Source organism: Pagrus pagrus (genome assembly GCF_965226575.1).
Source record: "Pagrus pagrus genome assembly, chromosome: 9".
Taxonomy (NCBI): Eukaryota; Metazoa; Chordata; class Actinopteri; order Spariformes; family Sparidae; genus Pagrus; species Pagrus pagrus.
The window spans coordinates 5,932,941-6,077,119 of NC_140193.1; the positions used below are offsets into that span (position 1 = coordinate 5,932,941).

At 41.6% G+C, this 144,179-nt stretch overlaps 4 protein-coding genes and 1 long non-coding RNA gene across 6 annotated transcripts; 2 read left to right on the plus strand and 3 right to left on the minus strand.

Annotated features, from left to right (window-relative positions):
• Window positions 1-538: 538 nt before the first annotated feature.
• tfpia (tissue factor pathway inhibitor a) lies at window positions 539-45,670 on the plus strand. Its single transcript, XM_084361837.1, has 7 exons — window positions 539-851; window positions 25,586-25,786; window positions 37,540-37,716; window positions 38,588-38,665; window positions 39,795-39,857; window positions 43,568-43,756; window positions 44,831-45,670. Exons 1-7 carry the CDS (start codon window positions 707-709, stop codon window positions 44,908-44,910), a joined length of 933 nt encoding a protein of 310 aa, XP_084217963.1. The 5' UTR covers window positions 539-706; the 3' UTR covers window positions 44,911-45,670.
• Window positions 45,671-47,810: 2,140 nt separating this feature from the next.
• Window positions 47,811-78,992, plus strand: calcrla (calcitonin receptor-like a). Of its 2 annotated transcripts, none has more exons than XM_084362996.1 (13): window positions 47,811-48,016; window positions 66,942-67,050; window positions 68,269-68,422; window positions 68,561-68,671; window positions 69,342-69,454; window positions 69,889-69,980; window positions 70,086-70,212; window positions 70,477-70,630; window positions 71,322-71,382; window positions 71,550-71,616; window positions 72,661-72,879; window positions 73,522-73,563; window positions 74,874-78,992. In XM_084362996.1, exons 2-13 carry the CDS (start codon window positions 66,976-66,978, stop codon window positions 75,090-75,092), a joined length of 1,434 nt encoding a protein of 477 aa, XP_084219122.1. In that variant the 5' UTR covers window positions 47,811-48,016; window positions 66,942-66,975; the 3' UTR covers window positions 75,093-78,992. The 2 variants fall into 2 exon arrangements, with proteins under 2 accessions (XP_084219122.1, XP_084219121.1); XM_084362995.1 differs by having other exon boundaries at window positions 47,812-47,995.
• Window positions 78,993-96,348: 17,356 nt separating this feature from the next.
• On the minus strand, window positions 96,349-97,769 carry LOC311263077. Its single transcript, XR_014623318.1, has 4 exons — window positions 97,609-97,769; window positions 97,464-97,530; window positions 97,251-97,387; window positions 96,349-96,585 (listed from the first exon to the last, which is right to left on the minus strand). It is a non-coding gene; the product is annotated as an uncharacterized lncRNA (long non-coding RNA).
• Window positions 97,770-118,355: 20,586 nt separating this feature from the next.
• LOC311262460 (uncharacterized protein) lies at window positions 118,356-121,993 on the minus strand. Its single transcript, XM_084361844.1, has 6 exons — window positions 121,855-121,993; window positions 121,528-121,561; window positions 120,749-120,874; window positions 120,026-120,193; window positions 119,878-119,909; window positions 118,356-118,785 (listed from the first exon to the last, which is right to left on the minus strand). Exons 2-6 carry the CDS (start codon window positions 121,547-121,549, stop codon window positions 118,498-118,500), a joined length of 636 nt encoding a protein of 211 aa, XP_084217970.1. The 5' UTR covers window positions 121,550-121,561; window positions 121,855-121,993; the 3' UTR covers window positions 118,356-118,497.
• A 1,120-nt stretch (window positions 121,994-123,113) lies between these two features.
• Window positions 123,114-135,621, minus strand: LOC311262992 (protein FAM171B-like). The gene is made up of 8 exons (XM_084362777.1): window positions 135,291-135,621; window positions 128,361-128,594; window positions 127,403-127,495; window positions 127,150-127,308; window positions 125,795-125,965; window positions 125,518-125,634; window positions 125,235-125,358; window positions 123,114-124,322 (listed from the first exon to the last, which is right to left on the minus strand). Exons 1-8 carry the CDS (start codon window positions 135,475-135,477, stop codon window positions 123,482-123,484), a joined length of 1,926 nt encoding a protein of 641 aa, XP_084218903.1. The 5' UTR covers window positions 135,478-135,621; the 3' UTR covers window positions 123,114-123,481.
• Between the last annotated feature and the right edge of the window lie 8,558 nt (window positions 135,622-144,179).

A 144,179-nucleotide genomic window follows, 5' to 3' on the forward strand; every position in this document is an offset into this window, starting at 1 on the left:
GGTATTTAACACGGCGTAATGGAATCAGTCAAGTTGGGAGAATATGGGGTGTACAAAGTGGCTTGCAGACTATAATTTAAGCATATATATGTGCCAGACTGAAGCTCAATTACAGTATGTGTCACCAGCGGAGGCCTGGAGGAGCTGAGAGGTGTTTCAGGACCTCTCCAAAGGCCACGGCTCAGGTGCAAATGTCTTGAATGAAGCAGACAGCTGAGGCCGGGTAATAGGTTTCCGATGAAAATTTCTCATCACTCTGAGTTGAACTGCTGTGGATTAAAGTGTTGTTGAGGGGTTGAAGAGATGCAACTTGGGGCTCCTCTTCCAGCAGTTCATCAGCTCCCAACAGACACACAGAGAAAGAGAGAGAGAGAGAGAGAGAGAGAGAGAGAGTATCAGGTTTTCTGCTGAGAAGCCAAGTTGATGATGCCTCACTCCTTATATGGCAAAACTGATACGAAATGAAGACGGGTAGTATGATAAGAGGAAATATTTTGAAAGAAATCCCCGCTGAATTTTTTTGTAATTCCCCAGAAAACGTTCCCAGTTAAAAGGGAAGGTTTTATTTTTGGTGAATTGACGCGTCCCTCCAGGAAATTACTGAGAAATTCAATTTCACAGAGCCTACAGGCTGGTACAGTGTTATCAGACGGAAGTACGCACCCACACGCACACTCACTTCACTTCACTTCAGCCCTACAAGTTGATGAAGTTTTCCTCCAAACTTTACATTCAGCGCGGATCAGCCTCCCTGGTCAGCAGCATGGCTTTATCCAACAAGTGGTGGGTTTTGTGCGCCGTCTCGCTCTGCTTGGTCGCCCGCTTCGGGTCCTGTAGAAGACACAGAGAAGGTAAGACGATTGAAAACAACAACAACAACACATGTTTGTATGTGGAGTTTATTATTTTTTAGCTGTTTTCAACGTGTTCACAGCTGGTGAGCTGATGTGCGGGCGGGCGCAAGGGAAAGTTTTTGTCCAGAAACTCGTGCGTAAATTTGGAAGTTTTGTCCGAAGTTTGTACATATTCACACTCTTGGTTTCAGTTTATTTATCTTGTTTAAACTTTGCATGTGATGTGTAACATTTTACTACGTGCTGTTATTATTGTCACACTGCTATAATATTCATATGTGATATTTGTTTTTCAAATTAAAAGCATAAAGTCACGTTCAAACGGAATATTAGCGCCTCAAAGTGGCTCCATAAACTGGCTTACTTTAACAAAATTACACATTATGTCACTGTATCTTGTAGTTTTGCTCATGGAGAAGTGTATGATAAAACTCCATACACTTATACTGTAATACACGATCCATGTCGTAACCAGCGCTTTCCACATTTGACGCACTACTGGGTTTGTTTTGTTGTGTTGGAGTCCATTCTTAAGCTCGTATTAGTCAGGGGAGAGATCAGGTAGGACCAAAGTCCAACCCCGACAGCAGCTCTCACACGACCCACACCTGAACCACCTGGCACCTCCTCCTGCCCCGTCATGTCGCAACAACAGCCTGGCAGGCGCTAATGAGGCTGTAGGGATTGGATGTCAGATAGTCAACAAGCTGAGAAAGGATCTGTGATAGTCCTCTTCTTACTCCTCCTGCCCCGAGAGGGAAAAAACGCTGAACTGGGCAAGACAGAGAGGTCATCAACAGCGGTAGGTTAGTTATTGGCTGAAGGCGGTTGGGGAGTTTGGTGATTCACTGTAAGCTTTTAATGTCAGCTTCTCTTATCTTTCAGTGACATACAGACGGGTTTATGCATCATTTCCCTGTTTGGATGGAACATTAACAGTCTATAAGCAGGGGATGTAAAACAGCCTGAAAGCTGGGGACTTTTTTATGGAGAGAAAATGTGACATTTTGTCATCTTAAGAAAAAATGTACAAGATCAAAGCCTGTTCTTATATTTATGTAAAGCCAACCTACTTCTTGTAAATCAGCACAGATGTGTAGTTTGCCATTAACATTCAGTTTTTTAAATGAATGTTAAGAATTAACTAAGTTCTGATCGCACATCATGCTCTGTTACATTTTGATCACCTTGGTCAGGGCCAGATTAACCTCCTCGTTAGCCTAGGGGCAAAATTGAGCTCCGGGCCCCTTTGACACCCTTTGTTCTTCCCTCCCTGCCTGCATGGTGTATGTAACCTGTTGTTTTTAAGTAGCCATTTGGTACAGTGCAGATATAACATGGCAGCGTTTATTTGGTAACATTAGTTACTAGTTAATGTGCAGATTACTTGCTGTATTAGAGGCAAAGTAGCACATTTTTAAGTTAATTTATTTATAATAGTAACAATAATCAGAAAAATGCTGAATATTGGTTCGGGCTGACCCATAGTATACAGTGTATACAAATAAATATATATGTAAGTAAATGTATCAGTTACTTTCATGTACTTCCTGATACTTAAGTACGTTTATGCCAGAAAATTACTTTCGCTACTTAAGTACATTGAAGTATCATTTGTTTGAGGACTGTTACTCACTTCTCTATTTGTTTGGGTGACTTTCATGTTTACCAAAGTCATATTTTAACACAAAACCTTTACTTTTACTGAAGTATGACAACACTGCACGGCACCTTTTGTAATATTTTGTCAATAGGCTCAGAAACCACCTTGACTACTGAATTTACTATATTAATCATAACACCACAAAGTAATAGCCGAGCAGTGAAGCTGGTACACTGCAAGGTTAAAGATATAAAAATGATCATAGTGGTTTATTTATAGAGGACTTTTCAAGCAAGAAGCACAAAGTTAGGAAAATACATGGGGTTAAAAGTTCAACACTGCCATACAAAGCCTCATGTGTGATTAATAATACTTTAAAATAACATCTACAAGAGTTTGGAGGCCAGCGCAGTGAAAACAGAATAAGTGTGTTTGTTCTGGTGAGTAGCTTGGCTGCTATTTTGTTGAACAATGTGGAGTGGAGTCACAGCTTCAGGCAAGCAAAACATTTAAATAATCAAGGTGAAAGGACAAAACATCACGCATACTTTTCTTCAAAGTAAAAGATTTGATCTAACTTTGAAGATACTCCTCAGCTGATAACACCACGACTGGACTCATTTCTTTATATTTTGCTTCAGGCTCAAGCCAGAGTCAAAAATAACACAAACATTTTTGGGTGGCTGACTTCATGCAAAGGAGCGGCTGTATTTAGGTGGAAATGGACCTCTGCTTTTTTTACAATTTGAAAAGTTCGTCATCATAAAGACTCACAAAGACAGTGACCTGACTCAGTGATGTCATCAATATCTGTCTGAAATTTGCTAACATTAGCTTCTTAGACTTCAGTCATACCAGACCGAGTAAGGTTGTAGCAGCGGAGCCTTAGAGTGCACTGAACTGGCCAAGAACGCATTTTATTGCGTAGAAATGAAATACGGTCAGACAACAATTTGGACAGGATCCCGAGAGCCCCCAGAATCAGGTCAGATTTGAGTGGTTTTGCAGATAGACATTATTTTACTGCACCTTGAAATAATGGTAAAGCTTAGCCTAATTGGTGCAACAGTGTAATGTTATTGTGTTGTTAGAGCAAACATCACGTTTGGCATATTATACTTTGTGTTATCTGAAAATATTTTAATCTAAATGTATCTGAGCTTTATTTATGACAACGTTTAATGTTCTTGTATCCTTTTCTTTAGCGAGCACTTAATATATTTTTCATTTAAGGGCTTTCAGTGGTGTCACTCAATGGCTAAGTTGCATTGTGGGTAATGCAGGTGCCAGCTTTGAAATAACACTGTTGGACTCATTACAGACAGTTTACAAAGAAACGATCACAATCGACACAGCAGAACCAGAAATATCACCGTCTTTGATACCGCACATTCTTCTTCCTTTTCAAAATCTGGCACCTACATTACCCAAAATGCAATTTAGCAACTGAGTGACATCACTTGAGGCAGTTTTCTCAGCTCCTCTGGAGCCACGAAAGGATTTATACTGTTTTTTTCACATATGCGGTAGCACTAGACCTATTAACACACTTTAATGTGTAAAAATTGTTGGAGTAACCCTTTAAGAGGCTCCAGTTTCCCACAAGCCATCAGCTGACATTTATTAATGCCTACCATTTGCAAGCACCACACGTTTAGCATTTTAACCTTAAAGCATAAGGACAAATATGCTGAGTGTAAAAATATTCCAAAACCAAAATCGAGCCTCGGGGCAGTATTACAGAAACACATTACCATTTGGCAATTATACTTTGCATCCATCGCAGATATGAGAATACGACTCATGATGAGGTACATGCAGAGAGGCCATTTGGGCTACTGACATTACAGTGGGCTTCAACAAGGTTTTGTCCATAGAGGAGCATTAATTTTGACTATTTGCATGTCATTTAGGTGCTCCCGAGAGGGGAAACAATGAGGGACTCGGTAAGCCCCTTTGAAATTAAACATCAGTATCACTGGCACACGGTCTTGGTAGCTTCACTAATCGTCTCACAGAGGCGTAAACATTGTGTCTCATTAATTTGTGGAGAAATTTAATTAGATGCTCACTTGCTGTTTGAAGTGGTCCTTTTATTAGGGAGCCCCGGGCCATAGACAGAGAGGAAACTGTGGAGCATGTGCCATCTTAATTAGCGCATGCAATAAGGAGTAGACTTCAGAAAAGTACTCGCCTAAACTGTCACTAAAAATCGTTTGAGTCCATTACATGAGTACACCTATAACTGGAAAGCGTAGACACTTCACTGACTTGCCAATTAGGTGTTGTCTAATGTCTTCTGCACTTACCAGGATGCAGGCCTTTAGTATTTTTAATGAGAAAACCTCTGTTGTGTCTCAACATGAATCTCACCTTGAAGCAGTTTCACTGCAGCAGAAGCAGCAGCTGTTTCTGAGGCCAACACCAGAATTAGAATACAGATTATTAATAAATCAAACGGGTATTTTCTCTGAATGATGCAACTCACTACTCTCTTCCTGTTCTCTGTTTGCACACGCATGCCCACGTTCACTTTCTATTTAAATCCAGTCTTTTTCCAGTTCTAATTTATAGGTTTGGAAATCATTAGTTTTGTTTGTCATGCCAACTCATTTGACTTTTCTTTGTTTGGTTTTTAATGACCGACTTCAACAGTCTGTGTTGTCCCCAAGTACTCCATCCTAGTGTTTACCTTTAATTAGAGCTGTAGAAATGAGAACTTGCTCACCTTAAGACGAGTCTGCTGTGAGGCTGGACTTGCTTGAGACTTGATTGGCTGAGGGCTCAACTTGATTTGAGACTTTAAGGCAAAATGCTGACGAGACTGGACTTGGCGACCCATAAATATTGAGTAATGCTCAACTGGTTTGAGTTTCGTCCTTTGGAAATCTAACTGCCGTTCATAATTAATGGCATAATGAGTATGCACACAACAGCTTTGTGACCCAGTACAAACTCAGTTTTTGAAGGTTGCACAAAATTAAAACTCTAAATCGAGCTTCGCTCTCTAAAGACTTGAGACTTGACTTGGACTTGCTCTTTAAAGTCTTGAGTTTTGACTTGAACTTGTTCTCTGAAGTCTTGAGACTTGACTTGAACTTGCTCTTTAAAGTCTTGAGTTTTGACTTGAACTTGCTCTCTGAAGTCTTGAGACTTGACTTGGACTTGCCGTCTAAAGATCTGAGATTTGACTTGGACCTATCCTTCAAAGACTTGGACATTTGACATCTACCTGGCCTCTTAATAAGACATGAGATATGAATAGGACTTCACTTTCTTCAAAAAGACTGCTCTCTAAATACACTTTAGACTCGACTTGGACCCTCCATAGACCTATGAAATGAATAATAGAAAGTAAATCCTTAAAAACACCTCTGCATGTTATCTCTTGAAAGATGGGGTGGAGCGTGTAGACTTTCCCTCATTATCCCAGCATGTCTGTTGCTGTCAGAAGATTTCTAAAGAAGCCTGCTTTCTGTGTTGCCACTGCATGAAAAGAACTAATAACGGTCAGGGGTGGAAATCAATTATATCATAGTAACAGCAAGAAATAAGTGATCTTTGCTGTAACTAAGCAATTTTCATGGCCATTATTAACATTCCTGATCACTTCTGCTTCGCATGTTACCAAGAATCTCAATGTGTGAGGTTGTTTTTAAAATAGAAAAACAGACTTGATTGAATCCTACTTGTGCATGTGGCCTAGTATTGACATTCCCAGCCTGTTCCCGGCAGCATCACTGTAGATTACTGTACTTATCAGAGGCAGAGGGCTCAGTTCTGCTCCAAGTGACGCCTCCAGCTAGTACCCTGGTTGACTACTGTAGTTATCATCTGTTTTTCTGTCTTTTCCTTTTCTCCCAATAAAATAACAGTGAGCATATTCCAATGTGGTTGATATATAATTTGTATTCTGTCTTTGAACACACAACTAAATAAGGATCCCCCCTAGCTGAGTGGGAGTCGTGAACTCATGATGACACTTATATAATTGACTTGGAATAACTTGCAATTTTGTTTGACTTACACAACCATAAAGTGCAACCTAAGTTCAAATGCCCTTTCTGATTCATCAGCTGCAGAATATAAAATAAAGGACACCTTTTCTGTCCAACTCGAGCCCCGGTTGACTGTGCATGAGTGGACACAATGAAACAAATACAAGAAAACAAAGGAGACGCTACAGTATGTCCCCTGAGTTAGTCAGTGAACTCCAGGCAATTTTCTGAACAATGCACAGTTAACAATAGAGTGTTTCACATGCGATTTGTCATATGTGGAACACAGATGCTCAACCAAAAGACTTTGCCCCAGGGAAATTGGTCCTGAGCGCCAAACCTTTGAGTCACCGTTAACCTACTTCCACATAAAAGGGCTGACTACATTGCAATAAGGTGGAGATGTCTCCTGTATGAGAAAATGCCTGTCAACTCGAGGTTGACACCGCAGTGGAGAAGACAAATGTACTCCGTGGAGCATGAGCCACAGGTTAATCTGAGTGTCCCGTGCACTGTCGCCTGCAAAAATTGGCAAAGGATACTTGCTCGACTCTATATTTAGATGGAATATGCTATCTCCTCGGTCGTTTCTCCACTAACTTGAGAAGATGGTTACAGCGGGGTAGCCTCACACCCGATGACAGATCTAGAGAAGCATCTTTACCAGACCCGACAACCGAGAAATCTTTCTGCCATCTTGTTTGCACACCAGCAGGATAAGAAAGCACAGCTCACGGGCAATCAGCTGGTACTGATGCACCGGACCAAATGGATAAAAATGAGTTTTATGATGTAATGTTGCTGTTGGAAATATATGTGGCTGACTGAAACATTCAGCTTCTCCACAACTAGCTCCCATAAGTTGTACATTTTATAGGTAGCTATCACTGAACATGTCATGTACTCTGTATGGGTGTTTTGTGCCTCGAGGTGCGACTTAGAGTTTAAAATGGAAAGTTATACATGGCCGGTTTTAGGAAGAGGCTGACTCATGCAGATTCTGGGAAGCTGACACCACAATGCAGTGAATAAATACATAATTCCTGCAATTAACCTTTTTAGGGGTATTTTGTATTCTTCTGTTGGACAGATATTGGCCCAGTCCCATTTCAAAGTCTGAACCCTACCTCTTGTTTTTGAGTGAACAGAGTAGAGTTACAAGGGGTAGTAGTTGAAATCTCCCCCTATGAAGTGGGACAACCACTCAAGACACTTCGATGTGGTGTTTTCTCTTGTGTTACTGTGGCAACCCTCAGTTTTAAGTGTTCCTCCCTATCCCAACATCAATCCGGACACCCTACCCCTAGACGTGACGGCACAAAATGGAGGGGTAGTGGCGAGGGGTGTATTGGGATTTGGTGAATTGTATTGTTTCTTGAGTTACTCTGTCATTCCCACCCCTAACACTCACTAGTAGTCACTTTCTAGGATTTTACTTTCAACTCTGACTCATTTTGGTTTCTGTATGATAGGGTTAAATTGTTTGAACTCTCAGTCTCAGGATACAGTTTGAGAAATGTAATGTTTTAAACTCTTTAATTGAAAAACAGATATCTGCAGCGATGACCCGCTGCTCTTCTTCCACCGATCATATTTTAATAAACCTGAACCACTGTTGTTCTGGCCGTTGGTTAAGAATTGGCTCGTGTGGTGCCTGCATAATTTGTACACTTTCTGTTGTTGATTTGACTTAATTACTCCAGGAGCAAAAGACAGACAGAAGTAAGCCTCTTGTTCTTAATGTCCTTTCAGCTGTCTGCATGCACAGTGTGTTGTATCTCTAAGAGCAGTGTGTGAACAACAGTGTCTGCAGCTGGGGATACATTATTAGTGTCTCTCTCTGGCTCACAGGAAGCTTTAATCTCTTGAATGTTGACACATTATTGGATAAATATTTTCCATTTTGCACAGAGGGGTGAATGACACCCGCAAGGATACTAATTAGGGACGTTGTCCTGCTCTTCTCATGCCTTCATGACTCATTTTGTTCCAAAAGATAGTGCTATCTTTTCCGAGACTGGAAAGTTTCAACTGGCAGACGGATAAGGCTATACTGGAGTTTCCTGCATGAGTCGTATGACAATAATTGTAAGCTTTATTTAAGGGACAGAGTTTCAGGAAATGATGTGTCTTAGAGGATACTGAACTTGAGGGAGATAACAGTTGTTGTTTGTCCCTTGGAAAGAGCAATGTACATGCCAGAAATGTAAATATGGTGTTCAATTGCTTGTGTTATTGGAATATTTTGCAGTCATGTTGAAACAGAAATCATCATGTGATTGTGTGCAGAGCAATGGTGAGCTTTGGACTCAACGGTAGCAACTATAATGTCAGTTAAAACGGACAAAAGATAAAAGAAAGAGTTGAACTCGGTCTGAACTTGTTGAAGTAGCACTCAAAGTAAATACCCGATGAAAGAGTGATCGCTTCGTCTTCACTCTGTGCCAGTTCAGACAAGATGGGAGCGGTCGATGGGCTTCTTCTTTTTGACTTCTTAATGCTGATTGTCATTGAAAGTGAGATTTCTCAACTTTTTACACTCCGGAGCTGCTCAGAGTCAGTGTATCAGATAAATGTGAGTAAATGAAGGGCTGAAATGAAGCGTGGAAAACGGTTGAGGCTGAATTACAGGCTGTGTGGAGGCGGAGGATGTGTTTGGATCTGCCTTTGTTTAGTTCAGCCCTGCCGATTATCAAGTTTAAAAGGCAAACAGGGCACATCTGTGTCTGGTTCAATGCGGGTCCATCATAATCAGAAGGCTTTGCTCAACTCCTCTCCAGCACACTGAGGTTTATTTCATTTTCATCTATGATCCCTTCATCCGGGTGATCCTATCAGTCATACGAGACCTTTAAACGGATCAACGTGACCGAGATCCGACCAGCAAAAGATAACAAGAGAATGCAAACCATGTAAACAAGTTTAACTTTTGGGTAAGCCAATCAGAGGCAGAGCTGGGCAGGTCATCCCTTTTCCATCCTCGGCAAAGAAATGCCTGCTGTACAGACGTAAGCCATAAGCTAGCAATTAGTATGAGTAGTTTCCAGTTCATGTAGAGAGTGTTAGCTCAAGCTCAGCTTAAATAAAGAGATGATCAGGTGTACCTTTCCAGGTTTAAAAGAAGTGTTTGCACGTTTTTTTTGTTTGTTTTTTTGTTAAATGGCTGACTTTTGAGAGTAAATTGTGCCAGTCTTTTCTGTTGAGATGTCGGCAATAATGACCAGGACACAGTGACAGTGTCAAAGAGGACTGACAATTTGGACAAAATTGAGATAAAAACACAAGCAGTGTGGGATCTCAGCTGGATTTGCTGAAGTGTATTTTTATGTGTGATAATTCGTAGCTTAGTTGTCCTCCCAGCAGCAGCAGCAGCAGCAGCAGTCGATCCCTCTCAGGAAACCGTGCTTTCAGACTAAACTCTCACTAAAAGCTCACCGATTGCCGATAGAAGAAACATTCCCTTTTTCTCATTTGTATTGTTTGAATGATAACCTGCATTGCAGAAAAGGACCGCTGCATCGATCCGCTCCTCTAATCAAGAGTGCATCTACAGTACAATCAGTCGAGGATGACATTTGCACAGACGGGGGAATGAGCCACTTGCTCTCGCTCTCTGTCCGTCTCATTGATTCAGCTGTGCCATCACATCCACATCAGAGGTGAGGAGGCTCAGGCACAAACATTCATGGCGGGCAGCCTGTGGAGTCCTTGAGGGTCCATTTAGTGTCTGACAAATGATGGCTTCATTGTATGGGGCACATTGAAGATGCATTTAGAAAAACAGACTGCTTTAACCGTCATTATTTTCATGTGGTAGAAGCCGTCAGCGGTAAGTCAATAACCTGCTGCGTGGCCCCATCCTGTGGGAGTTATTGACCCGCTAAAGTGTTGTCTTTTTCTGATTTCTGTCAGCAAATAATGTTGCCCGGCGGCAAACAAGGCACTCTCAAAGCGCTGCTCGCACACATCACAATACTGTGAAGGTGTTGATAGTGGATGGGCTTATATTTAATTCATATATAATTCATGACCTAGCAGTGAGATAACACAATATCTCACTATTGCAGACTGCAATATGAACAGTTTAAAATTCATGTTTTAAATGACTGCTGATGCCTCACTCACAGGTCAGTAACACTTCACGTCACATCTTCCTGCAAGACTACGTTCTGTCTGTTGTGGAGTTTACTGCAGCTTTCATCGGTGGCAGAAGGTCGACTGCGTTCGAGTGTGAGGAGATGAGATTTTTATCTTTGCATAAGCTTTAGTTTTTGATGTTTGGCAGTATTGAATCACAGCTGTTGAATGGAGCCAATACTAAGACGATGCATGATATTGTCAGTTTAATTTGTCTGTACAGCTCAAATCCCTAATTGTTAATTATAGTGGTCATGGATTATCCATCTCTGTAGGCACTCCACTGTATGAGCAGTCTACACTTAGCTTACATTAAGCGTCCTATAGTTTAAACTAAACTGCTTAGAAACATTCATCTTCCCTCACGCAACAAGCATTTAAATACATATAATATTAATAAAATATAATCTAACAAATTAAAATATATGAAGAAGTCCACATGTATTTGACTCTACATTCCAATACGTTGCAATCCATCCATATATGACTAAATAATATATTTTTGGAAAACAAATGGCAATAATTGGTATATTTGCCGACATATAGAAAATATATAATATATTTTCATGTATTTACATATTAATTTATTTGTTTATTTGAGAGGGACAGTGCACGGCCTCTTAGCTGCACCGGAGTTAGCTTTGAGCTAATTTACACCTGTAGTCCCTGGGCAGGAGACACACTGTTATGAAAAGAAAACATAACCGCATAAAAAAAGACAGACAATACATGATCACTTCAACATCAGCAACATCAACGATAAGATTTCAAAACATTATGACACCACAACAGTAACAGCCAGAGTTTACACCAGTGGTTACGTGACGGGAACATGATTGCGCTGATTTTAGTCACGACTTCTTCGAGTTAAGATCATTGAAGCTGCAGCTCTCTTGTGTTACAAAAAAAATGGGTCACTCCAACAGAGAGGGAATATTTCAATACATCAGACGACAATGATTTCAAACACTTCATTTCAATATAATTTGTAATTATAGGGTGAAAATAACGACACGAATAACGAAAAAAAAGTTGAATGTTATTCATGTTTATGTATGGAAAGTATATTTCTGCTGCACTTTTCAAGCTACATTAGAAGATAATGTGCTTGTGTTTGGGATCAGTGGATCTTGTGTGTGTGTGTGTGTCTTTATGGGCTCATATACTTATTTATTGTGTGTGTGATTTGTTAATGTTGTATATTAACTTACATGGCTTATTAGAATTAGAGCTCATCTACAGTTACACGAGGCCCCATAGAAGCTCTTCCCCCGGGGGAGCGATGAATAATGTTGCAATCTAAATGATAAAGCGTAATTTCACTTTGTGTGCACTGAGGTAACAACGCTGCCTTTAAAGTCGGTCCTTTTCATGCAGGCTTCCCTGTCTAACACGCTCTTATACTGTCGCAGCTGAAATAAAACAAAAAAATAAATAAATAAATACACGGGAGATGTGGCTGTAGCTGCCACACAGCAAAGTACTGTGTTTTAACTGTGCTCTGTGCTGCCTGGTTCGTCTTGGATAAGAAACCCACCTCTGCATCTGATCCCTGATGTGTGGGAGGGAACAAGTGGGCATGACCCTCCCGGTGGCTCCTGGTGGAGCGACGGCACCAGGTTGCGTGGAGGTGAGCCACCTGCCATGCCTTACGCTCAGCTGGACCCCCATTATGCAGACAAATGGTACGACAGGCCCGTTCATGTTTTCCTCCACGTTGCGCCGTAACTACATGTGATCGAGCTTTTCTTTGCATCTCTGGTTGAGATTATCTAAAATTGTTTATTCAAATTTACAAGCAGCTTAGTGTGAATTATGCCTTACATGTTTAAAGATCTGAGACAAGCGAATCGTTCGGTACGTGAGCAGCGAGAAGAAAAACCCGAGCAGCACCCGGGATACAATTAAAGCGGATATCACTGGGAAGCCTCATAAACCTCGTGAGAAAACGCAAGTAAAACATTTCAGAAACTGTCAAAGATTTTCACTGCCTGTGTGTTTAAAGTAGTTGTTAAAGATTCTTCTGTGTCTCTGGCTGGCCCGGTACTGAATCCCACTGTGGCTTTCTCTCTCCACTGTTTTTTCTCTCTGCCTCGCAGCTCTCTTTTGTGTCATTTAAAATAATTCTGGCTTTTGTGGGAGCAGCATTATGTTAATACATTTCCCCCCGACCTATACTGGCTCACGAACAGGCAGCCGCGCAACAAATTGTTACTTCCCCCTTTGTGTGAGAATGAAATTATGTAGTTAAGAGTTTATATAATGTAGATTTCTTAATTAAAGTCAAAGTTGTTTCCGAGTCCGTGTTTCACTTCAGGCAGCAGCAGCGACTTTAATCTAATCAAATTGTAAAATGCTGTTGCTCTTTGTATTGAAAGCCTTTGATTTTTTTCCATCTTTGAACATTTTCTATTACTGCCTCTTGTTTTCATTTGGTTGTTACTGCGAGTGATGTGCTGAATAATTCACGTGTAAGTGTTTTGTAAGTGGGACCCTCCCAATTTGGCAGATGGCGCCGTGGTACTTTCTCGCCTACAGGCTTGTGCGACTTATGGCAAACTTATGCCTGCATCATTGTTCGCCATATGCTCCTTCTGGACGGAGAAGTCGTCCATCAGGCCCCGGACACCATTTTGCTCCCACAGATGCATGCTTGATTTCTCGCAAAAGGCATGAGCGCTATGAGGATTTGTGTCACCGAGCTGCAGCTCAGCTAATCATACACACCACTGTTAGAGTACATCCCAGGAAATGCACTTTGTCCAATTGATTGGCTGAGAAGCGACCGAGACAAACTTTAATTGGCATTGAGTGGGACTGTTCGGTTCGGCGGCGCTCAGACTTTGCAAATGTCAGCGCGCGGATTTGGCAGAATCGCTGAAGCGAGAGGGATTTCGAGTTCTCACTATTGTTTTGTTATCCGGTACATGTGGGAAACAGGTAGGGGGCTCAACTTAGATATTGCAAGGAATAGATAATGCCGTCGAAGAGGGGGGAGCGTGGAGATTTACGCCACTGAGCTGACATCGGAGAAAAGTCAGTTGATAAAAACAGCTATTCAACTTTGCAGCTGTTGAGATATCGGGAAGGGAGTCAGAGCCGTGAAAAGGAAGACAGGAAGTTTGATTTTTTTTGTTTGTTTATCTGTCCAGTCTTCTGTTTGAAAGAGCAAGAAAGAAAGAAAAAACTTTAGAAGCTGCTGTTGGAAACTGAGATGAATGTTAAAGCTGTCTTGGCACGGACAAATAGGTCTACAAACACTATCGAGTTGCGCAGCGACAATTAACTCGCTCATTGCATCCCTCCTCCTCCCTCGCCACCTGCCATACCAACATGCAGGCGCTGATTAAAAATGCATGCGTCTCACAAGCCTTTGGATAATTAAGGAGGTTTCCCTGCAGTGCTTCTTGTTAGAGCAAAGGAGAAAAACAGACACAACACATACAGTAATGGCTCTGCTGAAAGGTATTATGTGATCTTTTCTTTTGGACTGAGTCATGAGGGCAAAGTTTTTCCACTTCTCCGGCAACAATCAACCCACCAATCTTGCCAGCGTTTGTCACGCTCCGTGCACCGAGCTGTGCAGGACCGGGCCTGTCGCTGCCCAAGTAGGTTCACCACTCAGTCAGTCTTCAGGGAAGCCCCCGATCTGTTCCCCCGACCACACAATGTGAGCTCTCAAAGCTTTAATTGTACTCAGAAACGGCAACAGATCTCTCCTGGAGGCACGAAACGTGTCCGTGTTACCCGGGGATTCCTTTGATCCGCTGGAGATGGTGCTTTAGAAGGTGCTCGAGGCCCACTTTGATCTCCCAACACGCAGCGCCACAGGAAGTGTTCTGCCTGTTTGCAAAGATCGCTGCAGGAATGAGGTCATCTCTCTGTTGCAGCTTAAAGGCCGAGGTCTATTACCTTAATGAGCTGAATTTGAAATGATCTGCAGGTTCATTGTCTCTCTAGTTTTCAGGTTCACTATTATCGAGCTGAGCCAACCCTTATTTTGCTGCTAGTAGCCTGGGAGTCATGCACATTAAGTAGCAATCTTCACACTTGATTTAAGTGTTGTGAAAGGAGCTCTGCTCTACTCGAATTCCATCCGGCCTGACCGAGACTCTTATCATGAAATCTAAAGTGAAACCAAAGTGCTGCACGATAAAAAAAACTCTCGCCAGTTTGATTGCACTCAACGTTTTGTGGTGTCATAGACATGGTCATTGTTAATGAAGCTGTTTCTATAAAGACTCAGGAATTCTGTATTAAAATGTCCAAAAACTCTGATTTGTGTACTGATTTGAACAACTGATTTGTGTACTCGTGCACGACAAACCGAGGGAAATCCCGAAATTCACTCAAGCTACTTCAGTGATAGGGAAGTTGGCAAATGAGACAAATTTTAGGTCAACGCTTTAAAACGTTTGCTCATGTGTGAACATTTGTGCCCGAGTCACATCAGATAGATTTACTGTACATCAGCGGCGGTGGTTGTTTAATGGTGTAATAACCACCAGCAAAGTGAGTCTGACCTCAGCATCGTTTGTGTTACTTCGCCTTACTCATGCAGTGTTTGTCCCCCACAAACAGCCAGATTACTGTACTGCATTAGCGATGAGCTAACGTTAGTCAGCAGTGGCATAAGTCAAATCTCACTATTCAGCACTTGACAGAGACTCTGGTTCTGTCTCTGTCTCTGTCTTCTTTTCCCCTCTCCTCTCTTTATGTAGTAGTATATTTATATACTATTTATATACTATTTAGTAGTATATTTTTCCCATTCAAGACAAAAATGATGTCTGAGCTCTCCTCCCGTCAGTAAACGGCTCCGGATCAGAGCAGATTCATGTGACTGTTTATTTCTCAGGTCTGTTATAGCCTGTCATGGAAAACTTTAGTGCAGTTTGACACCCTGAACTTTGCGTAACCTTTGTATTGCCTGTATGAGTTCAAGCTGACCCTTGTGTAATCTTCTGTACTGCCTGAATGAGTTCAAGCGCAGTGCGTTGTCTATGTCTGAACACAGAGCTGGTTTCCAAGTCGTTCTGCTTCGCCTTCTTCCGAAAGAAGAAGTGTCAGCCATAGGCCCGAGCCTCCCGCCTGTAAAGGAAGCTCTGCCGTGTCTCATCGTTGCCACACTCTGCAGACTGATTGCACTCTGTATGATTGTCTGACCTCTGAGCAGCGGCTCCTCCCCACAAAACACTCTGCAAACATCTTTTTGTTGTGTTTTGAAAGAGAGCCCCTTGTGTGTAAGAGTAACAGTGAACAGTTTATTAGCATGGCATCATTTATGTTTTTGCATGTGCATCTGATGTCCAGGTGGTATTTTGTATGAGGAGACCATAACACTAGTAATAGTTTCTTAACTGTGTGGTCAAGACATGACAAGCCGAAGGAGTTTGGGCAAAAAACACGGTCCAAGAAATGACGTGAATGCAGATGCAAGGCAGACGCTTACAGCGACACAAGATCAACTTTGCGCATTGCTGTGTTCTGGAGAGCGTCACCTGATATCTCGTAATCCGAGCGTTTAGCTGCAGTCTGAGCATGCACACCACTGCATGAAACAACAAGAGAAGGCTGAGCCCTTCTTTTGGATTCACTTCCACTCAAAACAGTTTGAAACAGTTCTGGCAGGGACATGTCCATATTTATGATCCTTCATCACCTCTTCTCCTCTCGGGAGCAGGAAGTTGTCAGGATTTGTCGTTTGCACTCGCATACTTGTGTGGGCCGTGTTTCTGACCCTGATGTGACTTTCAAGACGGATATATTTATATACAGGAACAGAAAAGATAAAAGAGAAAGAGGGGGGAAAAAAAGGAGGAGCAGAATTAAGAATAAAAACAGACCAAATAGTCAAGGACCAAAAGATTTAATATCTTCTAGATGTCGGAGGAAATAAAAACAAGCAAAAAAAAAATGTTAATACAGTGTTTAATTACTTCAACTATGAAAAACAAAACATTATAAGGGCTTAAATCAAAATTCAAGAGCCACAGTTATAAATAATTAGAACCTTTAAACATAATTAACTGTTTTAAAAAGCTGCAAATGAAAGTTTAAGTAAGCAACTGTTGTTTTCGGGAGCTTTAATGATAACTGTCGCCAGCAAATTTCCCCAGCAGTAGCTAATTCATTCTGTGAGTTGCATAAACAACAAAAAAAAGGGAAGATTGGCTCTCGCCTAGACGATATGCTCTCTGCATGCCAGTGTCTGTATTTTTTACGCTTGGCCGGAGATGGTTTGGTTGAGACATGTATCATTGGAGCAGTGGGCTGTGTCTCATATCCAGAAAAGACAGAGTGGGTGTTTATCTTTTAAAATACACAACAGTCAAATGATCTCACGTCACTTTGAGACGGAGCGCGAGCAGGTAGCACAGAGAACAGCAGGTGGATTTGTGGCTTCAACTTTTTTCCAGGGCTCCGGAAATAGGCCCGAGCAAACAGCTGCATCTGCTCCATCACATACGCAACACAATCTCCTGTCACACTCTTGGAAATAGTCTTTCTGGGAGCGAGGAAATATTTTCTCTGACAGTTAACATGTCTCAGACTTCCTTTGTGGGCTCGCCATCTTCTAACACGACATACAGGGACACCACATAACTTGGACATTTGACATGTGACTGTATCCAGCACATATCTGCAGTAAATAGCCTCAGTTGGGAGATGCTTGTTAGTAGGTCGCATACTTTTTGCACTATTTTGATAACTTATTAATCGTTTTGAAATTTTTTTTGAGAAAAAAGGTTGAAAATGATGTGATTCCAGCTCCTTAAATGTGGATATTTTCTGGTTTCTACTCCTCTGTGACAGTAAACTTAATATCTTGGGGTTGTGGACAAAAAAAAGACATTTAAGGACGTCATTTTGAGCATTTTCGGACATTGTATGGACATAAAAAACTATTATAATCCATAATGCATCACTCTTTAAGTAAAAGGTTCACTCAAAAGCACTCAGTACTTTCTCCATTAAGAGAGAAATAACTACTGCCTTGAACACATACATTTCCAGTCCATGAATTTAATTCTTTCCATGAAACAACAAAACAAAAAAAAGCAGTTGTATTTCTTAAAAGGTAGAGCAGCAGTCCATTCAGAGCTTCAAAACAGGAAGACGCCCTTGAGACAAATAAAACACACTGGAGCACACAAATACATATAATGAAGGCAGCCTTTTTTTGTTTTTGAGTCCAGCTGTAAAAAACCTTGGGACAGGCCGTGACTCACCCTCAGCCCTTTGTCCACTCGCCTCAGGGCACGGCTCTGATAAACACTGACAGCGTTTCTTATACTGCGGGCCTATCAACTCTGATACCACACGATGCACCCTTTAGGTTCCTTCACTAAGGCGTACTCCTCTGACCAAGTGTTGCAATGCAGTGCACCGTGTGTACAGTGTAACGAAGTTTGTACTCCCTAACCATTTAACGAAGTGAGTCACTGAAGAGATGATTGTTCCAACAGTGCTGACTAACTTGACTATTTATACATATTCAGTGCACACAGGAGAGTTCAGCTCAGAGTCAGTTTGAGGTGATGTTCCCCTCAGTTGTTTTACTCTTTCAGTGACGTCGACAAATGCGTCAACAAATGCCAGTTTCTAGTTTCTATTATTTAATCTTTCAAAAATAACTGTGATGATGTCATTGATGGTAGGTTTGCCCTCAGATGCTTTACTGATGAATGAAGCAAATTTCATGTCATGAATTGTCTTGCGCCAATTCATCAAAAGTTAATCCAGTTAATAAAACAAAAATGTATTTTTGTTTTGCATATTTTCTCATAACTTGTCGCACAATCAACACCTCCTCATATCTAAACGACTAACGGGGTAAATTGCCAGTGACTCCCATAATGACATGACTGTTCCAGCAAACCAGCGACAGTTTGGTACTTTAGAAAAACATAATGATTTGGGTTAAAATAACTACTTTACTTATGCAACTCTGGTTGCAAACATACCTACGTTATGCACATAACCTCAGTTCTGTTATTATTTGACGTCACTTTACTTTGTTAGTAAGGTATAATAACTCGCAGTTGGCCGTCTTTTAGGTGAAAGTCCATCCCCGAACTCCACCCTACATGCACTTTTTGCTCTTTATGCTACTTTTCCTGACTTCCTCCTTTGCTGCCGTAATAATAGCTACGGCCACAAGAGGTCACCGCCTCACAAGAAACGTAAATATGGTCATAATCAGCTGCTTCACGGTTGACCTGCATGGTCGTTTTTCTGATGAGGACGAGCTAAATACTTGTTGTCAATCAAAATTAAAAAAATGCTTTAGAGGGCTAAACAATCTGTTTACAATCCCTCTGTGCTTAGACGTTAATAGTACAGCCTCTCCTGCTGTGGTACATGCTCTCTCATGCTCAAGGCCTTTTTGCCTTTCCTCTGTGTTCTGTCCTGTGTTTTGCCTTTTTTGTTTTAGCACTGGCACTTTTTCAACTTACAGAGAAACACCAGGATTTCTGCTCCACCGTTTCTGTAATTACTTATTAACGTTGTATAGATTATTACCCAATCAGACACAGTAAACACCTCAGTGCTGTCGGGGAGCAACCGTGAATGACTGAATTGTATCTGTATTGGTATTCTTGTTTTCTTCTCGCTCCATTCCTGTTGACTTTGTTTTCTTTGCATCGGTACAAAGGTCTCTGAACTTGGTTACCTTTTTTTATCCTTATGCAGCAAATGTTTTTATGCATACGCTTTCCTTTTTCCACTTTTCTCTCTAAGTTTCCTTCTCGAATTACACAGCATGAGGAGGAAGACACCCTTAAGAAACTATTTCCTCTCATGCAGTGTGAAGTCGTATAGTTAGTGCTGCAGTTGAGGAAAAAACCACTGGGAGCTGTCAGAACTTTGGCATCGCTCTGCTCTTTTCCTCTGTTGCTGTCGACGTCTGTCTCACTTTCTCAGGGTGTTTTATTAGTTGATCATATTTTACTGTCATCCTAATAACGGTCTGTGCTCTTTGGTGTTGTCGCTGAGTCATCAATAATAGACAGTTTTTATGTTTTGTGCTCCATGGCTGCTGTACAGTTGGAGCTTAAATCTCCTTTGCAAAAAAAAAGACCCAGAAATGGAGGAACGGGATAATCTTCTGGTATACTAAACAAGCTGAGACTGGGCCTCAAACCGACTCAACCTGCCCATATCAGGAATTACAGAGGTGCTTGGCACCGTGCACATGTTGAGCAACTCAGATCTTTATCCAAATGTGTGAGTGTGTGTGCAGATCTTGGCCGAGCTGAGCCTGTCAGCAGTACTCAGGAGACCGGCTGCCAATGGAAATTTGACGCATCTAAAATCTGTTTCCCTATTCAGCACGGCCCATATTTCAAGGAGCTGGCTGATTTGTTGGTTGGCTTCCAAGGGTTTTGCTGATGCATTGTGTGAGTTGGACTATATTTATTTACTTTCTGTTCAACAATATGGAGGATTGCTGATAACAGATCTGGAGCTTTGGGAGGATTGCACAGAGAGATTCATTCAGAGCCAGTGCAAGTGGTGTGCAAAACCCAAGTTTACCTGAAACATTCATTTCTTCCTGAAGTCATCATTGAACAAATACTGCAATCTTTCTGGCTGCGACTAGTTCGGCATTCAGGAGTTGGGGACCAACGAAAAGGAGGAAATAATAAATAATGCTTTTCACTTCCTATGTTTTAATTTCTAAACACTATGTAGCCTTTAGTCAACTGTCTGTGTATGAAGCTGCATCAGACAACTGGAACTGGAAGAAGAGTAGCTATGTGCATTATTCAGCCGACAATATACTAGGGATGGGTATAGACTGCTGCAGGGATGAGTCTTAAATTTAGCACAAAACAAGAGTTTATTGCTCCTCGGATCCCTCGTCTCAAAGTCAGTTATGGGTTTTCGGTTGATGTCTGAAATATGATCTGTAGTTAACACAATCTTTAGAGATTTTCACGCTTTGTTCTGCAACATAAAATATGTCACACATAAATTATAGTGTTAGAAAGGCAATTATCAAGACTAACAGGTGGCTCTACATGGAGGCTCATCTACCCACACACTCTAGTTGCAAACTATTCCAACTCAAACTTTCTGACTAACAGATTGACCAAATTATAGCAACATATGCCCAGTATAGTGTCAAAAGAAGCTCAGTGTTGGTGATGCTGAAGCCTGAACGTTAGCTTTTTACGTCTGCAAATTTCAGTTATGCCTAAAAAATTTCAAGTGGTATTCATCTGTGAAGATTATCTTACATGAAAAACAGGTGTTTATGTTGTTGCAATCATCCAATGTCCCATTTGCTTTTTGTGAGGGAACCAGGGCGATGCTAACTTCTGGGTTAGCCCACCAAAATATGTCATCCCTGCTGCACTATATTGTCAGGATTTTAATGACTTGGTTGTCAGTAAGAGTGGAGTTGACACTCAGCTTTGACATCGTGTCTTTTCCTGCATTCATCTTCACTGGATATTACTATTCAGAGTAGGGGTGCACAATTAATTGCAAAATAATCCAAATCGCAATAAGACTAAATGCAATATCCAAACCACAAAAACTTGCAATTATTTTACAGCAGGTAAGGTGTTTTAACTACATTTTGTAGCTGCAGAGAGGCTCTGGTCTACAAAGCTTGTTCTCCGGATGTAATAAAACATGTTTGTTTAACAGAGGCCCAGTGAAACGCCACATCATCATGATTTTACTAGTTTTTCAATGACAATGAAAACTGTGATGTAAAATTTAATAATCTATAATAATCATGAATTATATCACAATTGCAATATCTGTCAAAATAATTGCAATATCGCTTTTTGACCATATGGCACAGCCCTAATTGACGTATGATTACCATGGTCGCTTGCTCCCAGAATCTGTAACTTCATGCTGTACTGTGGTTTGTGCAATGGCTCCATTTGACTGTGAACTTCACTGGGAATAAACGTCTCCCCTAAGTGCAGTCTGCACTCATTTTTAAAATTTTACTTTTAAGATTTACTATGCACGCATGTGTCTGTGTTCTTCGAGGACAACTTCTGTTTTACTATTAAGGAATTTGGTTGTTTTTCTGTTGGACTGCCTCATAATATCTCTGTCTAGACGCTGGACGCGAGTGATTGAAGAACACGCTGCTTATTGTACTTTGGGTCTGTCTCAGACAAGACAGAAATCAATAGGAAGGATGTTTTCTTCCCTCTTTTTGGACGGCCAAAGTCTGGCTTATTGAACACAGTCTCATTTTTAAAAAAAACGTACAAAAAAACACCAGTCTGCACCACTTTGTGTTGTGTTTTCTCCAAAATAGGAATTCTTCTGTTGTAGCCATGGTAGCGTGAGGCATCCGCTGAGGGCAAACAATCTCGACTTGTCATTACATCTGTGTAAAGTTTGTTCAGTGAGGTTCAGCAGTGGCGTGTTTGCATAGTCAAAATGGGGTTGGATGGACAGATTCCGTGTTGCTGTGTAATTTCTTCCCTTGCTCTAGACGACCCAATCTTGTGCTGCTTATCAGACATGACAAGAAGAACGTAAATAAAAAATACCACAAGCCTCTGCAGGGAAGCCTCGCTGCCCTCACCCCACCTCCCACGTGTTATAGCTGTACCACAGGTCGGGTTGGGAAGGTAGGAGATTTGGAGTGTTTGATTGGTTTCCCCAATCCCCGGTAATAAGTCAGAATTGGACGTGTGAAGACGGGAGGCAGGCTGCTGTAGTGGTGGAGCTGTTGCCCTCATTACCTCGCCTGGCACGGGGACTGTTTGTTGACTGCTGTGCTGATAGGACAGGGCAGGGTGGATCCCATCAGAGGATGTGCTGTGATAGAACTTTGTACCTTACAGGAAAGAGAATTTAATGTTTGTTTTGCAGGCTTTCCAGTCCAACCAGAAAGAAAAATTGAATTGGATGATAAAACCACATGTGAGGTAAATGATTAAATAGGATCAACAACGTATTTTAGCGCTTAGACAAAAGCTCAATCCAAAAAAATAGACTTTAAAGCGATGCCAGCAGCTCTGTGAAGCTGTACTAATAACTAATAAATGCCAATAAATGTTGGCAGTGTGCATGTTTGCAAACTTCTGCTATGTTGTTGTAACTTTATGTCTCTTTTGGTTCAAATTGCAATGTTGTGTTTTGACAGCTCAATGCTTATGGAAATGTTAGGTTTAGCCACAAAAACATTGCACTTGGTCAGGGTTGGGAAAAGATCCGGTTTTGGATTGTATCGCCACAGACATGGCTAGAAATTGTCAAGATATCTCCGCAAAAATATTTCGTTCTGTTGCCACAAGCATGTCAGGAAAGTGTTTTTACATCTCCTTAACACTCTTACAAATGTTGAAACACCGCCTCGAACAGCTGTAACATCCTCTCTACACTAATGTCTGGTCAAATGTAATGTAAACGCGATATGACAGGTTTTAAAGAAAAGTTGATATGTATGAAAGATACACATCCAAATTTAAAACACATTTTATTCTGGCTACTGGACTCACTTCGACACAGGCGCTTTGAACTAACGGCTAAAGGCTCTCTAGCTAACACTCTAACAAAGTCAATGTTTTCACCATCTTTGTTTAGCATGTTAGCATGCCAACATGTGCTAACTGGGGCAAGTGTCTTATGTTTCTTTAGGTTCAATTTTGAATTTAATATTGTGACATCATTGTGTTTGTTTTCTGGTTAATTTTGGCACAAAAACCATTTGGCTAGGGTTAGGAAAAGATTGTGATTTGTCGAAAAATGTCCCGATGTCTCGTTAAAAGTGTCCTGTGTTTTCATGCTGACAAATTTTGAAACGCCATCTTGAACAGTGGTTTCTGGCTTGACAGCAGTCAGCAATCGTGCCATCACTATCCTCTGCACCTCCCCCCATGAAAGCCACAGCCAACATGTGATCTGAAGCATGCACAGTGTAGAAATATCAATACGATATGTATGACAGGATGAAATCGGAATGTATTCGTGGTTTGGAGAACCAGCTTGTTTCCACAGTTGCTTTTCAGCCCTTCCCTTTCCCCCCTTTTACGTCTCTCTCCATATTGTGCTAATATGATGAAAAATGCATTCGAAGAAGATCTTTTAAAAATTCAGTGAGTGTTCACATAACACAGAGGTTATTGAAAATTAACATGTGCATCTGACATTTTAAAACGCCGTCACTCGAGCCTCGGCGTCTGCGAATCCCTTTGGACGGAGATCCCTCTCTTCTCAGCGTGTTTTGAAGTAACTGCACAGCTACAGGCGGGCATAACAGAGACCTGACCTAAAAACAGCAGGGATGAGGGCAGAGGAAACCATTTTCCCAGCAGCACACCAAGATAGTAATTTAACATTTGCAACAGTGGAAGAGCTCAAAGGGTTTTATGTCACCTATTTCCTGGATCTGACAAAGCCAGCTTTTATGCATGACAGTGAAGTGTGTCTATGCAGAGCTAATTCATTGTCCACAACTGTATCCGATCGTGACAGTTATGAATAATGGGAGCTCGGTCTTTGTCCAGCAGAATAGTCACCCTACATACATCGATCAAACACGCGCTCCACAGCAGGGCAGGTCAACGTAAAGACACTCCAATCATCCTGTCTCTAGCTGCTCAGTGAACTGCTCGATCTGCTGCAGTGCATCCGATCGCTGTGTGCTGCTGCCTTCCCTCAAACCCTCTCCTGCCAGCCGCCACCTGTGTCGGCCTGCTTTTGTTTACTGGGGAGATTCAGGTGCTCCCTGATGGTTCCTAATTCTCACTGCAAGTTAAATAAACGAAAGAACATCTGCAGGCTTGAACCTAAAACAGATGTGTCTTAAATTATTGCTTCCAGGGCTCAGACGTTTTTAAAATTTTCAGTGAAAAATGTAAAATAATCTTCATTTTACTTTTGGTGGGGTCCACACCAAACACACTGTTTGCTTACATCTCGAGTAGAGCCCGACCGATGCTGGATTTTCATGTTTTCTCTATTAATTAGAATGACCACAATAACCTATATTTAATAGTTTTTATTTTATAGTTTTTATAGTTTTTATTGATTGTTTTCTTTAAGCCTAAACAAACTAAATAAACTCTCTTTGTTTTCATGACTGAGTAAACAACCTGACCTTAAAGGATGACACAATTTCATACTGTTTTACTCTGTTTACATGTGGCGGACCCTGCCACCTTCCTAGCCTCAAACAGTGTTCTGGGGACCTTATATTCCTCTGAGAACAGTGTGTTTATTCACTTATGGAAAAAATAAATATATATTTAAGTTTCATCACCTCCTCAATATTGTAAATAGTAAAATTCTGAGTTTGACTTTCTTCTCCAAAACTACATAGTGCTCCTTTAACAACAATTTCCAACACTTTTGAGAACATCTTACACCGCAGCAGATGGCAAACTTGAACACCAGCTTACTACAGCAAGGAGATAAAGAGGGAGAGAAGTAGATGGAGGGGAAGAGGAAATTCTCCAGGCTCCACTATAGAATCACTCAATTTTGTGAGTTGAGTCGCAAGAAACTTTATAAACTTTGTGAAACGTCTGTTTATCCAGTGTCCATCTTTATTCATATAGAGCCAGGGAAGTGAGATCCGATCACAAGCGGTCACTCGATACGTATGTCGAGTCGCCTAATGCGAGCTGTGAACTGAAAACAACTGCACATTGCACTTGGCCATAATGTGATTTTGATAATATTTAGATGGATTGTGTAGCCTTTATTCTGTCTAAATGTCGTGTCAGGTCACACAGCGGGCCATGTTTTGCCTTAAGCAAATCTTTCACACAGTCTCCCTCTGCAGCAGAGGATCTAAAAAACAGTTGGCTGTCAAACCGTGAACTCAAGTCTTTTAGAAATTACAGTGGCATGCAACTTTACCTTATCTCAAAGCCCGGGGTTAGAGTTTGATGCTGTGACCTAATTTCCTCCCCATCCACACACACATAACAAAAACCCTTTTCACGCAGTGCCACAAGAAGCGGAGCGCTAAAAGTTGTCTTTTCTACCCACCCCTTTAGATGAAGCACTGCCCGAGCTCTTCATCTTCAACGAGCTGTGCGCCCTGAGGGACGAGCCGGGGCCCTGCAAGGCCAGCAAGGACCGATTCTTCTTCAATGTGGACACGGGACGCTGCGAGCTGTTCGAGTACGGAGGCTGTGGTGGAAACGCCAATAATTTTCAGACCTTGGAAGATTGTGAGGAAACGTGTGTCGTCTCAGGTGGGTCTGCCCTGAAGAGTACATTAAAAAACTGTTTACGAAACAGCCTCCAAAAGATTCACCTTGAACAAATCTAACTAACTCCACTTTGGAAGTCAACAGTAACACAGACCCCATCGTCTTTTATACAACTGGATCATTTTTCATAATAGTGCACAGGACAGGGGTGTATTATAGTTTTGCATTGTTTTGTTGTTGGTAGCAAATGATCAGTTTTGTCGTCAAGGACTTGTGTTTCTCATTAGACTTTATTGGCACCTTGGGCATAAAATCTTATTACAAAGTCATTTTGTTGGTATGCGGCTCAAATGGAACGATGCCAGCACATTAATTCTGAACAGTTTTCCTGGAGGCGTCTGTTTAATGAAAAATATGGGCACTTTTAGGAGAGAGACGGCCAGTGTTGTATTATTCATACGTTACACATACTAAATTGATGACAAATTAAAGTAGAATTAAGTGTTGAAAACTAATAATGAAAACAAAAACTATTGGACTTCCCCACTGATGTCTCTGTAAATGAATTTTTAGCATTTCCCACCACGATTACGTATCATGTAAAATTACTAACCCTTAACGCCTCGTAACAGTTGCTTCTTGTGGAAACTGTTCTGATAATCATCAACGGTGTAAATGAAAAAAAAAAAAAAAGGGGGGCCAGCTGGTTGGCCTGATGAAGAGGCTGAGCTCATGGAGGCCAACCGCTGCTACCATGCATCAAATGCTGATTATACCCTCACTTCAAGCTGCTCAGCCCTTCCCTCTCTTAGTTGCTGTTGCTATGCAATGTCAAGTTTTGAAGTCTAGTGTCACATGTTGCGGATAACAATGACATTGTTGATTTGAAGGTTGAAATTTGTGGAATTGTAAGAATGAGTCCTTGACTTCAGGGAGAAGAAGACAAAAGCATCTTTGTCATTTTTTTTATCTCGCAACTGTTGATTTTAGGAGCTGAGGCAACACCTTCTGCAGGAAGGTTTAATCATCTTCGGCTACTTAATGCTTAATTAATGCTGATTCCAAGAGTTGGATGGAGTTTTTAAAATCACATTTTCAGAGGATTTTTTTTCCTGGTTCTTCAGGTCCCAGACACAGACAACACACAGGAAGCAGGAAATGGGGGAACCAAAAGCGAGCTTTAATTACCAAAGCAGAAAATACAAAACGAACCAAGAAATCCAGAATAAGCCAAGAATGAGTCACAAGGACCAAAAAACAAAAGTAGCAACTAAAACTTAAACAAAGTTCAACCAAAAAGCAAAGTTCAAATCAAACGAGAAACAAGAAACCGAAATCAGAAACAAACCAAACAGGAGACATGAGGAAACCACTGGGGAAGACAGACCAAGCCAGCGAAACGTCTAACCACACGGACCTCATGGAGCAAACTGACAAAGACATGAGGCAGAACAAAGACTGTATACACAGACACACTAACGAGGGGATCAGGAACAGGTGGAGTGAGAAGGGAAGAGGACAGGTGAGGGAACGAGCGGAAAAACACTGGGAGGGAAAAACACACAGGAGGAACTGAAAAGCAAGAAGAGACATGAGGGTAAAATTTCAAAATAAAACAGAAAACACAAGAACAAGACAGTTTTTAGAAGTAAGGTTCTTTACTGTGTACTTGATGGCGACACACATGGTAACATGATAAATACAGTTTACAGGTCGCAGGTTTAAAGTCAGCATTCCCAATGGAAATAACTGGGCAGCATTGTTCTTGTTGGTGGCTAGTAGACAGCAAAAACACACATGGACGAGCCACATGTGTGTTAGATTTATGCTTTTTTATTAAGGCAACATTTATAAATATTTTACCTTTAAAAGCTTTAAAAATCATTCATGGTGCAGTGAGTCTCTGTCAGTCCCACTCTGTGCCTCCATCACTTGTGTTTGCGCTCTGTAACGTGGGCGGTTGGATCTCCAGGAAAAAGTGGCGAGTGTTTTATGGCACCGTGTCACACAGAATCAACCGTGTCAGTGAAAGTGAATCAAATTTATGGAAAGTGTTTCCTGGTTTTCCCCTCTGGTTTTCCCCGGGCTGCTCTGCCTCAAGGTTTTTCCTGAGAGATAGATGGCTTTACCCCGTTGCTATAGTAACCACTAACTGCTGCTAACTGTAACTGCCCTTAGCTAGTTAGCTCATCTGATATTAGCCATTGATATTATTGTTACAGAAAACCTGGGATTTGTATTTACAACAGTGTTGTTGCACTGGAGCCAAATCACATAAAATACATTTCAAAGTACAAAAATTCCTACATAATGTTGCTTTAATATTGAAAATAATAAAAAAAAAACATGTCATATTTCATTTTTACGATCAATATGTTTTGTTATGTTATATGAGAATAAGTTTCAATTCTTTTAAACAATCAACAACTTAAGTTTGTCCACATAGCATTTATTTCTGAGCGGCAGCGTCTTTTTTCAATCGTTCCCAATGAGGAGTGAGCGTCTGCAGCAGCAGGTGGCAGTCCAGAGAAACAGCGCATCGCCCTGCGTTTTTTTCCGAAGCACTCCACCTATCTTGTGCGGCCACTCTGAGTGCTTTGAGTTGAAAATCTATCAACTAACAGAGAGACGCTGGTATTTTTGCCTCCTGTGGATCACGTCCTGTGCCCACATCTGTCTTTCTCTAATGTCCTGATGTCAAATAATAAAAAAACGCCTTTTCTGCCCTGAAAAAATGCTATGTGGACAGGGGCCCTAATTGTAATGTGAAAGCAGTGTAGGCGGTGACTGCCCCCATGTCAACATGCGCACACCCTACACAAGAGAGGCAATATAATATTTTATCATGCAATAAAATAAGATAAAACTTATCAGTGTAAATAATTACACCAATCAAGTACATAAGGAAAGCAATAAATCTGAGGACACATAACGAGCATAATAAACAGATAGTTGCAAATGTTTCTACTGTAGTGAGAACATCTACCTTGTGTGTTTCTCTTTATTTATCTGTGCCTGTATAGGAAATGGTGTTTATTCAACTACAACTGTGTGTGGTTTTCTTTTATAGTCCAATGGGAGTGTAATGTGAAATGTAGCTAAAAATACTTTTCCCCCACCGGATTGTGAATGGAGCTCTGGCAGGGTTCCCAGGTGTGTGCCGAGTTCAAAATAATGCAGATGAAAACAGACATTTAAAGCGGGGAGTCAGGATAAGTATGTCGTTTTTTGGATGTGTTACATCAGCTAGGTAGATTGTCATTACGAGCTGATGTGAGAAATAAATCAAATCAACTGCTACCGACTGTGAGAGACCAATAACTTGTAAAAGAGGCACATAAAAACATGTACTTGACCATCAACCTTGCTTCAGTTCTCTTCTCCTCCATACAGAATAACACCTCCAGCATGTTGTGTGGCAGCTGTTGAAGGTTTTTCTGTTGTGTTGCGCTGCGCTGTGGTAAATACACACAAAGAACTGTTAAACCCTGAGCCACACACAACAGTGTGAGTTTTCATTAAAACACAAAAGCACCTGAGGAGGACTAAAAAGAAGGTTAAAGGTCACTGTGTGAATGAATATGAGCAAGAGACGCGTTCACTGACCTTTGCTCCGTCATCCTTAATCAGTTGTTGGTAAAAAGCACGGTGTTACCTGTGTCGCGCACCTCGCTGCACTTAGCTGTTTGTTAAGTGGGACGTCAGTAATGCCGCTGCTCTTGACAAGCAATCAAAGCTACGGCAATTAAGACGTTTTTACTCCTGGGAGTTGAATTCATCCACAGTGAGAGAAGTTGTTGGATTAGAAGCGCTTTCAAGTGAGTGGCGGGGTGTTGTGATCAGCAGGTGAAAAACGCTCTGCGTCCACGTAAAAGGAAACCAGCGAGGACGCCTTTCTCTGCGTACAGTATGTGAGTGTATCTGCCATCTACAGCAGGAAAAACAATACATCTTTAACACTAAAGCTATTCTGGTCAACATGAAATATGCCCTCGATGGCACGGCAAGAACACATCTATCAAAGCGTTTCGATGGCGTGTTATTCTGTGCCGTGACAAAGTGCTTTCTCCCACCGGCAAAGAATAACCTTCAACTTTCTTACTGCATGCCACGGGATACGTTACGGCAGTCGGACAGGAGGGTCGCGAATGAATTTGCATCCAGCGGGCGACACCATATGCGGTAGATGCCTTCATTGTGTGACCCCTCGTCAGTCTCCTCACAAACATGTCAACACTGTGAGGACGAGTGTGATTGTGGGGGGAGTATCAGATCCAGAGGTGACATTAAATAAAACAGCTGGACAGAAATGTGAAGGTGACACATCAGCACACTGATAACGGTCTTACTCATGAGCATGAGCAAACTATGAGTAAGCTACAAGACGTACACAAGACGTATCATGGCGTTTAAAAGGGCAGCTTCACGCCTGTTTTTATTGGCTCAAAAAAATGACTTGTTGCGTAACAGTGTTACGCAGTCGTGGTTGCTTTTATCTACACCGAACATACATGTGTGGAATAATTTTAAAGCACTGGGTGGCGACTTCGTCTTACTGGCCAAGTCAAAAACTAGAATGGAAAGAAATAAACCCTGATGCTAGGTGGCTGTTGGCCTGCTACCTTCCAGATCATCAGGTGTCACCTGCAGCCCAAAAACGATTCTTCTCGTAAACAATCACTGGAAAAGGAGCAGCTGTAAAACTGTGTGTCACAAACGCCCCAAACGACTCTCTCTATCACCAAACTTTCACTTTTAATTTCATCAATCCCTTCCAATCACATTTGGACAGTCTACAAGAGCCACTTGATTCGATTATTTTATCCCATTTGTGTGCGTGGAGCCAAAAAGGAAGTGAACCGGCTCAGAGGCTAAGAGGAACTCTGGGGCGTGAATATTCTCTGTTGGCTCAGCTGGAGGAAGATGTGCCCTGTGGATCCAAAATGCAGGAGCTTGAGGAAGCATATCATTAGCTCATAGAGCAGCTGTCATGAGAACTCAATTGCCAGGAAAATGTTGGCAATATATGTTTCAGAAAACCATACATGAGTTGAAACTTTACATTTCGATATGTTTATGTCTATGCTGTCAGATTTAGGCTCAGGGTTCGGAAAAGTTTCGGCCTACCTGGTTCTGTCACCACTGACACAGCTGGAAAATGTCCCAGCGTCTCGTTATAAATATCCAGTGCTTTCAGGTTCACAAATATTGAAACACCATCTCAAACTATGGTCTCATGTTAAAACTCTGAGATCAGTGGGATGCAGAAAGGTCAACTTTTTGTTCCGCCATCTTTGAACGTGTTATCCACATCGCCTTAATAGAAGGTGCTACAGCTACGGAAAGATCTGGAAGAAAGTTCGTAAAGAAGAAGTTTGTAAAGTTCAACTGGAAAAGATCATGTTTTGGCTTAAAATACCTGCTTTGGCAGGAGATGTCCCAAGGTCTCGTTAGAAAACACCAAGTTTTGTCTCAACAAATATGGATAAAGATGTCCTGACTTCTCGTCAAAAATATCAGTTCATTGTCACCACAAGTCTCTGTGGTTTCACATATACAAATGTGGAAACACTGTCTTGAACAGTGGTCAGTGGCTTGGCGGCCAGCTCAACTGGCTGTAACTCCACCACCTCCATACATGAAGTCAGCTCAGTAACATGTAATGTGAACGTATGACACAGAGACGTTTACGCCAGCATTTTATTCTGGCCACTGGGCTGATTTTATCCTTGGCATTACCTTACTTTTTGAAATATGTTCATTTCTTGGAAACTAACTGCAAAAACTGTATATTGCTGTATAATGTAGCAGCATGAGACATGAGTGGGATCGCTGTAAACAACTGAGGCCATTAGTGAGAAAATGAGGTCGCCTTGAGCTCCACTGCAGTCAAATTAATGATCTTGTCTGGCTTATTAAGTCTGATGCATTTGTAAATGAATTCCAAATTCAACTAAATTAACATAGGTCTATTAATTTTCACTCATCAATACTACCCAAGGTATTTTCAGCACGGGTCTAAACCAGCCCGTACGATAGGACGTTGAATTTTTCTTCTTTTTCCCGAAACGACATACGCTGGATTCCTTCACTGACATCTGATTCAGTGGAGTCACACTAACAAGAAGGTGACTTTTTTAAAGGAGCCTTTTTATTTATTTATTTTATTTGTATAGCAGCTGCAGACGTCTGAAAATGTCACCTCATTCGCAACTTGCAGAAAGCATCGCTCAAGGCCTCGCGTCTTCCGCAGCCGTTTTGTTATCACCAAATCACTGACATTTTAATCCCCGCACTACAAAAACTGCCGGCTTCAACACTCAGAATCACTCCGGCGATCAGTTTACCTTCTGTTGTACCTATATTTTTACACATGATGACGCATTCCCGGACAGCTTAAAAGATCGCTCACGTAAAAGGTCACAAAAACCGATGCGAGGAACATCCCGGCATCTTTCTTTTTCTTTATCTCTGAGCCTGGAAAAAGCTTTTTCTCCTCAGCGCCTGATGTTTTACTGAAACCCCAATAAGTCATAACCATTTTGTCCCAAACTCTTCCTTCGGTCTGACGTCCCCTTTTTACAGCTCAGCTTGAAGAGGTCAGAGACACAAACACAGTGTTCCTCTGTGTGACAGTCGTACTCTTTTTTTGTGTGTGGGTCCTTATCTCAGTGTGTGAGCACAGGCATTGTTAAAAAAATAACAAAGGAAGCAGAGGAGGGAAAAAAGGGGCAGAAAAGCCAAGAGAACAAACAATGTGATGCTGCTGGTGGTGGCAGAATTGGGTAGATTGTTAAGGGGAAATCTGGACTGGGAAAATATGAGGCGACTTTGATAATTAATTGTATACAAACCAATCCCTTAAGTTGGAGCTCTGCAGTTGTGGGATTTGCTGTTTTATTTGGCCTAAATTGACAATTTTGGGGGGTTTGAGGCTGTTAAACGGACAAACAAAGGTTTTTTTGCATTTCTCTCCTAAGAGCTCAGTCTACACACATTGACCTTTAACCCTCATCAACATTGGGCCTGCAATCCTTCCAGATTTACGTAGGACTTCATCAAACTGGATATGGCTGATATGGCAGCTGAATGTCTTTGTGATCGGATTACATCTGTCTCCATCCAGTGGCAACTGCTATTTTCACACAAGAGTTCATTTATTTTGCTTACATTTCTATTCCATCAGCCATAAATATATATATATATTTTTTTTTTCCACGGGAGGTCTGGCCAAAGGTTGTGTCAGCACTTTCAGAAGCAAACAACAATACGCTTTCAAAGTATGTTGAAACGTATTGAAGCAACTGAAGGAGACCGAGGGAAATCACTTGAGCAAGTGGAGCGGTGAGGGAGGGACGGTGATGCAGAGTTGCTGTAAATAGTTTTTCAGTAGATCAGTTGTACACTTTGAGTGTCAAAGCCAGAGAGAGATGATCTGAAAACAAAAAAGGGAAAAACAGGAAAATAGGAAAAACATGAAAACGAGCCGGTCCTAAATGTTGAAGTCTGTTTCGCTGAATTATTGAGGTTCTCTTTGGAGAGCAGCCAAAACTCTCAGGAACGACAAACAGAATAATTCACATCCTGCACTTGAAAAAAAAAAAAAGCTGACCGATAATTCTCCTCAAAACACAAATCACCTCTTCCACCTTCACGGCTTTGATGGAGAATTTTGTTTCTGAATTATTCATCGCCGCGTGGCTCTGGAGAGCGTGCTAGACTACCCTTTGACTCTTGTCTCTTTACACACGCTTTTAACTCAAAGTCACCTCATGAAATGTATTTAGATGTTACAATGATAGCCTCTTAATCATGGTCGCCCTTCACAGGAGCGCTGTTATTCAGAGACTTCACAGATAAACCGAATGGAGTGTGTGTTTAGCGTTTACGACCTCCGGGAGGCGCATTAGAAGCCCTCATCTGTTGGGACACATTCAGTTTAGACAGGTGAGGTGGCAGAGGACTCAGCTGAATCCTAATTTAGACTTGACTGAGTTTGTGTTTGGCGCTTTTCAGGCAGTAAATCACACTGTCTGCTCAGCTAATTGTCTCCGTCTCGGTGTGAACCCATGATGACTGCATGTAGCGTGGAAATAAGTGGATGATGGTTGCAGTTTAAAGCAATAAAAACATAGTGGGGTTTGGAGACAACAATCTGAATCTCAGGGATTGCCTGGCCTAGTCTTGAAAAGTACATGTGTGTATGAAGACGCGGTACCAACAGGGGTCGATGACCATGGTAAAAAAAGCGGTATAAACTGACAGAAAGTCCATCGGAGAAGATGAAGATCAGGTGTGAAGCCAATAGACAATGGTGATTATTTTAAGGAAGTAGCTATTTTAAGCCAAACCAGTGTCTTAACCAGGTAGTTTTGTTGCCTAAACCTAACCGAGTAAACTCTGGTTTGCTCCTGATAAACCCTTATTTCACCAAGTTGAATGTGAAAATATCAGGACAGGAGCCAGAATGAGTCTGACACAACAGAGAAGCAGTTAAAACAAAAACATCAGCATGTAGAGCCAGAATATTTTTACATTTAATGCGTAAAATTGAGGGTTTATTTCGAACAAACCACACACGGTGGTTGTTGGAACAGTGACAAGACAAACTGAAATGTTTTCGGTGAGTTTTAATGAAGTTTGTTTCATTACGACCAAATAATGGTGTCTGCAAATGGAGTTTGGTGGCTTCGGCTGTTTCTGGTTGTACAAAAAGGATCTTATTCTTTAACAAAAGGTCTGTCCCTGGAGGAATCATTTTAATCATGTCTTCAGACTTTTAAAATCAGAGTCTGTCAGAGGCAAAAGCAAGCACTTAAAGAGATGGTGGCCGCAGCGATTACACTGAAGCCTGTTTTGCGGCTGCCAGCTGCAGTAGTCTTTAAAAAAGTTCTCCCTATTAGTCACTTAGATACAAAAACGTGGGAAAATATGATCCAGTTTGAAAAAAAAGCCAACTTACCCGTAAAAGAATCATCTCTGGATGTAAAATTGAAATATTTTTTGACAAAAAAATCATCCTGCATCAGTGTGTCGGACCATACAGCCCAGTTTACTTGCAACAATCAGATGCTCTCTCCCTACAGCTGCTGAGAAATGTTGATCACGGCCTGTCAGGTCGCACCTGTCTGGTTTGACGTTGCCACTGAAGTCTGCAAGAAACCGAGCAAGTCTACTGGAAATTATTCGTTTGACACCGTGGCTGTGATTGTGTTACAGACTCAAATCAAGCGTGAGCCTGTCACTGGCTTGTGAATATTTTAGGTTTAGTGACGGCTTATTCAAATAATCAGCAGGGTTCCTGACAACCCCCCACAACAACTCTGCTGTCAAGTCCTCTGCGCTCCGAACGTTTAAAGTTACAGATTTCGGATTGAAGAGAATCTGAATGCAGTTTGTACAACGATTCAATAATCTCTAACTTTTACATTTCACTCACAAAAGCATAAAAGTTGGATTGCAGGAAGGAGACGCAGACAAACTGGAAACAAAAATGTGCTGTGACAACAACTTTACATTAACCTCACACGGTGGAAGATGCAGAAGTCAGATGATCATCAAACTGTAGCTCAGAGCTTTAACGCCCTGATCCCCAATTCTCCAAGACCCCGAGACTAATAATGTATGCAACGAGTGCCAAGAAGTGGGAAGTGAGAGCTGAGGTAAGAGGTAGAAGAGATATGACAGAAAAGAAAGCAGAGAAGAAAGGCACGGCAGAGGAGATCCACAGGGGAGAAGGGAACATAAGGATGTTCTTGCTGGTAGTGTTGACTTTTCAGCTCGCAGAGATGTGAAACCTGACTGGAGTCGAAATGTCACCGTGCTGCCGGGGAGACGGGAAGTGGGCTCGCTGTGACGATGACCTGCAGTTCATTTATTGGACCTCATACTCTCCACAGGCTTTGAATAGCTCTCTCCTCTGTCTGTCTTTGTTATCATGTCCCTGTCCTGACTTTCATTGGACTCAGTGTTCCCTTACAAAATATGTCATAAGCAATAAAACTATCATTGGTTTTGCCTTGAAATATTACATGGTTAAAAAAGCGATTTCATTATTCGTTATCAGTGCAATAGAGTGCTGTGGGGATGACGCATTTTTGTAGGCTAACCCAAAAGTTAGCATCACCCTGGTTCCCTTGACAAAAAAGCCAATTGCATTTTTCCATTTGATTTTGGATTAATCAAAAAAATAACCCCTGTGGCTGACATAAAGTTCATGATCTTTACATGTTAAGTTCAGCAAGGAGCTCCTGAATAACCATTTTTATGTTTTAGGAAACAAATAAATGCAATCACCAGAAGGCAAAAGCTAACGGTAGCGCATAAATAAACTACACCACTGTCGAATTACTTCAGTGTGACCTCTGCTGGGCTTCCTACGACAAGTTTGGAAAGTTTTGAGTTTTTTAAAAGTTTGCAAGCTAACGTCTTCCTATAAAGACGGACTTAGTAGATGAGTTTGTGTGAAGGCGTGATGTTGTTTAATGCCCCCGACAACCTCTGGAGTCTCATTCAGCCACTTGTCAGCAACGTACGTCCTCTTTGAAGACATATGAAAGCTTCAAAATTCAGGAGTAAGGTATTGACTTTCGTATGATATAGGTGGTAGGACAAAACGTGAAGTACTGTACCTGCCTAATTCCAGTTGCCAGTAGCTTCTTCAAATTTCGCTACATTTTTTATTTTATTTTCACTGTTATGTTCTCTGCTTCGTTGTTGAAACACGTATTGCACGTATAAATAAATCAGTTTTGGAAAGAAAGCACAGGTTTTGTATTAAGAGCAGCAAACTATGAGACGATCGCTGCCCACGGCATCTATTGACCTTCCAACCTGACCGGCCGGACCGCCGTAGGCAGGAGAGGATAAGAGACTAATCCAGCTTGGATTAAAGTCTGCTCCTGGCTAATGTCTGGTCGCAGGGAAATTAAATTGATGGGATGGTCATGACCGTTGTGCACATGTTAACAGAGACGTGTCTCCACCACAACATCCCGTATCAGGCTGTTCGGACTGTTTCGAGCCGACAGAGCGCCGGACTACAGGACTACAGGACTACAGCGGGATGAGGAGAGATGGACTCTGTGTTTACGTCATTGATGCTTGGTGCTCAAACACAGTTGACGGACAGTGTTTACCTGTTGTCTAACTTTTAATATAAAGACCACGTTACCATCACCATCTTGTTGCAGCTGTTTACATTCACTCAATTTTAAAACATGCTCTACAGAATTATTTCCTGGGTGTATATGTGTTAATAAATAGCAACAATATGTTCTGTGTTTGTGGCATTGCAGACTCACAAACCTCTATTTCGTTATGCAGCCCTGTGTTGTGTAATGACATGTAAATCACCTTGAACCTCGACTTCAAGACAGAGAAACTGGGAGTGCAAAAATGTTTGAGGACTCATTCCTACAGCATTTTTTAAATGCTGTCAAAGCAAAACTAAAAAGTCAATTGAGGCAGTGAAGTATCTCATGTGTTGCTGTTTCTCTTTTGTTTTGACTTCACTCTCCTACAGGAAATTGATTTTTAGAAAATCACTGAAGCTTTATGTTCAGAATGAAAGTGAAAGTGAAAGTAACATGGATCAATGCGAAGAGAGTGAAGATGAAACAAACCGTTAAAGAAAGTCACATCTTTCCGTTCGGTATCTCAGTTGCAAAAGTCGGGAATAAATGTAATATTTCAGACCAAAGTTGAATATATAACAAATCTCATATGTAAAAGAGAAATTCCAGTAATGAAGAATTTTCTTTGTTGTTTCTTTGTTCTCCCTCTCACTTTCCCAGATGACAAGAACCCGTGTCATCTAGCCGAAGCTCCCGGTCCCTGTCGAGGGCTGGTGACGCGCTACTTATTCGACAGCAGGAGTCAGCAGTGCAGGCAGTTCTTTTACGGCGGCTGCTTCGGCAATGCCAACAACTTCAGGAGCATGGCGGAGTGCCAGGCCAAGTGTCTGAACCCAGGTGGGCCGGGTTGAACTTTTGTCCTTTTTTCAGTAAAGGGTGACAGCCGAGCAGCTCAGACAGCGGGTATATTGTGTTCTGCAGGCATGAATGCTAGAAACATGCCGTCATTTGATGGGAAATTGAAGAAAAAAGCCGCTCAGGCCACGAAAGGGTCACCGCATCTACATTTCAGCCTTTACAAGTCAGCTGAAGATTTGTAACTGTAGTGGGACATTTCATTGTGAGCTTTTCTAATTTGGCCAGACAGAAATAATTACTTTTCTCGGCTTTGACCTAAAGCATGGTGTAATTTATATAACTCTGGGTTCATAGACAGCCATGGTGCAGCAGATCACAGCTGGTGCACAACAAATGAAAACTCATTTCAGCCCGGCGACAAATCAAAAATAGCTCTAGCTCCGAAAATGAACTTTCTGATGAATTCTGGTTGACCATGAAATCACGCTCTACCTTGATTTAGCATTTAAATCGTTTTTAAGTGACCAAAGCACACTCAATTACGCTAGACTTAGGCAGGACTTAGAAGTCATTTAGATATTGAAATTGTCAAGGAAAATAACGAGCGAGTGCCTCAACTGTGACCAATTCTGCCAACAGCCCGTGTTGTGCTGAAAAATCAATTGGAAAAGCTTTTATTAATGGATAACAGTTTCAGATAGATGACTCTGTCCTCTTTTATTACTGGATTATATCTGTTTGCAGACCAACGCCCTTTACAGTCCAATACTAATGAAATTAAACTGACATTAATTATGATTGATGACTGGGATTAATGAGATCTGTTCTAAATATAGGCTGTTGGAAAATGTGCTTTGGACAGCTGGAGACGCTCTGATCTCATGTTTCTGTTTACTTTTTGTCAAAATAGCAAAACCAACGAAGGCACCAGAGGTCCACACACAGTCCGCTAGAAGATTCATGGCTTTGCAGCCCACCATTGTCGCTGGTAAGACAGAATGCAACCACACTGTACCTGTACTTGATTCATATGTTAATGTTCTGTCGTCATTGTTATTTTAAAATCACTCATAAGATCGAACGTTTGTGTTTAATGGTTCAACATTTTGGGAAATATTACTTGATGTTTTTCTGAACGGGAGATGAGAAGATGTGCACCATGTTTGTGTGTTAAAGGAACAGTTCACCCCAAAATCAAAAATACACATTTTTTACTCTGTATTGCCATCTATCCATCTCGATTGTTTGGCATGAGTTTCCACGTTTTTGAGGTATCAGCCGAAAAGATGTGTACGAAAGAACTAGGTGGCAAAAATACATTTGACAACACATAAAACCACGGGGAACAAATCAGAGAACACAGGGAACACTGGAGGTCTGGGGAACAGACACAGGAAGGCAGGAGACGCAGGACAAAAACAGACAAACCAACGAAGAGAAAGAGAAAAAAACAGACTTAAATAGTACACAAGGGCGAATGAACACATGAAACACAGGCGTACACAGAAAAATGGCGGGAAAACATCCAAAGACAGGAAGAGGAAAATAAAACCCAAAAACTCAAACCATGAACTATTTTCTTTCCATCTACTACAGCTGCAACACGTAATCTAAACTGGTCAAATTCGGCAGCATGGTCAGTTCTCGTCCATCAGTAGATTCATGCTTCCTTCTGCATGATGATACAGTTGGTGGGTGTATGAAACTGCTAACGGCAGGGTTATCTTGATAAGCATTTTTGATTTTGGGGTGAACTGTCCCTTTAAGTATGAAGCAAGAGACAGGATGCAATTAGCCTAGCTTAGCATAAAGACTTAGCATAAAGAAAATGGATACCCTCGCTCTGTCAAAAAAAGAAAAACAGTTCCCAGAATCTTGTCGTGACAGTGAGATTGTCAGGAAACTCAGTGGAGAAAGTGCTGGAGTTTGTCAGTTTTTATGCTAAGCTAAGCTAATCATCTCCGTGTTCCAGTTCTGTTCCTAAGACAAAGACATGAGAGTGGTTTTGATCTTTTCATTTCACCCTGGGAAAGAAAGCAATGAAGCACATTAACCAAGATGTTGAAGTGCTCTTTGAAATGACTGATCTCTCGGTGTATGATGTGTTTGTTTCTCAGGGGAGCAGACTGTAGGCCTGAGTCAACCTCAGGTGCAAACGAACGACACTAATCAACCGAGAGGTAAGACACTATGACTTACACTGTGTTCAGACAGCGATGTGGCACGATTGCATTTAAAGTCACTGGAAAAACACAAGCGGACGAGAACAAACACATATTTCTCAGGTGGAGACACTTGAGACAACACGAGTTGACATTTTTTTTGCATATCCCAAGGCTTTATGAATGCAGTGTCACTTGTACAGAGACAAGTGGAAAACAGGGCGAGATAGGAGGAAAAATAACATAAACAACAGAAGGTCTCAGTGTGTTCTTAGATCAGTAGGGAATGGGGAATCACGGTGCATTTTGGGTCAGCGCTGCTGCTTTTCGGAGGATAGCGAACCCAGCTGTCATGTATTATCTACCTATAAAAACCAAAGAGTGCTGAAGCATCTTCATGATGACTACTGTGTCATCTACAGGGACAAAAGATGGGTTTTTAGTCGGGTTTTGAAAGTATATAAAGGGGGGTGATTGAGTTGTTTGTGGGAAACTGTTCCACAGCTTAGGGCCAATAACTGAAAATAAAAATATAAAATCACTTTTGGATTTTAGCTTGATGCAAGGAATGGAGAGCAGGGCTCAGCAGATCTGAGGGGTCGAGAGGTGGAGTAGGGGAGTCCATGCTACAGGTTTTTTTGTTATGCGTTTCCTGAGATTTCTAATGTTATCTCATGACAACACTGTGCTTATGATTAGGTTAGGTTTAGGCACAAAAACCAACCTGGTTAAGCTTAGGAAAAGAACATATCATGGCTTAAAAATTACGGCTTTGGTCACAAAAAAACATGGCTGGTCCCGAGGTCTCGTCAAAAACTACAAACACAGCTGAAATATCCCAAACTCCCGTCAAAAATGTGCAGCTTTTGTCGCCCACGAACTCGGCTTGACATTTTCCTGAGGTTTCCTTAAAAATATCCCTCGTGACAAATCTTTAAACATCGTGGTCTATCATCGGAAAACTCCTAGTTATTTCACTTACAAATGAAACTCAGTCTCAAACACCACCATTGCCTCCACCTCCTGATATAACAGTGAGGTCCTAAACATGTAATGCGAACGTGATATGACACGAATTGTTGAAATGTCAATATGTTATGTAGACTATGACACATGCACATGTAAACAAATCAGTGGTTTATAGAAACGTTAACTGCCATCATTTTATCCTGGCGACTAACGAGCCAGATGGGTGATTCGCTGTTGATGATCTCACATTCCCATTCCCTGAGCCGCCACACTGGCCACACACAGGGTCGGTGCGTATAGCACTTGCTAGCTCACAGCTAACATCTGTACAGTTGGAACGTTAGCTGCTTCGGGCAATGAATCACAGACAGTACAAACAGTCCTATGATGATGATGCAAGACGAAAATGAGCTTTGCTATCCGTCTGAACAAACTATAAAAGGAACTTTTTCAGTCTGAACAACAACATCACAGATCGCTTAGTTCAGAAATCTTCATCAGTGTGGAAAATAAATTGCCACTAATATTTTTATTCTCTTTCAAGATGAGAAAACAGCTCACATAAATGCAGACAGCGAGGCACAAAGCCAGAGGAAGTTAATTCATCGCAGACATCACAGAGCCCCAGACATTTGGGATAGATTAACTGTTGTAATTAAATCAATCAGCCTGTCCTCAGAGTGGAGACCAGTGCACGCTGAATTATGAATTCCGCTTAAACCTCAAAGTAAGCAAATCCAGTTCATTTATTAAATCTGTGTAAGCTGCCAATAATGTAACTGTAATAAAATGAAATACAACGTCCGAGGTGCAGTGATGCATCGACGCTGGACAGCTTGCAAGATTGCTTCTGTTGTGGAAGTACAGAAACCGAGTGTATCAGTGGCTCCTTCTCACGGCCCATTCGCCACGTATTCCCAATTACTAATTTTATGTGTGTTAGGAGCGAGGGGGGGCATATATCACGGTTGTCGTGTACCGAGGCTCTTTTGTGCTGCAGTTGGAGAGCACAGGGAGACCCTGGCCTGCTTCCCTATACTCATTCAAGGAGTTATAATTTCAAGAATTCAATTTCACTCTTGTCAGAAAATACAGAAGAGGGAAAGATTCAGGATGAGTGAACCACACTGGCACCGCCTTCTCGTAAATCTGCTTCTTTAAAATGTATTTCAGCGATTAGATCTACAGCATATGGCATCAATATCTCTTAGTGGCATCGAAGTGAAACTCCTTAGAGCAACAATCAATTATTCAGATCTGAAATTAGACAGATTTTGAGGAGGATGTATAGTAATGATTCATGTTAGATATAAATACCAGGTGATAAACGGCTTTCACTGATGATGGGAGAATTTGGAAAGTCACAGAAGCATTTTTTTAGATTGGCGTGCTTCATTGTACCGAGCTTATGTTGCAAAACAGAAACCAAAGACTGACATCTTGTGGTTGTATGATGATGTACACGTAGAGATTCAGTGGGCGGTGCTGTGATGTGTGTGGATAGAGGAGCATAAACCCAAACATGCACACAGTGCACACAATAACACAGCAATGAGTTAATGGTGGATACTTCAGTAAGAGTACTAATACCATATTGTGAAAATACTCAACTACAGTACGAGTAAGACCTGCATTCAAAACCTTACTTGGAAAATGTAAAAATATAGGTATTATCAGCACTTACAGTATGAAAACTCCTCACTGTGCAGTAAGATGTTCCCTGTCAGTGTTTTACTATATCTGATGTCTGATTGATTAATATTCCTGCTGCATTAATGTCTGTGTCATTTTACTGCTGTAGATGTTTAACTACTTTATATACTGTTAACTCGTTTAATCTACAGCAATGCATCATGGTCTATAAGATCATCAGTAACACCTTTAATAACCATCACTGATAAATGGTACATTTATAGGGTTGTTAAACTTTAATGAGTAGCTATTTCACTGTTAATAAAATGCTTTATAAACCATTTATTAAGCGATTGTTGATGTTCATAAAGATCAGATACCGCTTTACAACGGCCATCCAGATAATTACAGATGAGCGACACGTTATTCGTTAATTATTATAAACCTCAGCTGCAACTTCACAATGAACAGTTGCCCAGTAAATGGTTTATAAAGCATTGAATTGTTTGTTAACAGTGAAAATAAGTATGGATAAAAGTTTGTGTAAAAAATGTCACTATTGATGTCAATAAAATCAACCCTATCAGTATTCATCGACAGCTTCGTCACATTTAATCCGTCCCTTTGTCCCAGTCGACCCCCAACAAATGAAGTAATAATGAGGGAAATATTGGAGTCATGCTGTTTGAAATCAGTGTGGGAAAGATCAGTCATGATCGCTAACAAGCTCTTTCCCTCCGACTCGACTGCACGGCCGCGTTTCTCTCCATGAAGAAAGCTGCGGAATAAATCAAAGCGGGTAGCTCGCAGGGCCCCGTGGGAGGCTGCGATAACAACTCTCTCTTCTTCAAATCTGTCAATTTAAGTGCGGATAGCCTGCAGACACTGGACGCAATCTATTCCGTAGTCGGACTGAAGTATAACCGTATGAGGATATGAACCCATGTGGAGTTAAAAGCTAAGAACATATAAACGAACAATATAAATCTATTTTCTTTTTTTGCTGTATCATCCTCTGAAATGGAAACATCACTTAAAGGATGGGTTTAAAGGATCCTGTACATCATTGTGGGTCTAGGCTAATTGTTTTAACACTGATTGATATTGAATCTAACTGTGTTTTACAGAGTTCAATCCTACCAATCTGTGCTTCAGTCCTGTGGACCGGGGAACATGTCAGGGTGAAGAGAGGAGGTTCGCATTCAACCCCAAGACCAAGAGATGCCAGGTGTTTTCCTACAGCGGCTGCGGAGGCAACGACAACAACTTCACACAGCGGAGGGATTGCATCATGAAGTGCATTAGACGGAGAAAGGGTATGGTTATGATACTCATTTCAAATCAAGTTACATTTTAAATGTTACGTTATGACCTCCCTGAACTTATCAACCAGCCAGGTTTAAGCACAAGAGCCACTTGGTTAGGGTTAGAAAAGATCATGTTCAGGTCAGTGGTCCTGAAGCTTCAAACTATAAAGCTTCACCTACCAGAGTCTCCACAGTCAAGTTACCAATAACTTACATGCAACATCCGCTTAGACTTTCAAAATAAAGGCTCCATGGTTCAAGTAAGCAACAAAATGCAATCTTCAAGGTCTAGTTATACTTTCAAAATAAAGCACGCTGTTCAACAGTTCACACAGTATGAAATATTGTACGGCATGTGACTTTTGGACTGGGTAGGTTAGGGTTAGGCAGAAAAATACTTGGTAACAATGAGGAAACTAACTAATGAAAGTTTCGTAAGTGACGTATGTGACATCAGTTACCTCATTTACATAATTCACTGACATAAATTAAAAACAAATCACTCTGGCTCTTGGTCACAAACAGGATCTGGTCTTTGAATGACCCACCTAACCACTCCGAGTACCCCCTGACCCAGACGTTCTTGCTCTTTACTACTACACTAGAGCGGTGCTTCAGGAAGTAACCCTGGATGGACACTAGAGTGTTGGGCTAATGACCAGGCAGCCGTTCTTTACGCATTGGGGGTGAGAACAGGCTGGTTTTGGCATAAAATACCTGGTTTTCTTGCCACAAAATATGCCTGGACAATTTCCCGTGTCTCACTGAAAAGTGGTTTTAAACTTACAAATGTTGAAATGCAGCCTTGAACAGTGACCTCTGGCTTGGCAGCCGTGTCGTCTCGCTGTAACACCACCACCAGCACTTACACCTCCTTAAGTGAAAGTCAGCACACAAACATGTAATGTGAATGTCACATATCCGTGTTTTGCAGAAACATAAACTGCCGACATTTTATTTTGGTGACTGCTCTGGTACTTGTAGAGAGTAACGTGCGTGTATAGTCAGGTGTGATCATTTTGTTTACCAAAAGCAAAGTTATTTTAATTGTAGCTTTAAAACTGTCGCTCTGTTGTGTTGCAGCTCACGGGAAGAGGATGATCCGAATAAGGAAGAAAAACATCGACAACATCGTCGGCGCGGCGTCAGATCAGTGGAGATGAATGTATTTATGTCCATATTTTTATTTTTAAGCTCAACTCATATCTACTGTAGCGCTTGTGTACTTGTAAAAACAATCACTTTAAGTGTACCTGAATTAGCTCTGTTGTGACTGAAAGCAATTATAATCACGTTATTTCAATATATCTCACTGACAAAAAACACATTGTTTTGCTGATGATGTCTCACACAGCACATCTTCACACTGATGCTGCTGCGTGTGAACATTTCACTGTAATTTCTTATGGGAAACACCAAAGCTAGATAAATGCTTGTGCGTCATATTTACCCTGTGTGTGTGTGTACAGTAACTGATGCTTCTCTACAATGATTCTGGTGCAGCTCCACTGTTGTTAATCAATGTGAACAATGGCATTAGCAGATTAAACCGGTGGACGAGCCTTATTCTCGGCTCACCGACGACAGAATGCAGAATCTTCTCCAGCTAACATTAATCAAGATGACCTCACAGCTGTAAAATCAATGTGAACAAGACAACGACTGATTTATTTTTGTCAGATTTAAACATGAACACTTGTTTTTATTTTAATCAATGTTGTGCCGTTTGTGTAAAATCACAGTTGCAGCCCTGCGGGTGTTGTTAGTGAGGAGGGACAGCAGGAGGCAGTGTTGTGTAAAGAAAGAGTTTGTCAGCGTTCGTCCTGCTCGGCTGCTCAGTATCAGCTTTACTGTCTTGTTTTATAACCATGGCTGTAATGTACTGGACTGTAGGAGTTTATATAATAAACTTCAATGATATTCTTCTCTTTCCTCTGGTTTTTATTTCCCACCGGTCTTTGAGACAAGTTCAAGGTTTTTCCAGGGAAAAAAGCACAACAAAGAAAGAAAAAAAAGACAGTAAAACACATTGGAATTATATGATAAGAGCGATCTCATAGTTTCTATAGGCTGTATGAATTATTTAAAGCATTTTCATTACTTTTTCATCACACGAGAACTGGTCAGCAATGCATCAAACACAGCCCACGCTGGACTGAGCCCCTCCTCCAGCCGTGGTGAGACAGCTGAGCAGCTTCACAACAACAATCAATGAAAATGACAACAAGATAAACAATTTTTGTTAATATTAATTTGTTAAAATGTCAATAAATGAAACGCAACTGTGTCAAGCGTCCCGTAAACGTATCTGTGCAGTTACACTGAGGACATACCCTCAGTGTGTGTTTCCAGCGACTCGATGTACTGAAATATGAATTACATCCATCTGATACATTTCAAAAAGTAAGTGATTCAGCCTTCCCCTGCCATTCAACTTCTGGCTGTATGGAGAAGTCTTTTCAGTAGCGTTCAGATCCTCACGGTGGTAAATAAACGGCAAACAATACAATAAGAACAATGAAAGCTGCAACTGTCAGTATCTCCTATCAACATCATGTGCGATGTGAAAGGTGTCACAAACCTACAGAGAATCATGACATGTCGAATGAGTAGACATTTAAAGTGTCTCTCGGCTCATTGTTTTGTTTTTTCTGGACCACAGCTTTGTTCTGCTGCAGGAAGCTGCTCTCAGTGAAGAAGATCTGGCAGCGTACAGCAGACAGACAAAGTTAACATCTGGACATGGTGGAGCGTTTAGCAGCCACATACTTCCCTCAGGAGATGATGGTGGTTAAAAGGAGGGTGTATATGGACACAGTCATCAGCTGGAGAGAAATACGACTCTGCTATTGTTGTTCCAGAGCGTCTGCACTGGAGACTTCCGCCAGCTAATTAGCGCCCAGCTAACTTGAATAGAAATAAAATGATTTAATCTTGCGGCTCTTCCAGAGTTTCCAAATGTTATTGGACTGAATAGCTCAGATTGTGATAGAGCATCATGTGCCGTTGCAATTACACGGTTTGGCCCAAGTCCCGGGAACAGCACCAGGCTTTGAAGGCAGTTTTCCTAGTGGCCAAACTGTGTAATTACATTGTCTCGTGATGAACTGGGGCCCAAAGAGACTTTTTCCCATGAGCTAACACTGTGAAAGAAGGGTCTGTAAAACGGTGGATACATTTTTTTGAGCGTCACATCCCCCGCAAACTGACTCGGTTTTGCATTGTCCTTAAATAATTTTATCCCCATTCAAGTTAGTCTTGTTTGTTTTTTATTTTATTTTTATTTTTATTTTTTTACGTGTTTCTTTTCATGTTTCATGTTTGTCTTTTCTGTGCTTCTAACTTAACTTTTAAATTATTTTATGTCTCTATGTGCAGCACTTTGGCTACCCTTGTAGTTTTTAAAAATGTGCTATATAAATAAAGTTGATTGATTGATTGATAGTTGGCTCGGTGGGCGGAAGTCTCCAGTGCGAACGCTCTTTGGGCCCCACAACACAGAAGATCGGGGTATTTTTATCGCCGGGAAATCGAGACATTTTGGTTTCATGTGCCACCAACAATGAACGGCGCTCTCTCTCCATGGCTGTGTCCAGGTTTTAACGTAACGTCCACTACAAAAGTTGACTTCAAAGCCAGGCGCTCCTGCTGGGGGCCAAAAATCCCAAAACTAAAAGTCTTATTGTTGTCCTAAGGTGGTGTGTTGGGGGGGGCTCAAACATAAATTCTGTCTACGGCCCTGTTTTTCTCCATCACCCATTACAGGACTAATAATGTGGGCCAGCAGCTGGAAAAATGACAAGATCATGGAAAAATGTATCCTCTTGGTGAGACGCTTCATCCCTACCAGCTGCATGGAAGCTGTGCAGACTGTGTAGGGCAAAACGACAAAGGGCATTTTCCTGACTGCATGAAGCACAGTGCAACGACTCAAAGTGTACAAGTGTGCATCAGAGAGTGGGAGTTCAGCGTCGATCCATCCCTGCACTGTGAATAACTCGCCGCGGCTCGCAGCTCCTCAGCTGTGGGCTACAGTGTGATGATGTAACAGGAAGTAGTGGGTTGCCTTCCAACGTCAACCTGACAGCCGCTTCAGCTGCGCACATTGAGAGCCGGAGATCCGCTGCGTTTGGTTGCTCCGCGCCGAGGACTGAAGACACTTTGGGGATTGCCTTGGACCGTGTGTGTGCGTGTGTGTGCGTGAGCTCCGGTTCAAACCTCTGCGCTGCTGTTGGATTTTATTCTCCGGTAGGACGCGCCGACACGAGTGTGAGTGTGTGCTATGCGTGTGTGTGTGTGTGTGTGTGTGTTACTTCCATGTTGTCTGAGCTGCGGTAATGTCGTGTAGAATGAATGCAGAGCTGCTGATGCGTTTTTGTTCATCGCTTTGTGTTTATCGAGGTCATTTTCCAACTGTGTGTGCGGATTCTCCTCTGGATTACAGAGTCGAGACACGTGCATTAACGGGATCTGCTGCTGTCATGCCCTGAATCCATTATGAATATATTGCACGAGCATCCACAACTGGGGTCCAGTTAATCTGCATTGTCCTTCTGTCAAGTGAAAAAACATGGATGTGATAGAATATAGTGGAGCAGCTGCCTTTATTGGAGGTTTTGGACACAATTAGGCCATCCGTGCGCGTCGTGCTCTAACATTTATACCCAATACATAATCCATACCTCTCGTGAGATACGTGCACTCACCTTTACCAGCTTAATTGTGCTTTTTTTCCCACGATGTGCGAGGTTGGACGTCGAGAGTTCACTCCACTGGAGCCTACAGGAGGATCATGCTTTATGCGTAATGCGTAAAAGCCGTTAAAACGGGATAAAAATTACGCAGCGGGGTTTTTTTTTGGCAGTGGCATTGTTAATAGGTGAACTTCAAGGATCGATTTGTTACATCGGCTCGCACTGCATGGCTGACACGGCTGTGGTGGCACGGATTTGCTCACGCACAAACCGGCCACACATCCATTGTATAGACGGAATAATCACCATTAAAGTGTTTAAAGGGATCAATCACAGGCAGGAAACAATAATCCAGCTCCGCTCAGCGGACGGGTTTGATGTCCGCGGTGGTCACTGCTCGCTAAAATCATCTGCATGGTTACATAAGCGGCAGATTTGGACGTGCTGGAAGTTTGTGGGCTGGACGGTGAAAGGAGAAAAGGATGATGATGATGGTGATGATGGTGGTGATGATTATGATGCGTAGGAGGAGGATGTGATAGCGGTGGCCACAGTTGGCACAGGATGCCAGGCTGAAGAAAGACGCACTGGTGTCACTGTGAGGGAGGTGGCGGAGTTGTGGACTTGTTCCGTCAACGCGTCACCGCTGATAGAAATTTGTGCAGCAAGCTGTTGATTTCTCCTGGATTGTGCAGCGATGAAAGTGTTCCCAGACAGCCTATTATGTGTAGTAATTACAGTTTGATTCAGCCCATTATGTTGAAAAGGAAAACACAGCAATCAAGAGTCAATTTAAAAGTCAACAGGTTTTTTTTGTGTCCTGTTTTTATATGCTGCTGTTCCTTTAGACTTTGTTCTGAATCGTTTTGCATGTTTAAAAGAAGAAATAACCTTTAAAAAGTTGTTTTTTTTCTTCTCCTGCAATATCTGCCCTTGCAACAAAAGAAATAACATGTATGTTGAGTTTAGGGAACTAAATCCAGTTAGATAAAGAAAGATTTGGGCCATTTTAAAATATTTTGAAAGGAAAAGGCAACTGTTGGACCTGACTGGTTAAAGATGCTGCAAACTTGGTTTCTTTGTACTCTTATTGACGACCATCAAGTCTAAAGTTTTCTTCTCTTTCTTGTTAAAAAAACATTGGTTTCACTCATCATGACTGTGTGGGTGTGGTTCGATCCGATTTGATTGACAGTAGCCTGGCAACAAAGCAAAACAGCCCCACAACTGTCATTCATTTAGCTCTGATTCATGTTTTTCCACAAATGGGCCGCAGTGTTTCTCACAAAAATAGCCAGTGGTGTGCTCACATGTTGAATCTTGGGACAATTTCCAGCTGTGTTTGTGGTGACAAAAAACAGATATTTGGGACAGGAAGTTGGGACATCCACGGCTGTGTTTGTAGCAACAAAACCAGATTATTTTTTTTAAGGAGACCTTGTAATGTCTACAGCTGTTTTTGGCGTGCAAAACAGGTACTTCAAGCCAAAACATGATCGTTTCCTAACCCTAACAAAGTGGTGTTTATGGCTCAATCCAACCACACAGCGTTTTCACAAGATAAAGTGAATGACTGAACCGAAAAGAAGCAACAAGTTGCAGAATAAAGAAATGTACAAGTTTCAACATATCCGTGGTTTTCCAGAGACTTGCATTTCACTTTTCTCTGCAGTACGAATCTCATGCCACTTCACTGACAAGACATGTTGGAAGTGAATAACTGTGAATCATTAAATTCACCATCTACTTGATCATGACTTTGGAAATTGTCACACATGTTCAGAAAAAACAAAAAAGTAAGCCGAGTCAAACAGTTTTCACGTCACTGTCCGTCATCAGGGCGCTTTGGACTGCGATGGTGTTGAAGCTGCCAGTTGGCAGCGCCGTCTGATGAGTCTGTGAGGCCTTTTTTTTTTCTCTGACATCTCCCAACGGCCGGGGCTTACACAAATTATACATGAGCTGATTGTGAAGTGGGCGACGTCATGCAACCCATCAGATTCAACCCCCAAACTACCCTGCAGAGTGTTTACTGCCAGTGCCCAGAAAACGGCTATTAAACGTGGGTGAGACAAAAGGTCTTGGCAGCATAGCTCCCAAAGCCCTCGCCATCTCCATGGGTCTGATGGATGTATTCCTGAAGCAATGGCATCTAGAAGGTTGTGCCGGTGGAATCTCATTCAAACTGTGGCTGACACTGCTGTACAGTAGCTCTGTGTTTTAATGAGGGGTTGAATTTAGAATCGTGTTTCTGCAGGAAAGGTGTGATTTTCTCTCCTACCTTTCATTTAGCAGCAGTTGTTGTGATATTAAAATGGCTGCGCGGTGATTACATGCGTGTTTAACTGATCCATGATCCTACAAACACTGCTGGCAACCAGCTCTGATGAGAGCAAAGGCTGGCCGATTCACGGGCGCAAGAGTAATGACGATGCTCATGAAACTTCACCCCTCATAAATCATCGTGGCACACTTGGCTCCTGCACCCTGCTTCTTATTGATTTACCTCCTATGTTCCTTGTCCTGTTGTGGACACTGCGAGAGCGCTCGCATGTTTTTATTAAAGGATGCGTGAGCCAATTTCATCCTCTTTCAGCATCTTTTACTGTCCTTCAAACTCATTCGGGCTGAACCTTCATTGTGTTTCAGCTCGGATCAAATCAGCAACCCGAGTATACATTATATGTTTTTTCCTGTCAGTGCACCCCGGGCTGATCTTATCATATTACACAAAAGCACAGTGATGCACAGAAAGCACCCGGTCTCACAGCGCTCCCCTCAAGGTTCTGGATTCAGTTTCCGGGATGTGAGACCTTTCGAGGTAATTTTTCCGCTCATACATTATGGAGGGGTCATTTTTCTTCCTCCCCAGTTTCATTTCAGCCCACATGGTGCCGGACGAGACCTGTCACGGGCGAATGTCTTCAGAGGCAAGCATCTGCGAGCTTTTGTCTGAGCGCAGTGGCTGGCAGCGTGGGCTGCAGATAGAGGACAGCGGACAGAGGCTGTGCGGTTTCTAAGGGTGTTCCATGTTTGTGCGAGCTAAACAAACCGTCGGTGACACGCAGGCTTCCTGATTTACTGTGTGGGAGGGGGCTTCTGGCATATGGAATAGAGGAAATGGTCCCTGGGAGGCTGTGTTTGTCAGCCTGTTTGTCTTCCAAAGGTGAACCTGCAGTGCCTCTTTTTCTAATTCTTGCAACACACTGACACATTCAAATGCCAAATCGCTATTGAAAGGCTCCCCTTTCCAGCCAGTATACGCTGCTCCGGACCTCTCATCCACCGTGCGTTATCTGCGGCTACGAGCAAGACATTTTTCTGTTGGATCCCCAATTAGCTAACTTACTCTACTGTGAAAATGTGACTATTATTATTGTCAAACCCAGACTGCCGTAAGCTTCGCCAAAAAACACTCAACATTATTGCAATTAATTGGATTGCAAGGTTAATAAAAGTCCCAAATTACAGTTTATTATTCTCCGTGCTCTTAATATTAGTCATAACCACAGCTCATAGACTGACCTTGATGAAAACAAAACATGGACTAGCTTGGGGGGGGGGCTCTTGTTATTTTAGTTAAACCAAAAAGCTCCAGCAGAAGGTTATTTTTGCAAATTTATAAGCTTGTCCGATTCAGATTTTCCCAATACCTCTTATACAGTATTTGATAGCTAAGAGCCGCATACTCAATATTCATAGCAGCTCACTCATGTACAGAGTTAAATGGTTTTGTCACACCATCCCCAGGCATACAGAGAAACCTGAGCCAGTTAGTAATGACGTGAATAGCTCCCTTGGAGGTCAAGTCTAGGGCCCACAGCAGGCACATGGAGGATATTCCTTGACATCCTTGGGGCTGTTTTTAAAAGTGAATTTGACCGAGGGCCAGGTTTATTTTTGCCGTGGCAATACCGATAGGGAACCACTCACAGGACCTTGCTGTGTGGCTAGATTATGAAATAGAAAAGAAAGAGATGCTATCGAGAATATATTTTATTTCACTGGACTTTTACAGCTCTTCGTTTGACTGCTCTTCCATGTTGTTGTTGCTTTTTTCAACGTCTTAATCAAAGTATGTCAAGTATCTTACCTTGGGAATCTGGGAATTTCCTTTCTTGCCAACACACAATGTGAGCGTGGAGCTTTGGAAATGTTCGGATGGATAGAATGACACTGACAATTGGAGGATTAGTGCACGGTGCTTGACTCGCCTGCAGAAAGAGATCCCAACCGGGCATCTTTCCAGGTTCATAATGTGTCCACGGCCAGCGGAAGAAACAGCTGATAATTGAGTTGAAGCGTTGTTGATGAAATCCTCCGATATGAAGAAACATTTCCCCCATACCCGGATAAAATCTGAAAGAACACCCATTTAAACTCTCTGGGCAGTTTTTTGGCCAGATAATCCCCTTCCGGCTGTATGCCAGGGTAATGACTGCTAATCGCTGCAACAAACACAGCCATGAAACTAAAAATCTGTGAAAAAGCAGCAACTCAGTTAGGAAATATCACACAGAAAAGGAACAAAAAAAAAAACCCCTGTTCTGAAAGCCTAAGCTGCTGTTGTGTGAAGCTGTCAGCCCGTCAGTGCACTTAATGCACTTGACAGGGAAAGTCGAGTGACCTGTAAAAAATTGGGCTCCATGTAGTGGAAAGAATTGGCAGAATTAGCCACACTTTCCCACCAGACTCTACTGTATGCCTCAGGTTAAGTAGTGAGCACATGCTCAGCAGGTTAGGCTATTTAAAAACAGCCCAGAAGCTGAAGCTGCATCAAAACATTTGCATTGACACCAAGGAGAATAACAGGCAGCTATGCAGGTGCAATGCACAGAGGAGCCCGTTTTATTTTTAAGCAGTGTATTTTTATATCGGTATTTGTGCTATTTTTTCCTTTGCGTAGACTAGATGCCTCTGGAAACGGATCCCTTCTCAACGGTAAGACTTGTAGTGTTTGTAGTGTAGTGTATCCCGTTTTACAAGTAGTTTGACATTATGGGAAATACACAAGAGTCATGTCACTCACATGTCTGTAGGGTAAAGACAGCGCCGATTCTTAAAAAAAAGCCTTGTAAGGCTTTGTGAAACACATGATTGTATAAATGATATTACTACATGGGCTCAGGAACACTTGATTTTGGGAAATACAGATAATAAGATAAGATCTATACCAGTCTCATGTCTGTACGTTACGTATGTGCAGCCGAGGAGACCATTAGCTTAGTGTAGCATTAAGACTGAAAATGGAAAAACAGCTACTTAGTACCACATAATCTTTTGTGTCGGATGGTTGGCGCCCATTGAAACTGTTCGGAAAAGAGCGCACACTCAAAAAGTATTCGGCAGGTGATTGGACGAACCATCCGTCTCTCATCGTCTATTGTTGGATAGTGCTACTATAAATTCTCACTGTAGAAGAGCTAAAACATTCTTCCACCAAGAAAAGCTTTCAGTGCTGTTCTTTGCCTTTCTTTCACTGGAATATACTCCATTTCTGATTTAGCTGATGCTATAGCAGCATCTGTGTTCACCTCTTGAAGAGGAAGCCACTGTCGTTTCTCTAGCAGGTCGTCAAACCTAAACCATCTCTGTAGCTGCCAGTTGTTCCTCACAGGATGCCGATGGGTCGGAACCACTGTGGTTCAGACACAAGCGCTTAACTTATAGCCTGGCATGTTGGATTTATAAGATAACATAATCACGTTTGCAAATCCAGCTTCTTTGCAAGATACAGTACCATAATCCACCCACCAGCACTTCTAATGCTCACTAATTAACATGTTAAGTCCATATTCAATAGGTGCTTGTTGGAAGATTTTGTTACCTTTGTTCAGAACCGCCAGTGGTGAAAGAAGTACAGTACTCAGACCCTTTTCTTAAAAATACTCCGTTACAAGTCAGTCACGCAGTGCAGGTGTACTTGTTGTTCTTCCTGGCCTCACACTGTTTTTATAATGAAACCATCTGATTAATTTACCATCTGAAACCTGTGACAAGAGCCCCCCCGACCACCTGCTGTTTTATGAGCTCAGATCTTGCTTTACAGGGGCTCTTTTTGATGAGCATTTTCGGATGATGGATCAGAACTCGCAGCAGGTGTTCATTTAATTCTGTGTCCAGTTCTTAGGATGTTGGTTTTGTGATGTTAAGCGGTCCTGATGCAATAACAGTGTGTTTATGTCCACCACCGAGCCGGTGACTGGTGCCCACTGCTCCTTGTTGATAATGCCGCCGTGTTTGGATGTTTTTCAGTACCGTTCCCCTCGGTACACGAAATTGCTTTGTGACTCATGCATCGACTGTAGAGTTCAGGCGCTGAATATTTGGCATCATTGGTAATTTGTTAGCCGCTTGATAATGTTTTCACAACTCGCATTAAAACTGACAGACCTTTTTAAAAGCTGACACGTACTTGACATTCAGCGCAGCATGACTCACCTGTGTTGCAGTCTGTTTATGGGTTCTTGAAAGTGCAGTTTCAGTGTCGGCTCGTCTTGTACATGCTGTACTGTATGTGGTTAATAAGGATGTGAAACCACATCCTGGAGGACGGACATGAAACTTTGTACTCATGTGCCGCAGGAGTAATATTAAGAACACATTTTTCCTCTGTGATGGTCTTTTTTTAGCTGTTTTGACCCATTCAAAACATTTTTTTCCTCTCATTCAGTATTTCCCTGATTTCCCAGAGACTCCTTATGGAAAAAGCTCTCACTGTAACTTGCCAAAATACTTTAGACATATTAATCAGCTTTTATGAAATGGCGAATTGCAAGAGACTTCATAAAGGTTTAGGAGTAATGTATTCTGATCCATTCAAGTTGATGGTAGTTGGAAATAGAGCTGCAACGGTTATTAAATTAACTGATTAGTCGATTTGAAATACAACTTCCTCGGTAATCGGTTAATTGTTTCAGTCATTTTTAAAACAAAAATGTCAAATGTTTGCTGCATTTTTTGTCATTTATGTTATAAATGAAGAGTCTTTGGGTTTTGGAGTGTGGGTTGGGCGAAAGGAAGTAAATTGAAGATGTCACTCTGGACTCTGGGAAATTCTGTTGAGCGTATTTCCCCTTTTTTTTTTGACATAACAATCATTAGTTGCAGTTTTAAAGCTCAAGTGAAGCTGGTCATGAGAAAGATATTGCTGGTAGTGATGAACCCACATATAATGATCAACATTTTAGCATCTTTCAGCTCATTGTTTTGATTTCGGCTTGCGAATTCTGCTCTCAACAACCTTATTTCCAGTTGCAGCAGGCAGCTCACTGTGAACACACCGTTTGCTGCCTGACCAGCGTTAAACATCAGACTGACAAAAACAGCGACTGGCTCGTGAGCATAGTGGAGTTTTTAGCAGCCAGATATTTTCTGTCAGACATCAGAATCAAAAGTAAAGTGAGTGTTTGATTCATGAAGCAGACTCCAGATGAATGCTGGTGTTGCTCTGTGTCTGCTCGATGTGGTAACTGAAAGCTGTTTGCCAGGACATTAACTTTCACACCAACTTGAGATGACAACATGTCAACATTGTTCCCAAGTGGCCAAAAAACACGTGACTGCAGCTTTAAAGTTAACGGCAAAGGCAGGCACGCAGATCCAGGCGGATTCATACAGAGTGAGATATTTCAGATGGATTGCTTTTGTATTCATTGTTTCAACTTTTTGCCAGACAGAGCTTTAATCTTTGATGATTCTGAACCACAGTTTGCCTGCATTTACCCTAAATTATACTCCCTACAATACCGTACCAGTGCAAATCAGATAACGTATGATTAAGGCATGATTAATGTTATGGAAAGAACTGCCTGTACTGTTTGAAATATAATTATCATATTAATGATTGGTGTCCAAAGGAAGGAGAGCTCCATTGGTCGCACTGCACTTCCATCCACCGACCCGCCCCCACACGTTTCCTATCTGTCTCGCTTTAAAAAGGGGAACACAGTATGTTCTGTGCTGGCGCTGAACACTGGCTTTGGAAGAAGATCGTGTGCGACAGATTCTTTCAATATTCATAAGTCCTGAGGATACTGCGCTGCATCATCTGTCCTTTAGCCGTGCTGCCTCGAGGGCTTGAATGACCATTGTGAACGGCTGTACATCTGACATCACCAAACAGTATTTAGCACGAGCACGAGCCTCTCCTTTCTCACTTCATGAGCTACATTGGTATTTGAATGCAGTCTTTTCCCCCATTTCAGCACCATAGTTGTAAGCAGAGCCGTGTGCGTTTCCCCGAGAACGTTGGCATGCTGGCAATGAGGGCGTGAATGCACTGACATGAATACTTAGGCATCTGGGTTGTTGTCTGCGCTGCGACCACTGGAGCACAGCTCTCCCTCTCTTGCCATGTTAATGCAAAGAATATGGCGTGCATCAGTCAGGGCGGGTGGATTGAGCGTCGAGGAGGTCTTTTCATGCAACAAGGAGGACTCCTCCCTCACATCTGTGTGGGATTGTTATTGTTTTCCCTGACATCTGGTGGTGCCCTTGGCAACTTGGAGGGCTTGCATGAGGTCTGCTCTCATGTCCTGGGCTTGGTAACATCACTGGCTGAGATGTTAAAAGTCTAATTCAGACATTTTTTTTTTTTTCAGTCACATGGGAGAGATTATCTGAATGTAAAGCTGAGCCCATGAGAAATGTTCACAAGCTATATTTGGTGCTGTTGATTGAGAGAGGAAGCTCTGAGTGTTTCCACATAGTTTTTAAAAGCTTCTCCTCCTGTTTCTTGTTTTCCCGCGCCCAGCATCTCCTGCAGACAGCTAGGGGTTTTTTTTTCTGAGAACTTCCTGTTTCATGAACCCTTTTCTATCCGCTCTCCTCAATCATCAGCTTTCATTGTGCTCACGAAATGACAGACAACAGCAGGAGGCCAGGCTGGCTGGAGGCTGAACCCGTTCCTTCCTCCCCGGCCAGGTCAAGACTTCCTTGTCAGAATCACAATTTTTGTAAACTGAAATTGACCACATACCAACACATTCTCACTCCCACTGTGTCAAATAATGGCTCAAAATAAGCAGTGTAGTTTCTTTACCTTGATACTATCGAGTATCAAAAAATGTCTAGTCATTCGTTACCAAATTTCAATACCTTAGGAGTTAATCTCATCAGTTTCAGTGAGGTAATAAGCATGCTGTTGATTGGCTGTCTCAAGACATGCAGGAAAAACAATATCTTTGCAGTCACCGGTATTGAAGTCAAGGTATCTGTATCGGTTTCAAAACTTCTCACCGATACCCAGCAGCACCCTAAACCTGCATTATGTAACGTAAGTGATGTCAGTTATGTCATTTATGTATGTTTACTCACGTTACGTCGCGTCGCTCTTGGTCACAAGCGGGACATGAACCCAGGTCTCCGGAGGGGAAGTCCACAACATGGCCCAACCAACCACCCAGACCACCTCCCCCTGACGTGGACCTTCTTGCTCGTTATACTACTGCACTGCAGGAACGCTTTGAAGCGTTGGGCCGCTGACCAGGCTGCTGGATTTGATGCACTGGGAGTGAGAACGGGCTGGAAATACAGATGGAAGCTTTTATCAGACAATAATTAATACATGCAAGAAAACAGTAAAAAAAAACAATACAAAAAAAACAGAAGAAAGCATCACAAGGTTTATATTATTAAGCCTTTTTAAATCATTAGCCAGGGGACTTTAAATAATCTGCACCATCCCTTCTAAAATAAACTAAAATAAAGTAAAGGCACTTGAAAGTTTAAATTTGCAGCCACTGACAGAATCAAAGACATGTTATAAATATTGTTCTAGTATCTGCATTGATGTGATTTTAAAAGCAAACATATGTATCCGTGTATATCAGACGATTCAGCTGGACGCAATATGTCGTTTTGCTCGTTAGATCCGGATGATGTGCTTCTCTAACACCTGCACTCCTCGAGCTGTTTCCCAACAAATGCTGTGCTTCAGGTAACGTAAGCCTGTCTGATAAAGACACCAACCTGGGACACGTGTTGCACGTGCTGCTGCCTGTAAAGCGAAACTGGGCTGTCGGTGTCAAGTAAACACATCATGATACAGTAAAATGGTGAGAAACAGTGGTTGGTGTAGGCACATTCGATCTGATGCTTATCACCTGAGGTGAGAAGCGGTCTTTATGTTGTCGACGTAGGGTTGACGATGAGCGTCCAAGCTAAAAGGGAAGGAATCCACGTGATGGGATGCAGCACACATATACAGAGAGTGTTGAAATGTCTCAGTGGGAGCATTCACCGCCAGATGGGTGGTGTACATTCTGACATCAGCACATTTTATCCAGTTGATCATAGTTGTTTCAAACATACAAATAGGTTTTTTTCCCCAAACATCATTTCACGTCTTTCAGTTGCTTTACTGTAAAGAGAAATGTTGCAGTCATGCTGGTCTTGTTTGGAATGCAATGAACCCGTGCTCCATCTGATCTCGGATATTATCCCCACACCGCCCGTGCCCCCCGTTTAATCCACCAGCTGTAGACCTCTGAACTATAACTGAACAACTCGGTGTGAGGCAGAGGTCGTCTAACGATTATTCTCATTGTCGATTAATCTGTCGAATGTTTCATCTATTTGTTCTTTGGTCTGTAGAGTATCAGGCGAAAGCTCGAGTTGAGATCCTCAACTGTCAAATTCAGTTTACTGTCATAGAGGAAACCAGAAAAAAAACTCAATAAATATCAAAAAATATCAATAAATATCAATTAATCGTTGCAGCTCTAGTGTGAGGACTGTCTTTTGTGCAGCCTAACCAATACTGTAGTTTTCAGGCTGATGATGATATTGATATCTGTGAGTTAAATTAAACCTACAGTAATAAGATACTGATCAAAACCTGATGACATTGTTTGTAAATTGCCTAAAAACTTGTACTGATATTGGTGCATGTGTTGGTCAACAAGAAATTGTAGGCGAGAAAGATCCATCTGCATTAAGGTGGTGTTGGCTCTGACAGACTCCCAGAGCCCAAAGTGACACCTTCAAATTGAATCCTTCATCCAACCAACAGTCCAAAAAACACAGAGACTCTTCATTTACTGTCAAAAATGACAAAGAAAAGCAGCAAATCGTCACATTTAAGAGACTTGAACGAGCCACGTTTGATATTTCTGCTTTAAAAATGACTGAAACGATGAATGGGTTGTCTTAACATTGTTGACAACTAATTTCCTTTTTCTATTTGACAATGAAATATACATCTGATCCATGTTGAATTCTCCTGGAGGTGCAGTCTGTACTGGAAACATAAATACTATATTTAAATGCTTATATAAATCTAACTGTGCTTGGAACATGACCCAGAACCAAAGGTTCTCTGACTCCCACTGTGTATCGAGATGATATAAGACTGCAGGTCATTTGTAATCAGATCCAGAAGGCACAACTGTGCTATTTCCCGTGCTGGCTAGTTTCTTGTCTTTTGTTTACCGCACGCACAAGAAACTTACCCCAGTGACCAGTTTTGTGTTTGGCTTTCAAAGACTGATAACCGAACCGAGCAAACAGTTCAGTGTTTGTTTTTTGCCTGATCACCAGATGCTGCTGGACGTGTGTAGTATCGGTTTAGATTGACTTTTCTTAGTATTTGCACTGAGGGAAAATATTCCTTCAGTGGGTTTAAATGGTTATTTTTCTCGTTGAAGTGCCACAATTGAAAAATTATGGACCATGCATATGAAACATGCTTAATGCCACCTTAATATGAAAATTACCGCCTTATCTATCTTATCGTCAAACTGCAGAAATGTGTGTTGGTGGTACTGGTGAGAAGGAGAACTGATAACATGAACAATAATGAGGGAGACGCAGAGCAAAAAACAGCAAACACTTCACATGCTGATTGTCAGTGCTGCTGCATGCAGGGACTTCATCAGTTGGCTCATGGCTGCTTCCCTCTCTAGTTAAGCCTGTATCGTGCCATAGAAAAGAGGCGGTAATGATGTTATAGGCTCTCAGCAGCCTAATGGACATCTGAATGCCACTGAGCGGAACTCGGAGTATGGGGCGCCGAACATCCTGTGAGGGGCAGAAGGATGTTTACAGCACAGCACAACATCTCCGCATGGACCGACAGGGAGTGGAGAACAGGCCGAGCTCTGGCACGGCGTGAGAAGACAACAGCTGTGATGCATAGGCCGTTGGAGGGTTTTTTTTCCCAGGTATCTTTCCGCACGCTGGCCGATGTAATAGGTGATGTCAGCTCTTGTGCAAATGGTACATGACTAACCACTTCTGTGAAACCCTCGGCGGTGCTACAGATAATAGTGGACCACCCACAGTTCACGCTGCTTTGTGGTTGGATGAAGTTGACCCAAACAGACCAGTAATCAATTGTTGTGCCTCTGTAGAGGCTGTTCTCTCAGCGCTCTGCTGAAATTAGCAAAGAATATTCATGCAGGATGAGGTTTTTAATTTCGTTATTTTCAGAGTTTTTTGGGTTTCGTGGGCCGTCGTGTGTTCATTATGGATTCTGTCACATCGCTGCTAATGTCTGCCTACATCTGTGGAGTGGCTGGAGAAAAAGCTTGTTTTCTCTCTGTGGCTCAGTTTTGACCTGATAAACAACCTGAGATATTCAGATAGTCTTTGACTTCAGAGTGCTGTAGAAAATAACTGTTAATCATAGAAAAGAGAGAGCAGCAGAAGTACTCACTTCAAGAGTCTGCAAACAGCTACAGATAACTTCTTCTTCTTATCTTGTTTACTTCACCAAAAACATCTGCTAACCAATGTTTCAGTGATGACACAGTTATTCTATCCACCCAAACGCCAGAATAAAAAATGGCCATGTATGTTTCTATAAACCATGGATATGTTGAAACTTTCTTTTTGTTGCAATTTTATGTTTATCGATGTTCACAAAGCTGCTTTCTTGTTAGGTTTAGGCACAATAACAACTTGGTTAGGGAAAGATGGTGTTTTGGTTAACATGGTCAACGTACAGCGCTAACGTTTTAGTCTGGGGACTCGGCTGTATTATTTCTGATGACTTTCTAATCTTAAAAATGACAACTGACACTGGTGTGGACCACACAGTAATGTGGATTTTCTGGTGCTAGCACAAACCAGCATGACTACAGATCCCGAAAGAAAATGGAAATCCTGCTCTGGCCTCCGAAGTGAACAGAAACAGCTCAATTTTATCTTGCAAGTTGTATTTTTCTTGTTGACTTTTGATGATGTGCCTTTTTTTATTTAGAATACATCTGTGAAATATTCCCTTAGACACATTTTGCATGTTTAGACTGAATGTATCTTTCAGAGACAGATACAGTATTTTTCTCAGAAGGTCATGGAGACTAAAGTCAGAGCTAAATGTTCCTGGCTACCAGACAAAGCAAAGTTTAATATTAACAGGACAGTCATAAACATGCAGTGACAGTCAGGGTTGTCTTATCTTCAGAGCACTAACCGGATCACTCGAAGCAAGCTGGAGTCAATCCTGCCCTCAGAGCTGAAGAGGAGGTTTCTTTCTTGGGATATTGAACATTTTTCCACCCACAGCCTTCGTCCTTTTCATTCATTCATACAGCTTATAGCAGAAGAACAGATCTTCATATTGATCTCGTCATAAGCGTCGGAGCTGTCATATGTCAGGACTGCACGTCTGTCAGCTGGTTTTGGAGTTTCTGCTGCCCCCAGTGGCCAAAACTAGTTCAAAGCAGCTTTAAATTGAGTAAAAAAGTATTGTTAGATTCAAGCCGAGACATCTCATGGCCTCCTGTACCAGAACTAAACGTTTCCAGTGGACATAAATGATTATAAATGAGTTCCATACTGAGACCGGGCTGGTAGAATTGAAACCATATTCTCTGTGTATTGAATTGAAAGAGATTGATTGGAGTTACTCAAGAACATCCACTCTTCAGTCTTTGATCACTTTCATCACAAAAGCATTTCATTGTTCAAAAAAGAGCCGGGCGGATCATGCTCTTCCTTTATTGGCTTTTAAATGTCAGTTCCAATCACGATGAAGCCACTATCAGTTACATTGACTGTAAGTGATTTATTTTGTCTCCATCATAAACAGCAAGGTATTCATGGCCGAAGTGAACAAACTCATGATGGAAATTCCCATGACCGATGAGATGGGAGGAGGTCAGAGGTTTTTTTTTGTGCATCACCACCTTTAGGATGAGAAAAATGTTGCTGTACGACCACGAAAAATGAGAGGCAGCAGCCAAAAATAATGGATTAAGAAACACATCAGGACCGGCCTTAAACAGCATTCAGGCAGCTATTGCGAAAGCTCTGTAAAAAGGTCTGTTCTGTGTTTCCATATGACAAAATATATCCTCTGTATCTCTCTGCTAATGTATGAAACGCAGCCTTTGCCAAGAAACAGCTCGGGAACTTGGCAAAGTAGGTCGCCGTGTGTGCATCTGTGTGCATTTTTTGTGTGTTCGCACGCATGCATGTGTGACAGAGCAGCTGATCTTTTCCTGGCTGTTTCTAATTTGCACATCACCATAATGTTTTACAATCCCACTTTCAGTAAGCCCCTCCTCTCCCCAGTGTACTGCAGATTTAACGCCGAGCAGACTCGCCGAGGCGCGGGGCCAGTCGCCTCGGTAATAGAGCTGCAGGAAGACTCTGACTCGGTCAAATCTGAAAGTGATGTACTGACCGTCGACCCCCCGCATCGCCTGCTTTCACTCTTCTCACAGTGTGTTGCAAGACTGTTGTTTCTCATCAGTGAAAAGTGGTTTGTTTTGGCTACCGAACAATGAATATAATAAAAAATGATGCACAGGTTTCCAGGTTTTACAATCGATCGAGGATAGGCGCCGATCAGAAGGGTAGAGAGCACATTGACACAGTGTCATGACTCATTCATTGACGTTTTACAGTGTAAAGAAAACATGCTGGAAAGGCTAAATTAAAATGTGGCAATCATCCTCATGTTCTCACAAACGTATCTACCAGTCGAAAGTTGTGTGACGTCTGTTGGATCTCCCGTGACTCATGGAAGTCTGTGGAGAAATCGGCACTTGCAGCAGTTGCAACACCAACACTGACGACATGAGGTCAGGACATTATGTTAGTGGTTAGTTCAGTTAGTGAGAAATGACTTGTGTCTGTGTCACTGACGAATGGGTACGGAAGTTATATTTGCATGTACGTAACTCTGCTGTTCGCATGCAGAGTTATTCTAATTCTGGGTATTTCTAAGTGAACATGAATTATTTGCCAACTATTTTTAATAATCACTAAACCATTTCAGTCATTTTTTAAAGGAAAAATGTCAAAAGGATTTGCTGCTTTTCTTTTAGTTTATGGTGGTGAATGAAAGGTTTTTGGCTTTTGGACTGTCTGTAAGAGAAAAGAGGACATTTGAAGACGTCACTTTGGGCTCTGGGAAATTGTGATTTTCACATGTTTGTAGACTACTAAAACTTATGTAAGCGTGTTGTAGTTGTTTTAGCTAACTTCCTGTTTTTCTTCACTTGCCCTGTTTGTTAGTATGTTAGCCGTCACCGGGGGCGCTGTAATTGATAGCAAGTAGGAGTTCTCTTTCCTGATTGGATGAAATGGGCTGGGATACCAGAACATGGGTTATCGACCAAAAACTCTATAAAAGTGTTCGACACGTATTTTAATAAGAAACACTTACTGCATTTTTCACTTATTAATCATGAAACTAATCAGCATAGTGATAGATAACGAAATTATTTGCCTAAGACACGAGGGGTGTGGTCGTCTAAGAATAATGGAAATGCAAAAACTCATTTGATACCAACAGTTTTTACAGACAAAACTTCAACCACACAAACTGTATCGCAAAGTTTTAATGAGTATGCTTTATTAGTCACATAGGGTCATTGAGAGACTGTTGGCGTAACATGAGCCATTATTCCCCCGTTATCAGCTGTCCAAAGTCCAATTCTAAAACTCCGAACATTCGTCAAACTAGTCAGCAAAGCACTGATCATAAAGTCGGACAAATCAAATCAAACCACTCTTTAAACAGTCAAAAACATGCAGTGACAATCGGGGTTGTCTTATCTTAAGAGAAGCATTTCGTCTACACCAGCTAAATTCAGAGCTCGCTAGAAGTCAATTCTTCACTCTGAGCTGCTGAGGTTTCTTTGTTGGGATAGCTTTGTCTGGTAGCCAGGAACAGGGTTGTCTTATCTTAAGAGAAGCATTTCGTCCACACCAGCTTCTGTGCGAGACTAAAATTCAGAGCACTAACCGGATGACTCGAAGCAAGCTGGAGTCAGTTCTGCACTCAGAGCTGAAGAGGAGGTTTCTTTCTTGGGATACTGAACATTTTTCCACCCACAGCCTTCATCCTTTTCATTCATTCATACAGCTTAAAGCAGAAAAAACGATCTTCATATTGATCTCGTCATAAGTGTTGTTAATATTGAATGTTGATTTGTCTGGTAGCCAGGAACAGAGCTGTGGATGCAGTAATAATATTATAACATGATCATATGTCAGGGCTTCATTCAGACAGTTCATAGCAGAACAAACAGTTCTTCATATGGATCTTGTCATAAGTGTTGAGTTATTCTCATGTTCGGACACATCGCATGATGAAGACTAAACAGCACCCACCTGTAGCTAAAAAAAGAGAGATTGAGATGATACAAATACAGGTGACCTAGTTCCTTTGGGGGCATAAAAGATATTATTATACTGTATTTCACCTCTGAATGGGATGTAATCCACTCCTGATACCATGTACCGACATGTATGTCATCTTCGGTTCAGGTTCTCTCTCTCTCTCTCTCCCGTCCTTCCTGTCTCTTTATTTCACAGCTGCGATGTGTAAAAAATGCTTGTTACATAGTTTCACACTGAAAGCAATGCCGCAACGAGAATCCAGATTTGCGTCAGGTATTCTAACAATGCTAACAACCTGTTTCTGGTTACCCTTGGATGGCAGTACGATGCTCTTGGCTCGTGCTGAGGTGCACTCATGATAGAAACACCACAGTAAAAGCAGGAAATAGATCTGAGGACAAGTTGCAGAGCGCTCTGTCAGAAAGCCCCGACTATGGGTGTCGAAATGCAAACCAAAAGTTGTCCTGAAGTAGCACATATAGCGCCCGGAGAGGAAGAAATGATGAAGATGCAGCCCTGTAACTCTCTGATGGTTAACATTAGCTGTGCTCAGGTAGCTTTAGATAATTTAAGCCTGCCTGTTACACTCACCGTTTTGCAAAGCGGATTTGTACAACCTCGGGGTAACGCTTCCATCTGAATTTCATCTCATCTGTTATGCAGCAGCAGTGACATGAAATCCCAGTGGCCTGCAGCGCCGCCGCAAACACCTGTCTGGGATTCTGCTCTGATGAGATACAAACATCACCTTTAAAAAGAAAAATGAAACGTGTAACACCTCTGCTACCTGATTTAAAACTGCTGTCACATTGGAGAGTTTACGATAGAGTGCAGAGGAGATATGACGATGAAACACACGGCAGCAGTGAGAGGACGGGGGGGTTAGAAGTCAGCTGTGCTTACAAGTCTTTTGTCAGGGAACCAGAACCTTCTGGGACTGATGGGGTTTTGTTCCGGCTGCTTATTTTGTCAGCTGTGTTGGTCTTTGATCGCCGAGCCAAATTACCTTAACTCAGACTGACTCAACATATACAGTCAGTGGCTGTGTTTTATGTTTCCTGTTAAAGGCAACACGTCCTCATACCTAGAGGCCAATGACTCCCAAAATGAGCAAGAGCACCAGTAACAGGTGTCAGTGAATGAAGAGTCTTTTGGTTTTAGACAGTTGGTTGTACAAGTTTAATTTGATGACCTAGATGACATTTTATAGACGATTAATCGATCGATCTGCAGAATAATCAGTGATGGAAATAATTATCGGTTGCAGCCCTAGTTGTGTGGAGAGTCGTCTTTTTGATCCATCCTGACGTCCTCCCTGTTCAGACTTAGTCTCTCTTTATACTTCTTCACCTTTTGGATCCCAAATCTGTACTTTACTTTAGATCTGTGTTTACTACAGATCTTTAACCGATAAGGATTTGGTTACCCGGATCTTTATCCATCGTCAATTTCTTTGCTTTTCAAGAAATATGTTTTACTCTTGAATTTCTGTTGTGGTGCAGTCATGTACAGTTGGGTTGCATCCATTCGTCCTCTCCCTTTAAGAGTCTATCTGTGCTTCTTTCTGACTGTTGTAAAGAGAATTTAAGTGGCCTTCAGTGAAAATGATTTCCTGGTTCCAACTCATTTATGAGTTAATCTTGTGAGTGCAAATGACCAGTGAGGGCAGAGTATTTTTAAATCCAATGTTTTTGATCGTATGCAACTCTCAATGACAGTTAGTTAAAATGAGAGCATATTCTTGGACTCATTTACAATGACAGTGATGGCAAATACAGTAGCAACATTTCAGTTGATTAAAGCCGCTGGGAGAAAACATTTATCAACAGCGGGAGAGATAAGAAGTGCTGTGAAGTGGCGTTTATGAGCAGGTTTCATTTCACCTCGATGACAGGACTTAATTGTTCTCTTCTTCTTTCCAGATCTGCAGCTGGTCGATCATCAACCAGGTCTGACATGGCCAGAAGGAAGATGGATAGCATCGGGCGGAGCGGGGTGGTGGCACTCATACTGCTGTGTGATCTAACAAAGGTAGGACAGCCTGCACGCAATCAAAAAATAGGCAAATATTGAAAACCAAGCAACATGTTTGGAGAAATCAGATGTGTAGGGAGCCCTGGAGAGAGCATAGAGTGAAAAATCTGTAAATAAAATTATAGAAGTGTGTTTTTTGCAGAGTAATCAGTGAGGGTTGACACCCAGAAAGACTCGCCAGGCCTTACTTCTTGTTTCTGGACCAAATTGCTATTTTCCAAACTTTTGATTATTTGGCAGTTGGCGAAGTTTCATCATAAACAGTCAGAGAAAATGATCCACACATCCCATTGTGCTGCATATACACACTTATCTTGTGTGCATAAATCAACCAAAACTTGAATCTTGTATCTTGTGCGCATGCAATAGCAATTCGAATGATCAACGCAGTAAAATGTGGCCTTGATACATATTTTTTTCCCTTTATGGCCTTTCCAGGACTCCGTAGGATTTGTCTGTATTTGGTAGTACTGTAGAAACATGACCTGAGAAGCTGCACTGACACAGTTTACTGTAAATCCCAGCTGGTCACTAATCAGGTTTCCGCATACACAGTATATAATGCTCTATGATTTAGCAGCCTGAATGGTTATTTTTGCAGTAACAGAGCACACATATCTAAATGTTAGAAATAGTTTACTCTTCAGCTGTGGCTTCATTTGACCTGTTCAGACTTGTTTTTCTCAGTTTATGTTGGACAGCTTGTGAAGGATTAAAAAGCTGCTTCTGGTTGGTGTCTGCTGTATGATAAATAGAGCTGGAAATATATGGTTGGCAGTGTTTCTGCATAGATGTCATGTTTTCCATGGAGCTAATGGATTTAATGGAGTCTTTAATGGAGACTCCCTTTTGCTGGCATTCTAAGTAGGCTGTTATGACTGTCTCGCTTTAATACATCCCCATGGAGTCAGAAGACTCGGCCCAAAAATGGGTCCAGGCACCAGGTGCTTTTTCTGAAATTAATCTCAGTGTTTGCTCCAAAAATACTTCTAGGTTTTATCTTGAAAATAAATGACCTCGATCTTTAATTGCACAAAGACTGGAAACTTTTAGAAACATCTTTTAATGCCTCAGACATTGTCTCTGCTTTATTTGACTGTTCAGTCGGGTTCATGCCTCATTTGTCTTCTGCGAGAAATTGGCCAGAACCTCTTTTAGACAAATCTTTTCTAAAAGCAGAACAAAAAACCCACCTTTTTCTCTCCTTCCTTGCAGATTTTTGTGAAGGCGAGCCTGGAGGTGAACGAAACCCACTCGCAGCATGCAAACAACGGCTACCAGGACATGGGGCTCACCAGGAACAAGATCGTTACAGCACAGTTCGAGTGCTATCAGAAGATAATGAAGGACAACACCAACAACAGAGAAGGTAGCTTGAATGAGTCGATGGAAACATTTTTAAAGTTTGCTTCAAATTCACTCGAAAACACAGCAGTAGGACATGAGTTAGAGCGGATCACTTGATTGTTGTAAAACCTGAGAAAAACTACCTTCTCTGTGGTTTCAGAGCCCATGTGTAATCGCACGTGGGACGGCTGGCTGTGTTGGGACGACACAAGGTCGGGCATCGTCTCAGAGCAGCACTGCCCGGACTACTTCCAGGATTTTGATCCTTCAGGTAAGATCTGCGGCTCCAAAGGTGTATTTGCACCAAGCATGTTTTGGGGTTACCTTTAGAGTGGCACATCAATGTAATAACTGTATGATAGCATCTTTCATTGGACCCTGAACCCCACACTGCAGGCTTGTAGTGGATTATTAGTTCGACATGGGAATAAACCGATCTTCACGTGTAAAATTGGTGAAGTGCCCCTTCGAAATTGACATGGCAACAAGCTCTTTGTGTTTATGGCTGTCTATTCATTTGTTTCCATGTGTGCAGTTGTGTTTCTGCATGAATTCACGCAAGCAGTAAATTAGTTTTAAGTGCTGGAAGATTCGGAGCCAAAGCTCGAGTGCTGCACATCCTTCAACAGGATATGCAGACGAATAATTAGATTCAGTCCCTCTAATCACTGCTCTCAATCGTTTCATGTGGATTAATGTGTTTGTTTGTTCGAGCTTCAGAACATTATTTTAACTTGGGGGACAACTATTGAATTTCTTATTCTTCAGCAGTCTGTCTGCCAGAAGGAAACCTGAGCACCCTTTCATGTGTTACTTGTTCAGCCCCTTTGTATTTATTATATGAAGGTAAAAAAAAAAAAAAAAACCAAGAGACATCTTCTGAGACTCTACAGGATTTAAATAATTTTAAATGATATCCATGTGTCACGTTTTACCCGCAGAGATGGTTACAAAGATCTGCACCGACACTGGTCACTGGTTCCTGCATCCGGAGAGCAACCGGACATGGACCAACTACACCCTCTGCAACGAACGCACCAAGGAAGGCAGAGTGGTACGTCGCTTTATGTAAATGGCATTGAATGCACATAGATTATTAAGTAGTGAGTCATGGTTAGCACCGACCTTTTAATAACCCTCTGGGCAGTTACTATACATCTGCAGTGATGAGGATAGTAACATGTCACTAATGTGCATTACATGCATCATTTTGTGGAGGCAGTACAGTTATTTATTATACATACAGTATATTTAACTAAGAAACTCAGTTATACACAGATTTCATGCCCATCTTGGCTGAAATGGGCTACAAATGTGCATATGTAAAACTTAAAATACTCGTTGACATGATTTTAATGTCATTCTTTCATAAAATAGGGCGTTATTTGATATGTTCCTCTTCAAGAGCATTTTTAGATTGTCTGGCAGCATGAGCTGGTCGTTACGAGGTCGAGAGGATCTCATCTGTGTCTTGTTTTTTCCTTCCAGACTGCGATGAATCTGTTTTATTTGGCCCTCATCGGACACGGGCTGTCACTGACCTCCCTCTTCATCTCCCTTGGGATTTTCTTCCACTTCAAGTGAGTCAACTGACCTCATCATAACATGCTTGATAGACAGATAGTTCTTTTTCTTCTTTGCACCGGTAAACATCATGTTGATGTAATGTCGCCTTTTCCTTGCAGGAGTTTAAGCTGCCAAAGGATCACCCTCCACAAAAACCTCTTCTTTTCTTTTGTTCTGAACTCCGTGATCACCATCATTTGGCTGACAGCCGTGGCAAACAACCAGGAGCTGGTGCAGAGGAATCCAGTGAGCTCATCTAGATTCATTAATATGAATTTTTACATTTCTTTTGTAATCATAGCTTCTACTTAATCATACATTGGGGTTAGATATGCTGTAAAAGCTGCACAAGGGCATTAATTTTCATTTCTGTAATCGCTAAAATGAAATCACGATTTTCTCATAACTGTGAAAGTACTGCACAGGGAAATAACAGAGGCAGAGTAAACCGTGATGTAACAGTCACCATCCAAGTGTGTCATTATGTTTGTGTGTGTGTGTGTTTCTCAGACGAGCTGTAAAGTGTCCCAGTTCATCCATCTGTACCTGTTTGGATGCAATTACTTCTGGATGCTGTGTGAAGGGATCTACCTGCACACTCTCATCGTGGTGGCCGTGTTCGCTGAGAAGCAGCACCTGATGTGGTACTACCTTTTGGGCTGGGGTAAGTCAGGATACTGTGTTGAAGTCGATGTTGTTTAGGTTAGTTTGACTTAATCTCTAAATTCTGGTTTATTAAAACAGAGAAAATAATGTTTGGTATACCTCCTTACGGCTGAATATTTAGATTAATACAGCTTGAGACGGTTTTTATGTTAATTTGGCCATCATCAAGGTTCAGCAGTGCTCATTTGGAAATGAAAGGTGACATTATTACCCAAGCTGCCCGTCATAAACATCGCACAAGTGTAAACACATTCCCTGGGTGCTGTTACTGTCGTTTGGGGTCCATTCACTTGTGAGTTCACCTCAGTTTCAGTAATCATGTAAACTTTTGGTTCGAACCGACTGTCAGAATTCTTACACAGAGATAAACAAAACTACATCGTCTGCATAAAAATGTTATCAATCTGACCTGCCGGACACAAAATGTCTCCTACTTCACTGTAAAGTCCATTGTCAGTGTTTCAACATTACACTTCCAAACAATTTGTGATGTCACCAATCATGTCCGTAGGCCACGCCCCTTAAAATCAGATTTTCAATGAGCACGTAAGAAATGTTTTACACTTTAACACTGGATGTTGAAGCTCAAACACTCAACTGTAGGAGGGTGACTGGAGGGGGGCTTTAAACTGCAACTGTAATTATCATAAATTCTGTTTGTTTGTTTGTGTTTGTTTGTTTGTTTGCAGGCTTTCCTCTCATTCCTGCTTGCATACATGCTGTCGCTCGAAGTTACTACTACAACGACAAGTAAGCATTCAAGTGCTCGATCTGTTAGAGTCAATATTACAGCTTATGGTGATTTAAATTAAGTTTATTAAATGACAGTCAAACAATAATAAGATATTCTGTTCTTGTTACTTCAGCTACTGTTGTGTTAACTTACAGTAACTGTCGTCCCCTTTTCTCTGCTGCAGCTGTTGGATTAGCTCCAAAACATCACTACTCTACATCATCCACGGTCCCATCTGTGCTGCGCTATTGGTAAGAAGTTTCAGCCTATTCCCAACACCGATCAATTACAGCAAAGTAAATCATAGTCATGTCTATTTACTGAGCTGATCTGTTCCATATTTCTCTTGGTTGACTGGTTTTATTGTGCAATGATGGGAAGAAAAAAAAAAAAAATCTGCTTTTGCCTTCTTCTGAGTCGACTCCGTAGGGGGCCTGAAAGCAGGACACAGTTTGATAGCACGCATAATTGTGTTTATCTTGTGAAATCAATGCATCTGCCCCTCTGACGATCCACCCACTGGTCCACAGGAACATGTTGCATTCTAGGAATTCACCTAATCAGCACAGCCGGGCACGCTTCAGAGAAAACTGGTCCCTTAAGGCTCTCGCAGGACTAAATGTTCAGCACTTAAACACAAGCTTCTGCAGTGATTTGTTCAGGTTTCAGTGCCGAGGAAACGTCTCGGTTTTGTTTCCTCATAATGGATTTTTTTTGTTTAAACTTTCGTCACACTGGACAGTTTAGATGTTTAATTATGTGAGAAATTGCTTTTTTTTGTTTCATGTCAGAATATTAGGAGTTTGTGTCAGGTGTTTTTGGCTTTAACTGTCTGCTTGAGGTGTTTTTCAGTTGTAAGTAGCTTCACTGGCACATATTAAAGGTCCCATATTGTAGAAAGTGGGATTTTCATGTCTTTGTTGATTATAAAGCAGGTCTAGCTGCCTTTTGAATACTGTTAAAGTACCCAAAAACTCAATCCACACATAAATGCACCCAGCCTGTATTCAGAAACTGCCTTTAAATGAGCCGTCAGGACGTCTGAAAGGTTGTGATGTCACAACTATACAGTCACCACCTTCAGCCACGCCTCCAGCTTGGCCGTGATTGCACAACGGCGGCAGAGCTGAGGCAGAAACATGTTGGGTGCTGCCTGCTCAGGCCTGTGAGAGCCGGCCAGTCAGAGCAGACTGGGTGTTTCAGGAGGGGGGGGGCGCTTAAAGGTGCAGTATGTAAGAATTAGCAATGTGCGTTATTGTGCCGATTTACTTATGTCCTCTTGCTGTCCCTTCTAGGTCAATTTGTTCTTCCTCCTGAACATCGTGCGAGTGCTCATCACCAAGCTGAAGGTGACCCATCAGGCGGAGTCGAGTCTCTACATGAAAGCCGTGAGAGCCACCCTCATCCTGGTGCCTCTTCTGGGAATTCAGTACGTCCTGCTTCCCTACAAGCCGGAGGGACGGGTCTCCTCTGAAATATACGACTACATCATGCACATACTGATGCATTACCAGGTCGGTGTGATGGTTTGAGTTGCATCGTATATTTTATGAGATGTGACAGGTGTTTGAGTTGTGGCTGAGTGATTGTTTCCAACTTCCTGGAACATTTCCATTAAAAACACATAAACAGCTGTACATTATGTCATGCCCAGAGTATATTTTTAGTCTGGTATTCAGTTTACTGTCTGTTGCATGCGCTGCAGTGTCCATGCGCAGTCCGGTTGTCATTTATTATGAATCTAGATGATGTGCTTGTGGCTCTCTCCTCCGATGCCAGAGACATTAGATTTACTAAAAATGAACTCTTGCCGGGATTTAAACCTCATTATTTCCCCGGCTTTCAGTAAAAGCCAACCATTCCCATTAGCCTCTTGACTTTGTTTATGCTGTAGTGCAGGGAGGAGCAGCAGGAAGGAAGACATACGTTATCTGAGCTAGAAAGGGCTGAAATCAGTTGGACGTTAGAGAGGTGTTATCTGATCCTCCTGAACTGTCGCAGCATGGGCAGCGTAGGGAAAAAGCTCACAAAAATGTGCTCGCAGCGCCTTGGACCTTAAAATATCACCTACAAATACTCATTGTTGTTGGTTAAGATCAATTATTTAGGTGTGTATGATCTCCCTCTCATATTTTCCTTTTTTTTTTAAATTTCAGGGTCTGCTGGTGGCCACCATCTTCTGCTTTTTCAATGGAGAAGTAAGATGGGGTTATGCCCTTTCACTTTGTTTTTTGTTGCATGTGCACAGACACACACTCAACACTTCCCCTGTGTGATCGGGAGAACTGTGGGAACGCCTTGACAGGTTCAGTCCTCCAGGGATCTGCAGGGGATTAAACATTATTTACTGTCAACAACAAGCCACGGCCTTTAAACCGATTGGCATAAATTATGCAGGTGATTGATCTGCATACAAAATAGCTTGTTGTTGCCTGAAGTGAATGTGTTACAGGAGCCACTGGAAACCTTCTCTCCATGCTATAAAGAAGGGTTAATGCATGATGGAGCTGTACTGCTATCTGATGTTATTAGATTCAGGTTTGTATAAAACCTCTTTTTATAATCCTGAGCTCATTATACGCTCAAAGAAACAGACTTTGTGAGGCCTATACATAGAAACGTAGGCACATATAATGTGCTGTACTGTATGTGCTGTATAAAGGTCTTTGATCAAAACATGGTTGTCAGAATGAGCTTCAGAGAGAAATACTGAAGACATGTGTTCAAACCTGCTGGACGAGAAGAGTCCAAAAGCTTCAAATGTGTATCCATATATACACAGAATGTAAATATTTGTTAGTAGGAGAAAAGTGTCACAGTGAGGTAGGCAGGTTTAGTAGCCAACAAACTTGTAGATTTCTATACAACACATTAATTCCTGAGTTTTAGACGTGCTGGTATTTAGTTTTTTATTTTTTTACTCTGGACAGGCAGTTTGCTAATGACCTTCCCCTGCTTCCAGTCTTCATGCTAAGCTACGCTAATGGATCATCTTTAAGCATGGACACAAGATTATTATGGCATTCACGTGTGAAAATACCAATCTTTCAAGAAAAGTTTGTGTCATGGGAGCTATTAGCCTAGCTTAGCATAAAGACTAGAAGGAGGAGAGAAACAGCCAGCCTGGCTCTCTCCAAGGTAAAAAAAAAAAATCCACCTCGCTTTTGTTTGAAGAAGAAGAAGCCGAATGAGTTGACAACACAACTCCCTCTAAAATCTCAAACAGTTCTTCTGTTTGCGTGCAGATTAACTGAACGAGATAGAGCTTGTTAGTCAGCTTCAAGGTGTTTGTAGGCATTTTTAAGCAGCTGGTTCAAGTCTTTATGCTAAGCTAGGCTAATCACATCCTGGGTGTAGTTCAGTGCCTAACACACAGACATGAAACTGATATTGATCTTTTTATTCAAGTTGATGAACTTGTACCTTAAATGCATGAAGTGAAGTTCTATCTCAAATCTCAATAAAAGAACATGAACTTTAAAATGTGATATGTGGTTTCTCTGCTCAGGTCCAAGCAGTTCTGAGGAGGCACTGGAACCAGTATCACATCCAGTTTGGCAGCAGCGTAAACCACTCGGACGCCCTGCGCTCGGCCTCCTACACGGCGTCCTCCATCACCGAGGTGCAGGGCTGCTACAGCATCGACAGCCACACAGAACACATGAACGGCAAAGGCTGCCACGACGCAGACGCCTCCATCTTAAAGTCAGACAGCCCCTTCGCCTGACACCAACACGCTCCACAAGCCGTGCTCGCCCCATCCCCCCTCTTATAAACTACAGCATGTTTGGAGCTCCATGGGAGAAACTCTCTTCCTGTAGATACAATGTCGGAAGGAATGAGCGGGGAAAAGGATTTTATACCCAGGCTTTCACCCACATGAAGGATATTGTCTGTCACATGGACTGAGGCCCCTTTAACAGTACTGTACGGTGAGCTCGACACAACTACTCCTGCGCTGTTTTTTGTCTACAATTTGCAACTGAACTGCTTCCACCTGGACAAAGACGCATTCTGATAATCACACCATAGTTGCGATCTCTCTGCCTGACAAATTTTTTGTCTTTAAATGGATGAATATTAACTCCTTGACTGTCCTTTTTTCGGGGTCATGTTGTGCACAAAAAGCCTTTGGTTACACTGTAAAAATTATTTTGACATGGTTAGTGCCAAACCGAGAAATCCTTGCCTGCCTCATTTATTTTTTTAATATTCAGTACAGAAATCAGAACGAAGATAGGATGTCTAACAGGTGCATAATAATATATTAAAGCTATATTATCTCTTTCACATGTTAAACTTAATTTATCTGAACATATTCTTGTTTATGAAATGAAATAAATACCATACAGTATTTATTAAACTTGACATGCTACATTTTTTGTCAAATTTAGTCATTTAAATACCAATAAGACTTGTTGCCAGCTTCACATAAAAATTTCTATGTATTTGTTTGTTTCTATGTGTGAGGATGATTTACAGATCACACCGTTAGCTTGCGGGCTTCGTTTTAAGGAGGTTTCATCATGCTAATGTTTGGAGCGTGTTAAAGTGGTCCTTACTGCATCCTTTAAACCACACGGTTGGCTGTAATGTAACTTTGTTAACACAATATCATCATCACCGTGAAGCTGTCGTGAATTTACATGTACTCCGATATCTTCTCATCGCACTCGAATGTAACAGTGAAGTGTGAAGACCTGGCTCTGAGCATATATACATCACATTCCCATACACTGCTGTCTTCAGCCTTACTCTTCTCAAATTACGCAGATTTAGCCGATACATAAGCATTTCCAGGTGTTCAGACTGAAAACAGCGCTGTGTTAAAGAAATGCACGGGGCTCCGTTGGTGTGGTTAGAAAATGAGATACGAGGCCAGTTTGAGTGAAACATTCATGACTTTTGAAAAAGATTGGTTTGGATTTTGTAAGTCCGAATAAATACACTACTCACATGTGATTGGAAGAGTTATAGCTGGCTGTAACAATGTCTTCTGTTCATGCTGGCCATTAATCAATCCTTTTGTAGTGCAAGACTACGAGTTCAGACGAGTTAAATGTAAATATATTCAGCCAAATCAAGTGAGTATCTTCATGCTAGCTCGTTGCGTGTAGGCTTTTTTACAAAAGGGATACAGTTCCTGTGGACTGAACTTCATATATCATTCACGTTTGTTTATGGCTACTTGTGCAGTAAAAAAAAATAAAACTGTTAAGTTGCACACAGGTGTATGAGATGCTGCTGGGAAGTAGCAGGGCCCTGTTCCTTATAAATAAATGATGTGGTATCATATTGGTGCATAGACTTGTGTACTTGCTGTTAGCGATTCCATAATTTTAGGCAGCACCTGAGGCATTTCCCACACTGGCAATGGCATTCGAACAACCCTGAATACTACAGACTTGACTTAAGAGGATGCCGACCTTATTTGGTTAATTCACGTAGCTAAAGGCTTATTAGCTTTGGCTGAAGATGTGAACAGGAATTTTGGTTCCCATCATGTACTGTTGAGCTACAAAAGGATTGTTACACAGCTAGTTTGGAGAGCAAGAACAATTATAGCGACCAATAACTTTGTCAGTGTATATTAAACCAACGAAGGTATCAGCCAATCAGACTTTGTTAAGGAGGAGTGTATACTTGTATTTGATAAGTTAGCGCAGGGTATTTCCAGATGATGCTGGATTGCATTGCGTCCAGTTGAGCCAGGTTTAACAATCCTGCGTTTTTGTGTTTTGCTGGAGCCCGCTGCAACAAAAGCAATGACCTCACTATAAATGAGGGAGCTGCACTTTCTCTTACACAGTGCTAATGTCAGTGTGAACACAGCCTTATTCATGTGATTATATTGTCATGTCTCACAAGAAGCTGTGCAAAAAAAAAATACTGCAAAAAAACACAAAAACAGTGTGAAGCATTTATTCATTCAATCATTATTCATCAGCCCAAACCCCAAACTTTTATTTACTTTTTCCTTCTATTTTGAACATTTCAACACATTGTCCACAATGCTGGGAACATGAGTCACTATTAGCAGATGTAAATATTTTTGTAAATTTCTGAAAGTGGATAAATTGAATGTGTGAGCGCGAGCGTGTGCGTGTGCATGATTTATATATACAGTATTTATGAGTACATTATACTCTGAAGCATTCAACCATGAATGAACCGTCTTATGTGACAGGGTGTGGGACGTTGATAAAGAAGTTGTTTGTTCTACTTCTGTGTTTTAAAAAGGGAGGGGTGGGAAACGGAGCCAGTTACGAACTGGGGGCTGCTGTGTCCGTCAGCCCGTATGATTTGCCATCACCTTTAAATTCTGTAACCTTTCTATGTTGCTGGTGTTTGAAAGTGAGGAGAGAAAAGTTCCTTCTGTGTGAGTTATCCATGCCATATTAGCAGAACAGACATAGACATGTTTCCTGACACCGATCGGTGTATTTCTGATGTGTGAAGGCTCACATTCAACCTTCCAAAGGGCATGTTTTCTTACTATTTAATGAAGAGTATTGAAAACAAAAACACATTTTCTAAATGTTTGTTCTTTTTTTAAAATTGAAGCTGTGACTCAAGTATGGAGGTGTACGGAAGAGGATTAGGGCCACTGTGCTGAAACTTCTGAGATAAAAGTCAGAGTTACGGCGGGAAAAAAAGACAGAATTATAGCGGGAAAAAGGCAGAATTACGGCGGGAGAAAAAGCAGAATTACGGCGGGAAAAAGGCAGAATTACGGCGGGAGAAAAGGCAGAATTCTAGAAAAAAGTCAGAATTTGAAGTATAAAATCAGAATTCTAAGAATAAAATGTCAGAATTCAGAATATTTATGCATAGTGGCCCTTATCCTCTTCTGTATCACCTTCCAACAAAAGTGTCAGTTAATTTAATACCAATTAACATTGCTTGCTATTTATTTTTTATGATAATTTTGGATCGTCTCAATTTTCTCATCAGTCTTTAAATGCAACTGTGGTGACTTCAAGTGCTCGATTCTACCCGAACAGAAAAAGCGACATATTATTAAAAACATATGATTTTTGTGAAAGAGTTCTGTCGGCTGCCAGTGACTGAGGTACAGGAACATTCTCACAGTAATCAAAGCAACAGTTACCGTGTGAAATCAGGCTTTGTTGTCACACTTCCACTTTGTGCTTCATGTCAGATCTGCAGGACAGTTTCTCCATTTTATCGTAAACTCTCTTCAGCCCACGTCTATGACTGTCACCGTGCAGATTTACAGCAAGTGAGCGATGTGCGATGGCAGCATTATGAAGCAAACAAAGTCATTTACCGTGTGATGCGTCATAATCATTTATGAAGCTACAGTAACTGTGGAAAAGCCTTTTTGTCAAAATGTAGTAACTCCTGTGTATCATTTAAGTTGTGTATTTATGTGTGAAATGTTCTCATGACTCCAAAAAAGGTTTGTGAAGTCCCCAGTGACATGTTGTAAAGTATGACAAAAAAGCATTATGGACAATGTCTGTAGTTTTTGTTAATACTGTACTGTATTTAACTTTGGTAGTCTTGACACATTGACTCCACACTGCTGTTTGAATGTAACTGGTTGTGTTTTATTCTCTGGATGTGAAAAACATATATACAGTATATATTTACGTACAATGTCTCTTTTTTTATTATTTCACTGAACTGGACAAGCTAATGCTTTCCAGTGTGTATCTGCATACTAATACAGTACAGCACAGCACCAGCCTTCAACTCTAGTACTCATTATTTTTAAGTATATTGTCACACATTGTTTTTTCTTAATTTTGGACTTTATGTAATGGTTGAGCCCGAGGATACCAAATTGCTGGTGGTTTAATGTGTTTTTAGGAAATATTACTGCATTAGTGACCAATAGCTCAACTCCATTTAGTTATTTTAATTTTTCAGGTCCTATCTGTTCACAATCTTCAACCACACAAGCATTTATATTTGATATAATTCATGTTTGAGCCACAGAGGTGTCAAATCCATTACATTGTGTTCTAAATGATGTTGCAGACTTGACTTGAACTAATGTTGTAGCAACACACTTTCTTTATTGTCATTGTTACTTTTCCCCAGAACACAAAACCTGAAGGACGGGTCGCAGGTTGGGAAACTAACAAAAGCACTGCACGAATCACAAAAAGGGTCAAAGCAAACTGGTCCCCTTGGTGTCTTAAAGGTGGCGGTGGGAATAAAACCCACAGCCACACACTGATTCTATCAAAGTGATAGACTAACAAAAGGATTGGACCCAAAAACCAAAGGTGAAGTGGGAGTCACTGAAACAATATGTATGGAAACTGGCCAAAAGAAAAAAATCTCAAACACACTCAACTCAGATTTTCACTCAAACAGAAAAGACAGAAAGCCGGCTGATGGTGTTGACTCCCTGAAGACACACAACCCCCCTTCCTTAGTCACCCAGCTGACTGATTGCAGCCAGCTGAGGGAGAACTTCACAGGTGCGCCCAATAGCTCCTGATGACCTGTGACCTAGATCTGGAGAAATCACATCAGGACCTTAGGGAATCTCTGATCTCTGTCCAGGACACCATTCAGGTTCCCAATTAAATAAATCATTAAAAGATATGTGACACTGGGGGATTATGACCTGAATTGAATCCAATTCAGTTCACAACCACAGATGCGTCCAAGGTTGACATGTGTAGGGGACGGAGGTTATATTATCACGAGCCAAACATCCGAGTCACACCAGCACATATTTGTAAGGACGCCTGGGGACATTTCCTGACGTTTTTTGTGGCAATCAAAACCTGCTATTTTTCACATCATGTGGCGACAAAAACAGGGATTTTAACCAAACCACGACGTATTCCCAACCCTAACCAAGTGGTTTTTGTGCGTTAACCTAACCTGAGTATAAACACAGGCGTGTGACAAGAGAGAAATGGAAAATTCAACTGAAAAAAGTTGCAACATAAAGAAACGTCCTGATAAAATCTGGATGAAGGCAGTTAGATTACATTTGTGTATCGGGGTTATGAGTGTGCAGCTGTCCGATGGAAATTCTGATAAATGTGACGAAAGCCAGTGACGTCTTCCACACGTGAAATGTATATTTTTACGGGGTTTCAAAAAAGGTCATCACACAGGTTGTGGAATCACATCAGTACGTAGTCTGATATAAAATGACTATGGTGAGATGTTTGTTTAGTGATATTGTGTCTCTGGTGCTCATCTATTATCCCATCTGAAATAATCTTCTCATGTTGACCTTTTAAGACGGTCAAAACAAATAAAAAACATCATTGGTAGGTGGGTGGTATAACAGATATATCTATATTTAAACACACAACACTGTGGGGCGTGACATTAAGTACATCAATAATCCTGTTAGTGAAATAAAATACTCTTCTGAAACGATAACTTATTAATGAAGAGTTGAAGTGAGCCTGGTCCTCATGGAATATTTAGTGATGAAATATTATTTATGAAATCACGAGATCCTATTTAAGCGGGACTGCTTGATTATGCACCAGGGGCGCTCCATCCACATGCTCCAGAAAACGCTTGCTTTGGCATATGTGCACATTCACAAAGAAATCCTGATGATTTGTTGTGATTGTCTTTTGTTCCAGTATCTGCCTTAAAACAAAGACGTCCACCAGCACAGGACCGCGGACCTCCTATTTATTGTTGAGTCTCCACAAGAATGCCATGCCGTCATTTCACAAACTGCTCTCGGACGAGTTCAAAAGTTCATTCTGAGACTCTTTAACTGTAGTCTGCAGAATACCATGAGGCTAAAGACATGTTTCCAGCAACAGCCTCCTTCTGTATCCCAATTATAACTCCCTGTACCGGTCATTTCCCCTCCACTGACTCTAACCAGCCTGAGCTGACATGTGGAATTTCTTATGACCCTTATCAGGGGTTTTAGGGCGCTTCCTGTAGTTTCTACGTGAACAGACATTTTCGTGTCTTTTTCTCTTCTGCTGGTGGCTTGTCTCCCTCGTACGTGACCTGAATAACTAAGGCTGCACACCACTGGCTGGTAAATAGCGAGGAGAGGCTGCTTTAGGGCGCTGTCGCCTGCACTTAGCCTCAAAAGCAGTGATACATTTGTACACTGCACAAAGTGCAACACGGGGGCGATTATATTGTTCTCTCATTAACACTTTTTGACCGGAGTGAGACGCACTGATATATAAATAAATAATAGATTAGAGCACCAGGAATTAATCCAACATATGCTACTTTAGACGCAGCATTAAACAGTTGTACTGTAATTTTGTTGAGTGCCTCTAAAAAATAAGAAGATCCACCCTGTCCCTAACGTGCTATCGTCGAAGGATGTTTTTGGCCAAGATATTTGTGCTTTATTGAAAACGGTACAATGAATATTTTTATAATAACAATGTGTTGAATGACAATGTGAAAATGTGAAGGGTTGCTCTGATGAACCTGCAGATAAACACATTGCGGCTCCCCTCAGCTTCATGGATCTTCCCAGCAAACTGGACCATTTTGGTTCCCTAACGCCTTTTTAAGTCATTTCTGGCTGCAGCAGGTGGATTTTTTCAGCTCTTAAAACCAACTGTTTACTACCTGCTCAGCACAAAACAGCAGAAAGATACCTGTAAGATACTGTATTTCTCTCAGGAGTTGGTGGAGACCAAAATGGAGCTAAAAGGAAACTTCACGTTCACTTGAAAAGGTGATGATATGTCAATGTTGTTTTCGTGGTCCCCAAGTTACCAAATTATTATTATTGCAGGTTTAAAAAGGACACAGTGGAATGTAGTGTGTGGGTGGATTGTTTTTGGTGCATCTGCTGGAAACACCACAGCTCCAGTTTAGCCACTCATGAAGTAGTTTGTGTTAATTCACCCCAAACAGCTGATACTCCAGCTGTACATACTGCACATCAGCTATAGATCACTTGCAACATAATCCTCAACCAAGCTCCCGGGTACATCACCCGGCTCTGATGCCATTTTACATTAGGGCCAAACTGTGTATTTACAACGTCACATGATGTACACTGTCTAAAAAAGACTTTTCCCGTTAAGCTTACATTGTGAAAGAAGCGGCTGTAAAATGGTAGATACATTTGCCACAAACCCCCGCGGGATCTGAATCATCTGGTCCAGTGACATTCGGAGAGTCCAGAGGAGCTACTGTACATGATTAAATAATTTTATCGCCATTCACATTAGTGGGGCGTGGAGCATGCAGGGGTAATTTCATACCCTGGAAATGTAACTTTTTTGGCTTCATGTGCCACTGAGCAGCTTGCAAGCTAATTCTCCTGAGTGTCTTGTTATGTGACGGATCAGGCTCTGTCTCGTCGTTCTGTTATTTTGCTCCCGGCGATCTCCTTTTCTGTCTTCTCTATATTTATGCGAATATTTTAAAGTTAAGGCGTTTTCTGCCTCCCCAGATGTCGTCACCTCGATGTGCGGCATCTAAAATTAATTTGGGCCCTTGTGTTTTTCCAAAAACAACACATCTGAGGTTCGCTATGTGTTTTATATGAACTTTACTCCTCCTGTGGAGAGTCGAAAAAGAAAAATATCACCCGATCACCGGCTCTTGAATATATCATTACCCCTGTGCAGAGAGGCATTCTTGTTACATTGAATCATGTGGATTGTTTCATTTGATCCTCCATCCAAACGTACAATATGTATGCATCACAGTCGTCATTATCAGAGTGGGAATCATCAATGAAACAAGCAGATCGAGACTGAAACAACTACTCCAGTGACTGGCTCAAAGAAATGAGTGGAATTTGCATTCCAGACACGGAAAGAGAGCAACCGCCAGCACGTCATTAGACCAACATGCACTGCAACCACGAGAGAGGTTACATTCCTCACAATGCTAGGGGTTACAGTATTAGCACATGAGTTTCCCATTGAGAAAAAAGGAGTGCAATGGTAACTGATTCATTTCAACACAACATGTAGACTGAAGCCTTCACTGCGCCGCACTGAAACAGCTCCACAGGATGAGAAGGCGCCAACGTGTGTGCCTGTCGCTATCTAATCACCCCATCCAGCACCCCTCCATGACAGCAGAGGAAGTGGGTACAAAGGGAGGCCTCTAGCTCAATGAAAACATTTACCCTGTCTTGTGCTGATAGCTGCTGTTGTGTATATGTAGGAGAACAGCCAGCCTCACTGGAACGACGCTCAAGCAAGATTGTTTACCTTCTGGGGAATCTCGGAAATTAACTATCAACAGGTCAGACGGGGCGGGATTCACAAGAATGTAGCCTGAGGTTAGGGCTGATCTGAGACAGGGAACCAAGACTGAATTTGACTCCCCTGGATTTTTGTAATCAGGATCATCTTGTCCGACAAATGTTTGGGTGGATAATGTTGCACTTATTTCAAAGAGAAAACATGAACCCCATTTGTAAAATGATTTTGCTTCCAGGTTTTCCCTTTTGTCTCATTCTCCTTTTGGCCACACTCGACTGCTTCCTAAAATGATTATTATTATTACTATAATCGTCTATCCATCTGTCTTTCCATCCATCTGCTCATCCATTCATTTTGAGAGACACTTTTCCAGGTCAGGGTCATGTTGCCAACAAAATGGCAGAGCAACCCAAACATCCTTTTCCCCAGAGGCTTCCTTCTACTCCTTTCTAAAAACCTATGATATGTCTGACACAACCAACTGTGTCTGCGTAATGCTTACCTGTAAAGGTGCCATCTTAAGATGTCCAATGCAATTTGTAACTGAAGGGAATGTTTGTCATTACCTTGGGAATGTGGTATTATCTTCTGTATGATAACCTCTTTAGGTCATCTTAAAGCGTGGCTTGCAGCTCCAGGCCTTTCTTTTATAAGCTTATTTTGTCAGTTTCAACTGTTGTTTGTCTGCTCAAGGGCAAAATCTGGACTGTACTGGGCTTGAGCTTATAATATTAATATTTTAACATGCAAATTTAAGATGGTTAATTAAAAAAATAATAATCATCTAATCGTGCTGGCTTGCTTTTAGCTCGCAGTGAGGCTTTAGGGACGGCAGTCAGTCTGTTTGTTGGTCCAAACGACATAGTGTTTCCCACACGTACAGTAGACTTTACTTGGGCAGGTCACCCATGTGTATTAACAGCCTCTAAAGTATATTTTGGGAGCCATATCCTTTTACTTTATTTTTACTTTTTCACCCGTGTGAGAGAACGACGCCATCTGTGCTCAGTTAACTAGTGGACAATCTGCCCTCACTCTACACATCCATACATACCTGCACCTGCTACGTACGTACAGAGAAACAAGACTTTTTATAGCATCACACAGCTCCTGGTGATGCACACTCATTGTGATGCCACCCCTCCTGTTGAACGTAGGCCTATAAATGCAATTGTTTCTTTAAAAACCTATTAGTGCTCCTGGTTTGGTACCACAACAACATGGCCGGTGTGCGTGCAATAAAGAGACCAATGGTGGAGGGGAAACTGAAGGGAAATGCAAGGTGAGCAGATAAAAGTAGTTTGTGAGCAGACACTAAAATAAGGTGGAGAATAAACTGCTGTAATAATATTAACATTCTCATAAATACCTGCGTAACTTAAGGCATTTTCATTAGCATCAGCCTTACTTTGCTTTAGTGCTAATAATATAATGTTAGTTTTATTGGCGAATCCAGTAAACATCAACATGGCAGCTTTTTTCACGCAGTCACATTAGCTGATGTTAGCATTTAGCTCAAAGCACGCTCTGCTTAATAAATACAGCCTCTCAGAGGCTAGCGTGGTCGTAGTCCCTTACTGGTCTGATAAGCCTGTTAGGTCAGCCATCTGTGGGACCTGTTTACATGATTCATACCCCGTCTTGATGTCTACGTATCAACATCAATACATGAGTAACTCTCAAGTTCTCATGTCCAGAAATCCTGTTTGTGTAACGTGCTGGTTGAGATACACTGGAAGAGGTAATCAAACTTTGCCCACGGCAACATTTGTTTTGAGTTGTGCGTCTGTGTTTCTGTACGCCACAGTCACATTGGCTATTTGGGTAATTTGAGTTATTACTTGAGCAACATAATGTACCAGGAAATTAAGAGTGACTCCGTCTGACCTCTCCCCGGCTCTTTTTCTCTGCTCTCGGTCTATCTCCGCATCTCTCACTGAGCCCCTCTCAAACTTCACTTTATACCCCATAGCTTCCCAGCAGGGGCCTCCTTAGGATCAAGACACGGGCAGGTGCAGATATCTGAGAGTCCTGCTGTTGCTTCTCTCCCTCTCACTGTGTGTGGGGTGAGGGGTTCACCAAGCCTTCCCATTCCTTGGGAAACACCTCGGGGGGCTTAAGTTTACAGGCCGTGAAACAGTGAGGCAGTGCAGTGTTTCTGTTCCAGGTAATGAAATTGAGCCCTGATGAGTTTAAAAAATAACATATTGAATAAATAAAGTTTAGACAAAGACGGAGATAACGTTCATGTTCTTGGTTACTTGGTTAAGAAGTCACCGGGGGCACAGACTTTCAGAGATATTGAGACGGAGTGGAAAAAGCCCTGCTTCTACAGGTCAAGCGCTTGGTGTTGGCAGGAGATTAGAGCCAGCTAATGTGACCCGTCGCTGGAGGAGACCAGTAAGGGAAGAAGAGGACGTGTTACTGAGAGCTGCCTCGTTGGTGAGAAGTAATTTGAACTGAATTCTTTTGTCAGAGGAGGATTGAGTGAGAGCAAGAGTACAATGTTTATCAGGAAACAGAGATTGTTTTTTGTTTTAGGATTTAGGAGAATGTGACAGAGGATACTGTTGCACTGGCTGGGTGTAGTGCATCTCAACGCATCCTCATACCGAGACGACTGAATAGGTGGATTGCCAGCGACACCCAAGACAACATGTATCACCGTTCCTAAAACAACATGGCCATTACAGCGTTCAAGCGACAGGCGTATCGGATTTAATGTAGGCTGGCTGCTGTGGTTAGCCTCAGGCACTAAAACTACTTGGTTAGGTTTGGGACAACTTAATTGTTTTACGTTACTAATGTGACTCCAATAACGAACGTACCTATGTTACATACACAACTTCAGTTATGTGATATACGTGATGTCACTCTTTATATTACTCCACCTGACTTCCTCCCTTAGTGTTGTAATAATTGCTATGGCCACTAGAGGCTGCACCCTAACAAGAAACATAAATATGAGTCTTAATAGAGAGCTGCAGGAATGAGCCTAAAAATGAGCTCAAATCAGTTAGCATTTTTTAACTTCCAGTTCCCTTGAATTTTGATAACAATGTTTCGTACAAAGACCTTCATCAGGTCTCTTTGTACCAAAATGTTATTAAAATTCCTTCTTGATTGCAAGTGAGGTGAACAGTGTGCAGGAGTTTTTGTCCTGATTGTGTTGGCCCTCTGTGCCTGTTGATCCACAGGTGTGCAAAAGTTTTACTCTGCACATTTTGTTCTAAGACATAAAATACCCCACGTTTGAATTATAAAGTCTTTACATGTCTTTAAAAAGCACCATAAATGTGGCTAGCTTCCAGGTGAGTATATGCTGACAGAGTAATCAACCGCAGATACGTTCCCGGATGAATTTTGCACCTGTGCATTCAAAGCACCATACAGCACAGTTGGATAGATGCTAGTGCTTAAGGTTGTGATTTAAATTTTAGGTGTCTCAAACACAGGGCAGGATACTGTTGAATATCTTTAGAGTATCTTCTTTTCAACATCCACTCTGTTTTTTCTTAATAAAGCGTCTGTCAGCAGCTGGCAGCTTTATTGGTCAATCTGTAAAAAAACTGTGCTATGTCTGTGGGTCTATATCCAGCTTGAAGAGCTTCCAGGAAGCGGCCAAAGCACATCAGCCAGAAAGCAGCTTGGCAGCTGACGCCGGAGAGTGTGATGACAGGTGTATCCTAACAGTGGCACGGACGCTGCTGAAAGTGAGAATAGAAAGATAAGCTGCGACAGAGCTTTTAGCGTGTGTGTGTATTGATAGCTTTGTATGTGCATAAGTGCATGTGTGTGTCCCTTTTGCATGAATGTAACTTTGCATGATGTGAATTGTGTGTATGTTGCAAGTTTGTGCGATGCAGAGGGAATTCTGCCAAGTGCTTATTCCTTGAAAATGTCATATTGTGCAGTTATGCAGTCCATGCATGTTGTGCATTTGTGTCCATGGCAATGAAACATACACCCGGACGAGCTTCCATGCGCCCTTGGATTTGACACCAGAGGTTAGAGATTTAACTCCATGCTAAATCTGTCACCTGGAACCCGGAAGAGATCAGCACCTCAACCGACACCACCAGCATCAGCAAGAGCTCCAGTTGTAAAGTTTTAAATGTATTCAGCAAAACAAATGAGCCAAGATATTAAGCCAGAGACATGAGTACTTTGGTAATGCTGATGCAGTTTTGTAGAGATGAAGAGTAACCAAGCACTAGATTTAAGTTTTGTTAGCAGCAGGGTTCTGGGGATGGCACGGTCAGTTGGTTGGTCCACCACGTCGATCTGGAGTGAAACAATTTCCATGAAATCATGCACGTTAGTAAGCTGATGTTGGGATTCAGCTGAAACAGCCTAAAAGACTGTTTAGGTAAACTGTATCACTGTTCCTGAAACAAATGGTCAATGTACCGTTACTGCCACACACGTACCGAACCTTTGTTGTACAGTTGCAGTTTGGTTAGGTTTGGCAAGAAAAGTATACTTGGTTAAGGTTAGGCAAAACTTCCGTCTTTATTTCATGTACAGTACGTGGCATTACTTCACTAAATTATTTAGTTAGAATAACTCATTGCGTTGTTTAGCCTTCAGTCCAAGACCGTTTGTTTCCAAAAACTGCTTAGGTCTAATTTTATGCACTTTAACACTGAAATACCCACACGCTGTGTCTTTGTTCAGCTGCATGTAGACATGAGTGACAACCTTTCCACCAGAGATATTGTACACACACATGGATCGCGTTTCTGTGTAGACATTATGTCTGTGTAAAACTGAAAAAAAGAATTGGGAAGACTAGACTTCAATTGAGTTGAATGAGGCCAAAGCAACATGTTTATTCTTTATTTCATACAGGCTTTGACTCTATGGATGATGTCATCAGGGCAAAACATGTTGACCTTGGCTTAAGTGGTTGTTCATGAAGACAAAACAAACTTTCTTAAGCTAAAGTCTGTCACTCAGCAAGCCACAGTTTAACAATTTAAAGAAGTGGCTTGTTTGTGGAGCCGACTGCTCAGGACGTCTGCTAATGAGACGCGCTGAGTGTGTAGCCCTCCTATCTCACTAGGAAATGACTGCCCAGGTTGCTCACTACTGTGAGGGCCACGAGCACTCAAGACTCTTCCTGCGATTGTGAGGAACCACTGCCTTGAAGTGTGTATTCTCTCTTTGCTTGTTGGCATTAAGATAGTTATGGTTCCCCACCCACTTGTAACACGTATCGATGCATAGTGCAGTGTTAACTGAAGGGAAAAAATACATTAGGGACAGCAAAACATACTTACTGCTTTCTGTTCCCAAGCAGAAAATATTTAGATTTATTTAGGGTTTCTAGTCTGTTTTCTGGGACTTCCAGGAACTCTTAATGGGTTATCAGACAGTGTTACTCAAATATGGATGCCCTAATGTCATAAAATCAAAACTATTTTCATGGAGAAGTTTTGAGGAGTCTCACGGCCAGAGGAAAGAAACTGCTCTGTGGCACTACAACAAGGTTTCTTTTGTTTTACCATCGTCATCGCCATGCATTCTGCAAACATCTTTGTTTAAAAAAATAATAGTATTAAAAATGTTTTGCCTCTTTCTTTCATTCACTTTCAAAACAATGTAACAATATCAAGATCAAGCTCATACCACTTTTGTCCACAGGGGCCGCCAGAATCAACAAAATGTGAAAGATCCTTGTAGCTGCTTTAAGGTTGTGTAACATCGCACACACTGCAAAATAACCAAATACAAAAGTAATATGAGTGGATTTTGAATGTAAAAGCAGTGGATTTAGATACAAAGGGATGGCAGTGCCTTCAGAGATCCTTCATCCAGTCTGAAGCAAAGCATCTGAGCCCGAGAGAGCAGCCCGTGGCAGCGGCACACTGCAGGTAGAAAGGAGCAACATACCAGTATAAGCTAGTGGCTTCAGAGATCACCTTACCACGCAGCAGAAATTGTGCTGCAGGACTTGAAAGTACCAGTGTGAGAGCAGGTCATGGTAATACACTGTCGAGTCATGGTAATGAAATGTGATGGGTTTGTGCAGCGATCGGCTGAATGAGCATTGCACCTTGGAACATGTAGCACACATGAATGCACTCGCAAAGCTCAGCTCAAATAGAGGCACTCTTACTTAATAAATAATACAAAGTACTGTAGTTTTTTTCCCTTATAATACAGAGCACTGGGATACTGAGTAATGAAATTGGGAATAGTGAAATATTACAAATGTTTCCAGAAAAGGGGATAAAGCATCTGAGGAAAGAAGACCATGGATCTAAAAAGAGAATTTGCTGAAGTGTTTATGTCCTAAATCCACATCAAAGATGGTCTATGAGCCAGAATATGGGTTATTATAAGATTGAGAGAAGCTGGGGAAAAAAATCCCATAAATTATGTGTTGTTCTTTCCTGTCTTCTTTATCATCTTGCAACCCACTGAGATTTATCTTGCAACCACGCGACCCTCAGCTTGGGAACCATTACCGTGAGATAAGCATCAGGCAGAGAAACAGAAGTAAAATGTTAAAGTGAGGCTAAAGATAACTTTAAAAATGGGTAAATAATAAGAAAACATATCAGCTGCATTACAACAGTGTACATAACAGTGTAAACATTTATAAAATGCAGAAATTAAGAGATTAAACCCTTCTGATTTTGTGACTTGCTATCCTTTTTCCTTTTCCAGTCCTAAACAAAACAAATAAAATGTAATTTTAATCTCCTGCACAACCCCAGATAAGAAACTACTGTAAACACAGGATGGATTGTTTACAACATCTCCGCTCCGTTTTTTGCCCTTTGCTCGTAACTGAATGCAATTAAGGAAGCGATATTGAATTAATGTTGACTTCAGTGTGGGAGGGCTGCCAGGCTTTGTATTGGAGGACAGACTGAAAAATAAAAATAAAAGTTCATCATTGCTTCAAAACCTCAGACAAGAAGAAGTTCTGGTCTGACTCACTTTGGGTCTAGCAGTCTGAAGAATGTAAACGTGTCAGGTAAGGATTCACAGAAATGCACTCAAAAGTGGCCTTCAAGATGCTTGTCTTTAAAGCTGTCGGTATGCTGCACTACATGGAAAACCTCATCTAATCCTAACCCTAACACTCTGCTATTTCTATCTGTTCAACTCTTAGCCTTAAGTGACTGTAAGAACAGAAAACAGAAACAAGAACCTATCAGAAACCGAGACAACTAAACATGTAATAGCTCTGCTTTTATGTTTTAAGTACTTGAAGAAGCTTTCTTACTTTATAAATCACTATGTTACCACTTACTGCCAAAGCAGCTTTCATCCTAAGTAGTCTTCCCTTCTAGGGAGAATTTTAAAACATCTTATTTAGATCGGGAAAGACACATGATTATATAACACATTTTTTCACATGAGTTTGGGATTTGCAATTCCAGGTTATGAGGTGAGAGAGTTTATTCCATCAAAAACATTTTTATTTATTAAACAAGTGTGCAACATCCTGCAAAAATCCCACAAGTGAGATGAGATAGATTCCAAAAAAAATTTAAAATTAAAATGACTTGTCATGCATGAAAGTTCATGTTGGTGTTCCACCCACCAGTTTGTCCTGGAGCTTTCAGTTGTATCACACTGTGCACAAGCTAATAATGTTGTGTTGGTGTTGTTCCTGGAACATCATGATTAATGTTGCTCCAGGACCATCACTGCAACTGACTTTTTTTTATGTCACAGCTTTGCTACTCAGAGAATAGGACTCGAAAAATACACATATTATCCTCTGAAACATTTTTACATTTTTTTCTTTTTGCCTAAACCTAACCAAGTATTTTTTTTTTTTTTTGCAAAAACCAAAAAAATAGTTTTGCCTAAACCAAATGTTTTTGTTTCCTAAACCTAACCAAGTATTTTTTTGCCAAAACCTAAGTTTCTTTTGCTTTAACTTAAGTACTTTTGTTGCCTCAACCTAACCAAATATTTTTGTTGCCTAAACCAAATATTTTTGTTGCCTAAACCTAAAAACACTACTTGGTTGTTGCCTAAACCTAACCAAGTAGTGTTGATATCTAAACCTAAGTACTTTTGTTGCCAAAAGCTGACCAACGAAACGGTAGTAGAAAAGTATAGTATAGTAGTATCTAATCGGGTTAAAACCTGCTTGCTGGGAAAGAGTTCAGTACTCAATCCAGGAAGTCACCAAAGCTTGCTTGAAAACTGTCCTTTGTCACTTCCTTGTGATGAGAAACGATGGTCTTCGAACATTAATCATGATGTTCTAGGAGCAACACCAACAGTCCTAAAAGCTCCATGGATAAAACAATAACAGCTGCTAAACTTGTATATAAACTAATCCACCTCCACCTCAACTGCTCAAACTCAATCTCCTGATAAAGACCATGTGATGTTCCAGAAAAAGTTAGTAGGTTTGAGTTTGGATTTTCTTTTGCAAAGATGTGTCACTTGTCTCACAAATGTATTTACTCTATGCATTAGAGCCCATGAATGTCAGACTCACAGATGATATCCAAAATAGATATCTACTGTAGAGTTTGCAGAAAATAAACTCTGTATCTGACGCAGTGTTTCAGTCCTGTAAGTTCCAGCACTGCAGCATGAATGACTCATCATAACAATGACTAACATGACCTGTGAGCCCACTCTAAGTGACAGTCAACTCACGGAAAATAGAATTTGCTCTCACAGTGTTGCATTACGGAAAAAAGGCACCGCAGCCCGCCCACGAATTCAAGCACTCAACACACAGATTTTTTGATGGGGTTTCAGGAATAGTGCAGCCAACCCCCCACTCAATGCTCATGCACAAAATATGAAATCATGTCCTTTAATTGATTTGTGTGTATGGTATCAGCGGATGTGCATTATCAATTCTGCATTGTGAAGTTAGACGTGTTGATATCCTAGTCAGGGGGTTCCTGAATCGAGCAGTAGCGCAATAAAATTCGACGAGAGGAATAATAAGTGGTGCGTCATTATAATGGAGTAGTTCAACTGTTTTGATGCCTCTACTTGATGAAATATTGGCTCACCAATCGCTTACTTATGTTGTTTTTTCCTTTTAATATACTGTATTAGCATATATTTGCAATTGCAATCATTACCTTAATCATCATTGTCGTCTTTACTTCAGAGCACTTTACAAAACAGTTACAAGGTGCTTCAGAAACAATAACAAATATAAATCAGCAAAGTAGTAAAAGCAACAAGGGCGAGGACAGAATTATAAAAGGCAATAAATGAATATTAAAGTAAGGTAGAAAAACTATAAAGACTGTAAAACGGAAACAGACACAGAGTTCCTCATGCAAGTTGTTTTAATATTGACAGGCCCTAATGGCAAAGGCCAGATCATTTTTCTTTAATATACAGCCAGTAAAACAGTTAACAAAAAACTGCTTGAGGACCTGAGGCTACAGTCAGGCTCATCTGGAGTTTAAACAGCTGCCACATCAGATTACACTGTGTTCAACTTTGAAAGGAAGTGCAGAGCTGCTCCGGGGCATTGGCGGATTTAGCGTCTGCTTTGCGCCACTCAGCCACAAGCGGGCAACAAAACAGATGTGAAGATGTAAACTCTTTTCATTTCTGTTTTGTCATATTTTAGATTTTAACAGACTGAGTTTACAGCCGTACAAGCAGCTTTGTGAGGCTGTGATTAGGCCAACATGTTCTCAAGTCCATCTTGTCAAATACTGCAGCTTGGTCAGTGGTCTTAAGCTTCAAGCTATTTGCAATAAATACAAAATGTGGCTGAATCTGTTAGGAATTGTATTAGTTTTTGCAGGTATGTAGTCATAAACCAAAGTATTTTGACCTGATGGTGGCGCTACATGGATGGTTAACAAATCACCAGAGTCCTTAGCAATTTATCCTGGGAGGGGTGTGATGTCTGCAGCAAATCGTGGTTAACCATCCAATATTTGTTGAGACTTTTCAACCAAAAAACCCCCACAAATGTAAATCCCATGGTGGCACTAGGTTAAGGCAGGGGGTCACAAAAGACATTAGGATTCATGATGTATTGAATGGTACAAGCAATCCCTCCAATATTTGTTGAGATACTTCCATTTGGACCAAAGTGGTGGACTGACCAACACATAGACTACACTGCCAACCCTTAAGTCCTCATTGCCAGTTGGGGCCGGGTTGGCAGCTCAGGATGGACGCCAACCCAAAGCGGCAGTATTTCACAACCTGGGAAATAGACTTAACAATCAACCATCTTTCTCTAGAATTGTCTACTTAGGCTTTAATATAAAACATATAGATACAAGCAGCTTTTACTTTTCAAAAATGCTCAAAGGAATGGGCCAAACCGGTCAAAAGACCTACATTGTTACATCTGAAGACTTGTTGAGGTTATTGTAACCCATGCAACCCGTAACCTGTGTGGCACTGAAGGACATTTTGGTGTGTCAGCATCTGTGACCAGCTACAGGGCAATACATATCACCTCATCCCATCGACTGATTACATCAACTGTGTTCTTGGCAGCAGAGGAGGTCACGTTCATCCAAACTCAGTCCCATACAAGAGACAATGAACCCATTCATGCCTTTTTCTGTCACAAATAACTTCCACGATAAGATTTACATTAAGCATCATTGTGTTTGTCACAATCTGTTTCCTGCCTCTGTGATTTGCTGATCTTGTGACAATCTTGATTGTATTGAAAAATAAAAGTGGCCTGTCCGGGTCTGATACTTGCATTTTCTAATTGTCAGTGTAATACATTAGTCTCAGCATATTCTTCACATTCTCTCATAGCATTTTGTGAGAGTGTAGCCTCTCTGCACATTTTCATGTACATTATGTCCTTCCATTCAGTAAATCATTGTAATCACCCCCTGCCACACTGCTTATTTCAACCACACAGTGTCAGTCTACATGTGCACAGCATGCTAAATGTATCATTTAGACCAAAGCCTTTCGAATTGAGAGCTGCAGTGAAGGTAAAAGCAGTAGAATAAAACACATCAAGGTCTCCTATACCATTTTCATTCCTGTTTTATTGATAGTGTTATAGAGTACAGACAAAATAACGGATAAGGTTGACTTCCCTTCCCTCCTGTCACAGTGCTAGATGATTTTCAGTTTCTTGAATCTAAGCTTTTATGCCGTGTTCCTTTCAAGGGCGAAAACGAGGAGGAAGTCAAAGACTCACTCAAAATGATGATATGGGTGAGCCTGGAATGGAAAAATGATAAAAGGGCCGCTGCACAGAGGCTCGTGAAAGATGAATGCACTTTGGCCGTGAAATATAGGTGTGGTGAGTGAAGATGAGAACGTTTTGTGTCCTCAAGGCGCTCGGTAGGATGGGCAGGAAGGATAAGGTGGAGCTAAGAAAAACGAGAGAGGAGACACTGAGACAGAACCGAAGTGAACATCATGCTGAGGTCAAATCTGTGTCAGAAAACCCTTTGTAACCTGTTGCATCACACAGCATGCATTGTGTAGTGCATTGTTTAGATAGCAACGAGGTGTCAGTGTCAGGAAGCTGTGCAAAATGTTCTCAACGTTCCTCCCGTGGCTGTTTGAAATTTAAAGCATTTACTTTGTGGTCCAAAAATTGTGTGCCAGTATAATTGTCGGGTCCACACACATCCCCTCTCACATTCAACACTGAAACAAAATGTTCTGATATCAGCCGGACTCGAGGACTTTGCGCAACATCCATCCCAGAGATTAACTGCATCCCAAAGTGCTCATTGAGCAGAGTGGAGTGTCATGTGAAACAAGATACAGCGAACCAACCCAACCTCTTAAACAAACTCACAGCAACTGTTGGAAGGAAATGGGAGTTGGTGGTGGTATTAAATGGAATTAACAGCCTAAGTGGTGTGACTGCACTGGGGATGGCCTGTGGAAACTTCCTGCACGGGTTGAAAAAGTTCCCGTGCCCTTGATTTGGACCTGGGCGACACTGGACAACCCCCAACTCTCCTTTTCATAGAACACTGGCTTCCCCTCCGCTTCCCCGAACCTCTGTTTTGAAAGCCTGCTGTGTCACGGCAGTTCATAGGTAACAAAATGTTATCTAGAGGAACATGTCAGTCTTATTTCTCCAACTTGCTTCAATGTACTGTACAATGTCAGCAATTTGACGGCCTGTGAATGGCAAGCTAAACCCCACCCCTAATGATTTTGACCTTGAAGTACATGCAGGCTGAGTATTTAAACTGTCACTGATTTGTTAAAAGTTCCCTTTAAGTTAATATGTGTTAAGTGTTTTTATCATGTCTTTCTCCACATTTCACCAATACGCAACCAGGCCCCAAAAAAATATGACGTTGACATGGATGTATGAAAAGAGTGAAGCTGCCAGAGCAGAGTGTTTATTTGCAGACTGGGCCTCAGGGATGACTGCACAAAAATACAACTTTTGAGAAGTCTACATCCGTAGTCTGGTGGTACGGCAGCGGATACTTCTCTATCTTTTGCCAGATGGCAGCAGGGTGAACAGACTGTGGCTGGGGTGGGGGTTGTCTTTTAGTATCCTTTGGACTTTGTGCAGACATCTCCCTTCACCGATATCACAAATGTACCATGCCAGTTTGTGATGTGTCCAGTCAAGATGCTTTCTACACCTCCTCTGCCAGAGTTGAATTTAGCCTGATTTGGGTGAAACTGCATCATATCTTATTGTGGCAACACGAGGGTGTTTACTACGTAATGTACTTAATACCGACAACGCCACCTTGGGTTAGGGCCCAAGGACCCGTACTAAAGGTAAACTACTCTATTATAAAAGGACACAGATTGGTTCATTCAGGGAGAGCAGGAGACGTGGTTCAATTATTTGATACAAAATTTTATTATTTATTAAATAGACATTGGCACTGTAAAAGAAAAGAAAGAAAAGAGCCCAACTTAAAGGGGGGTACAGGCTGAGGCTTACCGGCTGGAAGAGGGGTTTATCAGGGGAGTGACATCCAAAAGAAAAAGGAGAGCACCCCACTCATACAGCAAAAATGTGACGTGCAACAAAGAAAATCTTGAACAGGGATCACAGCACACAGCACACAAGGGATCACCACCACCCAGGGGAACCACCACCACCAACACCGGCCTTCAGCACTAGGGGAAGAGGAAAAACACAATTAGGAGGGCCCACAATTATGAAAAACCAAACTATTGCATAACGTGTGCCAACAAAATATAAATGATAAATAGATAAATGAAGTGTTGAATTGAATTAATTGTAAATCAATCACACAACAGAAATCAAGAGTCTCTGGCCAGAGATCAACTTATAATAATTAAATCAATCTTAACACAAATAACAGGGGAGTTCAAACATTTCTTGGGAAATTCCCTCCCCAAACGAAAATACAAGAAACTCCCAAAGATAAACTTAATTAAATAAATTAATTACCCCAAAGAAAACCACCCAAACTACTAAGAAATTACCAAAAGGAATTCAACCATTGAACAGAAGATAAACAAATAAACATCACCAAACCTCGGCAGAGTGCCTTTAAAACACACAAACACACACACACACACCAGCACCACAGGTAGCAGCAGTATGTGGAGCCAGTAGCAGGAAGCAGGCTGACCGAAGGCGGCCGACCAAACTAAAGCCGTCGGAGCAGCGACAGCCAAGCAGCGGCAGCAAAACAATGGCAGCAAAGCAATGGCAGCAAAGCACCAGCAGCAACAGTACAGTGACAGTTCAGCGGCGAAGCAGCAGTAGCAGCGTAGCAGCGGCCCAGTAGCAGTGATTGCGCAGCTGCGCTTACTTAGCTTAATTAGCGTTAGCATTCATAACTCCGGTTATCTGTCCGGGTGTATTGGCGTCCCATCCAAAGAGGGAGAGGTGCGAAGAAAACATGCCCAGCAGGGGAAGACAGCCACCATGCAGCCCACAACCAGCCGACTGTTAGAGGAAGAGGAGCGAAAGGGGCGCTTAGCACCTGGCCACAGCAATGAACGACAAACACATCTTAACTCACCAATGCTCTAGTTGACAGCGGCGAACAAACGCAGATAATCGCCACAACCGCGGTGGAGACGCCGGATCTATTAAAAGGATCACCGTTATAATTTACATAAAACGCGGATTAATGTACACAAAACAGCATAGCAACGTGCGCCTACCTGTGCTCAGCTGCTATCGGCGAGTCCAACGACCCGGAAGTGGGCGGGCCGAAGAGGCAGGAAGCGAGAGGTCAGGAGGGTGGACACGGCCTACTTTTATCCCCTCTGTATGAGCCACTATTGGCTAATAAGCCAGAGAGGCGATGGTGCAGCAAAGCTAAGGGCGCAGTGATGCCTCATACCACTACATTATGGAGAAGGCATTTTTTGATGTCCTCTGGCTGCTCTGCCTCGGCCTGAAATGGACAGATAGCTTTACTTGTTGCTAAAATAACTGCTAACTTACGTTACTGCTAACCAGCAGAATGAGGGAGGCCAGTTGCTGTACTGAGATGATTCCTGATGAACTTACCGCTAGCTTTGTTGCCAAAGTGATCGCAACCTGCTAAATGTAGCTTAGCATATTTGTTGATTCAACCCCGGGTTGCCAAAAGAAACCACCTTGGTCCCTCCATAGCTGCCTGTTTTAGGGGAAACATGTAACTATGTCATTTGAACGTCAACAAATAGCCTATATTATGGTGGTGCGACTGTAGGATCCGGTGTGTTGGATTAAATGGCATCTTGTGGGGAGGTTGCAGATTACGACCAACTGAATGCCCCTCACTTTACCCTCCCCTTCAAACAAGTAGGAGGATAAACTTCCAGTACTTGAGCTAGGTCAAGTCTAGTTCATAGGTCAATGTACAGTCATGTGAAAAAAACAAAGGCATGAGGATTTCTGACCCTGGGGATCTCTCCTGTTCTTTCCCACACTATTTTCAGCAGCAGTTTAATCCAGTTAATGAACATGGATATGAGCACCAGTGCACAGATGTGGTCAATTCTTTTATGCCACAGCTGTGAAGTCCAATTACTAAGTAGAAGATGTGTGGAAAAACCCACTCAGAGTGACAACATGCCATTTTTTTATGGTTATCTTTCTTGTGCATGAATTCCCACTTAACAAGACATGAAGCAAAGGTATTATATAACATGCAGTCAGTGTTTTCAGACCAGCTCTCAGCTGAGAACTGTCTTTGCTCACTGGCTGACTTTATGCACCGTTTCTCTTATCCCTGAAGTCATGAGTCTAAAATTCATGAGTCCAGAAAAAATGAGTCATTAATAACAATTCTAGTTACATTTTTCAAAGTTTCATTTTGAGGATTTTGGCAAAGGATAAAATGTGTCACAGGCGATGCACAGACATTTGAAGAGGTAGTGGATAACAACACCAACACACAAAAATACATCCCTTATGTAAGGAACATATGTTGACATATATTGAAAAAAGTACTACATTTTCTCTCACCATTCACTACCATACAATTTTTTTCTGACATAAGGTCCCATGGTGGTCCACTAGAAGGGCGTGACATCGCCTCGCTATAAGGATGACCAGACGCATGATTACGGTTCACATAATAATCTCACCGACCCCGGATAAACGTAACGAAGATGAAGACGTCAATCTGCGTATCGACAATATGAATCCGAGACTGTCTGAACAGTCCTAACAACGACTATCAGGGGACTTCATATAATTAGTATTTGGATTCCCCTTTCCTCTGTTGTCATTAATGCTCATTTAGCGTCTGTACTGCCTGAATGAAAACTGATGCCTTTAGTATTACAGCTACAAATTTGTTGTTTGTCTCTTGGGTAATAAAGAGCAGTTTGGCGCTGGTTGTGCAACACGCTGTGCTCTCTGCAGCTGAGACCCACTGCTTATCTGTGTCTTGTCTACAGCTCGTGCAGAATACTTCTTGGCTTTTTACTGAACATGATCATACAGTATTACGGCCCTTCAACTAATGGCCTGTGAGTTTTAGAAGTTTACTTTATTTTATTTGTTATGTTGAAAGATTTGCATGGTTGGCCACATGTCAAAGGTACATAGAAGACGACTGCAATTGGAATAATAATGTTAAAGACAAGACATTTTAGTTGATGTTAAGTTAGAATACTTCTTGCATCGAAACGATTTTGTTCAGACGTAACATTCAGAAACGAAATGGACCTTAATGACTGCATTTCTCAGGCATGTTGCTGCGGTTCAGTTCGACCATCTGTTTTTGTCTCCCAAGGCCAAACTGGCACTTCTCTCCTTCTCCCAGCTGTGATATCATTTTGTTTTTGAAAAAATGTTTTTATCAAAAATGTTGATAAAAATAGAGCGCCATTTTTCCAAGAGGAAGAGTGTTCCAAAGTTTGAGGAAATAACTCAGAGGAAATCGATGTCTTTGGCTTTATAAATTAATCGGTGCTCAGTTGTTAATATCAGCAATCTTTTTACAACTTCCTCAGACAGCGACAGGTGCATCCACTCTCGCTCAGAACACAGATGTCCATGGCAATATTTTGAAACAGAAAAGTCCTAAAATAGAACTTTTCAGTCATGACAGGAAATGTGACTAAAAACATAGACAGAGAGATATTATGGCTATGGTTGACAGGTTTAATAACATATTTTAACTGCTCTGCTGTGCATGCTGGAAACTCAAAGTAGCTCCAAAACCATAGGGGCCAGTATATCACCAGAGTAACCACCAGTTCCGCTATCTTTGGCTGTAAGTAGCTGTCGTTAGCTTCAAGGACGTTACATTAAATCCTGGATACAGTGTTGGACATGGAGCCCAATTAATTCCTATGAAAGCTGCTCAGTGGTGCATGAAGCCAAAATGGCTCAACTTCCCAGCAATAAAATTACCCTGATCTTCCTCATTGTGGGGCCCATAGAGCGTGCACACTGGAGATTTCCGCCGACTTGAATAGAGATAAAATGTTTTAATCTTGCAGATCTTCTAGACTTTGGCTCAAATTATGATTGTCAAGCGACTCATTTCGCGAGGGTTGTGATGCTCAAACAAATGTACAGCCCCTTCTTTCACAGTGCTAACTTATGGAAAAAATACTTTTCAGGCCATCTTGTGACATTGTAATTATGTGGTTTGGCCACTATGAAGGTTGACTTCAAAGCCTGGCACTCTTCCTGGGGGGCTGGGTTAGCTCAGTTGGCTGTGCAGCTAGCTGATATTAGCTAACTTGAGTATTCCTGAACTGAAAGCGGGGATCACAGGGAAGTCACTGTTGTCTCTCAGCAGTCTTCAAGGCTAATTAACGTTACGCTAAATAGGCAATTAAGCTCGTCTTGGTTTGTTTAAAAAGGGAACTTTGAATTCAGACGATGTACGATTGTATTTTTTCTGTTTAGTAAGGAAGATGGGTGTAATGCACTTGTGTTCGCGAATTTTGTGAGTTTATTTAGTTTACATCTCCCACTATTGCCCTTTGAGGGACTAAGTGGTAATACCAGACAGGAAATGTTGGGACTAGCTAATTAGCATGCTAATTTCAGGAGATATCTCTGCAGCACAGCACTTTGACATGTCAACGCTGTTGTTACTTAAGACTGTTGATAATGTTTTGTCATTTTTTAAAATGTTTTAAACCAAACTAACTACAATTCTGGCCTATCAACCGTTAAAGCAACTTTAACGAGTATTCACATTAAAGTTTATAAGACTGGCGCTGAAAGTAGCCACCAAAACCTTAAATTAAAAATGTCTGGCATCCATTGCAGTCACTTCCGACTCTTGCTGACCCACAGACATTAAAACATTCTGCTGGTGCTGCTCCTTCTCAGCAGACGACGGCACCGTGACTGCTCGGGGTGATGCTTGTATTATGAATGACCATGCTTGTCCCCAAACTAGCCGAAAAGGGAAAACAAGACAGAACAAAAGAAGAAGAATGTGTGTAAGTTATTCCTGCTCTTTCCTTTTGTCCCCTGCTGGTTTGAGAGACTGTGTTAGACAGTAAACTCTGGGTGTGTCTGTTTTTTATAGTGGGAAATGGGGTTGAAGACCCACACTCTGTCCTTTTGAGAACACAGGAAACCGAGGGGAAAAGAAGGAAATGCTCATACATTTTTGCGGTGATGCTAGCAAGACGGCGTCAGCTGGCCAGACAGAGCTTCAGCATGTTTTCCACTTTGAAGATGGTTTAACAAAATGGCATTGTTGACGTATGTTGCAGACAACATCAGTGAGGAGACTGAAGAAAGGGAAGGAGTCGATGGAGGAAGGAAGCGGTCATGGTGCCGACTGTCTGCTGACGAGTCCACAAGGCAAGATACCATGTCAAACACAAACAAGGCTTCGTATAGCTGGAGAACGCATTGCTTATCATCATCCCACCATTTTTTAGAGTAAGAGTTTACGATACAATCTTATATTTTAGGTCCTATAAGCATTTTAGTCGGATTAAACATTTATCGTCCATATTTCCTGACTTGAACACACTATATAATGATATGACAGAATGAATCTATAGCGCTTTTCACACTGCATATTCTTGGCCCTGGGCTAAGAGTCGACCCAGGGATAACCCGTTTCACACATACACATTGTAAAGCTCATGGCTACATGTATGTGAGTCACACTGCATTTCTACTAGCCCAAGGTGAAACATCCACCGGAACAAATGTTTACACTCGACAATGACGAGTGACCGCTCTGTTTGCCTTATCCCCGTTTCACAATGGCACCTTTTAGCCACACGTTTAGTCAATTTTCAGAGGATAACCATGCAAACTTGTGGCTTTCCCTGCTCCCAAAGCACGGCGAGCAAGCCCTAGTTTAATGTCGGGTAAGCCCACTAACGAATGTGCCAGGATTGTGCCAGTGTGAGAGCTTTTAGCCGCCGGCTCAGTGCAGTGTGAAAAGCCCAATTAGTAAAAATAACTTCACAGGCTTCCAGAAGAAATCAAACTTTCTCGAGACAGAAAAAGCGCTCTCTAATTAACAGAGACTACTTCTTGGCCAGGAGAAGTAACTTCCTGGAAATAGTCTGACATATAAACCTCTGCAAATCCTCAGCATGGAGCGTATGGATTTAATATATAACATGTTGGTAAAGCTTCAGAGGTGGTGGTAGGTGGACTTTCTCTACCTTAAAACAAGGCCAGGCTAGCTGTTCTCCCCTGTTTTCTGTCTTTGTGCTAAGCTAAGCTAAACTCTAGTGTCACATTTGCCACACAAACATCACATCAGCCGACTTCCTGCAAGAAAAACGAATAAATGTTTTCACCAAACTGTCAAACTATTCTTCTGCACCAACACCTGAACATGCACAAAGAATGTTTGACCAATTCTCACGAGGTGTTTCTCCTGAGATTTTCATTTAAAAGGGTTAAAATGTAAACATACATAGGCTACAAAAACATTTCTGTCACATAGTATAGACTGCAAAAAAATGGTTCCCATCTTTCACTGGTTGGTTCTTTCACTAGAGAATTTTGTCCATCACCATCTTTACAGGAAAGGGCAGAAGGTCCTGTCTTCAAAAACCAAGCTCCGTGAAATGACATCCAGATGTTACCCCAGAAAATTCTCACATAAAGAAAAAATCACAAGGGGAACAAACTAAACCATATAGGGACATAGCATAAAAAATACATACCCTCTTGGGTGAAACATGACAATGAATAAGTGCAAGAGGACAGATTTGTTTCCTTTTCCTTTTTTTTTTTAAGAGAAAGATATTCCAGCCTTTACGTGCTGCTGTAGAATATAATAACATTGTTTATTATACATTATTATGACCATTGTCAGATTTTAAACACAAATCAATTCTCAAACATTTTCTAAAAATGGAGCGCAGAATGAAAATAAATGTCAGCACCTTGACAACCAAAAGCACAGCCAGTCGGCCTCAGAGCAAAGTTACCAGGACAACTGGTGACCTGCTCGCATATGTTGCTTGAACCTTTGTCATGCCTCTTCCTGTGAGGCCTTTGGGTCGGGGAGGGAACCTATCACACACTGCAGGTTCTGCATGGTCTGCACGGTACTAAAAAGGAAAAGGTCCTGCACAGGATTTACAGTAGTAACGGCTACAGGTTTTTTGTGAGCGATCACACATGTGCACACAACCTGATTATTTGCAACATAAAGTCAAGTTAGGGAAAACTGCAATCCAGGTGATGTTGATGAATTAAAGGTTTGATGGTATTCAAGGTGCTGAAGAGATACATTAGAATGCAGTTAAACATAAAATTAAAGGTGATGCTTGATACTGGTGATATGTATGGTGGCCCTGAGGGTAAAAAACATACCAACATTTCAGAAAACACAAATATTTCAGAAAAACACAACAACAGTTTGGACACACGACAACATTTCACAAAAAAACACAACATTTTAGAAAATATGACATTTCAGAAGATGCAACATTTTAGAAAACACATCAAAATTACACAAAACACAACAATATTTCATAAAACATGAGCTTTTAGAAAACAAAGCAACATTTCACAAAACAAAACATTTTAGGAAAAACAACATTTCACAAATCAATGATCTAAAATGTCGTGCTTTGTGAAATGTCGTTGTGTTTTGACCTTCAGGGCCACCATAGATTTGTCATTATTTAGAAATAGCTAACACATATTATGTCACACTGATTTTAGTCACAGTGATGATCGCTCCATATGTTGCACACGTTGTACAATACCTTATAAAGGTTATAAAACATCAATCACCGAGGTGAAAGATCTTAAAGAGGTGAGACTTCTTTGTGCGAGCGTGAGGATCATGGATCACTGCCATCATTAAGAACATGCAGGATAACAAGCTACCTCGTTTAAATGCAGCAACACGGCTCAGTCCTCTCGGATCAAACAGGGTGACATCACAGCAGATCAATAAACATAATAGCCTCCGCCTCAGGTCACAATTAGCCGTACATCGATACATGGTAGCCAGTGGAGGGTGGGGTTGTGGTTGGTTTGCCAGTATGCAACCCCAAAGGACAGATACGTCAAACTGAGCATTTACTTCTATTTAGTTTGTTTTTGGACTTCACTAAATAATTTGTCATCTTGTCTTGAACCAGACACGTTTGAGAGACACAAAGACAAATCTCCCCGCTGTTAATTGGAGAGACCCTGAACAGAACTTGATAAACAAACGTATTAAATAAATATGAGAAGGTGTTTTTCCCCACTGGACCACAACTCATCACGTGAAGTGTTTGTACTTTTTCTGTCGGTTTTTATTAAAATACTAAACATTTTAATATTCGAGGTGGTTCAAGCCACACACACACTGTTAACAATGATTTGGTTAAATCTAAATTATATCGTCAAGCATCTTTAACTTTTTACAAAAAGAAAACAGATGTGCAGCTTTGCAGTTCAAAGCTGAAACACTTGGACTAAAATGTGTTTTCTTAAAATCTGATTGGGTTTTTGGTGCTTTTCTTTGTTTTGTTTTGACTCGATGTCGTTGTAAATTAGTGTTAACCCCCAATGACCTCTTGAGCATATTGTAAGTAGAAGTCGATTGATTGATTTATTGATCCGAACCCTTAGACATCCCAGAATGCAACACGCATGCATGCAGTCGACTGTCTTTCTTGATGCACACACACTGAGCTGCTTGTCAAAAGACGACTTGTGATACCAGACTGGAGCTTGTTTCAACGTTTAGTCAGTCTGAGAGCAAAGTGGATTTTAGCAGCAGCACAGTTGCTTATAAAATCAATGCAAAGATGTGAGAGCAAATTAAAATGGTCCCTACAGGCAGCAGGAATTCAGGAGAAGACGTTTGAAATGTTTCAGTCTAAACAAAAAAGCTGCACACGCCGACACACGGTCTGCAGCCTACACTGTCAGCTAGCTCACAGCTGAAGTCTGCACAGCTCAGCTTCAGCGAGATGAAGGTTTTGATTAACTGCAGTACCAAACAGTGCAATGGCTGTTTGAGATAAATATGTTAACATGGACTGCAAAAACACAACAGCTGTCAAATTTGCACAAATAACAAGAGGACAGTTGCTTTGTGCTCGGTCCAGAACACGCCTGAGTGAGAACGCCAGTGTTTCACATTACGTTAGCTGACCTCTGGATACATCAAATGCTTTTTATTACATTTCAGAGGCAACACCCAAAAGAGGTTTTTTTTTGTTGATTTTCAGTCAATTTGTAAACAGTTAATCACATGGAGATGAATTCACTTCGAACAGGCTCAGAGTGCCTCCTGAAAGATGAAACGAGCAGAAGCGGTTCATTTTGAAATGCTTGTGCGTGCGAGAACAATTGTTCTCAGACCTGTCGTCGGGGAAAAAAGACCTGAAGAAGACCTGCCTGAATTAGTTTAGTCTCATTAGAAAAGAAAGACCTTCTAGCCCTTTCCTCATTATTTTGTGACAAAGCTAAATATCTCTTTGTTGCTGCATTATGTCCCAAATCCACAGGGAGCTTCAGCGAGACAGCTGTGGATATTCGAAAAACAAAATAAGCTTTGGCAGGGAAACAAAAGGAGCCAAAGGGCAATAAAAAATGCTCAACTTGAAGTTTGCTTTTACTCGGATTGTATCTTATTTTTGGCTTTTTTCTTCATCCCCTCCAGCAGCCCCCTGCTGTCTAGAGATAACGGTGGTACAGTTCAGTCTGGGAAGATGGCAATGTCATGGGGAGAGGGGAGGCGAGGCAGACAAAAAAGTCCAGGGTTGCAAAATCTCCTTCAGTGGAATCAGCATATCAGTGGCTGTATGAATATTCTGCATTGTATCGGCTCACCTGCATACAGAAAAGTGGCTGTAATTTCACTCCCAAGTCGTTCTTCTGCATTACGGGGCAGTTTCTGCTCGACTGCACTAATATGCTGCACCGAGGGGAAAGGCTGGTAGGACTGGATGAGCTCATTGGGAGGCTGACATGCTTTATGACCATGGACCATTGGCTAACGTTAGCGTTACATAAGAACGGCCGTTTCTACACCAAGTGTTTCAGTGATGATACCAGACAGGAGTGGAGAGTCAGATTGCGAAATGGGCCGCGTAAGCCGAGCCAATAACACACATCACCTCTTGTCTTTGGGGAACTGAATGTTTGGGAGTTTCACAAATACAAGTACACACACTTTTTTTTTTTTTTTTTTTTTTACTTTGCTCCAGCACATTCAGCTCCTACAGGGCTCATGTCAAGTACCATTACTGTTTCCGTCCTGGTGACTTAAACAGACTTTACTTTGGGTGCTCGTGCTCTTGTTTCAAGATGAGGCCTCGGCTTCTACTTTGGACAGACGCGTCGTTTTCAATTTATTTCACTTTGAGTGAAACGCCGAAAATTACGTTAAAGGTCGAATGCAGTCCCCCCGACACGAGGCGGTTTGATTGTACTTTAACAGCACGTGCTGCCATTGAATGAATGGATTGTTTGGATATACAGTCATTTCTGTAGCAAACGATGAATGACGATGAACGAGCGTGTTGATTCAAATACATCCAGCCAACAGAAAAGGGCCTTATATTGGCCCCAATAATGATCCAACAGATCTATTGGGGGAAATTAGGTGTCAGATCATCACAAATAAAAAAATATATTAAAAAAATGAACATTTAACGCTATAGCATCCAAATGTACTGTTTACTTAAGACAAATAACTTCGACTATCGATTTATTTTATGTTTGTACTTATGCATAGACACCCCAGATCAACCAACACCTTCCCAACCCAATTTCCAGAATAAATGTTACCTAAGCACGTCTCTGCAAAACCACAGATAAGTTAGAAAGTTTATTTATGTTGCAGTTTAACATTTGTTTGTCTACTTTCTATTTCTCTCTTTTCATGATGCAGTGCTCATGCTCTGGCTAGCTTTACACATAAAAAACACTTGGTTAGGGTCAGGAAAACATCATGGTTTGGCTTAAAATGCCTGTTTTGGTGACCAGGATCATGGATGGAGATGGTCCAACTTCCTGCTGCCACAAAAACAGCTGGAGATATCCTGTCCCCACCGTCCCCTCCACCTCCACCTCCTGATGTAAAAGGTAGCTATCAAACACATAATGCGAACGCGATGTACCACGTTTGGTAACACATGTCAACCTGGGACGCATCTGTGGTTGTAGAAACGTTATCTGCTAACAGTTATCTAGCCAGGCTTCCCTTAAAATATCTGTTCCTGACAATACGAAGGGATTCGTGTGGAGAGCCTTTACCGGCAACAAGATGAAGGTTTTTAATTCACTGACGTACAAAGCAGTATCATTAGGGAGGTTTCTTTGGTGAGCTGTCAAAAGGGAAGACAGGATCTGGCTTTGGCACATGTAACAAAAGAAATTAATGCTTTCGCACAGGAATTAGCACTGGAACAACAGATAAAAGGCGAGGGGGGAAGTCGTTGTCAGCCTTGTGTCTTTGTACAGTCAGTCCCTCCTCTTCAAGTCGGACAGCCAGTGGCCCCCTCATCGGTCCTATTGTGAGGGCTTTTCTGCAGACGCACGGTTGATTAATCTCATTCTGTGTGTGAAAATGAGTATTTACAGTTTTGAATTGTTGATAAATGAAGCTACAGGCCTGCCAGCTGTCAAAGACCCCTCATAAAGATCTTTAAAAACACCTCGATGCTCAGTCCTGCATGGAAGTAAACCAAAGAAAGAGTGGCATGAACCAAAAAGAACAGCCAGCCGGTCCAATGACACAGACGTAATGACAGCAAGCATCAGCGAGTGGTGGAGAAAAAACAGAGAATGATGTAATTTCCTCTGTTTCCTCCATGTCTTGAGACATCTTGCCACACTAGTACAAGGAGTGCCTCCAAATTACAGTAGATATTCTCTTTACTCTCCATTTTGAAGTCAACTGTTTGTCAAGTTTAGACAGCTAGGAGCGTGGTTAAGGTGTTGCGACCAACGATGAGGAGAATGGCAGCTCCATTAGAGGTTAGCACAGATTAAAATTTGATCTGAACATTCGAATTCTGAAATCGTCCTGTGCTTTTTTTTTACCTCAAACATCCATTCCTGACCTCGTCCCTGTGGATTTTCTCGCTCTTTACACCACTTTCAAATCAATTTAAAATCAAATCAATTATATTTATACAGCCCAAAATCACAATCAGATTGCCTCAATGGGCTTTACAATCTGTACAATGAACGACATCCTCTGTCCTTAGACCCTCGATTCGAGTGAGGAAAAACTTGCCATGTTGATGGTAAAAATCCAGGATCCAGGTGACGGCTGAGTGGGCCGAGGCATCACCAAGTGGTGCCCGAGCCACACGACCTCCTCTCCACCGTGGTGACCTGGAAGAGGGCAGGACACACAAGATAATTAGCAGTAAAACAGAGAAAATCAGAGTGAAGAGGCATCAAATTTGACAGAAATACAGATATAAGGAGATAGTAAAACAGAGGAGAGCAATGATCCTCTCTCCATCGATATAACAAAAATTATACTGGACTTTTTCTTTCTTTCTCTCTTTCTCTCTTTCTTTCTTTCTTTCTTTCTTTCTTTCTTTCTTTCTTTTTTAGCTGTCAAACAAGTTTGGATCAGCTTCAATACTTTCAATGAAGACCTACTTTGTGTCAAGTCTGCACTGTGCTGCGTTTTGTTTTCCTGCCACTGTCTCTACACTGGGATTTACCCTGTTTTACGATGGTTAAGACCTGTGTGACAACCAACCTACTGCCTGTATGTTTTATCGGAGAGAAATCTAAACGTGGTACAACAGACACAGTCCTGCTGAGAGATACCGTGCACCTGCTCCACAGATTGTTCGTATATCTATAGCTGTAAAAAACATGTGGCCTCTTACAATACCTCAAAAGGTCAACACTCTACTGTACAAAAGGGTAAAGCGAGGTTACCGGAGGATTAACTCTTATCACATCTCCCACATGGCCTCGCTGCTATAGATAGCCCCATCTTCCCTGACCTCTCAGCGCAGCCCCCTAACAACATTATTTGGCTCGATTAAACTGACATTTGCAACTTTGCCTCGGTCTCGTATTATCCCATTTTGTGCCGCGGCCGCACGTACACACAATCGTCTGTGTGCAGCCACCAATTTGCAATTCAGCCCCCATCGCCGTAGCTAGGAGGAATGATTTACTTTCATTATTTTCAAAGCCAAATGCTGCCTGTCTGCTTATTGTTGTGCCGATAAAACCGGAGCTGGCTTGCCCTCAAAAGACTGCGTAATGTTCGAGCAATTTTTATTTCGCCTTTCATCATCGGGCGCTCTATCGTTTCTTTCTATCATTAAAGGAAGGATTGTGCAGCAGATGTGTTAAAGAGGTCACATCCAGGAACAAGGCAGCGTTCATACGATCGAACTCCCTTTTTCTGACCCTTATCTCGCTCCATACAGGTGTCAGACCACAAACACGGCAACTCAAACACATCATCCCAGCACGGAGCCTGCTTCCTTTTATTTGTACAGCTGAAGCTCCCGTCGCCTTGGTTGAAAGGCACTGATGATGCACTTGTGTTAGAGAGCAGATGAGTGACCTTTGCAGCCAGACGGCCATGAGAAAGTCAAGGAAAATAAACATGCGTGTGCACGGGCCGACCCGTCGTGTTTTCACTTGTTGGTGTATCTTACAAAGTGCTTTGGGCTGTTTGATTTCCAGACACAGCTTATGATGCATGCGTATACAGTAACATTTCCCATGACTCCAGACTCACCTCTCTCACAGGGAATATGTTTTTTTAACCAAGGAAGGAAGTTGGTGAATCATGTTAAAAGGGAATATCATAATGATTATGAGTCACTTACACTAGCGGAGAGGGGACAGGATGAAATAAGTGAATACTTCTTCCTGCACCTTTTCCAACATGTAAATTGTGTTAACGGTCATATTGATAACATTTTATTTCGACAAATCATTTTTTTAAATATTACTTGGGTCCACAACGATTGTTTTTGTTCACCTTTGTGTAAGAATCCTGACGGCTGGTTTCAGCTTCTAACAAGGTTTGTGAGCCGCCGCTGGTGTCACGTGACACCTGTGTTTCGTCAGCATCGAGAGTCCACGTAGTTGCCAGTCTGTGGGAAAAAAGTAAAAACAGCTGAGTTTCTACAGTATTCGCCCAGCATGCTCAGTGTTTCCCACAGGATTTTGTGAGACCATGGTGGGTGGACCTCTGAATTTTGCACATTTTAAAGTAAAATGCATCAATCTGGTGCACTTTGAGACGTGACTGTTATTAGAGACCATGGTGCGGCTGTAGCTCAAGAGGCAGAGTGGGTCGTCTACCAATCGGAAGGTCGCTGGTTCAAATCCTACAGCTGCATGTTGAAGTGTCCTTGAGCAAGATACTGAACCCCAAATCGCTCCTGATGAGCAGTTGGCAGCCTCTGCCATCAGTGTATGAATGACTGAATCTGACAAGTGTTGTAAAGAGGTGGAATGACACATTTAGTGGCTTAATGTTATCAACATCTATTATGCTGATTTTATTATTCTTGACTTGCTTTTAATTTTCTACATGTTCTCAATCAATCAATCAATAACTTTGTGTAAAGGAAAGATGCAATTATACCAGAGGAACCTACTGTCTGGCATAAATTACTTGAAACTTTTGAGTTTTTATGGCAAAACTGTTGCGTAATTTCACATTCAGATAACGCAGAGCAACATTTGCATTCATTCTGAGTTTGTGTTTCCCTCCTTCCAGCTCGGTTAATGGTCTCTTCCACCTCCTGAGGGAAGTATCAGACTCTTCAGCTGCTAACTATGTTCATCATCGAGTCATTAACTGTCTGTCTGCTGTCTGGTGATGATAAGGCAGCATATCTGAGCATTTTTTTGCAGAAGAGGGCCGACTGCTGCGTCCAAAAATATGACGCTATGAGAGCAGCGAGAGGGTAAAGTCATGTCCAGAAAAACAACAAGGTCTGACACAAAATTCAGTTTTATTGTCAGCTTTCTGTCACATTTTCACATGGGTGTAGATTTGAGAATGATGTGTTTTAATTCAGAAATAAAATGTGGAATCTGTCTCTTACTTTCAAACACTATCAAGCTAAATACACACAAAAACGTAGAAGAAATCTGCAACCATCTGTCAAACGTGTGACTGAAATGAAACGGAACGGGAAAAACAAGTTCATGTCGAGAAAACATCCTCATCATCAAAGCTAATCTCACATAACACAAAGTCTGCTGAGCGTTTAACCACAACAGACCACAGGCGGAGCGAGACCCAGTATCCTCACCGAGCGGTTCTTGTGACATACATTGGACCCGGAGCGGCAGGAGACACAGCTGCTCTGCATTTGCTCCACAGGCCAAATAAATAAGTTCCAGCGAAACGTTATAAGCGACACTGGCTCTCCATCGCATTTGTTTTCAATTCAGTCAGCTGTAAAAATTCAACAATCGTAAATCATTTTGGTGTTTTTTGAGGCTCTGAAGCCGTCAACAGCCATCTTTGATCCGCCCCGTCTGCACAGCACATGTCCCACATTCAATAAGCTCACAGCAGATTAGAGTCTCTTTGTCTTTTGAAATCAAGCTGTCGAAAATCAGCTCTAAAGGAAGCTGGGTTTGTGCAATTACATAAATATTTAATTGTAATGGATGTTCTGTCGTGTAGTACAAGTGTTCAGCCATGCCAGCAGCGGCTGTCTCGGATGGTAACGTGGGTTCGGTTGGTCACTCCGCTACTTTGCTTCAGTCTGAAATACCTCAACAACTATCGGACGGATGGCCGTGAGATGATTTTGTTCAGACATTCATGGTCCCCAGAGACTGAATCCTGATGACTTGACCTTTCCTCCAGAGCCACTGAGAGATTGTGGATGGACGGCATGAAATATGGTGCAGATGTTACAGAGGATGAATTGTTGCTAATAACTTTGGGGATCCCTTAACTTTTACCTTAGTGACATCACCAGAGCCATAAGAGCCATTAGCTGTAGTCTATAAGCTCAACACACAGAAATGTTATTTATTTCACTCGGTTCCTCACATCAATTTAAAAAAAATTCTACTGAAAATAAAAAATTCACTCGGGTCCACACAAGGGAAAAAAAGTCTTGTGAAAAAAGTAAAATTTTACTCAGTTTCACATATTAAAATGTTGTATTCTCCTGAAAAAAAGTCTTCACAGATGGACAAAAACAAATGCAGGCACTTTGAAAGTTTATCCTTGCAAAACTTCTTTTTTTTCAGCAGATTGTAAATCATAAACACAGGAGAGATAACCAGAAAAAAAAATCTCACTTGCATTAAAGGGGGAGTCCCCACTGAGAGTGAGTTCATCCCTTTCAGATTTCAAGTCGTATACAGTAACCGACAGTAACTATCGCAACCGCATGAGAATAATATGAGCTCCACTGTAGTCGGCCCTCGGCTCAGTTGGTCTTTTACTTTGCTAACGCCTAGTTAAAGATTTTCATCTCAGAGCTGAACCGGGGAAGATCTCTGGCAACGTGTGATTCCTCCTTATTTCTTCTTCATTTCTGTAATGTGAAGCTTATTTTGCATTGTGGTGACTAGTTGTCTTCTTGCAGTATGAAAACAACCTGAGGGAACAAATCTGGGTTCAAGGGTATTTCATAACACAGAGATACAGCATATTGTTAAAACTGCTGTCTTTAATATTAAGTGTGCTTTTCATTATCAGTCGAATCTGATCAGTTTCCTGTTTCACTCTCCATGTGATTTTTCTTAATCAGTCACTGTGACATTATCAGGTTGTTTCCTCTATTTGTGTTCGGCCAATAGAGGCTTCAGACTTCCTGTACAGACTGTACTGTCTTGGAGACGGTGACCTCAGATTCCTGCGTCTTGACCCCAAACCCCCTTATCACATGTTGAGCTGAGCCAACTGCATCAAGTATTCAATGTATTACACTATTATGCCTAATTAGCTTTATCTACTGCATAAAATGTGGGCTACTGTAATATTTTTTAAGGTCACTTTATAGTTTAATATCTTTTAAAAAAAACGCTTTAGTTTCAATAAGAAGTTGCTGGTAAAAAGTGAAGGCAGGCAGAGACACAGCTGATACAGATGAGGGCCTGATTAACCAATCATGTGCGTGCTTTCTTACAGATATAAGGTGGTTTCTAACCCATCACTTCCGTTTGTCTCTCAGGAAGGACTGAGCTGAAATGTAAACCCACTTCTGTTTCTATACATGTCAGAAAGACGAGAGCCTATACGTGGCCGGCAGCTTTATATGTATGTGTGACAAACGAAATGAAGGAAGTGAGATGACACTTGAGACCTGACAATCTCTCAGGGTATCCATGTCAGTCCCCTTTTCAACTCCAGGCTATATCTGAACCCATTTACGCCAAGCGGGTGCTATTTTGGGCACAGCTGGAGGACTGGTGTGCTTTGTGTGTGTGTGTGCATGTGCAGAGGGGGGTGTTTTTGGAGACGAGTGCATCCCTTTTCAATTTGAAAATATATATACGGGACTTACTTTTAAAAGATTTGCTTCTCCAGCGGGAAGGAGTTGGTTTGGGATTGAGTATGACAGACAGGAAAGGGAAAATGGACAATACTGATACTAATGCTGAAAATAAAGGATTTCTCTGGCTGACAAATACATTTTCAAGTCAGATTGATCGTTGAGTGACACTTGAAACAACAACTTGAACAACAGTCGACTTAACAAGATCACAGCGAGGTTTTACATTTACATGAAGATGGCTTGTAACCTCCAGGCCTTTGCTCCTCTGTCTTCTACAGCCTGAATCAATTTAGGATCCCACCGTGTATCTTGACTAATGAGGAGGATTTCTGGACATGATTGGAAACCTTTGTAAACACGAGAAAGAAAAGCATGCCTGCTAATAGCCTGCTGTTAAAACAAACACCGTTGAGCCGGCCTCTCGTCTGTGTAACAGATACCCCCCTTTTTTTCACCGCCGGCCGTGTTGCGTTCGCTGTCTGGCCTGGCGGGGGGGGTTCACGTTTCGAAAGCTTGGCAGTGTAATGGCATGTGAAAAATGTCCCCCATGTAGGGACGGCAAGGAAAAGTAGAACAATAGGGCACGATAATGTATTCTGATGCTCGGTGGCACCGATACACCAGCGCTCGGTCAGCAGTACACTGAACTGTGTGACGCAGTGTTTTATTATTTTTAACTGATGTTATTTGACGATTGAAAATAGTAGATTCCAGCTGTTCAACAGTACGTCATCACGTAAATCATGTGATAAGGTGACCAGACGTGAGGAAATTTAAAATCCAGATGAAAAAATGTTAATCGTGTCACAACAATAACATTAAATTCATGTGCAAATGTAAATTTCATATGTGGAATTTTTATGAATGTGTGAAAAACAAAGCCAATCACTTGAGAAAATGAGTCAAAATGTTGAATTTCATGAGAGTTTGTGTGTGAAAAATCTAATCCACATCCACAAAAAATGTGAAAATGTTCAGCTCATATGTGATTTTCATGTGATACGTGTAGTGCCCAGAAATGAATGAAGAATGTTGGGTGGAGACGTTCGTGGCACCAGAGAAAGCTGTGTAAAGTCTGACTAATCGCCTCAAGTGATGTCACTTGAGTCAGTGTCTGTTGGGGCTGAAGACTACAAGTTTGAAATTAGAAAAAAAAAAAAACGCGTGGAGTTCATCTGCTGCCGAAACTGTCGGAAAATTGTTTTTCCAGCCTGGAAAATTCACGTGAACGCCCTCTAGAGTCGGAACAACCACTCGGAAAGTCTGAGAACATTTTGGGACACGAGTTGCCGAGTTGACGTCATGTGACGCTGAAACATGGCGGAGGAAAGAAAACATTGGGTTGATGGTAAGAAACCCAAAGTCATGTATTGCTGAGTCACTGTATCGTTTCCTTTGCTCTTCCTTGTCACTCAGATACTGGAAACAGCTGTCAACGTGTTGTTTAAACGCCCTGCGCGATAAAAATGCAAAACATTTTTGGCCTTCATGTTTCTTGCACATTCTGACGTGACACACGTGAACACACCGAAGTCGGAGAAACAACTCCTGAAGTCGGGTAATGGGACCATCTGAGGAGCACCTGAATGCAGCATAAGAAAGAAGTGAAGCGACCAGTCTGAAGCTAGCTACCCACAGCTCTGCCCAAATTGTTGAAGTTCAAGTGGCATTATGGGTAATGTAGGCACCAGGTTATGGAAGGGGAAGAACGTGTGGAATCAACAGACCGTATCCTTGAGCTGCTGTTACTCTGGTTGGACTATGTCCATCATGAGTCTGGCAGAATTACAGGAGTGCAAAGCTAAATCAATGGAGCATTATTTTATTACTGTGAAAGGAAAGAAAAAAACATGCCAAATGTGCTTTACTGTAAATCTCTTTGCTGCAGGAATCATGTCAATAGACTAAAAAAACACTTTGTCGTGTGATTCTGACAGTCCCCCCAACAACTCGTGCACATTCGGTTGCTTTCGCCTCATAAAAATGCTGGAGAAACACGGTAAACAGTTCAGATGAGGTGTCTGCATGCGTTTGTCATTCACTGTCCCCCGTAGGCCAGCGCTAATCCCGCTGCTGTTTTATGATCCACCAAGTGCGTCAAACTGTTTCCACTCCGAGCAGATCCTCCAGCCGCCGTCCCTCTGCACTCTTACTCCACACATCCAGAGCTGCTTGGGCCAAAGCCAGGCGCTCAAGGCCTCTTTCCAGGGCAGAGAGGAGGGGAGGGGAGGGGAGGGGAGGGGGGAGTAAGTAAGTCAAAATGTTCATATTCACTTGTCAGTATTTCTGTGTCAGGATGTAGAGCAGAAGCAGTTGGGTGTGATCCAACAGTGAACGTCCGTCCACTGAGAATACAATGAGCTGATTGGCTGAAACCCTTCACACCCTGATCTTGTATCAATTAAAGGTTAACGCAGCACAGAGAGGTACCGTGGTGCCAGTGATGGAATGTAACTAAGTACATTTACTCAAGTACAATTTTGTGGTACTTTTAGAGTACTTCCATTTTCTGCTACCTCGTACTTCCACTCCACCTCATTTTGGAGGCAAATATTTGTACTTGTACTCCACTACATTTATTTGATGACTTTAGTTACTAGTTACTTTGCAGATTACAGGCTGCATCAGAGCAATATCACATTTTTAAACACTGATTCCAGTAATCAGAAAAATTCTGAATATTGCATGTAATAATCGGCCAGATCAATAATCTCTCAACGTGTAGAAAACAATATATACATTTAAATATACATATAATTTACTTTTACTTGTATTTTTTTTACTCAAGTACTACTCATGGTAATATTTTAACACAATATCTTTACTTGATTGACTTTTGAGTACTTGATTCAACATTAAATGTTTTATGTGAAGATCTGATCAAGTGAGCAGCAGTATGCATTAGCTCTTTGAATGTGTGCAGTTAAAACCTGCATGTATTGCATTATATATACGCTACTGTCCCCATAGACAGACCTAGAATTCAAAAGCCTGTTATGTAAAGCTACTTGGATGAATTAGGATTTCAACTCAAATGGTTAAAAACACATTTCATTACCAGGGCAAAAACCAAGCTTGTACAATTGTGACCTCTAGTGGCCTGGAAGATGATGTGCAGCCGCCGGCTTTGAGCTACATGATGTGCTTCAGTGTGTTCGTGCAGGAGAATCCACCCAATGACTGATAATATATGAGGCGCCCAGTCTTTCATAACCTGGACTTATATTTTCCCATCATTGCAGATATACATTGACTACTTGCCAACCCTCACTGTTTTTCCGGAAGACTCTTTTCTCCTGTGTTTCTCCCAATTCATATGAATTTTTTCAAACTTTTCCACCTTTGTTGTTATTATGACCTGTTTCTGGCACTACAGTGTGCAGTTCACTGTACATATGCACCTCGTCCTCCCCGGTGAGTGAGAGACAGACAGAGATACTGGGAGGAGAACGAATATTTTAACTAATTTCAGACGCACTGGAGAGAAGAATCCCTCTTTCTTCCGTAAAGTTTTAAAGAAAAAGGGCTGTAAAAATCTGCCATGTTGAATTTTTTGTCAATCACAGGGGTCGCACCACATCAACCCCCACCGAGGGGCTGAGGAACACAATCCAGTGGCGTGTACAGACTCTCTAAAGGGCAAAACATGAAAAAGTTATATAATAATAATAATAATAATAATAATAAACAAAGCAGAAGGAAGTAAAACAAACACATTAGTGTAAAACTGCAAAGGACAAAGGAAATAAATGGCATTTATAGCTAAACAATTAGAAACAAATAACTGAAGAACAGAAATTATGAAAAAAAATGAAAATAAGCAAAATAAGGAAATGGAATCATTAAAATAGATCAAATAAACAAAACAAATAAAGTAATATAATAAACTCAAAAGGTAGACGGCGAAGGCACCATCACCTTTTGTTTTTAGCATCGACTTCGGGGTGGTTAGGAGGGCCCTGCCCGAGGATCTGAGGCTGCACGCTGGCTCGTGAGGAATTAAAATGGCTGCTATATAAGTCAGAGCCAGACCCAAGAGTGCTTTAAAAGTGATCAGTAAAATCTTATATATACCGGAGAGAAGGGAGTTGCTGTAATCTAGTCGGGAAAAGATGAATGCATGAATGACTTTTTCCAGGTCGGGGGATGAGAGCATGCGTTTGATTCTTGAAATGGATCTTAGTCGGTAGAAACAGAGCTGGACCGGTTCGATGACCTGAGGGATGAATGTGAGCTCGGAGTCAAATTGAACACCAAGATTTCGTGCAGTGGGTTTTACTTCATGCCACAGATTTACGCAAGTTTCAACAGAGAGCTAATTATTCTGCGTTGTTTGTATTCTGTTATTTTCATTTTTAAATTTCGTCAAAATGCAGGAAACACAGTCCTTGAATCTCAAGTTTTCCAGGGGCAAGACCGCTGGAACCTTGCTTCGTTTTCAGTAACACAAGTACAGTAACACTAACCTCCAACTGTTACAAACACAACTGGGTGTGATCCGTTTGCTGTGCATCATAAAAAACAGAAGAGCCTGCGTTTTAAAACATTTTATTGAATATTCTGATTAGAAAAATACAGACAATACAAAAATATATCGTTTCTGTACGCAGATTTAGCCTATGATTTATAATTTCCCAATCTCATTGCAATTCACAGCTCATGCACTGCTTTCACTGCTGCTCAGCGCCACTTTGACATGATACCCCTGAGCTGTGGATATGTGCTCAGAACATCGGGCTTTTTGAGAATGTCAAGAAAACGAGAGCAGTAATCTTCACCTCTGACAATCACGTCATCGATCAGTTGAGTAACACTTTCCTCCGGCTGTGAGATACTCTTTATATTCTTATACTGTCTGTCTGGGAGGATATCTTCGGCGTGCACGTGCTGCAGGATGAAGGAGTGATCCGTCATCAGATGGCTGATGAGCTCCACCTTGTGTTTGCGGATCATCTTCACAGCAGGGTCCTGGAAGACACAGGAGGTTTTGTTTATCACGATGCATCAGGGAGGTTTTTTTTGTATGAAATCGGTCGTTTGCTTTTGGGAAATGTTCGACACCATTCTTCTTTTCCAGCATGCAGGTTGTAGACATGCATGTGGAGCTTGTGTCAATGTCTGCCTGAGTGAGACTGTGTTTGCTTGGTAAAAAGCTTCAGCTACCTGCGGCCTGTAACGGCAGAAGCAGACACAGAAGGTTCAGCTCGGTTTAGCAGATGTCTTTCAGATCAGTAGCAGCTCTGTGCAAAAAGTCAGATGCTGAAAGGTGCTAGGACTCGAGGCTCTTCATCCTTGAAACACATCCGCCTGTCTGCTGCGTATGTAGACCTACTTGTGACTGACATTCATTTGACAGATGCTGTTGTGCAAAATCTATTTTATTTTTTCCCATACACTTAATACTGGCAGCAGTTTGGGCTTCATTATTGTTTAATCAAGGATGTTAGGAGAGGAGGAGCACGGGATTGAACCAACCACCTCATCGTGGCCAGACCAATGTCAGGACAGCAGAGTCACTCGCCATCTTCCGCAAAAGACTCAAGACTCACTTGTTCAGACTAAAAGCACTTGTTTGTTCTTACCCTTAGCACTTACATCATAGCACTTATGTACTTAAGGTATCCTTGATAAATAGCAGCTACTTTGCTCAGATGAGGGCTTGAAAATTGTTGAAAATAGTTTCTTCTACTTTGTTGACGGTGATGTGTTGTGGTTTCTTTCTTGTGACAAATGTACTTATTGTAAGTCGCTTTGGACAAAAGCATCTGCTAAATGCCCTAAATGTAAATGTAAAAATGTAATGGCTGCAAACTCATCCGAGGAGCAGTTACACTTAACTAAAGTCGACTCTGACGGAAGGTGTGACCGCACAGGAAATATCTCAATGTGCGTGCTACAGACAGAAACTAATGTACAGCAATGTTTCTGTTTGCTGATGTATGTGCAACCTAAAGGAGGAAGTGAACTGTAAACCTGTAAAGAAAGCTGTGTGTGTGTGTGTGTGTGTGTGTGTGTGTGTGTGTGTGTGTGCGTGTGTGTGTGTGTGTGTGCGTGCTGTACCTCAGAGGAAGGCAGCGTCCCGCCTTCAGCCCCTGTGAAGACAGCAGCGTTCAGATTTGCTGAATTCTCCCAAACACACTCACACACATGTAGTTACTATTGTACAAATATCTGACAGATCTCCATGAAGATGTTTGCTGAACGTTACCTGCTGGTACTTGTGGTACTTGTGGTACTTGTGGTACTTGATGTGATGTCACCGTCACTGAGAAATTCATATCACCGTCAACAGTGTCGCAAGTTATCTTGTCGACATTGACTACGCTGCCACCAGTTGCGATGTAATCCGCATCGAGAACCTGTTGACACGCGTTTCCTGAACGAGAAAAAAACAACAATCACACGGTGTGGTTACAGAAAACTTTTGCCGTCTTCAGAAGTTTTCTGATGACTCTGCTGTCGTTGGCTGTATCAGCAAGGGTGAGGAGGCTGAATACAGGGCTGTGGTGGACAACTTCGTCACATGGTGTGACCTGAACCACCTGCAGCTCAACACAACAAAGACCAAAGAGCTGGTGGTGGATCTGAGGAGAACCAGGACACCAGTGACCCCAGTTTCCATCCTGGGGCATAACGTGGACATCGTGGAACACTACAAATATCTGGGGGTGTTCATCGACCATAAACAGTCCTTTACAAGAAGGGACAGAGCCGCCTCTATCTTATTTCATTACTTCATTTTACTGTCTACTTTACTATAGCTTTACTACTAGCATCTGTAACAAAAACAATTTCCCCCCGGGGATTAATAAAGTATTCTGATTCTGATTTCAGCAGGCTCAAATCGAAACACTGATGTACAACAGGTTTCACTTTTGAAAGGAGGACAGCTCCACGTCAGTTTATTTCATAACTTTCGTTTCATACTCACCGGATGGATGACTTCCCCGATTGACCGCTGCTGCGAAGTTCATGGGTGTGTTCGCTTTTCGAATATTTATTTCTCTGGCGGTCAAAACACTGCCATCGTCAGCAAACCCTTTTGGCCGGGATGACCCTGTAAATCATGATCACAATCATCAAAACTAATCAGAAACTTTGATCGCAATCTGTGTCTTGAATATGAGGATGATATTATCTCGTGATAACGACAAAAATAACTCAAGAAAGCAAATCAAACTAAACTCATTATCACGGGAGATAATGTTCGACCCACGGCTGTTCAGGGTACTACGCTTTAAAAAAAGTAGTATATTGCACCTTTTAAAGGCACAATTTGTTAAAAAAAATAAAACCCAAACAAAAAGATCGTACCAAGAAAATATTAACCAGAAGAGATTAAATGAATTTGAATCTGCCGTGTTATTATTTACTCTGACGTCTGAAATCTCATTAGTTTAAGACCAATTTGATAAATATATTTTTTCATCTGAGCCTTTTTTGTTCCCAACACATTTCAGTGACACTCTTTCTACCTATAGGGCGAGGCTGCCCAAAGTAGGGCCCGCAGGCCAACATCCGCCCTCATTTCACATGACTCGCCTCTATATATTATAATCAACTTTTTGTGAGATAAAATGACCATTTTGCATCCCACCATTTAGTTTCAGTTTGGCCCCCCCTGAGGTAAAACCTTTGGGCACCCCTGCCCTAAGCAGTCATGCATTCATAAATCTTCCAGCACTGATTGAGGATGAATCTACAGCTCACCTGGTGGAAGTCCGTCAGACATCTTGTCCGTGATCTGCAATGAGAAAGATAATATTGCTCTAATGTACTAAAGCGAAAGTGTGATATAGTTTCCAAAGTTCATGGTTATTACACGCCTGCACTTTGGATACAGAGGATTTACTACCAGGGAAATGTGACGTGTTCAGTCGGCAAAGTCAGAAAAACTTACTACAGTAACTCGACACTTTAACGTGATCATCCAAAAGTTTACGCAGAAATGTCCACTTTCCCCTGACGCACATCTGGAGAGTCTCTGTATGACAGAGGTCACACACACACACACACACACACACACACACAGCCTACCTTTGTCGGGTCGTCAGCTGCGGGTGTTGCACTAAAAAGCAGGTTTAAAAATGGATTAAAGGACTAAAATTAAATAATAGGAAGTAAGTAAAAGCTCGCTGCTCCGTGGCCGCGTCCTCACTCTCTCACTGACAGATTACTATTAACGCACCGGATGCGCGCACTTCCCCCTTCTTCACCCCGATCTGACGGGCACGCTGCCAGGTTAAGACATGCCATGCTACATAGTTTCAGTTCACAGTATTGTAGCTCACATGTTCAAGTTGGCGTCTGATCAGGCATAAAGGCAGCGACGGAATGTAACTAAGTACATTTACTCAAGTAGGCCACCTCAAAGTTGTACTTGAGCATTTCCATTTTAAGATGCTGTGTACTTCTGCACACACATACTCAGTATGTATATACTCCAGCCTCACACACACACACACACACACACACACTCAGTATATTTACTCCAGCCTCACACACACACACACACACACACACACACACACTCAGTATATGTACTCCAGCCTCACACACACACACACACACACACACACACACACACACACTCAGTATATTTACTCCAGCCTCACACACACACACACACACACACACACTCAGTATATGTACCACGCCTGCTTTTGTGTTTGCATCATGCAAACATCCATCTGCTGCTGCTTCCTGTCTGGTACCTTAGCCAGCCTGTTGGGCGGGTTCTGCCTCACAGCCACACTCAGCCTGACTTTCAGCGGCTCCACCAGAGAGACACAACTGTGGGCCACCCTGCATTATGAATACTTTTACTTTTGGTACATCAAGTACTTTTCGCTGCTAATAGTAATACCTTTGTACTTTTACTGAAGTGAGATTTGTACTCATAACGAGTATTTTTAGACTGCAGTACTTAAAGATCTGAATACTTCTCCCACCAAAAGTGTTGCAGGAAAAATATGATAAACAAATGAGGAGGAGGAGGAGGAGGAGGAGGAAGTGGTGAAGAAGATGAAGAGAAGCGGGAGGAGGAGGATGAGTTGAGGTGGTAGGAGAGGAAGAAGGAGGAGACAGAGGAGGAGGACAAGCAGAAGAGGGAGGAAGAAGGAGGAGGGCGGAGGAAAGGGAAGAAGAGGGCGGAGGAAAGGGGGTAAGAGGGAGGAGGAGGATGAAAAGAAATGGCAGGAGAAGGACGAGGAGGGAAAGGAGGAGGATAAGTGGAGGAGGAGACAACAGTCTCATACTGTGTCTCATGTTCAGTCAGCTACAGAAACACTCACGACAAAGGTCCAGTTTTTAATTAAAATATAATGAAATGATTCACTTCATGATAATATTCACAAAAACATGCACAAACAAGTCAAACTACACTGTTAAATACAAAAATATCAGTCATGTTAAGTTCGCCATGATAGTCCGCCTGTTAATACTGAGGGGACAACAGTTAATGACTGTTTATAATGAGGTGATGACCTCTGAATAAACCACCAGTGAGACAGACAGGAAGAGACAGAGTTCAGATGTAACGTCCACACGCTCCTGTTGAAACTGTCCGGATTGGCACTTTAACATTAATATGTATATAATGAAGTTATTTGTCACAGACAGAACTGGTGCTGATGGTCCACAGACTCAGAGGACTGTTGCGTCGTCACTGTGGAGGTGTGTCTTTACTGCTGGATGAGCTTTTAACAAACGTGGCGTTGCGCTCCAGCGTCACCGCCCTCCTTCCAGGCGTCTGGTTCAGTTCGCTCATATCCACTCCCGAGTCCAGGCTCGTCTCTCGACTCTCCACCGGCCTCCGTCTCCGCTGCTGCTCCGACACGGCGTAATGGATCTCCGCCGCAGGTTTCCCCTCCAGCGACACAAACCAGGCCCGAGGAGGCTGAAGTGACGGGATTCTAGAAAGTTCTGCCAGGGTGTGCACAGAGTGTCTGCCGCCCCGGATGTTATTTAAAGTTCCTGGGACCGAAGCCGACTCCGGGAGGCTGAAGTGACCCCTGGATGTCTTTGAGGACGCTGCTGCCTCTAAAACCCCCAGCTGGTCCTCAGTTTCCTCTGCCTGGCTCTGGCTGGCAGAGGAGCCTTTTGGCGCAGTCTGGGTGAAGCCGTCTTTGCTCTCGGCGGCGGCGCCGTTTGTCGCCCCGGTGCGGGGAAGAGTGGCCGACCTGCTCCACTGGGGTTCATCTGGCTGCTCCTCCAGATGGAAGAACGCTGGAGCGTGAAGGATGGCGACAGGCTGGTTGTAGAAAAACAAACTGTCGGTCAGAGAGGCTGGAACTCTGATCTGCTGCGTCGCTTTATCAAAACCATTCAGATCATTGAGCTCCAGGTCGTTGCAGTCCATCGTAATGGCCATGGCGTTGGGGTTGGCTATCACGTCGTGCAGATTATCCCCCCTTTCCCTTTCTCCATCCTCTTCTTCATCACAGGTGGAGGTGGTTTGGTCTCTTCTCATCACAGGGAGGATCTTCTTTCCTCGAGTTTCACGTCTGCAAGCAAGACAAGAACATTTGACTTAATAAGTGACAGGATAATGAAACCGAGTGTGGCGGTTCATACTTTTGTCTAAAAAGCTCATCCTGTTAAAAATAATCAGACAAAATACATTTGCTTTTGACTTCTTGGTGGTTTACTGATATAAATGTACCATTAAAAGATAATAAAATACTCCTATACATCGCACCTTTAGTCGGCCTGGATTCGACACAAAAGTGACCTTGAGATGTGACAAAGCTATCAGTGTCCTTTGAGGAACTACTAGCAGCTAGAGATGGCAGCTACAGGTGTGGTTTAGGTGACTCATTTAAAAACAACAATGGCCGCCCCTCAAGAAGTTAGCATACCTGCTATAGCATCTGTTACATCCGAACTGGAGAGTATTTCTTTATTGAAAGAAGAGAAAAGAACGGCACTGAAGGCTTTTCTCAATGGAAAACATGTTTCCGCTCTTCTCTAGACTGGCTTCAGTAAGAGTTAACACTCTCCTACTGTTGATCTGATTAGCTGATTAACAATGATTGACACATGGTTCGTCCAATCACCTGTCAAGTATGTTTTGAAAGTGTCTGACTCTTCCAACAGTTTCTAGCTGCTCCTCTCAAATCACTACTAACATGTTCCTGAAATTATAAACTGTGCTACAGTTATTGGTAGGTAGGAACTACAACCCTTAGTTACAGCCCATAAGAGTATATGATCACCTTAAAAGGTAAACAAAGGTATACATGGTTGATTTGAGCTGGGACGACATTTGTAATTGTGACAAAACCAGAAATTGCATCTTAAAAAGTTATTCCGAGCTTCGAGTGAAGCTGTTCAAAACATAAATAAAACAGAATCTGATAATCTGTAACACTCCCACAATTTATAACATATATGTATGAGATGAAGGCGTCTGTTACCTGCGATTACACAGTAACGCAACCAGAAGACAGGTGACAATTACAAGCATTCCTCCGAGGATTAGCATCAGCAGAGACGAATGCTGCAAGATGAAGTCAACGGGGATGTCAAGTCCAAAGAAACCTAACGTGTAAAGAAAGTCAGAAGACGTCGGATGATTTATAAACATAAGCAATAAAAGATGAGCAAGGTGCTTTTTGTATGCAAAACACTCTGGCATTAAAAATACAGAGCGCTGCATCTTATTCACAGTATTTTAACATCTTTAGAGTGAGCACTTACCTCTGGTTGAAGACAGAGGCGCTGCTATCCAGTAACCGAGGTGAGGAGCTGTGAACGTCCACACGAGTTTCCCTTCTGATGACACCACCGACCCCAGACCCTTTCTCATCCACCCACCTACAGCAGCCAAAACAAATACCGTTTTCAATCTCTGTCCAACAAGTTTGCCAAGAAATGCCCCAAAGTTGAGAATAAAATCTCTCTCTCTCTCCTGATTCTTCTACGATCCAAACAGACTAGATGTTTTTTGTTTGCATGACTGCGACTTTTTCCTCACCAGTCGTCCGGTTGAAGAACCAAGCTGGAACAACGTTGGAAGCCCGGAGTCCACAGCTGTCAGGGAGGCTCAGGCTGATCTGTACGGGCCCGCTCACATGCAACTCAGTGTCTCCTGAGAAAAGCTTCACGCTGACGGCCGCCACCGGACTCAACTCCACACTGACGTAGCCTTGACACAGAGAAGAGGTTGTGCTCAGGAGATTATGTCGACTGGACTCATTCAGTTGACCTCAAATGTTCACACTTCAGCTAAATGGTCCCAGCTTGACATTGTTACAGATTAAATCAGTTTTAACGTGTCAGAGGGCAAATGTTTGTTCCTTTGGGAGAAATTAAGACATTCTCATTTGAAACTAGTGCAGCTTGTGTGTTGTCCTTCTCTTTTCTACCACTAGATGGAGCCACAGGAGAAACAATCTCATCTCACACACACTGACGTTTTAACTTTTCTTACCTTGACCCTACAATTGAATGCAAATGTGGTGGAAAGTAACTAAGTACATTTACTCAAATACTCTCCTTGAGTTCACTACAGTATTTATATTCTCTGCTTATTCACACTTCTACTCGAACAGTTCAGAGGCAAACGTTGTACTTTTTATTGCCCGACATTTAAAAACTTAGTTACTGGTGTCTTTAGTTTAATAAATCAACAAATAAATTATGATGTAATATTACAGATTACAATGAACTTGGTCACCTAGGAGAAATTCACCTACTACCCTGTAGATAAAGTATATAGAGTTTACCAGCTTCAACACTGAAGTGATGAACAGAATAATGAATCAATCATTTTAATCATAATATAATTATTCTAAAAAAAATACCATTGTGCATTATAAGAAGTTTTAGTTTTCGTACTCAAATTGTATTTTAATAAGTCAGATATTATTTGTATGTCACCAATTCGCAACAAAAGTTCTCTCAAGACTCTGGTCTAGACGATACTCTTTGTGTACTTTATTTTACATTAATACTGTTTAAGTAAAAATACTGCTAAACTATTAAAAATTAAATGCATGACTTGCTTGTAACAGAGTAATTCTACAGTGTACAGCCACTCTTTTTTACTGAAGCAAAGCACTACAGATTGCAGAGGCAGGAGAAATACTGAGACTTTGTACTTAAAGCAACACAGTGTAGCTTCTGGAGGAAGACAGCTGATTGTTGAGTCTCATGCTGCTACTTTGGTGCCGTCAGACCCAAACCACCAACACAACGCATTACTATTTTACAACCCGGGTGTGAGACTCAACAATTAACTATTTTTCTGCAGAAGTTACATTGTGCTGCTTAGTACTTCTTCCACCTGTAGTGCTTCATTTCAGTCTCAATTTCAAAGTTGACCTCTACCTGATTTTCGGCTCATGATGCCCAGCGTGTTCGGATAGTTGTCCTCCTCTGATGGGAGCTTGGGAACGGTCAGGTACGCTTTAACAGAGGTGACGTTACTGCCGTCTGTCAGGTTCAGCAGGCTCTTAGGAAACTGGACGACGGGCCGCGACGAGGCGTCTACAAATTAGAGAAGACACGACAAATAACAGCTGGAAAAATATGTTCATAAAATATGCTAGTTGGCTAATATAATCAACAATATTTACAGTACCAGATGTTTTGCCAGTGATCAGGACAGAGTCCTCAAAGAGCCAGATGTTACCCTGAGTCAGACCCAGCAGGGACATGGTGACGGATGAAAATACTGCAGCACAGATAAGAGAAAAAGGGGAAAGATGCACCATTGAGTGCTCCATTTAAAAATGAACTGTTTTCTACAGTAATGGAGGAATTCACTTTCTTTCCTGAGTTTTAACTTCAAAAACAATTGTTGAAGATTCAGCGTCAGCGTGTAATTAGGTGTCAAATGCAGTCGGGTGGAGCAAAATGTGGCCCTGCAATTATGATCAGAAAGGTTTGAATATTACTCAAGTATATGAAGCTCAGTGCTTTCTGTAATTTTGTTTTTACACGACATCATTTGAAGTGTCCTGATAAAAAATAAAATAATTAACTGTTATCTATCCTCACACGGCTTTGAATGTGTCAATGATTATTTGAGCAACAGATTTTTTTGAGCTGACAAAAAGAGAAAGAAGCTCCAGAATGAAGTCGAGCACTTCTGCTTCTGTGTGGAAAACTTTCAACCATACAAAGCTCCACATATTTACTGAGTTTTGATCATGAGCGCCGATGATTTGATTAAATTTTATCCATTTGATTAAGCTTATTATCTGCTGTGATTCAGATAAATGTCCACATTAATCCTTATAAAAGCCTTAAAAAGTCTAAAATCCAAATAATCTGAATTTTAAACATTAAAAAGTCCAAATTTTAAGGTTGCATTTATGTCAGTCTCGCTTTTAAATGTGCCTTTTTTTTGTTGTGATATTTTCTGGATTGCAAGTGAAGAGGAGACGGTGCTGGAGTGTTCTGCTTTGATTCGAATGTGCTTTTGGGAAATAAAGACAAAATGAGAGTTAGGCCTCCATAAAAGCCTCCAGGTATACGTACTAAGTAAGTCTGGGACTCTGTCGACAACCTGCGGAGACCCTGATTAAATATCTTACTCGGCGTTCTGTCAGTTTTACAAGGTAGCAGTGTGCAGATGTAGCCATCCTTGCTGGCCACGATTGCGATCGGCATCCCAGTTTGGTGAGGCACATGGAGCAAAACGCTGCCGTCCTCCCCAGTAAGAGCTGTGTTGATCCTGGTGTAGTTGACGTAGACCTCCACCGCTGCCTGGCTAAGCTGCTGACGAGTCAGGACGTCGTCGACCTGGACCTTTAGGTTAAAGGCAGAACCTGGAAAAAAGATGGGTGATCAGTTGAGCATGAAAGTCAATACAAGTGAAGGTCTTGTCTTAACTTAACTTAACAGTCTCAAACATTGCAAAATGGATGGAGTTGGCCTCATTTCCAATTAACCCAGACGGGACCTCACTGACGACAACAACAGGAAAAGTAATTTGCTGAATCCCCCCGAGGATATCAATCAATTAATCCTGGGAGATTTTAAAGAGGTGGACACAAATACAAAATGGTAAAACTGGCCAATTAGTTCAGCAAAGCATGCGTTGAAGACGACATTGTGCTACATCAGCATGCAGACGGCTAAGTACAGTACATATTTCCAATAATGTGAGTCTTATGAGGGGGCACTGATCATTACGTGTTTCCAAGTAGCTCCATGAGGATCTCATTCAGGGCCGACTGACAATGTGACACTTCATCCACTAACTCAATTAGCTGCTTTCACACTGTGCACCAACACCCCATGTTAAGTTCATGACAACAACACTTTATTTCTCAGAGGTATAGTGTGGCATAACAATGCAGGACTGCTCAGTCATGGATCATTAATTTCCCATATGAATAAATGGTGGTCATGCAGATGAGCACTCCCTACCGATGTTCAATGCCAAGTGAGGGGCACACTCGACATTAAAGCTGCGTTAATCGATAGTTTTATATTAACAATGATCAAATGACAATGACTACGCTTACATGCACACTAATAGAGCGCCAAAACCAGGAGATAAGTTAGCATCTTTGCATCGAATCACTCGGTTTTCAGTTAGATGCCTGAACAAAGGTCTGTGGTGGTAACAAGTTTAAGATATTTTCACGTTTTGTTCTACGACATTAAATACATCAGAATCCGCTGCGTTTGAGCGTTTATGTGCCTTTAAAAACGGCAGTTGCTAACAAGCAGCTAAATGAGACTACAGAGGTTGTCGGGGACGCTAAACGTCATCATGCCGAACATGGAGACTCATCCACTCATTAGTCCGTCTTCACGGGCGTCCTTTATTTGCAAACTATTACTATGAATTTGATACGGAGTGTGTAAATGGCATTTTTGGTTTCCATCTTCCAAATTAGGCCGTGTACCGAACGTAGCATTTTCTGATCAACATACTAAGAATATCAGGTATTATTCCTGTTTGAGGACCATTCTTTGGACATGTGTTTTTGGATACACACAAATAAAGAAATGCTGTCTTTGTCTCTCTCTCACCTTTTTTTCTGACTCACCTGCGTTTCACTTGTTAATTAGCTTCAGTGTATTTAAGTCTCTGTTTTTCTCCCACTCTTTGTCAGTTCATCTGCAGTTTCACACCTGTGCCCCCGTCCTTGACAACCTTTTATTGTGTGCCTTTTATTTCAACCAAAGCGAGAGCTAAAACTAGAGTGATTATTCGTCTTAGATGTGTCCACTGGTCAGAAACATGTCCACCATAACAACTTAACAAGTTGCTCATATGCCAATGTTGTATGTACAGCTTCTTTTTATAAGCCCATGTCGCCAAAAAATCCATTAATGCAGCTTTAAATTGTGAAGTTTAGCAGCAGTCTTTGTGGTAAAAGTGTATAAACATTTTGCTGTGGACAGCTGTGAAGGTGGCATTGCATTAAACTAGAAAATGCACACACCAGCTGCAATATCTGAGACCAGGAGCCCCATATCAACTAGTGATGGAGCCACTGAACAATGCTTCAAAGAAACTGCTCAGTACAAAGAGTACTGTGTGCAGCTGCGAAACCCTGCCAGCACTGATCACTGCCAAGGTATCTTCCTTCACCTACTGCCCTGCTATAAATATTGTCCTCCGAGCTGTGCTGATGCAGTCTGGGCCAGAGAGTGAGTTTCAGGAGCCATAAATCTCAGCAGCCATCATCATCAACTCTCCACAGTTACAGTAGAGAATAGTTATTTTGTGTTAGGAGGCCATAAAAACGGTCCTTATTGCACTTTTTATTGGTAAGTAAATGCTGCAATATCGCTGTAGCAGCAATCTCAGCAGTTAAATGTTGTAAGCATCTCCCTCTAATGGGGACAATTCACAACACAACAGTAGTGGTTGGTGTTCTGCTGGTCTGATTGCTCATAATCCTGCTGCTACAAAAAGATCTGCCAAAGCTTTACTGAACACTCATGAAGCCGCGCCTTATGCCACCAGCTTTCACAATATTTCGGCAACAGCCAAAACCAGATAACCAGATCATCCCGTATCGTTCCCACTGAACAATTCGCTTTGAACAGAAGCAGGCGAATGCCCGGAGCTGCCAGGAGTGCCTGCATTTCCAGCCATAATATGAAACAAACATCTACATTTGGCAGTTCTAGTGTCGACCCGCTGGGACACATACACCAGTGCAGATGGACAAGAGGATGCTTGTTTTTCGGGAGAGGCAGCCTCCACTTTATGTGTGCTCTGCCTTCGTGGCCAAACAGAACAGAAGGGGGTCACTACATCTGAAGTGGAGGTGTTTCGTGCCAGATTACTATAATCTTCCCATTTGGCGAAGTGAAGCACGCCACAAAGAGGTTTATGAAGTGGATTGAAATGGGCCGTCTGAGGCCACTGGGGCAGATGAGAAAGAGATCCCATGTTGTGTGTGTGTGTGATGCGACTGAAATACTGTTATTATAGAGGCATGATAGCCCTGGTGTCCAACACAAAGAAGCACACTGTGGACTAACTCAAATACATGTATATACCATGTGTAAGACATTTCCAGTAAGAGTCGGGGAAAAATCGATTCTAAGATGCATCGTGATTCTGTCTTGAAAGACGTCTCAATGCAGAAAAAGTCAGTAATCAGACATTTAAAACCCAAGTCTTTGTCTTGCCTGTCAATGCCTGTAACAGGACCGGGCTGAACGTTCTAGCAGAACCAACTGGATTGTAAAATGTGGTCGTGTTCCAGGGTCACAACACATTATCCCATATCCCGTTATTCCATATCGCAATGGGATTGGTTCAGCACATGGTAGCTTTGTATTTCTGTTTCCTCTGACAATAGTAGGAAATAAATTGTGGTTTGAGTAAGGCTAGCTTTTCTCCACACAGGAAGCCAACCACCGTCCTCTCGTGTGAAGATGTTGGGAGTTATCCACCCATCTATCCCAACCAGTCCCTTGTTCCTTGCTCACTACTTAATTATTTTAACGAAAACCACAATCTTTCCCTCAACCGAAACTAAATTCCTTCTGTGCCAAAACCCAACCAGGTAGTTTTTGTCCCTTAACCCAACCAGGTAGATGTTTTTGTGAGTTAACGTAACCAAGTTTCTGTGCGGAAGTCCACCCAAAGTTATCTTTTCCTAACCCTAACCAAATAGCTTTAGTGCCTCAATTTATATAACATCACGTATGCAAGCTCCTTTCTCATTGTACTTTCAGGTACCATGTTGTCGGTGACACAAATACCTGCATCTGCAGGGTAGAACATGTAAATCTTGTTTTACGTTCTAAGCTAGGCTACTTAGCCTTGGTGTACGCCTGTTTATTAAAAAGTTAGTCAAATCGAGGTTCGTCCCCAGTTGTGTAATCGTACACACCAGTTTGCACCACTTAGAAATGCATTAAAGTCGTCATTTAACATCGTAGCAACATTAAATACATAAATTGGAGCTGAATTTCTTGGTGACGTCACAACAACGTGTTACAAAGATGACATCATCTTTTTATGATTATGGATTATTACAGATACACTATGTTTTAAGAGTAGCTAGCAGTAACTCAGTGAAAAAAATGGTCATATATTGAAATAAAACATTTTAAGGGATCAAGATGCACCAATAATTATATCACAATCAAATCCCTTTCTGATTTCAAGGTGCCTAGATTTTGCCAAAGAAAACAAAGACTGTATATATTAGAGTGACATGTTATATTATTGGAAGCAAAAATCAACATCCACAGGGAGGAGCAGTAACATGTTGACTGGCCATTTCCGTGAGACCACCAGGCGGCAAACACAAACAGATGGTCCAACAGGGACTTATCTCTGGCGACCCCCCCACCCTCTCCACAAAATGCTTGTTTGTGTGCTGGAATTAGGCCAAACATTCCACGGTTGGCGGAAAAAAACAAGTGCACCCTTTGATATGTGGGCCAAACCGGCTTTGGGCACGACTCAGCAATATCAGATTGAAGTGAAACAATAAAGGTGCTTAGGGTGGAGCTGGTTGAGGACTTAATGTCCCCCCAAAACCACCAGTCCTGTTGTCTAATAATTACAAATCCTCCCCCTGGGATTAAATCTCTAAATCTGTTGCCCATTATGAAAGGACAATAATAAAGATGCATGGGCGAGCTGACCATCTGTTCAAGAGAGGAGGTGTTTATTCTTACATTTGTATATCTGAGATTTAGAAGAGGAGAGAGGGCGATCATTCCCCTGAGAGTTTACTCTGTTCTGAAAGGACAGGAAGGCCAAGAGGAGATGGTTTGGCAGGACACTACACAGGCCGGCAGGGGAGGGTTGGGGGTGGTGCTGGAGACAACAGCATGCTTGGGTACATTTCCAAGCATTTCAGTCGACAACGCAGATCATGTGATGACGGATGGTAATGTACTCCTACAGCAGCATGAATTAGTCATGAAGCAGTTGATAAGTGGACGGGGGCCACAAATCCCCTCTTTCAGCTCCCGTCCGACTGCTCTGCTGTAAACAAGGAGCTCATGTCATGACGAGTGGAGAGAGAAGTACTTCAGAGACAGAGGCAGCAGCAGCAGCATATAATTAAAATAGCCAGCAGGACAAAAAGAAAATGAAGAAGCTGTAAAAGAGGAGCGAGTCTGCTGTAATGTAAAGGCAAGGTCTGAATGAATATAGAGCGAGGGATATCCCACTGACAGTCCAATCCAAACTCCCCAAATCTAATTTCTCCCCTTATCTGCAGTGCTGTTTATCCATCTGGATTATTGGTGTGAAGTTTTCGAAATATCAGCCTCCAGAGAGAGTCTGCCCTCTCTCGAATATAATGGAGCTAAATGGCTTTCTGGTGCTCAAAGCGCCAAAATAATACATTTGAAAAGCTCAACAGCCATGTTTCTTTCCAGAAATCATCGACCTGGTTACTCAAGAAAATCCACGGATCTTGTTGTGAGAAGTTTCATGTAGGAACTACCTACAGTAGCTACTTATAAATGAAAGGCTTGTGGTCGCGACATCACAGGATGTAAACATCGATGGCGTCCTCACCGATTAAGCTGTAATGTTACATGGTACCTGACAACATGATACAAAGTTTGGTAACACTTTGGTTAAGTTTAGGCAAAAAAAACACCTGGTTAGGTTTTGGAAAACATGGCTTGGGTAAAAATAAGTACATTAAAGGTGTAATTTGTTAAGAAATGGCCAGAATTTGAAGTTAGCTCCAGGACAATAGGGAGCAGCATGACTGCTCACATGTTGTTGCTCACATTACTACCTGCCGTTAGCAAGTACCTCAGTTAGCTGTGGAGCTAAGTAGCCCTTTTAGCTGATGGGAGTCTGCCCACAAGGCAACGATGGGGCAGGCCACCATGGCTAAGTCAACCAGCCTCCCACTGAACACCAGACAGGGACCGAACTTGACCTGACAGAGGTGATTTACAGCGGGTCTGTCCAGGACTATGACTCTGGAGTTAGAGGACACGTGAGGCATGGAGCAGCAGACGGCCAAGAGAGAGTCTGGCATCAGCAGCGAAAACTGGCTGTAACGCTATAATATTTTTACATCCTACTCTGTAAATTGAGGATTTATTCAGACCAATCCAGGTCATTTATAATCATCAGAGGAATCATGAGATCATTTCATAAACACTTAAAATTTCCTCGTCGTCATTTGAACATCGAAGTGTTTTTTACATTGAGTTAACGAGGCAATTTATCTCATCTTAGTTCAGTAAAAGAGAGCGTGAAGCTGAATTCAGACAGTTTACAGTATTTTTCTTGGTTCTCCTCTTTCTTGACATTTTTTTGAGATCATGTTACTTTCTTATTAGATCCAGTCGCAAGCTCATCGTTTTTACATCACCTAGCTGCAACTACAGGCGGTAGAAAGACTTTATTAGAGGACAGGACAGGCTAACTAACTAGCTGGTTAGCATGCTTACTTTAGTAGAAATCTCTGCAACACAGTACAGAGATGTACAAAACTGTTGTTTCTCCTTATATTGATAATGTTAGATCTTTTTTTAAGGCTTTTTCTGGCTATATCTTACAAATAGCTCCTTCTGGCTCCTCTATAATCGAGCGGCCGCAGACATCAGGACGGCCGACATCTCCGAAATTCAGCAAGTCACACCGAAACAGACGAAAAATATCAAAATGTTTTTGATTTTGGGGTGAACTGTGCCTTTTAAGGATATTTTAGTCAACTCTGGTCACTTAAATACTCATACATTGTTGTGATACTGTAACTAATGCACATGGACATACAAGGCTGCCTTTGGTGGCGGTGATGCAGCAGAAAGAGACAGATGGAGGATCATGATGAGCTCCCACACCAGCACCACTTATTACTCATGAACAGATCAGTAGATTTGCCTGTAAATCCTGATACAGATGGTCTGTGGGCCTGCAGAATGAGGACATCCATAATCTGATGGAGAGGATGCAACACATCTTATTTTTAAAGCTTCATGTTGTTTATTCTGCAACATATCAAACACACAACTTGTAAGTTTGACTGCAGGTTTTAAATGTGAAGCTCAGAACAGACCTGACAGTGGAGCCTGCAGCACTTGTTGTTGTCGGGGCTGAAAGGACTCCTGCTTCACGTGATCCCGCTGTGAAAAGTTCCCGTCGTTGGTATGCACAGAGTGTCGGTTCGGGAGAGTGGACTCTCCGTTCCCGTCCGCGCATGAAATCAGAACCAGCGCAGACAACACGCAGCAGAGAAGCCGCATGACTTTTCCTCTGAGTTGATGATCCGCGTCACTTTTCTGCTCCAGTTTCCATCTACAGCCTGAGAGGGAGGAGAGACGGCCACAGCACTGCCACCATCATCATCCTCACCACCACCATCATCATCATCATCATCATCATCATCATCCAGACTGCCCCGCTGTCCGTCAGCACACACACGCACACTAAACTCCTCCCCTGTAATCCCCTGCTCTATTTATCTGCTCTATCTATCTATAAAACATTAAATATGACACAAATAAATACTTTTACTTGTCTTTTTTTTGTATTATTTGAAGTAAAAGTACAACCATATAAAGTTTTTTAAAGAGCATTATCAGCTAAATGTACTTTCAGTGTAAAAAGTTACTCAGATTGTTGATGAAGACTAATTTTAATTGACTTTAATTTATTTTATCTTTATATATTTATTTTTTTATTCTCTACTTGATTGGACTGTTTTTATTCTATTTAATACTGTTTTTTTTTATTTTCTGCTTGAGCACTTATTTTGAAAAGTGTCATATAAATAAAGTATATTATTATTATTATTATTATTATTATAACACAACATGTAAGTAGCAATAACTTAAAGGAGCAATATGTAGTTAATTTTAATGTTTACAATATTAATGAGGGAATAATACAAAGTTTTTCCATAAGTGAATAAACAAGCTTTTCTTGGAGGAACACTGTTTTTAAGCTAGAAAGGTGGCAGGGTCCGCCACATATAAACAAAGTCAAACAAGTTCAGTCATAAAAATTTCACCACTGAAAATGTAAATATTCATGCTGTCTCACTTGCATCTGCTTATTTCTACCACTAGATGGTGCTAATGCAATGTAACTTCTCTCACAGACTCACACTAAACTTTCAGTTACTCATTAATAATCCAATTAATATAACCAGGAAACTGATTTACATATTGATAAGAGCTTGAAAACAAATCTCACGGTCTGACATTCACATGTACATGAACTGGTACTTGTTTGATCAGTAGTGGTAGCAGTGGATGAAACAGTCGTGGTGTTAGTGGTTACAGCTGTGATAGTTTCAACAACAGCTATGTATTAATGTGTAGTAGATGTAATAGTAAGTTATAAATGCCTTTATTTAGTTATTATATGTACATTTACATCTGTGGGGCTTTCCAGGCCTATTAGAAATTCACCCATTAAATATTAAACATTAATTCTGGCTCTTTTACAATCCTCTATTTCTACATGACTATAAAGTTTTTAATCACTGACTCAGAATCTGTCCACGCTGCAGTCTTCACACCTGCAGAGCTGCAGCCCAAAGGCCACAGAACTGTGAAGGGAAAAGTTTTTTGTTTTGTCGTAATGTCAACTTCAACACCTAGAAACAGCTCGGAGCACCTTTATTAACACCTTCCTCCTCCAACACCTCCATATATTCAACTGGAGGGGTGAACTCAAAGCTTTTAAAAGATATTTGGTGATCTGACTGCTCATCAAACCACTCAGTGACCTCCTACCGCCTGGAAGCAAGTGCATCCACTAATTTATTCAGGTTTCTGCTTTAATTTATCACCTGTCTGTTCAAATATCGCTTGATGTAGAAATATTATGCACACACACATCGTCGGCAGGATAACAGGAGTGCATGGCCCCTAATCCTCAGTGACATTAAACACATTCTGCTCTACAATCAGAAACTGCTAAATTAGTCAACTTCCTGTGGTGTGACAGGCGTCTGAGGGATAAAAATAGCAACAAGGCAGAATTACATGTGCAGTGGCTGGTCATGTATAGTTACTGTAGTGCCTCCTAGTGACAAAAAACAGACATGCATTGAAGAAGAGATTATGACTGACTACACTACAATTACACCAAGTTGTCACAGTAATTTCTGACAGTGAAGTACTTTAATTATACTTTTGCAATGGATGATGGGTAACAATTTGGAATAGTACAGTAAGATGATGTGATGATGCTGTAAAAATGGTACATTACAAGGAAATACTGTAATCAGGGTGCAGCTCCATTCAGTAATTTAGCAATCAAATATTATAGCTTTACAACAAGGTACACATGCTAACAGGCTAACAAGCCCACACGGGGTCCAACTAGTCACATAGGCTAACATGCTAACAGGTGTACAAGTGGTCCAATAAGGTGCATATACTAATGTGCTAACAGGCTAACATGCTAACAAGCAACATGGTTGGGTTGACATACAAACACATTACATTGCCGTAATATTACTCTAAATTTACTGTAAATTTGTATATTCACAATAACTACAGATGCTTATCACATTTTACATCAAAATACAGTATTTTCACAGTAATTGTAACACATTGTGTTAGTGACTGTAGAAACATAATACATTACTGTGATCTTAATATATTTCTGTAAAACAATTACAGTATTCTACGGTGAATGTACTGTAAAATTACAGTTACAGTTTTCGCTGAGTCGAAACGTCTCTACTTATGTATAATTCTGTTTTTTGTCCATTTTAACACATTCCCTCCTGTGATTTCTACTTGCCAACCAATCACCTTCCCAACAAATAACCCATTAACATTGGGTATTCACTTTATACCCTTCAAGTTGCACCTGAAGGTTGTCTCGCTCGGCGATGTCCGCCCGCGGAGCCTCCCGTCGCCACAGCGTGAGTGAATCCTTCCTCAGCTGGCTTCTTCCCCATCATAGCTCTTGTGTGACAGGGGCCTCAGAGAGGCAGTGGGCTGACACATTCGTCCTCCCAGCTTTATTCCCCTCTCGGAGTCTAAACACACAAGCAGGAGGATGGATGACAGCCTCTGTCTCCAGGATCAATTTGCCACAAATTAGATACAGTAATGGTTCATTTCTCCACATAAATAGCTGCATCTACAGGGACTATTTGGGAAATCTGCTCGCTTTCACCCTGAAAAATCTGCGCGGGCTCTCTGCTCCATCCCTGACTGCTTTCTTCTATTAATCTTATCAGAGCACAGATTGACTAAATCTTTGTTTTTCTACACACGATGCTGCCAACTTTATTCGTTTCTGTTAAAAAGCGAAGAGATAATTTTGTTCCACTGTGTGAAACAGAATAATGTTTTTCCTTTTTTGTTTTGTTTTACTCTTTCTGGCCAACTTTTATATTGGACTTCATTTCTGTTTATGCAAATTTGTGGTCAGGTTAAATAAAATGAACTGTCCATTACCTGTGAAATAACAGTTTCCTCTTTCTTAAGGGGGGTTGATAATAAATATTCAGCGTAGTCACAAGGATGAAATGTTGGCAGTTAAAGCAAAATTATGTAACTTTTTTTCAGTTTCAAAATCATTATGATGGTGTCTCTGTGTGCTCTGTTACATGGTGTACCTGTTACATCTTGCCACGTGGCGGAGCGCCAAATCGCACAAATTGGCATATTGTTTCTACATAATCTAGCTTTAGCGTATCCGCAAACCCCTGATACATTTACATCTGTACATGTCAGGCTACGTACTATATTGAAATATCAACAAAACGTGTAGGAGGTGCTAGTGGAGGGTATGGTGGTGGTGTTAAAGACGAGAGAGCTGCCAAGTCGGTGACCGTAGGTTGAGATTTCAACATTTGTAATTGTGACACTGCCGGATATTTTTTGGGGGAGCTCAGGAACGTTTCCAGCCGTGTTCTTTGCCACATACCAGATATTTTTGACAGCCAGCCATGAGAACTTTCCATCCGTGCTTAGGGCGACCGAAACAGGTATTATAAGTGTTTTTTGTCCCTAAACATAGCCTTTCCATTTTCACATTATTGTCAAAGGATAAAATGGAAAATTGAACCTAAAGAAACGTAAAGTTGCATAATTACAAAATATAAAGTTTCAACATATCCATGATATGCAGAAAACTCCATTAAAACTTCAAACTACTACATTTATTCTGGGTTGCACTAAAAGTTGGCATGAAAATATTTGTAATTAATGATAGTTAACATCAACATTAATATATTGCCTATGTTGCCCTCATCTACCCAGATAAAAGCATTTGATTTAGTATGTACTTCCGTTCTGTTAGGTCTGGTCTTTCAATGGAAAATCAATATTTTCATCCTTTTATATAGATATGAACTCAACATTTCATGCCAACTGAGCCATTAATCATCGAAGTCTGTAGGTCAAAGCTTAACGGAGAGCTGAAAGACAAACGGAGGATGAAATATATGTTGTTCTGTATCAGCCTTCAAAACCCCACGCGAGTTAAATGCATTCAGTGTTATAAATGCCATGTGTCTTGTCTCAAGTCCATTATTAAACTTTTCAACAACATCACAAGTGCCTATCTTAAATTATTCTACACTATAATGACTAATTTCCTGGTAATTGGTCCGAAAGCCATTTTAGGAGAGACGACAGGTGCCAGGTGACGTCCCGGCTAATGAAACAGATTAAAATCAAGACTTTGCAGCTGAGCTCTCGTGTCAAAATACCAGAGATGGACCAGAGGCAACAAGCTGACGTGAGGATGTAAGACAGAAAACATGACAAAGTGATAGACAATGTCACACGGTGAGTAAGCCCTTGCCCGGAGAGACAGGTGCATGACTCGCCATTAATAATGGAAACATCAGCGAGGCTTTTTGAGGTCTACTGACGCGCCGTGGAATTTTATTTGAAGATAATACAACGAGTTTAAGGAAAAGTTTAGAAAGTGGTGAAGCAAGCTGAGCTATAGGGGAGGCATTGCAGGACATTACATCAGGACATCAGGATGTTAAAGTTAAAAGATGTCTCCTGCTTAAGCTTTGGATACTTTGTGCAACTTTTGTCTTTGAAATGAAACCATTAAAATTCTTCTGAAATTAGATCAGGGATATTGGATATTGGCACCTGTTGCATTCAGGCTTCGCAAGTGTGAGAATGAGACATGAGGATGAATACACATTTTTTCCTTGATGGCTCTAAAGCTGTTGGATAGCCTGCCATTAAAATTTGGTGCAGATTTGCATGGACCACCGGAATGAATGATAATGAGTTTGCCAGACTTTTCATCTATCGCCAGTCGCAGGAAAGTTTTCAAATATCCAGTGAAATATTTATGTCTACTGTGGATTAGTGCAAAAAACGGCACAGACGGTATCAGTTAGCTATAGATAGCATGCTAACAGGCTAAACCGAGATGGGGCCCATGGTCGACCTTCCCTGCAACACATTAGCGTGATCACATTGTCATTATGAGCATTGTGACATTTCTGTAAACCACAGAAATGTTCAAATTATCAAACATTTATACAATACTTGTCATACCATGTTCAAATAGAATGAATATGTGCTGATTTTCATATCAGGAGGGGATGGTGGTGGCGTTACAGCTGGTCGAAATGGCTAACAAGCCAGAGACCGCTGTTGGAGAGTTGGTTATGACATTTGTAAGCGTGTTCAACGATACGTCAGGACAATTTCTGCCATGTTTGTGAGGTGCCGTGTTTCTTAGCATAAGGGTTTTTTGTGCCTAAACCTAACCAGACCAGTGACGGTGACAACATAAAATTGAAAACTGAACATAAAAACGCAACGTTTACGAACTGTAAAAGATGTATGCAGACATGGATATAAACAAAACTGTGTGTATTGGTGAGCAACACTGACTGTAAACAGAGCGTTTAGCTTTTTAACATTTTTATGTATGAAAATAATTTTTCAATAATATCTCTCTGTATCTACAGAGCTTGTCTCTTTTCCTTTAAAACATTATTATTAACGTAACATTGGTGGGAGTTCTACAGCATGTGGCCAGCATACCGCACTGGCAAAAGCTAGCGTTAGCAACGTTCATGTAACTTTGCTAGAATTTGCAACCTCATCTGTGCTAGTTAGCGTTAGCAAAGTCAGCTTGTGCGGAAAAAATGGCTCTGACTTCACGGGGCAGATGATTCGAACAACAGTAACATTGATGCACTGGAGGGGGGAGATGGAATGAATGATACTCAAATAAAAAGCTCAACAGGGCACCTTTAACTTCCATATTTGTTTGGATTTTCGGCACTTCTACATTATTGAGACCCAAATCAGAAATGTTAGAAGGTGCTATTTATTTATTTTGTCTGAAACTGATAATTACGGCTACTCTCTGAGGATAACTGCACCCTCGCAGAGCCCCGAGCAGCTGTGGACTCTATCTTGTTTTGTTTGTGTCACATCAGTTCAATTTACCACCATGTAATTGATCATTAAAGCAAATGATCAGTGTCACCAGCAGAGTTGATAGTCTGTCAGACTCATCTGTTGCCCACTACCAGGGGGTGAAATATCGCCTACAGTCGTGTCTGTTAAATGTCTTCAATGCGACATCCTGAACTCCACCTCAGACAGCAAATGAGCATGAAGGAAAGTTTTCCTGACACTGTGATTGAACTGCCAAGGTAGCGCTGTTACCCGATGTGAAAAACTGTGCAGCACCTCAAGCAGCAAACCATCATAACTTCCTGTTGTGTAACACGAGAGCGTGACACCTGTGGCAGTCTGGTGTGAGAGCAAGGTGGACGCCTCTTCCTTGTCCTACTTTACCTGAAGGGGTTCGCTTAATGATTTATTGACCTTCCTAAAAATGCAGTTAAGCTTTTTGGTTCAAGAAAAGGTTAGTTGAGAGTACGTTGAAGCACGAGTGACTGGTTGCCTCCACCCTGCAGAACACTGAGGATTCAGCGTACAAACTTCATTATAGATACTCAGCATCCCATCTTACATTAGCTCATACTAACACTGCAGCCTCCGAAAGTGGGCAAATTTGCACTGGGCTTGAGTGGAGCTTTATGTATTAAGATTTTCCCAGCCTGAGACATGAAATCAATCCCCAGACGGAAATTCTTGATTAAAATGCTTGTTGATTGTTTGTTAAACAACTCCGTTTTTTTTTTTCTCCCAGAAGAGGTGATTGCTAAATCTTTTGCACAATGTGTTTGTTCTCGGAAATTAACTGGATTTTTGGAGATTAGGGAGCGAGGACGAGCAGAATGGGATGTTAATTGACGCTGTTTATTCTTATATTGCCTTTTAGCGCTGCTCCGCCAGTCCACCAGCATCAGCGCTAATGCTGACCTCCTGCTCGGTAACAAAAATAACAGGGTATGGAGCTGATGTGCTCACTGAATGATTGATAGAGTTGGTGTGGAGGGCATCGGCTCTCCGGTACAATACGATGTTCCAGACTGGTATGATGATGATGATGATGGTGATCATGATGCAGCAGCAGCAAACTATCAGAGCTGACTTCCCGAGAGCGGCGTGCAGAATCTGATCCAACTACATTATCAACGACACTTACCTCATTTAAAGTCTGTCAGTCAGGGCCTGTTTTCTTTTATTTCATCTGACCAAGACCTGATCGAAGCGTCTTACCTCTGCAACAAGGCCTGTTTTTATTTCTTTCAATTCAAATGTCTGTCTGACTGTCTGTTATAATGTTGAAATATGTGAGATCAGACTGTTATTATAACATGCCTGGCTGTATAAACAGTGTGTTTTTAACGTAATGATGAAGTCTAACTTGTGTGTTTGACAGAAGTCACACGAGCTTCAGTAACACTGTTAGAGCTTGCGACTCTCTCTCGCTCTTTATTGAAGTTGGGTGATTTTACACTCCAGCAGTCTCTGAGGGCTTTCACACAGCTGGAAACTACTACACAGTGGATGTGCTCGCAGTGCATCTAATTACAGATACAATAAAAGTACATGTTACTCCTATATATATCATTGAATATTATATGAATATATAATTCATATTTCATTCTACTTTATACATATTGCATGAGAATTGTTCGAGAGACTTAAGACTTTATTGGCAGTGAGTGTTTCATTCTGTACATGTGACAGTAAAGATGTTGAAACCTGAAACAAATCATAACAATGACGTGTACAATTAGTTTTGCTATGGGTGCATAATAATCAAAGACAAATATTATCCAGTAAAGACATAAAATCATTTTTCTAAAATTGAATGAAATGCCTTCCTGCTGATCAAGCTGAGATTTTCACAGTCGCCTCAGCTTTCAGCTCGTTCTCGTGGTCCCACTGCCTCTCACCATCTCTGCTACATAAATCCACGGACGGCCTCCCACAGCACATAAACTCACACGACTGTATGCTGTGAGTGCCCTCTTAAAGTTACCAGATGACAAAGAGCTGAAGTCAAAGTGGCTGTAGAAGTGAAAAATCTGGAAGGTCAAAGAGACCCTGAATTTTTATATTACGTTGTATTTTTTATTTTTTTCAGAAGCGGCTGAAACACCACTGAATATTGGACATGGGACTGGTGTTATTCACACTGACGACGTGACAAAAAAAGCCTGGATGTCTCTTTTGGCACCAATTAAGTGAGCACAATAGTTCCTGGGTTAATTTAACTGGCACCCACAAAAGACTATTGGCAGCCTGAATGTTTTCAAACCACCAATTATAGTAATTCAGAAATTCAGAGTCACTCTTTAGCATCAGCGTCTCAGTTAATGTAGAAAGCTTTTCTCCGATATAGTTAAATTTTTACTGATGACGCACACGTAACTGACCTCAGGGGCCCATTCTCCTGAGTCTGTTGTCTGATAATGATTTTTCTTTTACCCACCCAAACCCAAAGTTGGATCTTGAGTATCATATTATTGACGTCCTAAAGAATGTGAATGCATTTTTCTATACACGCCCCATGACGGATGGACTGGATAGGCTCTGGCCTCCTGTGACCCTGAACAAGATAAGTG

Coding starts and splice junctions, on each gene's coding strand:
- LOC311262992 (XM_084362777.1), bottom strand. CDS start 135,477: ATGCGGCTTCTCTGCTGCGTGTTGTCTGCGCTGGTTCTGATTTCATGC. Junction 127,309..127,402: donor GATCACTGGCAAAACATCTG/GTACTGTAAATA, acceptor TCTAATTTGTAG/ACGCCTCGTCGCGGCCCGTC. Junction 125,359..125,517: donor GCCTCTGTCTTCAACCAGAG/GTAAGTGCTCAC, acceptor TTTACACGTTAG/GTTTCTTTGGACTTGACATC.
- tfpia (XM_084361837.1), top strand. CDS start 707: ATGAAGTTTTCCTCCAAACTTTACATTCAGCGCGGATCAGCCTCCCTG. Junction 37,717..38,587: donor GGCCAAGTGTCTGAACCCAG/GTGGGCCGGGTT, acceptor TTGTCAAAATAG/CAAAACCAACGAAGGCACCA. Junction 38,666..39,794: donor GCAGCCCACCATTGTCGCTG/GTAAGACAGAAT, acceptor TTTGTTTCTCAG/GGGAGCAGACTGTAGGCCTG.
- calcrla (XM_084362996.1), top strand. CDS start 66,976: ATGGCCAGAAGGAAGATGGATAGCATCGGGCGGAGCGGGGTGGTGGCA. Junction 70,213..70,476: donor AGCTGGTGCAGAGGAATCCA/GTGAGCTCATCT, acceptor TGTGTTTCTCAG/ACGAGCTGTAAAGTGTCCCA. Junction 71,617..72,660: donor CCATCTGTGCTGCGCTATTG/GTAAGAAGTTTC, acceptor TGTCCCTTCTAG/GTCAATTTGTTCTTCCTCCT.
- LOC311262460 (XM_084361844.1), bottom strand. CDS start 121,549: ATGTCTGACGGACTTCCACCAG. Junction 119,910..120,025: donor AGTACCACAAGTACCAGCAG/GTAACGTTCAGC, acceptor CTGTCTTCACAG/GGGCTGAAGGCGGGACGCTG. Junction 118,786..119,877: donor GGACGCTGCCTTCCTCTGAG/GTACAGCACGCA, acceptor TGTGTCTTCCAG/GACCCTGCTGTGAAGATGAT.